Source organism: Lolium perenne, chromosome 3 (genome assembly GCF_019359855.2).
Source record: "Lolium perenne isolate Kyuss_39 chromosome 3, Kyuss_2.0, whole genome shotgun sequence".
Lineage (NCBI taxonomy): Eukaryota > Viridiplantae > Streptophyta > Magnoliopsida > Poales > Poaceae > Lolium > Lolium perenne.
The window spans coordinates 178,702,595-178,846,773 of NC_067246.2; the positions used below are offsets into that span (position 1 = coordinate 178,702,595).

Below are 144,179 nucleotides of genomic sequence, written 5' to 3' on the forward strand. Positions count from 1 at the left end.
CGTGGAACCTGCATAACACAACCAAATTACTTTGCCCCAACGTGACAGTGAGGTTGTCAATCTCACCGGCTTGCTGTAACAAATGATTAGATGTATAGTGTGGATGATGATGTTTGCAGAGAACAGTAGAACGAGTATTTGCAGTTGATTGTATTCGATGTAAAAGAATGGACCGGGGTCCACAGTTCACTAGAGGTGTCTCTCCGATAAGAATAAGCATGTTGGGTGAACAAATTACAGTTGGGCAATTGATAAATAAAGAGGGCATGACCATGCACATACATGTTATGATGAGTATTGTGAGATTTAATTGGGCACTACGAAAAAGTACATAGACTGCTATCCAGCATGCATATATGCCTAAAAAGTCCACATTCAGGTTATCATCCGAACCCCCTCCAGTATTAAGTTGCAAACAACAGACAATTGCATTAAGTATGGTGCGTAATGTAATCAACAAATATATCCTTAGACATAGCATTGATGTTTTATCCCTAGTGGCAACAGCACATCCACAACCTTAGAACTTTCATCACTGTCCTGCATTTAATGGAGGCATGAACCCACTATCGAGCATAAATACTCCCTCTTGGAGTTACAAGCAAAAACTTGGCCAGAGCCTCTACAAGCAACGGAGAGCATGCAAGATCATAAACAACACATAGATGATAGATTGATAATCAACATAACATAGCATTCATTATTCATCGGATCCCAACAAACGCAACATGTAGCATTACAGATAGATGATCTTGATCATGTTAGGCAGCTCACAAGATCCAACAATGATAGCACAATTAGGAGAAGACGACCATCTAGCTACTGCTATGGACCCATAGTCCAGGGGTGAACTACTCACACATCACTCCAGAGGCGACCATGGCGGTGAAGAGTCCTCCGGGAGATGATTCCCCTCTCCGGCAGGGTTCCGGAGGCGATCTCCTGAATCCCCCGAGATGGGATTGGCGGCGGCGGCGTCTCTGGAAGGTTTTCCGTATCGTGGCTCTCGGTACTGAAGTTATTCTCGACGAAGGCTTAAGTAGGCGGAAGGGTAGGTCAGGGGGCACCACGAGGGCCCCACACACCAGGGCCGCGCGGCCAGTGGGTGGGCCGCGCCGCCCTGTTGTGTGGCCGCCTCGTAGCCCCACTTCGTTTCCTCCCCGGACTTCTGGAAGCTTCGTGGAAAAATAAGATCCTGGGCGTTGATTTCGTCCAATTCCGAGAATATTTCCTTACTAGGATTTCTGAAACCAAAAACAGCAGAAAACAACAACTGGCTCTTTGGCATCTTGTTAATAGGTTAGTGCCGGAAAATGCATAAATATGACATAAAGTATGTATAAAACATGTGAGTATCATCATAAAAGTAGCATGGAACATAAGAAATTATCGATACGTTGGAGACGTATCCAACGTCTCCATAATTTCTGATGTTCCATGCTTGTTTTATGACAATACCTACATGTTTTTGTTCACACTTTATGATGATTTTATGTGTTTTCCGGAACTAACCTATTGACGAGATGCCTAAGTGTCAGTTGTTGTTTTCTGCTGTTTTTGGTTTCAGAAATCCTACAAAGGAAATATTCTCGGAATCAGACGAAATCAACGCCCAACATCTTATTTTTCACGGAAGCTTCCAGAGAGTCAGAGAGGGACCAGAGGGGAGCCCTGGGGGCCCCACACATGGTGGCGGCGCGGCCCAGGGGGGCGCGCCCCCCTAGTGTGAGGAGGCCCCGTGGCCCCTCCGACTCCGCCTCTTCGCCTATTTAAGCCTCCCTGACCTAAAACATTGACACGGATTGACGAAACACCAGAAAACCTTACAGAGCCGCCGCCATCGCGAAACTCCAATTCGGGGGACAGAAGTCTCTGTTCCGGCACCCTGCCGGGACGGGGAATTGCCCCCGGAAGCCATCTCCACCACCATCTTCACCACCATCGCTGTCTCCATGATGAGGAGGGAGTAGTTCACCCCCGGGGCTGAGGGCTCTGCTGTAGCTATGTGGTTCATCTCTCTCTTTGTGATCTAGTTGAATATCATCTATGTGCTACTCTAGTGATGTTATTAAAGTGGACTATTCCTCCTCCATGATGTAATATTGACAGTGTGTGCATCATGTAGTACTTGGTATAAGCTATGATTGTGATCTCTTGTAGATTATGAAGTTAACTATTACTATGATGGTATTGATGCAATCTATTCCCCCTTTCATAGTCTGTCGGTGACGGTGTGCATGCTATGTTAGTACTCGGTATAATTGTGTTGGTCTATCATGCACTCTAAGGTTACTTAAATATGAACATCGAATATTGTGGAGCTTGTTAACTCCGGCATTGAGGTGCTCTTGTAGCCCTACACAATTAATGGTGTTTGTCATCCAACAAGAGAGTGTAGAGTGGTTCTATTATGTGATCATTGTTGAGAGTGTCCACTAGTGAAAGTAGGATCCCTAGGCCTTATTTCAAAACATCGAATCTCCGTTTGTTTACTGTTCCATTGCATGTTTACTCGCTGCCATATTTTATTCAGATTCCTATTGTCACTCATATACATTCATACCACTTGTATTTCACTATCTCTTCGCCGAACTAGTGCACCTATACATCTGACAAGTGTATTAGGTGTGTTGAGGACACAAGAGACTTCTTGTATCGTGATTGCAGGGTTGCTTGAGAGGGATATCTTTGACCTCTTCCTCCCTGAGTTCGATAAACCTTGGGTGATCCACTTAAGGGAAAACTTGCTGCTGTTCTACAAACCTCTGCTCTTGGAGGCCCAACACTGTCTACAAGAAAAGAAGCGTGAGTAGACATCATGGCATTATTGCCAAGCTTCCTCCCTCGTGGAGGAACATTGCTACTTCTCTGAAACATAAGAGGCAAGAGTTTTCCGTTTCGGATCTCATTGGCTCGCTTCATGTGGAAGAGAAGGCGAGAGCAAAGGACACACGTGCTCGTAGTTCTGAGGGAGGTTCTAGTGCCAATGTGGTACAAAAGAACTCCCAATCTCACAAGTCTAAGAATAAGAACAATGAAAAAGGCAAGTTTGACGCGAAGAACAAAGTCTCCAACTCAACCAACTTCAAGAGGAAGACTCCTTATAAGAAGAAAGGGAACTGCCATGTTTGTGGCGCTCCTGGACCTTGGGCTCCTGATTGCCCAGAACACCATGATCGGCGTGAGAACAGCGGCAAGTCCGCAAATGTTGTTATTGGCATTGATACTGAAATGAAGGATGTTGGGTACGGTATTTCTCCTACTGTCCTTTCAGTATGTAATTCTCCTGATTGGTTGATAGATACCGGAGCCAATACACATGTATGTTCTGATGTCTCTATGTTTTCTTCTTATCAGGTCGCAAGGATTTCCTCTGTGCTGATGGGAAACGGCTCACGTGCTTCTATTCATGGTGTTGGTACGGTGGATGTGAAGTTTACTTCGGAAAAAACCATCCAGCTTAAGAATGTGCAGCACATTCCATCCATTAATAAGAATCTCGTTAGCGAATCGCTTTTATGTCGAGATGGTTTTAAGTTGGTTTTTGAGTCCAATAAAGTTGTAATTTCCAAGTGTGGACAATTTGTTGGAAGGGTTATGTGTGTGGAGGCTTGTTCCGCTTATCTTTGTCAGACTTATGTACTCAAATTATTAATCATGTTTGCAATGATAGTGAGTCCGATATTTGGCATTCACGACTTTGTCATATTAATTTTGGGTGCATGACGCAGCTAGCAAATATGAATATAATTACGAAATTTGCTATTGTCAAGAAATCCAAGTGCCAAGTATGCGTGCAAGCTAAGCAACCACGTAAGTCTCACAAGACTGCGGAGGCAAGAGACTTGGCACCGCTGGAGCTTATACATTCAGATCTGTGTGAAATGAATGGTGAATTGACAAAAGGAGGGAAAAGATACTTCATGACTTTAATTGATGACTCTACTCGATATTGTTATGTGTACCTCCTGAAATCTAAAGATGAAGCTCTTAATCACTTTAAAATCTTTAAAGCTGGAGAAGAAAACCAAATTGATCGAAAGATCAAGCGGCTAAGGTCTGATCGTGGTGGAGAGTATTTTTCCAATGAGTTTGATTCTTTTTGTGTGGAACACAGTATTATCCATGAGAGGACGCCTCCCTACTCACCTCAGTCAAATGGGGTGGCCGAAAGAAAGAACCGTACTCTAACTGATTTGGTTAACGCCATGTTAGATACATAGGATCTATCCAAGGCATGGTGGGGGGAGGCGATATTGACTGCATGTCATGTCCTAAATCGTGTCCCCACAAAGAACAAAACCATTACCCCATTTGAGGAATGGGAAAGGAAAAGGTTGAAACTCTCTTACCTATGGACTTGGGGTTATGTGGCGAAAGTAAATGTGCCGATACCCAAGAAGCGCAAGTGTCAACACCCGGATTTTTAAGTCCAGATGCCTGTTATGCCATACATCGCAGTCCCAGGAATATTGTTGTTGCGAGACATAACAGTTGAATATCATAAGTCATCATTCATTACATACCATAGTCGTCTTACAAATAGAGATCACATGATCCAATATTACACAAATAGTTGATCTATCGATCAACGGACCCCAAAGTTCATAGTTTCATAGCGGAAGCGTAAGTAGAAGGGACTCTCTAGTCCACAGGCCAACGTCTGACGTCAGAAGATTCCCTAGTTGTCGTAGGCGTCCTGCTGGTCGTCCTCTTGATAGTTCTGCTCCTCTTCATAGTCTGGCCATTTGAATAGCCAGGGACACAGCCGTGAGTACTTTAAAGTACTCGCAAACTAATACTAATGTAAGTACTAACAATTCTAGTAAGGGGTGCTAAGCTCTAGTTTATTTTGCATAAAGCCAATTTTAGTTCACCAACCTTTTAGTAAACAACTCTTCATGTGCTAACTAACTCAAGTGGGAACATTAGTGTCATTCCCACAACTCTGTTGTGGTTCGAAGTCAAAGTCACCTTTCCAATTCAAATTCACAAGTCACCATTCACCATTCATAGTTTTTAGAAAAGTTCTGATGACGGAACAGTATGGCCTTCCCAACTGTCCATGACCGCGGACGCGGCTATTCGAATAGGTTTAACTCTGCAGAGGTTGTACACTTGTGCCACAACAATTGCAATAGCTCGTCAGGGGTAACTGGCCCTGATTTATCATACGCAGTACGCGAACTACCAATCCTAACCTTTCATTTACATACCCTAGTATAGGCACCTCTCCCCATGAGCTTGGCCTCCCGGTGATAGCCAACTGTTATCCCGGGAACTGCACAGGGCTTGGCCGTACAATTCACCTCAGTTCACGTCATTTCACTTTCAACGGAGGCAGCCTCGGCATAACCCCTATGACGCTTGTTCAGAGGGAACCCATACTAAGACACCTAAATTTCCAGCTAAGCCTTACCCAGATTCAGGTATTGTGGGGGTACTTGTAAAATTGGAATGATATCGCATCCGAACCCAACCATCAGTTTTTGTAAAGTTCACCCAGTCATTCACAGATCATATTCACCTTCAAAATCTTTCAAATAGAATGACTCATCATTCCAAGGTTTTCAAAGTCATTTCATTTCATAAGTTCCCAACTAAGGTAGTCACTTTTAATTTAGCACTAGCATCTAAGTATGAGGGGTGCTAAGTACTTTGCTTTGCTTCTAGGCTAACCTTGATACTCTTGTACTAATCCAATACTAATCAAGTGAATCATAAATCAGAAGTACTTTGATAAAACAGAAGTAAATAAAGCTTGTAAAGTAAAACTGGGAAATAGGATCATAAGCATAAAGCAAATGGGGTAATGCCTTGCTCATGGTGAGCTTTGCACTTTGCAAGAGTATTATCTTGCATTGGTGTTAGCTTGCCTTGGTGGTTGAGGTGGTCAAAGTGCTCTTCTTCTTCTGGGTAGAATCCTTCCTCTTCCTGGTATTCTCCGGCACTAGCGTCTATATACGAATACGAGGATACAATCACCAAACAATACTTAAGTATCCTTAATTAGCCTTAATGGCTCACTCCAAATGATCTAGCATCATTATTGCTACTTAAAATTAATCTAGGGTTTCTTACTTAGTGTTAGAGTATAACTTCTCTCCTTATATATGTAAATGATAGTTTCCATATAGTTTTGGAAAAATAATTTCCTCTCATTGAATCTTATTAAGATTTAATTTCCTCAAACAATTATACATGAAATCATGTTGACATAAGTCAACCATTCATCATCATCATTTGAGGAATTGATTTAAATGAGGTGGAATACCCCATACCATTTAATAATGCCTAATATGATTTAAATTCACCAAGCATTTCATTTGAGAGTATTTGACCAGGGGTCCATACTTCATATGAAAGTATTTGGGACAAGATTTAAATGAAGGGAAGCACTTCATATAATTTGCATAATAGTTTTGGACAATATCAATTACATAAACTAGTCATATTGTCCATTAATTTAACTAAGTCATGATCATGCAAAGTGACCACACCATTTTCTTGCATAAACAATTAGTGTAAGTCAAATGTGAACTATTAGAGTTGGAATTAACTAAATATCATTTTTGGTTGATTTTTAAGATTTATTTGAATGTGCAAAAGTCCCTGACTTGTTATTTTTGTCACATTAATTCTACACAAGATTTTGAAGTGGGACCAGTGGGGTTGGATCAAGCATTTCCTAAGCTTTCCAATAATATAAAATTTGTTGAATTTGGTGCAGTAGATTTGAAACTATTCAAATTTAAACAAAGCATCTGTGAGCTAATTGAATTTAAAACAGAATTTTAGATTTGAAATAAATGGGCTGCGCGGGAAAAATAACGGGCCGAAACGGGCGAGAGGGAGTTGGGCTGGCCCAACAGCGCATCTCGCGCGGCAGGACGCCTGACATGTGGGGCACGCCTGTCAGCGGGTCATAAAACCCGAAACGGTACCGATCAGTCTCAGACACACGATTAGGACAAGGATCGACGGCTCACATGCGTCGTCTACGTCGACGAGAGGGGAGATACTGGCGGCGAGGGTTTGATGCTGGCGAGGTCTCCGGCGGTCGGCGAGGCAGGGCGTCGACGGTGTTCGAGGTTGTCGACGACGGCGGTTCCAGTGGTGGTCGTGGGAGCGTCTGGGGTGGTCGCAATCGACGGCGGCATGCAGGTGTTCTGGCGGGGCTCCGGCGACGAATTGGCTTGCTCCGGCGGCCAATGTGGATGGGGAGGAGTGGAGGATGCTCAGGAGGAAGAGGGGAAGCGAGGAGTGTGTGGAATTCGGCTCAGGGGGTGCTCTATTTATGGAGGCGAGGAGGTCCGCGGAGGTGCGGCGAGGTCGAGCATGGAGCGGCCGCTCTGGGGCTCGAAGGGGCAAGGCGACGTGCGCGCTAGGTAGACGGCGTCTAGGCGATGCTAGGGCGTGTGCTAGCTAGGTGGGGGACGACCTGGTGAGCGAGCGCGACGTCAGGGTCTGGCGGCACGGACGCGGAATATCGACGAGCTGGTCGTCGGCGAGGGTGCTTGCGCGGGGCATGGAGCATGTCTGGCGGGCGCTGGTCGTCCAGTGGAGCGATTTGGTGAAGGGAGAGAGCGAGAGGGGGCCTGGGTTGACGGCGGCAGGTGGTGCTCTGAGCTGCCCGTGGCGTGCTCTGGGGCGTGCCCACGCCGTGATCGGCATTGCCTGGGCCGCTCTGGGCGCGCGTTGCCTGACGCGTGTGAGCTTCCTCTCCGGCCATGGTGGGCATAGGGGGTTGCAGTAGGTCGAGGTGGTCTCATTTGACAAGGGGGCCAGAGCTGAGGAAGAGAGGGAGAAGAGGAGGAAGAACATGGCCGGCATGGCCATGCACATGCATGCTAGGGTTGGTTTCCTAGGGTGGCTGTGCTGGTGTAGGGAGAGAGGGGACAGGGGAACCAAGTAGGGTAGTTTGGGGCATTAGGGTTGGGGGTAGAGTCACTATTTCAAATAGTGGCAAATAGTTACATATTGGTAAATTACAATTTTGCCCAAATTTGGTTGAGTTCATATGGTTATAAAATTTGAAAGTGATGAATTGAGTTGAGTTGTAAATGACCAGAGAGAATGAGAGGTGTTGGTGGAATTTAGAAATTCAAAGAATTGCAAATTTGCTAAGTGTGAGATTGTTCCACATATTAAAAAGTCCTAACTTTACATGAGCATAGATTTTTATCCAAAGTGAATTTGGCATGGTTGTCTTCACAAAAGTTGTTCACCTTGATGTGCTCTTGGATGACATGCAAGGAATTGGGAAAGTTTAGTTTGAAAAACTTGAGATAGAGGGGCTCAAAGTAGTGATCAGACTAAAAATGGCAGATTTGACCATTGTCACATGTGATCACAATTTGGGTTTGAATTTGATTTGATTTGTGTTTCTTTGATTCCAAAAGTTGTAATAAGTGTTTAGTATCATATTACAACTAATGGTGAAAACCAAAATGGTCTAGGTCAAAGATTTAGAAAAATGGCATAAACCATATGTGAGGGTTTTGTGAAATTCTAACTTTTATTCTTTTATTTTTCTTTGCTTCATTTTGACAAGAGTGAGGTTAATTTGGTGTTAGATTGAGTTAGGTGAAAGGTTCAAACCATTTTGAGGCAATGGAAGTGGCTAGGTCAAGATTTGATAATTTGGCTAAGTGTGTATGTGAGTGAAAATGGGATTTTCTCCCTATTTGTTTTCTCTCTTTTTGATTTGATTTTTCTTGACTCCAAAGTGATTCTTACTAGTTTAGGAACATTTCCCAACCATTGAAACCATTCCAAAAGGTCTAGCTCAAAGATTTGCAAAATTGGCCATAACACATGAGAGGTGACATGTCAATTTTTCTTATTCTTGTAATGTGCTCCCCTTGCTTCACTTGGGCAAGGTTGAGGGTCAATTTAGGGTTAGATTAGGTTTAGAGATGGTTTCACACCATTTGGTCAAAGTAGAAGTGCATAGGACAAGAATTGGTGAAAATGGCTATGTGTCACATATGCCTCTATGCATATGTGGCATTTGATTGTTAATTTGACTAGGCTTGACCCAATTGATGCTGTTGAGTGTTGAAATGGTATATAGGAGTGATCCAACCATTCACTACAAGTCTTAGGGTCAAGATCCTCAATTTCACAAATTTGATATTTTGCTCTCATATGCATCTATGGCATTATTACTTTCTTTTTAAAATCTTTTGTTTCACTTTGGATTGGGTTTGAGAAGTACTAGATAAGGTTTATGAAGGTTTTCCAATCCTCTAAATAAAGTAGAAAGGCCTAGGGTAAAGTTTTACAAAAATAGCCATAGGCACATATGCCTCTATGCATATGTTTGATTTTATTTTGTTTCACACTTGAATTGGTTGGTAAGTGCTTTGTTGAGTGTGTTGAGGTATTTCAAGTCATCTACTCAAGGTAGACAAGGCAAAGCTCATCATTTTCAACAAGTCTTCATAGGCTTGCATATGCCTTTTTCTTAAATAAGATCTTTTCTTTTTATTTTATTTTTCAAAGATTGATGATAAGAAGGATGAGGTTTAGGGTTTAGTAACTTTTGCAAGGGTTCACCACCATTTTAGCAAGGTAAGAAAAGTAGAGTTCAAAACATCCATATTAGGGCTATATGCCCACATATGTCTTTTCCTTTATTTTAGGTTTCTCAAAATAGATCAATTTGATTTTTGAGCAGGTTAGGGTTTAAGGTTTTTCTTATTTGATTTCTTTCTCTTTGATTTTATTTGGTTTGTGATCTTCACTTGATCACTTTAGGGTTTTAGGGTTTATCACATAAGCATAATAACACTCATCATGGCAAAACACAAATATTAGGTATGAGCACTAAGCATAGCACTCTATTTTAGAAAAGTTTTTGTTGGTTCTCATTTTTGGAAAAAGGAAATTCATTTTCTCTTTGTTTTGAAATTTGGGGTGTTACAAACCCTTCCCCCTTAAACAAATCTCGTCCCGAGATTTTAAGAAAAGTTAGGTTCCTAAGAGAGGTTGGGCGATATGATTTAACAGGAAGACATACTTGGCATGGCCTGAGGTGCTCCTTGGGCTTCTGTGGCAGTCATGTTGTAGTAGCGGCCGTTGTTGTTCTGGTTCTTTCTGGCGGCAAAGCGGCGTTGGTTTTGAGCAGGTGCAGCGGTGTTGCCGGCAATCTTGGCGAGTCTCTTGGGGCACTCATTGGAGTAATGCCCAACCACTCCACACTCATAACAAGTGATGGTGGCCTTGTCCTTGTTGGCGACGGGGATGGCGTTGCTTCCAGTCCTAGGGCCAGTGTTGTTGTTGTTGTTGTTGTTGTTGTTGTGGTTCCCGTTGTTGTTGTTGCCTCCGGGCTTCGGGGGTCCTCCTTGGTTGTTGGTGTAGTTTGGGCGGTAATTCTGAGCAGGGGGCTTGTTGTACTTTGGAGTATATCCTCCAGATGAGTTGTTGCGGTACTTCTGGGTATTGCTGGACCCATGCTGGTTCATCATCCGGCGTTTGCGGTTCTCGCTGGCCTGATGAAGCTTGCCCTCCATCTGAATGGCGAAGTCCACCAGGGCTTCTAGGTCAGCAAAGGGAATGTTGACCAGTACAGTCTGCATCTCGTCGTGGAGTCCGTTCAGAAATCTTTCCTTCCGCTTCTCATTGGTGTCGGTCTCGTCCGGGGTGTACCTTGACAGAGTGAGTAATTTGTCGCGGTATTCTACCACGGACATTCTGCCTTGCTTGAGTTCGCGGAACTCGTCTCTCATCATCTTGATCAGTCCTTGGGGCACATGCTACTTGCTAAACTTGAGCTTGAAATCCTCCCAAGTCATGAACTGACCTCCGTTCATGGCACAGGTGCTTGTCCACCAAGCGCGGGCTGGTCCGGCAAGATAGTGGGTTGCAAACAAGACCTTCTCATTGGCTTCCACTCCAGCTACTTCCAAGTTATTCTCCATCGTCTGGAGCCAGTCATCGGCATCGAGGGGCTCTTCGGTCTTGTTGAAGATAGGTGGGTTGGTGTTCTGAAAGTTCTTCAGTTTTGACCCAGGGTGGTCGTGGTTCCCATGGCCATTGTTGTTCTGAGCGAGCTGTTGCAGTGCAGCAATGTTGGCTTGGCGTTCAGCTCTCTCGGCTTCTCGGTCGGCCATCATCATCTCTAGCATCTGCAGCATGGCGTCTTGGGTGGCGTTGCGGGTTGGCGGGGCCATCTGAACATCGGAGTGGATGATAAGATAAGAGGGAAATTTCTACGGTTTGTTTTGAATTAGAGTTCACGAAGTTCAAAACTTAAACATTTGAGTAGTGTTGAGGGGGGTATAACCAACAACACTTTTTCATTCATACCAAACATCACACATTACAAATCTAACACACCGTTGGTTTGAAGAACCATTCATTCGCTCTACGATACAAGGGGATCCTGACACAACTCACACCTACTTAAGTGCTGGGGTGATACTACTCTTCCGGGTGGATTCTTCGTCTTCACGGGTGATGTGCTTGGCAAGAGGCGAGGGCGTTGTCCAAATCCCTGCGGGTTTTGTACAGCCTGAAGTCCTGGTGTGCTACATAGGGGTTCATCTCCGTGTGTGGGGGCATGGTCATCGATCGTCCCATGGAGTCATGTCTTGGGTAGTAGATGAAGCGAGTGTTCTTGATCTTGTTCTCATTTTGTCCACACAGGCGGGAAATTGCTTCTTGCATAGCTCTGACTAGTCCTTCCTTCCAAGTGTTTCCCGTTACCGAAAACCAGGTGGTTTCCCATGCCGGGGCTCCAAGCTTTCTTCGTAGATCAGTAGAAACTTCCCACCGAGGTGTTTCTACGGAGTGGTTGTGGAGGGGTATTCCGAAGAACTCGGGATACGGGTGTCCTAGATATTCCACTAGTTGCTTCAAATCCTTTTCGAACCTTAGGTCGCCTCCAGGACCAAGCTGATAGAACTCCCATTGGTACTCCATCTGTGAGCAATTAGGATAAGTAAGTTAAAGAAGTAGTCAAGTGTGCAAAGTTTTAGGTAGTTCTACAAGGAAAAATTAGGGCATGAATTTCTCATTTTTTGAAAAAGATCTCAAGGATGAGAGGGCGAATAAGTTTTTCCAAGTATTCACTTCTTTGGTTTTGAAACTAAGTTTTTCAGACGTCCATTCTAACTAGGGTCTTCTAAGGTCAAACAATGGCTCTGATACCAACTTGTCAACACCCGGATTTTTAAGTCCAGATGCCTGTTATGCCATACATCGCAATCCCAGGAATATTGTTGTTGCGAGACATAACAGTTGAATATCATAAGTCATCATTCATTACATACCATAGTCGTCTTACAAATAGAGATCACATGATCCAATATTACACAAATAGTTGATCTATTGATCAACGGACCCCAAAGTTCATAGTTTCATAGCGGAAGCGTAAGTAGAAGGGACTCTCTAGTCCACAGGCCAACGTCTGACGTCAGAAGATTCCCTAGTTGTCGTAGGCGTCCTGCTGGTCGTCCTCTTGATAGTTCTACTCCTCTTCATAGTCTGGCCATTTGAATAGCCAGGGACACAGTCGTGAGTACTTTAAAGTACTCGCAAACTAATACTAATGTAAGTACTAACAATTCTAGTAAGGGGTGCTAAGCTCTAGTTTATTTTGCATAAAGCCAATTTTAGTTCACCAACCTTTTAGTAAACAACTCTTCATGTGCTAACTAACTCAAGTGGGAACATTAGTGTCATTCCCACAACTCTGTTGTGGTTCGAAGTCAAAGTCACCTTTCCAATTCAAATTCACAAGTCACCATTCACCATTCATAGTTTTTAGAAAAGTTCTGATGACGGAACAGTATGGCCTTCCCAACTGTCCATGACCGCGGACGCGGCTATTCGAATAGGTTTAACTCTGCAGAGGTTGTACACTTGTGCCACAACAATTGCAATAGCTCGTCAGGTAATCGGCCCCGATTTATCGTACGCAAGACGCGAACTACCAATCCTAACCTTTCATTTACATACCCTAGTATAGGCACCTCTCCCCATGAGCTTGGCCTCCCGGTGATAGCCAACTGTTATCCCGGAATCGCACAGGGCTTGGCCGTACAATTCACCTCAGTTCACGTCATTTCACTTTCAACGGAGGCAGCCTCGGCATAACCCCTATGACGCTTGTTCAGAGGGAACCCATACTAAGACACCTAAATTTCCAGCTAAGCCTTACCCAGATTCAGGTATTGTGGGGGTACTTGTAAAATTGGAATGATATCGCATCCGAACCCAACCATCAGTTTTTGTAAAGTTCACCCAGTCATTCACAGATCATATTCACCTTCAAAATCTTTCAAATAGAATGACTCATCATTCCAAGGTTTTCAAAGTCATTTCATTTCACAAGTTCCCAACTAAGGTAGTCACTTTTAATTTAGCACTAGCATCTAAGTATGAGGGGTGCTAAGTACTTTGCTTTGCTTCTAGGCTAACCTTGATACTCTTGTACTAATCCAATACTAATCAAGTGAATCATAAATCAGAAGTACTTTGATAAAACAGAAGTAAATAAAGCTTGTAAAGTAAAACTGGGAAATAGGATCATAAGCATAAAGCAAATGGGGTAATGCCTTGCTCATGGTGAGCTTTGCACTTTGCAAGAGTATTATCTTGCATTGGTGTTAGCTTGCCTTGGTGGTTGAGGTGGTCAAAGTGCTCTTCTTCTTCTGGGTAGAATCCTTCCTCTTCCTGGTATTCTCCGGCACTAGCGTCTATATACGAATATGAGGATACAATCACCAAACAATACTTAAGTATCCTTAATTAGCCTTAATGGCTCACTCCAAATGATCTAGCATCATTATTGCTACTTAAAATTAATCTAGGGTTTCTTACTTAGTGTTAGAGTATAACTTCTCTCCTTATATATGTAAATGATAGTTTCCATATAGTTTTGGAAAAATAATTTCCTCTCATTGAATCTTCTTAAGATTTAATTTCCTCAAACAATTATACATGAAATCATGTTGACATAAGTCAACCATTCATCATCATCATTTGAGGAATTGATTTAAATGAGGTGGAATACCCCATACCATTTAATAATGCCTAATATGATTTAAATTCACCAAGCATTTCATTTGAGAGTATTTGACCAGGGGTCCATACTTCATATGAAAGTATTTGGGACAATATTTAAATGAAGGGAAGCACTTCATATAATTTGCATAATAGTTTTGGACAATATCAATTACATAAACTAGTCATATTGTCCATTAATTTAACTAAGTCATGATCATGCAAAGTGACCACACCATTTTCTTGCATAAACAATTAGTGTAAGTCAAATGTGAACTATTAGAGTTGGAATTAATTAAATATCATTTTTGGTTGATTTTTAAGATTTATTTGAATGTGCAAAAGTCCCTGACTTGTTATTTTTGTCACATTAATTCTACACAAGATTTTGAAGTGGGACCAGTGGGGTTGGATCAAGCATTTCCTAAGCTTTCCAACAATACAAAATTTGTTGAATTTGGTGCAGTAGATTTGAAACTATTCAAATTTAAACAAAGCATCTGTGAGCTAATTGAATTTAAAACAGAATTTTAGATTTGAAATAAATGGGCTGCGCGGGAAAAATAACGGGCCGAAACGGGCGAGAGGGAGTTGGGCTGGCCCAACAGCGCATCTCGCGCGGCAGGACGCCTGACATGTGGGGCACGCTCGTCGCCGGGTCATAAAACCCGAAACGGTACCGATCAGTCTCAGACACATGATTAGGACAAGGATCGACGGCTCACATGCGTCGTCTACGTCGACGAGAGGGGAGATACTGGCGGCGAGGGTTTGATGCTGGCGAGGTCTCCGGCGGTCGGCGAGGCAGGGCGTCGACGGTGTTCGAGGTTGTCGACGACGGCGGTTCCAGTGGTGGTCGTGGGAGCGTCTGGGGTGGTCGCAATCGACGGCGGCGTGCAGGTGTTCTGGCGGGGCTCCGGCGACGAATTGGCTTGCTCCGGCGGCCAATGTGGATGGGGAGGAGTGGAGGATGCTCAGGAGGAAGAGGGGAAGCGAGGAGTGTGTGGAATTCGGCTCAGGGGGTGCTCTATTTATGGAGGCGAGGAGGTCCGCGGAGGTGCGGCGAGGTCGAGCATGGAGCGGCCGCTCTGGGGCTCGAAGGGGCAAGGCGACGTGCGCGCTAGGTAGACGGCGTCTAGGCGATGCTAGGGCGTGTGCTAGCTAGGTGGGGGACGACCTGGTGAGCGAGCGACGTCAGGGTCTGGCGGCACGGACGCGGAATATCGACGAGCTGGTCGTCGGCGAGGGTGCTTGCGCGGGGCATGGAGCATGTCTGGCGGGCGCTGGTCGTCCAGTGGAGCGATTTGGTGAAGGGAGAGAGCGAGAGGGGGCCTGGGTTGACGGCGGCAGGTGGTGCTCTGAGCTGCCCGTGGCGTGCTCTGGGGCGTGCCCACGCCGTGATCGGCATTGCCTGGGCCGCTCTGGGCGCGCGTTTCCTGACGCGTGTGAGCTTCCTCTCCGGCCATGGTGGGCATAGGGGGTTGCGAGGGTCGAGGTGGTCTCATTTGACAAGGGGGCCAGAGCTGAGGAAGAGAGGGAGAAGAGGAGGAAGAACATGGCCGGCATGGCCATGCACATGCATGCTAGGGTTGGTTTCCTAGGGTGGCTGTGCTGGTGTAGGGAGAGAGGGGACAGGGGAACCAAGTAGGGTAGTTTGGGGCATTAGGGTTGGGGGTAGAGTCACTATTTCAAATAGTGGCAAATAGTTACATATTGGTAAATTACAATTTTGCCCAAATTTGGTTGAGTTCATATGGTTATAAAATTTGAAAGTGATGAATTGAGTTGAGTTGTAAATGACCAGAGAGAATGAGAGGTGTTGGTGGAATTTAGAAATTCAAAGAATTGCAAATTTGCTAAGTGTGAGATTGTTCCACATATTAAAAAGTCCTAACTTTACATGAGCATAGATTTTTATCCAAAGTGAATTTGGCATGGTTGTCTTCACAAAAGTTGTTCACCTTGATGTGCTCTTGGATGACATGCAAGGAATTGGGAAAGTTTAGTTTGAAAAACTTGAGATAGAGGGGCTCAAAGTAGTGATCAGACTAAAAATGGCAGATTTGACCATTATCACATGTGATCACAATTTGGGTTTGAATTTGATTTGATTTGTGTTTCTTTGATTCCAAAAGTTGTAATAAGTGTTTAGTATCATATTACAACTAATGGTGAAAACCAAAATGGTCTAGGTCAAAGATTTAGAAAAATGGCATAAACCATATGTGAGGGTTTTGTGAAATTCTAACTTTTATTCTTTTATTTTTCTTTGCTTCATTTTGACAAGAGTGAGGTTCATTTGGTGTTAGATTGAGTTAGGTGAAAGGTTCAAACCATTTTGAGGCAATGGAAGTGGCTAGGTCAAGATTTGATAATTTGGCTAAGTGTGTATGTGAGTGAAAATGGGATTTTCTCCCTATTTGTTTTCTCTCTTTTTGATTTGATTTTTCTTGACTCCAAAGTGATTCTTACTAGTTTAGGAACATTTCCCAACAATTGAAACCATTCCAAAAGGTCTAGTTCAAAGATTTGCAAAATTGGCCATAACACATGAGAGGTGACATGTCAATTTTTCTTATTCTTGTAATGTGCTCCCCTTGCTTCACTTGGGCAAGGTTGAGGGTCAATTTAGGGTTAGATTAGGTTTAGAGATGGTTTCACACCATTTGGTCAAAGTAGAAGTGCATAGGACAAGAATTGGTGAAAATGGCTATGTGTCACATATGCCTCTATGCATATGTGGCATTTGATTGTTAATTTGACTAGGCTTGACCCAATTGATGTTGTTGAGTGTTGAAATGGTATATAGGAGTGATCCAACCATTCACTACAAGTCTTAGGGTCAAGATCCTCAATTTCACAAATTTGATATTTTGCTCTCATATGCCTCTATGGCATTATTACTTTCCTTTTAAAATCTTTTGTTTCACTTTGGATTGGGTTTGAGAAGTACTAGATAAGGTTTATGAAGGTTTTCCAATCCTCTAAATAAAGTAGAAAGGCCTAGGGTAAAGTTTTACAAAAATAGCCATAGGCACATATGCCTCTATGCATATGTTTGATTTTATTTGTTTCACACTTGAATTGGTTGGTAAGTGCTTTGTTGAGTGTGTTGAGGTATTTCAAGTCATCTACTCAAGGTAGACAAGGCAAAGCTCATCATTTTCAACAAGTCTTCATAGGCTTGCGTATGCCTTTTTCTTAAATAAGATCTTTTCTTTTTATTTTATTTTTCAAAGATTGATGACAAGAAGGATGAGGTTTAGGGTTTAGTAACTTTTGCAAGGGTTCACCGCCATTTTAGCAAGGTAAGAAAAGTAGAGTTCAAAACATCCATATTAGGGCTATATGCCCACATATGTCTTTTCCTTTATTTTAGGTTTCTCAAAATAGATCAATTTGATTTTTGAGCAGGTTAGGGTTTAAGGTTTTTCTTATTTGATTTCTTTCTCTTTGATTTTATTTGGTTTGTGATCTTCACTTGATCACTTTAGGGTTTTAGGGTTTATCACATAAGCATAATAACACTCATCATGGCAAAACACAAATATTAGGTATGAGCACTAAGCATAGCACTCTATTTTAGAAAAGTTTTTGTTGGTTCTCATTTTTGGAAAAAGGAAATTCATTTTCTCTTTGTTTTGAAATTTGGGGTGTTACAACAAGCTTGGACCAAAAACCGTGGATTGTGTTCTTCTGGGCTATGCATTTCATAGCATTGGCTACATATTTTTGATAGTAAAATCTGAGGTATCCGACATGCATGTTGGTACAATTATGGAGTCGAATGATGCGACTTTCTTTGAGAACATCTTTCCTATGAAAGAAACGTCTAGCTTATCAATTCAGGAGATGCCCAGTTCATCTACTCAGGAATTATTTCCTGAACCTACCATGACTATAGAACACTTTGATAATCCTGTGGAGAATGACAATGAAGCTCCCAAAAGGAGTAAGAGACAGAGGACTGCAAAGTCCTTTGGATATGATTTTATTTTGTCCCTCATGGATGACACTCCCACTTCTATTTCAGAAGTCTATGCATCTCTGGATGTCGACTACTGGAAGGAAGCTGTCCGTAGCGAGATGGATTCCATCTTAGCCAATGGAACTTGGGAAATTTATTGATCGTCCTTATGGGTGCAAGCCTGTAGGATGTAAGTGGGTGCTCAAGAAAAAGCTTAGGCCTGATGGTACTATTGAAAAGTACAAGGCACGTCTTGTGGCCAAGGGTTATACCCAGAAAAAAGGTGAAGATTTCTTTGATACATATTCACCTGTTGACAGATTGACTACCATTCGAGTGCTACTATCCTTGGCTGCCTCACATGGTCTTCTCGTTCATCAAATGGATGTTAAGACTGCTTTCGTAAATGGAGAGCTTGAACAGGAAATTTATATGGAGCAGCCTGATGGATTTGTAGTAGATGGTCAAGAAGGAAAGGTGTGTAAATTATTGAAGTCTTTATATGGGCTTAAGCAAGCGCCTAAGCAATGGCATGAGAAGTTTGAAAGAACTTTAACCGCTCAAGGCTTTGTTGTAAACGAAGCTGACAAGCAAGTGTGTATACTATCGCCATGGTGGGGGCGAGGGAGTTATTCTTTGTCTCTATGTCGATGACATATTGATATTTGGGACCAACCTTACTGTGATTAAGGAGGTCAAGGAGTTCCTATCTCGTTGTTTTGAGATGAAGGACTTGGGAGTAGCTGATGTGATATTAAACATCAAACTGCTGAAGGATGACGATGGTGGGATTACATTGCTTCAGTCCCACTATGTAGAAAAGATCCTGAGTCGCTTCGGGTATAGCGACTGCAAATCTTCTCCAACGCCTTATGATCCTAGTGTGATAATTCGTAAGAATAAAAGAATTGCTAGAGATCAATTGCGATATTCGCAAATCATTGGCTCGCTTATGTATTTAGCCAGCGCCACGAGGCCTGACATCTCCTTTGCTGTAAGTAAACTCAGCCGTTTTGTGTCTAGACCTGGAGATGTTCATTGGCATGCTCTTGAGAGAGTTTTGCGCTATTTGAAAGGCACTGCGAGTTATGTCATTCACTATACTAGGTATCCAAGGGTACTTGAGGGTTATAATGATGCAAATTGGATATCTGATGCTGATGAGACTAAGGCCACAAGTGGTTATTTGTTTACACTTGGAGGTGGCGCTGTTTCCTGGAAGTCTTGCAAGCAGACCATCATTACAAGGTCAACTATGGAAGTAGAACTCACATCATTAGACACAACCACTGTTGAAGCAGAGTGGCTTCGTGAGCTCTTGATGGACTTACCTGTGGTTGAGAAACCAATACCCGCTATTCATATGAACTGTGATAATCAAACTGTGATCGTCAAAGTAAACAGTTCGAAGGATAATATGAAGTCATCAAGGCATGTGAAGAGGAGACTGAAAACTGTCAGAAAAATGAGAAACTCCGGAGTTATAGCGTTGGATTATATCCATACGTCTAGAAACATGGCAGACCCCTTCACAAAGAGACTATCACGAAATATGATAGAAAATGCATCGAGGGAGATGGGTATGAGACCCACACTATGAGCTGCCCACGGTGGTAACCCACTCTATGTGATCGGAGATCCCGTGAATTAGAGCTGGGAGACATGCTGTTGGTCAGTTGGGAGGAGAGTATATATCCTTATAGCAATTTTACCAGTCCATAAGATGCAATACTCTCCTAATCTGCATGGCAGGTTGATAATTATCTTAATGTGTTCTAAGTGGCTTATTTTAGCAGAGATGTTGTCCTAGAGAACATCTTTTGAAGAACACACCTATATGAGTCTGATTGTTAAACGTCGCGATCTATGAGAGTTGGATGCTCTCTGGTAAACTCATGAAAGGCCCAGGAGTATGACATATAAGCTCCAAACCGCGAGGAAGTCTCGCGGCAGCCTAGTATCGGTCTAGGCTTTGTATGAAGCTAGTGCGCAGAAAACTTGTAGTTCAAGGCACAGTCCACTATCCAAGTTGCAATCTAGTGTAATATGAAGCTTTAAGTGGAAGTTCAACTTAACAGTCTCCACGACATACCGGTATATAAAACAATGTTCTGGAAACTTATTGATGAGATGTGTCAATGAGAGTTTGTGGGGGATTGCTGGAATTTTGGGCATTTGGCCTTTGGCCCATGGCCCATTATCAAATTCTGAAACTCACATGGCCCATTCCAAAAAATCAGTGGCAACACTAGTGGGAGCTAAAGTTTAGTCTCATATTGCTAGTTGGGAGAGAGTTGGAGTGGTATATAAGATGGGCTGTCCTAATCCTAGTAAGTGAGTGAGAAGAGAGAGAGCCCTCGCGCACTCCTTCTCCCCCGCCGCCCGCCTCGCCACGCCTCGCTGCTGCTTGCGCGTGACGGGTCTTGCAACGACGCCATGAAGTAGCTCCTTGTGACGGTAAAGCACACGTCCGTTGGGAACCCCAAGAGGAAGGTATGATGCATATAGCAGCGAGTTTTCCCTCAGTAAGAAACCAAGGTTATCGAACCAGTAGAGATGAAGACCACGTGAAGGTTGTTGGTGAAGGAGTGTAGTGCGGCGCTACACCAGGGATTCCGGCGCCAACGTGAAACCTGCACAACACAATCAAGATACTTTGCCCCAACTTAACAGTGAGGTTGTCAATCTCACCGGCTTGCTGAAAACAAAGGATTAAATGTATGGTGTGGAGAATGATGTTTGCTTGCAAAGAACAACATAGAACAATGATTGCAGTAGGTTGTATTTCAGATGTAAAAGAATGGACCGGGGTCCACAGTTCACTAGTGGTGTCTCTCCAATAAGATAAATAACATGTTGGGTAAACAAATTACAGTTGGGCAATTGACAAATAGAGAGGGCATAACAATGCACATACATATCATGATGACTACTATGAGATTTACTTAGGGTATTACGACAAAGAACATAGACCGCTATCCAGCATGCATCTATGCCTAAAAAGTCCACCTTCGGGTTAGTATCCGCACCCCTTCCAGTATTAAGTTGCAAACAACAGACAATTGCATTAAGTACTGTGCGTAATGTAAACAATACAAATATCCTTAGACAAAGCATTGATGTTTTATCCCTAGTGGCAACAACACATCCATAACCTTAGAACTTTCTCACATCGTCCTGCATTCAATGGAGGCATGAACCCACTATCTAGCATAAATACCCCCTCTTGGAGTTACAAGTATCAACTTGGCCAGAGCCTCTACTAGCAACAGAGAGCATGCAAGATCATAAAAAACACATATATGATAGATCGATAATCAACTTGACATAGTATTCCATATTCATCGGATCCCAACAAACACAACATGTAGCATTACAAATAGATGATCTTGATCATGATAGGCAGCTCACAAGATCTAAACATGATGACATAATAGGAGAAGACAACCATCTAGCTACTGCTATGGACCCATAGTCCAAGGATGAACTACTCACGCATCAGTCCGAAGGCGGGCATGGTGATGTAGAGCCCTCCGGTGATGATTCCCCTCTCCGGCAGGGTGTCAGAGGTGATCTTCAGAACCCCCCGAGATGGGGTTGACGATGGCGGCGTCTCAGGAACTTTTCTCGTATCGTGGCTCTCGGTACTAGGGTTTTCCGATACGAAGGAATATATAGGCGAAGAGGTAGCGTCGGGGGAGCCAGGGGGTGGGCTCCCCATACCTGGGCGCGCCAGGGGGTCTGGCCGCGCCGCCCTATGGGGTGGCCCCCCTGCTGGCCGCCTCCGACTCTTCTTCGCTGTTCTGGAATCCTCCGTGGAAAATAGGACCGTGGGCTTTTGTTTCGTCCAATTCCGAGAATATTTCCTGTGTAGGATTTTTGAAACCAAAAACAGTAGAAAACATGAACTGGCGCTTCGGCATCTTGTTAATAGGTCAGTACCGGAAAATACATAAAAATGATATAAAATATGAATAAAACATGTAGGTATTATCATAAAACTAGCATGTAACATAAGAAATTATAGATACGTTGGAGACGTATCACTCGCCTCGTCACGACACGTCACAACGCGCCGCGGGTTGCGGGAATCTCGCCGAGCCGAGCTTATCTTTTTGCTGTTTGGGAAATTAATCCTGTAATCAGTTTTGAGTCATTAACAGACGCGTTACTCAGCCGTTTTGCCTTCCGGTTTTTCTGGATCGTGGCTGTGCCGACTCGGACGAGGTCTGCGTCCCACGACCTTCCCGAACCGCAGTACATAAGATCCTGCGCAACCCTAGCCGCATCGACCAGACGCATATGCGACTACCTGTTTCCAGTTCATTGCGCCGCCGCCTTCGTCTTCCTCATCCCGTCCGTCGGCGTGCACCGACTGGCGGGACAGTAGGCCTCCGGAACCCTGCCTCTCGTGAACCTGTACGGGTGAGGGGCAATCAGGTTTTTGGGGAGCGCTCTGGCACAACTACTGGCATCACGACGTCGTCATCGGACGACGATTTCCTCCACACCGACAACTTCTTCCTGGACCTCAGTGACTTCTTCGGCAACCTCAACATGGGCGACAACGACGCTGCTGCTAAGTATGTGATCTTGTCGTTTCTTTTTCAGTTTCTGTTAGAGTTTCTTCTTCTAGTTTCTGTGGTAGATGCGATCAGTTTGTCTTGTTTACATGTGATCTATTCATCTACCTTACTAGTCTGCATGATTAGTTTATTTGTTATTTTCGTAGTCATGATTTATCAATTACTCGTACGGATTATTTCATATAGATATTTGCTTATATATTCAACAAATTTGAGGTGTTATTTTTCTATATATTTTTACGAAAAGCATGCGGTAATAATAAACCTAGGGTTCATCGACTCACTAACATGAATTACTACAAATGTGAGCATCCCTAGGAAGCTCATGTGTCACCTGATTGGTCTCCCTCTTACAAAGCTCTATTGATAAAAAAAACCCTCCAAAAAATGTTATAGACGTCGTATATTGCAGCTAATTAGGCTGCCAAAAATTCCCCGGTTTTGAGAGAGATCACAAAACTGATGAAAGTCTTCAAACCATTGGATATGAGAGAGACCACAAGGTACACATGTACCGGTTATATCCAAGGAAATATCTCATTGATGGCTTAAGACATCTAGGCACTGATGCAAACCAGATTGAAATGATCAATGCCACATATATTGACAAGACTCTTGCTATATTTGTAGATCACACGGATTTTCAGAGGACATAGAGAGGCGATCTTATCAATCCAACAAACATGGCAAGATCAACTACATCAGTTGGTTCGCTTTATATATAGCTGATACATGTTGCTGATTATGAACAATAATTTGTGTTAGAACAGGTAGAAAGTGGTAGTGATTTTAAATTCTATATGACAATGACCAATGTTGATACAGATGTGAATGACAAGTTGACAACCATGTGAGATTACTAATTGTTGAACCTGGAGATGAGGATGCACTTGATAATAGATGCCTAAATTTGGGAGAAGAGGGAAGACATAAATTAACATGGACACTCGTATATTTAAAAAGGTCGGTTCGTCCGCGCCCCATCCTAGACACTCGTATATTTAAAAAATCTTCACATCATAGATGAGTTGTAGGACTAAATTGGTGTAATTAGTTTTTTTTAGAATAATTGGTGTAATTAGTTGTAGCATCGCGGACTGTCTTGGGACCATATTCGGCCGGGTCCGGTCTCCCAAATGGTACCTAAGCCTGTTAGATGGCCCATGCGAAGCAAGAAGTTAGCCCAGTCAGAAATAATTGGGCCGGTCTAGGTTGGGCCGTATGTTCCGCCACTATCTAGGAGAGGAACCCCGGTCCGGGTAGCTATGCGACCCGCTACAGCGAGCCCGACCGCGCGCGTCGCAGGCCAGCCGAAACTCCGAGTCCGAACCGATCGGTTCGGGTCAGACTGCACCAGTTCGCCCGCCCGCCCGCACGGATCCAGCCCAGCCCTTCTCCCTCCTCCTTCGTCCTGCCCAGCCTCGCCTGCATACCACGACGTACACCCATCACCGCGAGCCCGCGAGCAGCCCCACCGCATCCCATCTCCGGCGAACGCCACTGCCTCCGGCAGCCAAATACAGGCACACGCCTCCTCGGCGGCCTCCCCCGGCGCCCCCTCCGACTGCCAGGAACCCGCGCGCCCACCTGCCTCTCCCAGGCTCCCCTGCTCCAAACCCTAACCCTAGCTCCCGGCGCAGGGCTGTCTAGGTGCGTCCCCTGCTCAATCGAACGCTCCTCTCGGTACCACTCTGCCTTGCTCCGTTGCCTAGACTCGCAATTCAGGTAGCCGCGGTGCTGCGGGAGATGCTTTCAGCGAGTACTGTTGCTCTTGAATCGTGTGCTTCATTACAGATGCTCTCATGCTTGTCTTCTCTACATATTTGGTAGTGCGCATAAAACAGCCGTTGGCATGCGTGGTCTTAAAGTGCACCATACTTTTGACTGTGTGTACCTATAAACGTGTGAGATGTTAGCATATTGTCCCTGTTATGTGGGACATGCCCTGTTATTAATGTAACATTGGCTATAATCTTCACATTGTCCGTCGGCATGTTTCCTTTGATCGATTATGCAAAAATGCTGTCATGTTGTGTGCTCATTCTTTGATTGAGCAGCCAAGGCATGTGGCATATGTGTGCTAAAATCCTTTTTTATCTTTTTGATTTGGTGATGGATGAGGTCACAAGGGATATACAAGGAGATATCCCATGGTGTATGCTCTTTGCGGATGATGTGGTGCTAGTCGATGATAGCCCAACGGGGGTTAATAGAAAGTTAGAGTTGTGGAGGCCAACTCTGTCGAAAGGTTTACATGAGGTGCAGTTTCAGTTATACTAGGCACGAGGAGGGAGAGGTTAGCCTTGATGGGTAGGTGGTACCGGAGAGAGACACTTTTCGATATTTGGGGTCCATGTTGCACAAGGATGGCGATATCGATGAAGATGTGGGCCACCGAATCAAGGATGGTTGGCGCCAAGCTTCTGGCGTACTCTGTGACAAGAGAGTGCCACAAAAGCTAAAAGCCAGGTTTTATAGGACAACTATCCGACCTGCGATGTTGTATGGCGCGGAGTGTTGGCCAATGAAGAGACGACATATCCAACTAGTTAAGTGTAGCAGAGATGCGCATGTTGAGATGGATATGTGGCCACACAAGAAAGGATCGGGTACGGAATGACGATATACGGGAGAGAGTTGGGGTAGCACCGATTAAAGAGAAGCTGGTCCAACATCATCTCAGATGGTTTGGACATATCCAACGGAGGCCTGTGGAAGCGCCAGTGCATAGCGGACGGATAAAGCGTGCTGAGAATGTTAAGAGGGGTCGTGGTAGACCAAACTTGACATGGGAGGAGTCCGTTAAGAGAGACCTGAAGGTTTGGAATATCGACAAAGATTTAGCCATGGACAGGGGTGCGTGGAAGTTAGCTATCCACGTTCCGGAACCATGACTTGGCTTCGAGATCTTATGGGTTTCAACTCTAGCCTACCCCAACTTGTTTGGGATTGAAAGGCTTGGTTGTTGTTGCTGCTGTTGTTGTTGTTGTTGTTGTTGTTGTTGTTGTTGTTGTTGTTGTTGTTGTTGTTGCTGTTACCCCAACTTGTTGTTGTTGTTGTTGTTTCTTTTGTTGATATGTCGTTTATGCCAGTCTATCTGTTTACAGGCCATTTTTTTTTATATCTTGGTGTTCTGTGTGTTCGCGAGGAGGATACGCGCGCTGGATGGCTCCAAGTTTCTGAGTGAAATGTGCTTGAAGTGATGTATGGGCAAAGCCTGCTTCTGTGGTCCACTGGATACTGAGCATTCCTCTATGGGAGGAATTGTTGAATGCGGTGTCAGCACGGACACAAAAGATTCCCCTCGCCGTGTTGCCATAGAGAAAGCTCAGGAGGAGCTGAGGTACGTCGACCACAATGTTGTTTTCGACTGGTTTACCCTCTCCATTGGTACTTGATACTCTTATATACACAAACTTCAGGCAGGAATATGACGTTCGTGAAGAACGGAGGAGGGAGCTTGAGTTTTTAGTCAAGGTACGTACGTGGGAACAACATTATTATGATGGTTAGTGCGCTGTCTTCTTCCCCTGGTTTATGCACCTATTATGCAGGGAGGCAATCCCTTGGATTTCAAACTTGGACACGTAGCGTCGCTCAGTGTACACTCCACTTCTGTCACAGATCAGATAGCCGAACAAAATGTGATAAGGTGATAATTAGTTCCTGGTCTACCATGTGATACCATTGTCATAATTATTGGTTGATTTAAGCCTTTTGTTTCTTTGCACCGACTGCAGTGAAGCAAAAGGCAGTTTTGCATTTGACACATCACCTCATGGAGATTCGGTTGAAAGTAGTGGCAGACCAGGAAGTTCATCGTGTCGTGAAGCCAACACAGCCGATAATCTTATGCTCTTAGATGGAGATACCAGCAACATAGGTGGGGACAAACTTGTCAAACGCGGCACTAAAAGAACAATCACGCCTCAGCCTGAGCTGTCTTTATGCAATGATGGTCAAATTAGTGTGAAAGAAGTTGAAGATTCCGGTTTGTTCCGCCTTGGGGCAAAGAGCCAAGCGTATGCTCGACGCAGGTCAAAGTCAGGCAGGGACAATGCAAATACTGTGCCCGTTAGGACTCCACCAGTTCCTCCTTTAAGTTCTCAGCGAGGAGATGCAAGAGGGGTAGTGCAAGAAGCAGAAAATGATGATTATGATGGCTCATCCATTGAGCGTCCGAAACCAATAAGCTCAAATGGCAATGATATGTTGAAGAATGTACCATTAAACAATCCGGTGGTACTGGAGGTGGGAGGTGTTCAAGCAATTCATGAAGGCAATCATCATGAACAAAAACATGAAATAAAGAACAACAAAGCTGACATGCTAGCTCTTGAAATCTCATCAAACAATGTGTCTGGTAATTCACAGCGTACTGGAGGTGGCCAGATGCCTAATGTAACTGCTTTTGCAGAGTCTCTTCATTCTATTCCAAAAGAAGCTTCTTCAAGGACAACTTCTTTCCCATCTAAACACAGCGAAATCTTCAGAGAAGCGCACACTCCCGAAAAGGCAGGTAACAGCAATTCTGACAAAAGCATGGTTGATGCTCATGCAGATGATATGGAAATTGAGGCTTCTGTTCTGCACCCTGCCATACAAACTGCTAGGTTTAGTGAAAACGAAGTGGACATGAATTGCACAGATACCACTAAGACTGTTGATGAGCATCCAGGTAGAAATGATAGTTTATCAATGAAGATTGGTCAAAGTTCTGATGAAGGATTGAGTAACATTGGACCTGGTCAATTGGAAGGCAGTAGCTTGCTGATTGACAGTTCTACTCCTGTACAACCAGAAGTCAGCGCTGCTGTGAAAGATGAAGCTGAAGTCTGTAACAATGTAGTTGACACAGAAAAGGAGACATGTCTTGCTACTTCTGATTACAACAAAGTAGATAAGGAGGCAGCTTCTGATTTGGATAGAAACAACAAATGTTCTAGTGCTTTGAGTGGTTCTGATAAGTTGGTTTCGGTTGATTTGCCCCCTGCATCACTCAGAGAGGATATGCCTAATCCTTTGCCATCAACAAACATTTCTGTTAATAACGACAATGGTGTTACAAAATGTAGCCGAAATGACACAACAATCACAAAGAAGGAATGTGAAGATTCTATCATGACAAAGAAGGAATATGATGATTCTATACTTAGAAGGGCTCGGTTTATAGAGGTACAACTAGGTTATATAATATGCTCTCCTTTCATGCTAGTTCTCTCACTTCTGAAAAAGAAGTCATTACTTGACAGGTGAACATTAAGAGAGCTGGTGAACGAGCTCTCTGCAATGTTTCTTTGGAGAAGAAGCGGAAAAGCCACTGGGAGTTTGTTCTTGAGGAGATGGCTTGGATGTCAAATGACTTCATGCAGGTACTTTCTCAAGTGATCTGTGTTTCTTTATTGACCTGTAATGTTTCTTACGTTGTTGTGTGACATTCTTGACTGTATTTATTATGTATAGGCTAACCTTTTCTACTTAATAGGAGCGTCTGTGGAGAAGTGCAGCTGCAGCCCAGATGTGCTACTGGATCGCCTCCAGTGGCCGGGCATCGTTTGAAGAAGCTAATGTCTACAGAAAGCAGAAATCTGTTGCTAGAATTCTGTCCAAGGGCGTTGTGAATTTTTGGCGTTCAGCTGAAACTTTACGAACCACTAGTGGTGAGATTCCTAAAGCGTTGCAAGTAGAGAAATCAAAGGGGCTTGAAGAAATGAAGCCAGCTGGGATCAAAGCAGAAAAAGAACTGGTATTAACCATTATAACATTGATGGTCTATACTTTTTTATTTGTTGGCTCTGATGGTATTACATATACGGCCTAGAATGGTTTCAGATGTCTTGTCTTTCCATAAGCCTCAGAATGAAATAGCTACAAATGTTACTTCATGCTGGCGTTTTTCTTGTAATCTGCATAGGCTTTGTTCTGGACTGACTTATTGGGCTTGATATGTTTGCAAGTCGCAACAGCAAGGTTGACATGATCAATAAATTTGAACAGGGCGGCGAATCCATTGAACACGAGAAGTCTAAGTGGTCCCATCAGTCTCCTATTCAGAGTTACGCTCTTCGGTTTCTGGAGTACAACTGTAATGTGTCCGCTTGTCTTTCATTAGCTGAAGCACCACCAACTCCAGAGAGGCTAAATGATTTTGGCATTTTAAAAGTGCCGGCTGAACTTTCAGATGTAATCCACCAGGCTCTATATGCTTTTGATATTTTTCTTTCTTTGCACCTTTTTGCATCACGTCTCATTCTATGTGACCTGGTCAAGAAAGCCTGGCGCCACTCTTGTTAGTATGAGAAGAACAGGCACATAATTTACCTAAATATTTATCAATGATGCATTCCTATTTTCAGACACATCTCTTTTATGAGGTAGCCCCTGGTGCAATGCATGCATACAGAGAGTCAGTGGAGTATCAATCTGTTTATAATAAGGTAAGGCGGTGCTTTCACTACAGCAACACCTAATAATTTCTTTGTGCCCCTTTTCCATCTCGGGGGTGTTCTATTAAAATGTTGTATTTTAATTGGGGCCAGTACTATTTAGTGTTTCACCTTGGTCTTGAATCATGAAGTGTATAAAATTCTTGACTTGTCGCATTTAAAGTCCGCACCTGTTGCTTTCAAGAATTCAGTTGGCATTGTGGGCTCAGAGGATATTGGGTATTACCTGTTATCTTCTTAATATTAAATCACTAACAAGAAAATTTGTGATTCCCACAAGTCCATAACTTCTGTAAGATGTTCTATAAACTGAGTAATCACACATATAGTATCCATGTTTATGTTTACCATTGGCATCATTCTATTTTTATTCCAAATTTAACCTTTTTGTTGTCAAATTAACTATCTTTGCATTGCAGAGGCTTGTTAACACTGGACATAAGGAGGATTATGAGCCATCTACATGCGATTCTGTTCCAGGTTTAAATACCACCACTACTATTTCGTAGTACCTGTATTATGATGAAATGCTTTTATCAATGCTTCGTTTTTGTTTAGATGTACATAGGGAGAATGGGTATGGTGATGAAGGCGAGGCGTACTCTTATTTATTGCCTGGAACATATGATGGTGGTTTGGCATCAAAATCGGGTCATAAGAAGAAACAACAGATGCATCAGAGGATGAATGGCACAAGACTGTATGATAATGGTATTGACCCGTCTTATGATCCATACTTGGAGAACAAGACAGGAAACCAACCATTTTTATCAAATGGCAAAAGACCTCCAGATTTCCTTTCCATTCCTATAAAACGCATACGGACTGCTGCTAGACAGCGAGTTGCAAGCCCCTTCTCTGCTGGTGTTGCCGGAACCCCTCAGTTCACAAGTAAAACAGATGCCTCTAGCGGAGACACAAACTCCTGCCAGGATGATCAAAGTTCGTTACATGGTGGATTCTTCCCCAGGAAGAATGCAGATATTGAATCCACTGTTGATTTTGACAAACAATTAATGTATGATGGCAGTGAGGTGTCTGCAAAGTCTAAAAAGAAGAAAAAGCCTAAGTACCCTGGGCACAAGGCACCACAAAGTGTGAGCGAGTCCTATACCTTGATGGCTGGAAAGGTCAAATTCTCAATGGCAACTCCCTTAATTGTTTTGCTTACCGTGTTTGTAGAGGTAGTTCATTCTGCTGATGTTTTAGGGTGTTGCCCATGATCCTAGACCTTAAGTTGATTTGAGTGCTTAGTATGAGCAGTATTATGTTTATCTCTATGTGATTAATCAGACAAAATTCTTATGGTCAATCCATGAGGGCCTGGTTGGAAGAGGAGTATCTCATGATAAAGTTAAACTAAATGCTGGCACTTCACCAAGAAGTACTAGACAATGTTTTCTATCGACAAACTAGTGAACATTATTTGAAATGATGTTCGAGGGCACAAAAATGAACCGTGCATAACAAAAATTTAGTCATCCTTTTTTGAGTCATGGGTTTTAATCTATTCTAGTCTTGTGGTAAGAGAGTACTGTAGGGGGTTCAGTGAACCTACACAACACTGTTGCTTCCGAAGTTCTGACTACCATCGAGCATTTCTGAATAGAAATACAATAAGCTTGTAGTTTCACTAATCTCTGATGGATACTATTTATTTTCTATACCAGAAGGATTATTTGAAGAAGAGACCGGAGGCTTATCAGTTTGATCCGAATGGTAATACTGGTAACTTTCTTTGTCTCTGCTTCAGATATCAAATTTCTATTGGCAAGTATAACATGAGAACAAATACTTCTTATTTGAGAGGACACAAGATTAACTTCTCACATGTTAAATGCTGATTTATCAACAGCAGTAAATGGTCACGCTTCTAAGAAGATTAAATTGTTGCATCCAGCACCTGATATTTCATTAGATGCTCTTACACCAGTTGGTCCACTGGCATCTCCGGTGGCATCACAAATGAGTAACATGGTAAACCCGACGAAGATTATAAAGATCATCACTAATCGGGATCGTGGAAGAAAAAGTAAAGGCCTGAAGGTATCCATACATTTTGACATTCTGGTAGTATATGTATTTTACACCTTTATCTGCGTATAGCTATATACACTATTTTATGCTGTATCTTTTCCCTTACAAGTCAAAACCTTTTTTCTTTACACTATAGCTAAGATGATTACTCCCTCCATCTGTGAATAAGTGTTCGTTTAGGTTTTGTCTTAAGTCAAACATTCTCAGTTTGACCAACTTCATAGAAAATATTAGCAACATATGTGACATTTCAAGATAGATCTAGTGATATTAATTTAGTGTCATAAATGTTCGTACTTTTTTCAAGGAAGTTGTTCAAATTTAAGGAAGTTTGACTTAGGACAAAAACTAAATGTACACTTATTCCTGAATGGAGGGAGCATTTAGCATGTAAACATGTCTGTTTCCGTCATTTTGCTCATCAATCAATTCCTGAAATTTTCATCTCTTTGTTATATGGCTGCCGTCCACTCTGCTTTGAGCCAAACCTCTGAGTAGATCTTTAACCTTATGTTTTTCTGCCTAATTGCCTCAACCGTCCACTCTGCTTTGAGCCAAACCTCTGAGTAGATCTTTAACCTTATGTTTTTCTGCCTAATTGCCTTAATTGAGCTAAGATAATTATTTAGCATGGAAAAACATGTCCATCTTAGCCATTTTGCTCATCAACTATCTCAAATGTTTATCTCTTTGTCAGATGGCTGCTGGCCACTCCGGTCCTGGTTGTCCTTGGTCAAATTTCGAAGATCAGGTTACTCTATGTTTGAATTTACTTATTTTCCCTATCTTGCTACACTCTTGCGGAAATCATCTAACATCTTAAAGATACCAGGCTCTTGTTGTGCTTGTACATGATATGGATCAAAACTGGGAATTAGTTAGCGATGCACTGAACAGCATTGTCCAACTGAAGGTAATAACTGATTACAACTTTTTTTTTTTTGGTAATATCAACCTTCTAAAATTTTCCCAACATCATGCAACTGCTCCTTGTACAATTCAGTTTGTCACGGTCAACGTTATTTTCATTTTGTTGTAGCAATGTATACCGATTGGTAAATTTATGTTAGTGCCTTTTAGAAGAGATATATATTACTTTCTTGTGTGAGGGTCTTATGTGGTATGACCGTATGAAATTTGTCACCATATTCAGGTGCGATTGTGCGAAGGCTATAGAAAAGGTGGTTATTAATTGCTTACTTAACTGTCAATTCTTCCATCCTGACTTTTGCAGTGCATATATAGAAGGCCCGATGAGTGTAAGGACCGTCACAAACTTCTCACGGATAAAAGCTCTGGTGATGGTGCTGACAGCGCAGATGACTCAGGCTCATCTCAACACTATCAATCCACATTGCCTGGCATTCCAAAGGTTTGTTATCCCATTTATGTTATACCTGTTAGCATGTATACACAAAGGTTGTTAAATGCTAGATGGTCGACCTTTTGGCTATAAGATTTCTGCAAATCTGCTTCAGCTTTAATCGAATTTTGCTATAGATTAGAAGAATAAGGCAATTTTTTTTATTAATAAGGTGCATGCAGATGCACAAAAGATTTCAACTCTTGTACAATAACACCATGAACCCTTCGTGTGAATACCAGGGCAGCGCCAGACAGCTGTTTCAGCGCCTTCAAGGACCGTTCGAGGAAGAGACTCTTAAGACACATTTTGAGAAAATAATATTCCTTGGGCAGAGATTGCATCCATGTCGCAGGAAGGTTAGTATTGCCCTCCTTCGTAAAACCTTGTACTGTCTTGATTTTGCGTGAGGTATAATATAGTTGTAATTTTGCTTGCACGTAGCAACCAAATTTATTCTGATGTTTCCTTTCAATTTGCTGCTTTTTTTGTGTGTTCTGTTTGTCACCTTTATTGAGTATTATTAGGATTTGCTTGCTGACATGATTCTCTTCTCTGTTTGTCTTCATGTGTGTATTCTTTTGGTCATTAAGGGGGAAAGCCAGGAGCTTAAGCCAATAAATCCACTTCACACTTCTCATGTTCTTGCGCTTTCTCAAGTGTGCCCAAGCAACTTCTCTGCTGGCGTATTGACGTATGTGCCATACCCTTCAAACCACTCATTTTGGATATACTTGGCGCCTCCTTTGTTATTCAATACGTTCTTATCTATATCCAGCTGTTACTGGTCATTTATGCTCTGTGCTGCTATCTAATTTATCAAAGCTTTAATAGGCCACTTGATCTTTGTGATACAATAACTTCAAGCCCGGATATACTTCCTGTTGGTTACCCGGGATCACATACAAATGTGTTAACGCTTCCGAACCATCATGGTTCACTTGGTCCTACCCTTCCAACTTCAAATATGAATGCTAGGCTACCAGGTTCTCCTGGTATGGTACTGGGCAGCAGTTTGTCATCGCCTTCAACATTGAATGCTCCCTCTAGGTAAATGATCAGGTTGTCCTCTTTTGCTGATATTGAATAAAATTTTCTTATAATGTTTGTTTCTGTAAATATATTTGTTGTAGAGATGCTCAAAGGTATGGTGTGCCTAGGCCTACCTCGTTACAGGGTGACGAACAACAAAGAATTCAGTATAACCATATGCTCAATGGCAGAAATCTCCAGCAACCTGGAGTTTCTGTTCCTGGTGTTCGAATGATGTCTGGTGCTAATGGTATGGGAATGATGACTGGACTAGCTCGATGTGCGCCTGTTGTGAGGCCGGGCTTTACAAGGCTTGGTTCCCCAGGAATGCTAAATATGGTTTCGCCTGGAAACATGCTATCCAGCAATGGTCAGTCCATGCAAAATTCAGAAAATCTTCGCCCTGGTGCTGTAACTGGCCCTGGAAATACAATGCCGAGGCCGCGTGATCCGATGCAGATGCTTCGGGTATGCATTCTCTTTCATACTGTATATTATGGTTTTTTTATTTCAGCGTATCTCCTGCTTTGCATTGATGGGTTGGTAGAACCGCCGTAGCAGCAAGTATTTTTTAATTTTAGTGGCGTTGGTGGCGAAGACGGAGATGTCAGATTAGAAGGATAGATAGTGCGTAAGAGGGACACCTTCCGATATTTGGGATCAATGTTGCAAAGCGATGGTGATATCGATGAGGATGTTTGCCACAGGATCAAGGCAGGGTGGATGAAGTGGCAGCAAGCATATAGTATCCTATGTGACAAGGTCCCACAAAAGCTAAAAGTTAAGTTCTATAGGACGACAGTCAGACCGGGGGGCAGAATGTTGCCCAACTAAAAGACAACACATCCAACAAATGAGTGTTACAGAGATGCGCATGCTACGATGGATGTGCGGCCATACAAGAAAGGACCAGATTAGGAACGAGGTAATTCACGATAGGCTAGGGGTGGCACCGGAATTGGAATGTACCTAAAGTCTTGCCTCTTGATAGGATTACATGGAGATCAGTGATCCATGTGCCGGAATCTCAGTTTACTCCCTTTTTCAATCTCGTTCTTGTTTTGGCTTCCTTTTATTTCTGTTAGGTTTCATATCTAGCCTACCCCAACTTGCTTGGGAAAAAATGCTTTGTTGTTGCTGAGCACTACGACAGGGGTGCTGTGAACATTTTGACTGTTGTTATTGGTGATGTACAAATAGGTTGCTGAAAAGTAATCTTGGCCACACAAATCGTTTCACATCCAAAACCTGATCGAAAATTCTTCAAGATGTAAGCATCACATAAGCTACATGCTGATCAATTGACACAAAAATGGATATATTAGTTGATTGATGATCCTTAACAATTTTCTTGTCATACGTGACATCTCTGATGATTGACAAGTACCAATGTGAAAAAGGGTTTGTTCATTTCCATTTGAAATTATTTAGTTTTCTAATCGCACTTGCCAAAATTTTGGCAGAAACTGGAAGTTTGACTACATATTAGAGCATCTCCACCGGTGCGCACCAAATAGGCGCCCCCGCTGTGGGGTCGCTGGCACCTGCTCCCCAATTTGGGGAGAGGTTACACACACCGGCAAAACCCAATAAGAATCCCTAAAAAAAATGTTTGAACATGCAAATGTAAACAAAATGCAAAATTTCATTCAAATTTAGGATGATTTACGGAAGTTTGAATGAAATTTGAACTAAACTAAACTAAAACTAATCTACTAACTGTCAGTCGGGGCGCGTGACCCTCGTCGTCGTTCTTCCCCTTTGCGTAACTGGTGGTGCAGCATGGCTGCAGGTGTTGTCGGAGCTAGCTGGCGGCGTTTGGCCTTCAGCGCCGTTTCCTCGCTGGTGGCCGCCTCGAGCGTTGAGCTCTGCCGCGCGACCTGCCTCCTTTGTGGCCGCCTGCTCGCGCAAGATCTCGAGGGCGTCGATCTCCTCGAGCGCTTGCTCCTTGATCGTCTGAAGCCCTGCGTGTTGAAGGAAGCTAGGATCGCCGCTTGCTCTTAGTCGCCGTGGAGCTGCTCCTTGTCGCTCCATAACGCCACCTCCTCCGCCGCCTCAGCCTCCACGTCTGCTATGAACACCTTGTTCTACTCATCGAACTCAGAGTCGTTGGAGTCATTGAAGTTGAAGTCTGGAAGCTCGAACTCGGCTTTGGGCTGCGGCGGTTCCGCCTAGCATCGAGTATGTGGTGGCGAGCTAGCGTGGCATTGTGGTGTAGAGGCGAGTTCGACGGAGCAGGGGAAGGCGGTGGTGGTGTAGAGGCTAGTGCGGCGTAGGGCGCACTAAATAGAATGGGCTCTGGCCGGTGTGTGGGAACTGGCGGGTTCATTAAACGGTGACCCACCATAGAGCATCTCAGGCATCGCATTTATGGCGGCGTCTCCGCGTGGAGAACCGGCGGGTTCATTAACGGCAACCCACCGCAGAGTATCCGAGGCGTCGCATTTAAGGATGGAGACGGTCGTAGAGTCGAAATCCGACGTGGCATTGGGTGCCGGCGTGCCCGTTCGGCACCCTGCGGGCAGGGGCCGACATGGGGTTGCCGGCGCATCTATTGGGCTCCAGAACTGGCTGGCTACTTTTGGGGCGTGCCGGTGTGACCCAAAAGCAGCGCCGGACCCCAAACGGCTATTGGGGTCGCTATGGGGCGCGCCGGTGGAGATGCTCTTAGACTCTCCACAGGGAATGAGTTAACGTGTAGTACCAAGACTAGTTGTTTTACAATATAGTCAGATAACTGTTAATTGCTTGTTTTCTGAATGCTTGTGATTAGCTTCCATCTGGTGAGAAGGCTGTAGATATTGGCACTTTGTAATCTTTCAAGTGATGCTAAAACATACCACTCTCACCTCAATGCCCTCCAAGCTATATGTCTTTGCCCTCTTACACATCTAATCATGACAAACCAGGTACATGCTACTATTGTTCAATCTTCATTGACCGGAAGACTACTACGAGCGAACTAAAATACTGTATTCATCTCTCTGATAATTTTGTGTATAGAGATTGACTACTACCTAGATATAAGAAGGTACTAGTCCCAACATGGCGCATTATAAATCTGAGGGCTCCTTTGATTCATAGGATTTTCAAAGGATTTGTGTAGGATTGAAATCCTATTGAATTTTTTTCTTCAGAATCCGTTTGATTCACAGGATCATAGGAAAATAGCATGAGGTTAGACCTCATGAAAAATTCCTTCACAATCAAAGAGAATTCCTCTTCCCATAGGATTCAAGTAGACATCGCATCCCAATCCTGCAGAATTCCTATTGCTGCGCTTTTCTTATCCTACAAATCAAAGGAGCTGATATCTCATCTAGACAGTAAGAATGTAAAGATACTATTGTTTCATTACAATGTGATTGCTTTGGCAACTTGCATCTCTTAATCTTTTGATTTGACTCAGTTAAAAATGTTTGCATCACTTGGCGTAGTTGTGGTGAACTATTGTTTGGTATGTGATTGTTGACACTGCACTTGTGTTTCTTGCAGCCTGGCCAGAATCTGGAAGAGCACAGGCAGATGACAGTGCAGGAGTATCAGATGCAAGTCGCGCAGGGAAATAGCCAGGCTGTCAATTATAGTGGCACACAATTTTCCAATGCCGGAACATCTTCACCTGTTCAGTCATTTCCTGTTCAGCAGTCCCAACCAAATCAGATGCCACAACAGGTGCACATGTTTGGGAATACACATCATTCTCATATCCGAGGAGCAAACCAGTCAAGCCCACAGCATCAGGCTTATGTGCGGTTGGCTAAAGAGAGACACATTCAACAAGGAATGATGCCCCAACAACAGCACCCACTTTCCGCAGCTGGTACAGTGCCAAATGTTCAGAATGGTTCACAAATGCAACCACAATCTTCAGCCAGTACTGCCCCATCTTCACACTCACATCATAAGAAGCAGAACCCTGTGCAAAGCCCACAAGATAGCTCAGTGCTTCCCAATCAACCTGCCAATAGTATATCAAATAAGCAGAAGAAGCAACAGACTCAGCAGCAGTCTAGGCAAAACCAACAGCAACGAAATCAAGGTAGCCAGCAAGCTAAGCTTATGAAGAGTTTAGGCCGAGGGAATGTGATGCAGCAGAATTCTCCGGTTGATGCTACTCAACCCAGCAGCAGTAATGCAACCTCAAACAACCAAGTTTCTGATAGAAATATGGTGCAGCAGGGCCCAGCGTATTTTGCTGGTAATAAAGGATTGATTCCATCAGTGTCTCAACCTGGGAATCAACCAAAAGTATATGCTGCCCATGTACCGCAGTCACCAATACAATCATCAGATATTGGCGTTCAAGGTTTAGTACAGAGTTCTCCCAACCAGACCTTGTTAGCTCCCCATCAAGCTCCAGTCCATTCATCATCGCAATTGGCTACGCAGCAACAACAACAGCAGCGGCACATGAATCCATCACATAATAATATCCAACGATTGATGATGCAACAAAACCGCCATATGAACACTGACAGTAGGATAGAGTTGCCTGTTGATCAAGTCCAACCTAATCAGGTGATTCTGTCTACGTCCATTGCAAGGAGTACAGATTCAGGTAGCCCAGGTGTTTCATCGATACAACAGCGGAAACAAGAGTCACCTCAGGATCCAACTGCAGTTACCTCGACCTCACAGCTAGCCAGTTCGCCTCAAGATACCTTTATTGGAAATGAAGCGTCATTGTCAGCATCAAACCAAGGCATGCTGCAAAGGCAAATGTCAGGGGGTGTTCCTATACATGGGCATGTTACTGGTGCCCAGCGGCAGCAACAGCAGGGTCGACAACAACATCAGACTCAGCAGCAGCACAGACCTGTCGTTCAAGGCAGTGTATATTCTCACCCTTCAAATTCTGGACCAGGATGATGATGGAATCACTTGAGGTTGATAAGTTTTGTAGAGCATTTCTTTCCTTTGTAAAGTTACTGTACAGGTATCCCTCCTTATCTAAGTTATTACTCGTTGCTGGTGTAATTGTGATGCTAGATGTTTAGGTCAAATCCTGAGCATGTTTGGTTCTTTATTCCTTCTATTCAAAATTTCAAATGCATGGCAATAGTATGAACTGCAGTGCACCATAAGTTTTCTCAACCAGTATGGAGCTGATACCGTCCACTCTTCATTTCCCCTCTACTATTTACTGAGTTTGGCGCATTGACAAGTAACAGGTCTAGGCTACTTTACAAACACCACCTTAAACAGTTTCATTTGATAACACATTGCCTCAATTATTATGTAGTTTGCCTAATATAAGTTGGTAGCTAGTTGTGAATTATCATGCTACTGAATATTAGGCATGACAATGCTGTTGCGACGACATCTTCGGAATAACTGAAAGTAGTTTCATGGCAAGCTTATCTTAATTTCTGATAATCAGGTTTTGCTTCAATTTTCTAATTTCCTGCCTTGTCGTGCTTTGCTAGGTGTTTCGTGTGAGAAGCTGCACGAATGACAGCGCTCCCCATTCCCCACTGTTGAAGCTAATTGTAGTCATATCTCAGTGCCAGGTAGATAATTGTTCTGTTCCATTTTTGTTCCACCTTACAAGCAGCTTGGTTCTAGATTGCTGGAGATGGCTCTTGTAACGGCAACAATTCCTTTTGTTGTTGAATCGTAACCCTGATATGGGCCCGGCTGTATATTTGTCTTATGGGGCCCATGTTGTTAGAAACAGCTGTTTCTTTTGGACAAGCCTGTACATTTACTTATGTAGCTCACAAGTTAGTGAATGCAAAAGTTCCTCCTTTGCATGGACGTTTTCATCATCCAGAAGTTGTATTCTGCCTTTGATATCTATCCCAAGAGTTCGATGTGGTAGGCCAGGTTTCTTTTGTGCTGGTGAATTGTGTTATACTTTCGTGGTGGGTACGGATGGCCTTTTATGGCAAAATTGAGATGGTTAACTAATTGGAAAGTGATGCACATGAAAGGGTTCCACTATACTCTGTCTAAAATAAACAACTTCAATATTTTGCTGACCGAACAGTGCTAAACTCGTCCCGTCTTACATACATTGCACGGTGTGCCAACCGTGTTTGTAGCTGGGTTATTAAGAAAAGTCTTCATAGTGTACGCACCATTAAATCTCTCACTGTCGACTGCCGATGCCAGCGAGCGTGACTTGAATAGGCTTTTTTGGTTAGGCAAGAACAGTTTAACGTTTTATTGACAGGGTTAGAGCGTGAGTCCTACAAGAATGACAGGGTTAGGGCTCATTTCTTTTGAGCGTAGGCTTGTGCAAACAGCTATCCTGGTTAGAGCATCTCTAACAGCTTACCTAAAAATGATTTCCTTATTAGGAAAAAAGGTGGCACAAAAGAACACCTACAACAGCTTACCCATAAGTGACCCCATTTCCCATACCCATATTTTTTTTGAGCCATTATCCAAAATTTGACGCCAATGACTCATATATGAGTAAGACTCCATAACCCATTATTTTGGGGGTCAGCTGTCATGTCAGCCAAACAAGGGCCACGCAATGAAACTTGATGCGCTTAGCCGACCCAGCGGTGCTAGGTCCGGCGACGCTTCCGGCGTGTCACCCCAAAGGAAGTCCGCAAACCTCACCACCCTCCTCCCGGGCCACACGCCACCGTTCTTGGCTGCAATTGAGCCCTTGCTGCTCGATGTTGTGGCAAAATCTTTGCCGTTGGGCATCTCAAGGTTGGCGCCGCCGCGCGGGAACTTGCTAGATGCTCTTCCACCCCATCCATGGGGCGTCGTCCTCGAGTCCCACGTCCCTTGTGAGTGAGGATTTGGTGCATGCCGGTGTGGTGGCGTGATTCTGGCTAGGGAAAGCTCGATTTTGCGCCGTGTCGGCCAACGACGGGGGAGTGGTTTAGTCGGATGTGGCGGGGAAGAAGAGGGAGGGAAAGAAAAGGAAAAAAGGGAGAGGAAAAGAAAAGAGAAGGGGAAAAATTAAGACTTGCTAATTGGCAGATACCGAATGTAGGTTAGTTTTGGGTATTCAAAATATGGATAAGCTGGAAAGAAAGAAAAAAAAAATCTTATTTAGGGCTGTCAACAAGCTGAGCTCAAGCGACTACAGGTAGGAAGCTCGATCTCGTTTATTGTTTCGAGCCAAAAGGGAGCTTGAGCTCGGCTCGCGAGCTTAAATCCTGGCTTGGGTCCGGCACGAGCCTATAAAAAATATTTATTTATTTTGTTTCAGCACATCGTGCCCCGATGGACGTTTTCATTTGTGCAGCCTATTTCTAAAGAGCTCTAAGGGCATCTCCAGCGGCGCGACGCAAACGGACGCTAAGCGACCGTTTGTGTCCGCCGTGACCGGAAATGCGTCTGGCACCACCTTCAACGGGGCGACGCAAAGTGACCGGGCCGTCCGCGGAGACGCAAACCTGGCCCAAATATGCGCCAGGTTTGCGTCTCGGTGGACGCTCGGCGATCGCTCCAAGCGTCCGCTCGCGTCCCCACGGGCGCTCATGGCAGCGACCTAGGTTCGATCGGCCTCCAATTCACAACCGCCGGCGACCAACCGCCGCAATGGAGCGCCGAACCGCCACGGAAGAGCAACCGCCTGAAAGTGCATGGAGCCCCCATGTGTGGTTTTGGTAATTAATGACAATCCCTATGGACTAATGTTTGCATTGAGTTATATTTGTAGGAGTTATCCATAGGCAATTCTTGAACCATATGTTGGCTTCAAGGTTGCAATAAGAAGAATTTGATGAAGGATATCAAGTGTCAAGTATGTCTTGAAGATGAAGATGAAGTGAGCCCTCAAGTTACTTCAAGCATCAACATGTTTGTATTAGGTTGCAATAAGAAGAAATTGATGAAGGATATCAAGTGTCAAGTATGTCTTGAAGATGAAGATGAAGTGAGCACTCAAGTTACTTCAAGACATCAACATAATGAAGTGCAAGTTCAAGATGAGCCAACTCGGAGAGTTCATAAGCTTGAAGCTTGCCATGGAGAAATGAAGTGCAAGTTCAAGATGAGCCATCTCGAAGAGATCCTTTGCTTGAGTCTTGCCATCCATATGGTGATCATGGTTATGTGAAGATGCGCCGAAGAAGAAGCTCTCCCATGGTGGATTATGGGGGGAGCAATCCACAAGACTTCGTCAAGCAAGCATAATCAAGAAAGGCGTTCCATCTTGTTGCGGTCAAGACCGTCATCATCAAGCTCAAGTGGAATGCGTAAGGTTAAGGTTTGCTCTTGATAGGGTTTCTTTCTCACCGGTCTCATGGTGTAGATGGAGACCGGTTTATAGTTTAGTTGCCGTACTATCAAGAGGGCTCTCGGGTGAGTAACTCGATCGTATCCTTCGGAGAGCTCAAACCTTTGCATCCTTGCATCATCTTTCTTGGTATTTATTTGGATCTTATCCATGTGATGTTTTAGAGCTTGTGCTTATTCTCATGACAAGCTCTAGTTCATCAAGAATGGTTTTTGCACGGGCTACTTGTTGCATTTTCAAGGTTGGAGGTTTTACCGGTATGTCTTTTTTAGATAGGTCAAACCTTTCGTCATTTATTTCTATCCTACCTTGCTGGACTATGATGGTTCCCTGCATGATCTTGTAGAGCTTGTTACTAGCTTCGAAACAAGCCCAAGATCATCAAAATCGGAGTCCGGATGCTCAAGTTATGATCATTCTTGTTTTGGTGTTTCTGCAGTTTTCAGGGGGGGCGGATATTCGGGCCCAAGTTTGGGGCGGATAACCCCCCCCCCCCCCCCCGAAAAATCCGGTTTTTGGGAAAATCCGGCCAAATATCCGGCCCCTTTACTGAGAGCAGTTTTCTCATGTCTTTAGCCGTTTTTTTGGGGCCCGGATATTTTGCAAATATCCGGCCCGGAAAATCCGGCCTGAGCACACCCAAACAGTCATATTTCGATGGGAAGGGGTATTTAAGACCCCCTTCTTCCTCCTTGGGAAGCTAACTCTTCCCCCAAGTGCTCTCCACCATTGTTGACCTTGAGAGCTTCCCTTTCCCTCTACTCCTCCTATGCTTCTTGAATCTTTTTGAGGGAAAAGGAAGAGGAGATCTAGATCTACATTCCTACCAATCAAATCCCTCTCTTTGTGAGGGGAATCCAGTAGATCTAGATCTTGGAGAAATTTGGTGTTCCTCCTCTTATTTGTTCTTCCTCTCTTATTCCCCCAATAGCTTTTGTAGCTTTGTTGGAATTTGAGAGAGAAGGACTTGAGCATCGTTGTGGTGTTCTTGCCATTGCATTTGGTGCATCGGTTTGAGTTCTCCATGATGATTCGTGGTGGTGAAAGCAAGAAGGTTGTTACTCTTGGGTTCTTGGAACCCTAGACGGATTCTACGCCTTTGTGGCGATTTGTTGGGAGCCTCCAATTAAGTTGTGGATGTGTGCCCCAATCTTTGTGTAAGGCCCGGTTTCCGCCTCGAAGGAAATCCCTTAGTGGAACCGTGACCTAGGCCTTTGTGGCGATGGTCACCGGAGATTTAGGTGAGGCGCCTTCGTGGCGTTCGGTGTGTGGTGTGAGTACCGCATCTTGGGGTGAGGCCTTTGTGGCGTTGGTGTGCATCGAGCAACCACACCTCAAGGTGAGCCTCTTGTGGCGTTCGGGAGCACTAAGCAACCGCACCTCTCCACCGGAGATTAGCACTCGCAAGAGTGTGAAATCCGGGATAAATCATCGTCTCCCGCGTGCCTCGGTTATCTCTATACCCGAGCTCTTTACTTATGCACTTTACCTTGTGATATCCATCGTGCTTGAAGTTATATATATCTTGCTATCACATACTTGCTTGTATTGCTTAGCATAAGTTGTTGGTGCACATAGGTGAACAATAGTATATAGGCTTTGGGCTTGACAAAGTAAACGCTAGTCTTATTCCGCATTTGTTAAGCCCATCTCGTAAAAGTTTTAAATCGCCTATTCACCCCCCCTCTAGGCGACATCCGTGTCCTTTCAATTGGTATCAGAGCAAGGTCTCTCATTCTTAGGCTTCACCGCCTTGAGAGTAAAGATGTTGGTTAGGGGATTAGCGCACAATAACTTGTTTATATTTGATGGCACAAATTATGATCTATGGAAAATTTATGTGCTTAAAATCTTACGGGGTATGTCCCCGGACATGGAGCGATTTCTTGACATGGGTTTTTCTTCTCCTAAGGATCCTCAAAATTTATCTCTTGAGGAGGAGAAAAACTCTTGCCTCGATGCTCTTGCTTCTCATGTGTTTTCCATTGTTGTGAGCAATGTAGTTACTTCGTCAATCATGCCTTTTGGGAGCTCTCATGAATTATGGACAAAGCTTCAAGACAAATATGATGTGTCCAATATTATTAAGGATGATTGTATTGCTTCCACTTCCGGCCGTGTTGAGTTCTCATCTCCATCCACTTCACCAATGTGTGGCAAGACACAAAGTAATGATATGGTGAGTGGTGATGGAAATTGCAATGTTGGTATTGAGCTTACTATTGATGATCTTTCATCTATATCTCATTGCAATGGTTCATCTTTGGACTTAAACACATGTAGCACTAGAAATGATTTACATGCTTGTGTTGATAGTCCTTGCATATCATGTGTAAGTTGCTTGAATAAATCTAATGATGATATGCTTGCATTGTCTTGTGGCCATGATAAAAATGCTTCTATTTCCTCTAGTTGTTGTGTGTCTAACAATGTAGAGGAAACCAAAGATTCTATTGGTCAAGGAAAGATCTTGAAAGGAGCCTCAAGTAACTCCTCATTTTTATCTCACGGTCCTCATGTATGCCTTATGGCCAAGGGTTCCATGGTACCTCCTACCATGGAACCTAATATGTCTCGTGGTGATAAGGATGAGGATGAATATGAGGAAGAGGATTGGGTTGTCTCTCTACGCGATAAGGGTAAGAGCGTATTCAAGGTTATTTGCAAAGATAAAATTGCTAGCACTCAGTTCTTTGAAATCTTGACTACCGCTATTGAGAGCCAAAAACTTATTTGGATGCATGAGAACACCATTGATAAAAAGGGTGCTCTTGAACGAGAGTATGCCAATGATGTAGCATCCCTAAAGAATGATCTTGAAGAAGAACAAGAGACCATAGCCTCTCTTGAAGAGCAACTTGAAACCCTTGAAGTGTCTCAAAATGAAATAGTTTCTAAACTCACTAAGGAAAGAGACCATGCTAAAGCTCAAGTAAAAATGCTTAAAAAGGAAAATCCCAAAGTTGGTGTTGGTCATGATAAACTTGTTAAGGATCTAGATGATCTAGACAAGGCCCACAAGGTCTTGGAGAGCGAACACTCTATCCTCACCAAGTCCCATGAGCAACTTCAAGCTTCCTATTTAAAAGAGCATGCTATGTTACCCTCTCTTCTTAATATGTCTTGTGATGATGCTTGTGCTACTAACTCTACTTCTTGTGAAGCATCTATCTTGAAGGAGAATGTTGAGCTAAGGGCTCAACTTGAATTGCTAACTAGCAATTATGGGAAATTGGAAGAAAATCATGGAAAGCTTTCTAGCTCCCATGAGGATCTTCTAGCCTCCCATGATAGGCTAAAGTTAGCTCATGAGGCTATCATATCGAAGGCAACACCTTGTGAGCCTCATGTGGATACTAGCACTACTACCCAAAATGCTATATTGCCATGTGCTAGTCCTAGTAATTCATCCACTCATAGTATTGCTAAATCTTGTGATGAATTATCTTCCTTGCCTTGTTGCTCTAACAATGAAGGTTCTACTTCCTCTAGTACTTGTGTTGTTACTAACCATGTAGAGGAAATCAAAGAGCTCAAGGCCCAAGTCACTTCTTTGAAGACCGACTTGGTAAAGAGTCATGAAGGGAAATGCAAACTTGACACGATGTTAAGTGTGCAACAATCCCCCAATGACAAGAGTGGACTTGGATTTAAATCCAACAAAAGGAACAAGTCCAACAACAACAACAACAACAACAAGAAGGGCCAAGTACAAGTCAAAGACCCGGCCAAGATTGTTTGCTTCAAGTGCAAAATTGAAGGGCACCATGTTAGATCTTGCCCTTTGAAGAAGAAGCAAAAATGGTAGCGGCCTCAAGCTCAAACTCATATTCAATCTCAAGTTGAAGAAATGCCACTTCCCAAGAAGAATCAAGCCAATGCTCCCATTGTGGAGAAATCTAGTAAGAAGAAGGAGAAGAAAAGAACTTGCTACATATGCCGCGAGAAGGGCCACATCTCCTCCTTTTGCACTATTGGTACCTCATCCAACTCTATCACCGTTGATGATGTTTATTCTCTTCGTAACTCGTAAGGATGAGGGTGGCAATGTGTTTGCCAAATTTGTTTGTGCTCAAAGTGGTGTCAAGAAAAGAACCATTTGGGTTGCCAAGCCTATTGTGACTAACCTCTTAGGACCCAACTTAGTTGGGGACCAACAATCCAAAACTTGATCAATAAGGTGCTTGTTGGAGGGCATTGGAGACTTGGCTACATCATGAAGAATTAAGGGATCTTCATCATTTATATTATATCAAACCAAGTCTTTTGATTATCTTGCTACTATCATATATCCAATGTTCCTCCTTGCGGTAACATGTTCTCAACTCATTTATATTGAAAGTTACTCGCCCCTTTGCATGTGTTAGTTTTGTTCCTAACATGTGTTTGTATATGTTGTTCTTCCTAATTGTTTTGCTTGAGAAATCAAGTCTATGCATGTTGGGTTGCACACCATGTATTTGTGTTTGTGTTGGAGCCTCTTTGCATCTTGTTGTATCTTATATGGCTCTTATGAGCGATTAATGGACAATCCCATTTTGGGGGAGTGATATTCCTTTGGGAATTTCATGATCCTAAACAATGTGTGTACATGAGGAATATCACTTAGAATTAATATTGCAAGATTATCTAGTCTCTATGTGGTATGTCATCTTCATGAGAAATTCAAATTCTAATGTCCATTAATATCTCTAGTTGGATCTTATTTGCCTCTTGTGAAAATAAATTCCTTATCACATTATGGGGGAGTAATAAGCTTTGTGCATATTACAAGCCTAGAAAATGTGAACATTTGAGGTTGTGTCACATAGAATTTATATCGTAAATTATCTCTCTCCTATGTGGCATGTTTGCTCAAACAAACTCCAATTTGCTTAAATAGCTTCATTGCTAATATCTTTTTGGATATTATTTGTGAAAATTTTCTTGGCATGGTTTTTCACAACGTGTCCCTCAATACATTTTTGGAAAACCATGTGCTTCAAGTCATACTATTAATTGCTTTGCATGTTGGTATGAATACTATTAATTGCTTTGCATGTTGGTATGAATACTATTAATTGCCTTGCATGTTGGTATGACTAAATGAAGCTATCAAGAAACTTTCTTTGCATGATGGTTAACTCTTATCTTTTACCATATGCTTTGTTCGTTGTAAATATGATCTTATGTATACTTACAAACTACCACCGGGAAATATTTCCTAATACCTCTTATCCTAGGACAATTGGTAATCAATTATGAGGTAGATATTTATTGATCATATCTACATTGGCTCTTGTGTTTAAATTGCCTTATTTATTGCCATGAATTTGTTGTGCTTTTACTCCCATGTGTCTTCCTTGCATCTCATGGATCTAATTTGTCTATTCAAACTTTCTTAGCATTTTTAGTAGATATAGGTAGCGTGATAATCCTAGTTTTGTGCATTTTGTATCCATATTCTAAATCCTAGATAATGCACTAATCTTGGGGGAGCTCTCCTATATTTGTTATAATGCTTAAACTTCTCTTGATCATTATCAAAAATTTGGTTTTGGGAGACATAAATTTTCTTTTTGGTACTTCGTGCCATCATAAAAAGTGTCGAGGGTTTGGTTTATTTGTTGGAACCTTGCTCTCTTGGGAGTTGGTTATCTCATTCCTTTGTGCTTTGGCTTAATTAGCTTCTTATAATGAGATAAGTCTTTGGAGTCAATCTTGTGTTGATTCGATTCTTTGATATAATTTGGGCAACCATTGTCCCTTGATTTATTTGGTGTTTTATCCAAATTGTATCTTCCTTTGGTCCTTGAAAGTATTGTGCATGCATATTTAATATATGTATATCTTATGGCATGTGTCACTTTCATTGATCCAATATATAGGGTAAACTCTATCAAATCCTAATTTGGCTAAGATGTGCATGAAATTCAATTTCATATCTATATGCACATAGAATTGTGGAGTTTGTCCTATATGTTGTAGTGTGTCTAACTACTTCGGACCCAATTAGTTTGGGGACCATTTTGTACTTACCTTTGGGTTAGGTACAATGGATATGCATTGAATGCTTGTCTCACTCTTGGAAAGAAGTGGTGACTCAATGGTAACTTGAGGCAAGCTAGGATGGTCAACGAACACATATCTACTACATCTACACCAATGCTATCTTGGTAACAAGTATCTTCTCATGCATACTTTTCTTGTATCCAACCTTATGGTTGCATCTTGGCATGAATCTCTTGATTTGCAAATGTTGTGCTTCTTGCAAAAGTCTTAATGAAACCACTTTATTGTGAATGTGAGTAATTTGAGATGAGTGCATTTGTTGGGAAGTATTTTAAATCATGCTCATGATTCATCCATCCCAACTATGCCTATCTAGCAATTTTATTGCATATCAATTCCTCAAGGGTCTCACATGTGCAATATAGATGAAAGTGCAAATTTAGTTACTTCTTTTGGTATCCCCGTTTGTGATACTTGTTGCCTTTCTCAAATGCATCCCAACTATCTTCTATCCCTTGTTGATATTTGTGATGTATTTTAGTTGTTTGTGGTTGAAGTTCATGAATGTACAATAAGATAAAATTGAGCCTTTGGCCATGCTATTAAGCAAAAATTCTTATTGGTATTTTGCATGACTTCGTCTTGGATATCATACTATTTTTCTTGCGTATCTATTTTGTGTGTTCATGTTTCTTTGTGGATAAATATCTTTGTGATATTGCCCACTTAGAGAAACTTATACACATAAGAGATGATACATCTCCTTTTGATATCTTATTTATTTATTGCGTGTTGATTGGTCATGCTAAGCAATATAATTTATTGAAGACTATGATGATGCTTTTTGCTCATCCTTGTAATAGTCTTATAATATGCTTTATCATGCCTTTCACATATCCTCTTGGTTGAGCCTTTTTATTATGGTGCCTCTTACTTGTTGATCAACTATTTGTTTGTTGCAAGTGTTTAGCTTATTTTTCTATGTATGATCTATTACAAATGTTTGTGTTTTAAATGAGGGAGTGAGGATTCCATGTTATGCATATTGTATTCAAATGCAACATTTTATTTTATGCATGTACCTTGGGGAGCTTCCTCATTTGATTTAGAGCACTATCTTGTGGTGATCATTAGAGTTTGATTCACTTGGTATCTTTTGTTTTTGAATGATATTATGGGAGTGATGATTCCATGTTTGTGCACTTTATACTCCAATGCAAATTGTCTAGTTTTGTGCACAAACCTTGGGGAGCTTCCTCATATTATTTAGAGCAATCTTCTTGATCTTATCATAATATATATCTTTCTTTTGGTATATTCCTTGTGGTTCATTTGGTTGCTTGCTTCATTTGTTGAAGCTTCTTGACTTTGTTATCTTTTTGCGATCTTTGATCCTATCTATAGTGTGATTCCTTCCGAATATTCGTCATTGGATATGTGCATTTGATTCCACTCAAATTATGAGAAATGCACACGCTATGGAGGAACTCTCACTATATTGGCCTTCTAAATTTTTCACCCATTTCGGCAATTGGTGCCAATGGGGGAGAAGTTTGGAGGGTTTAAGGGAATTTGGTTATGTCTTTGCTTTGTGCTTAAGCATGTGCCTTTATTGCATTGCATCTTGTTGCTTTGCATAGTTGAATATTTAGAGGAAACTCCACTAGGCTTTGAATGCCAATATATGCAATGAAAGTCAATATCATTCACACATGCATATATTATGGGGAAGTTTGCTCTATATATTCAACTTATTTGTTACTTAAATTCCTTATATAAACCCTCTCAAAGAGATTGTCATCAATTACCAAAATGGGGGAGATTGAAAGTGGATGGAGCCCCCATGTGTGGTTTTGGTAATTAATGACAATCCCTATGGACTAATGTTTGCATTGAATTATATTTGTAGGAGTTGTCCATAGGCAATTCTTGAACCATATGTTGGCTTCAAGGTTGCAATAAGAAGAATTTCATGAAGGATATCAAGTGTCAAGTATGTCTTGAAGATGAAGATGAAGTGAGCCCTCAAGTTACTTCAAGACATCAACATGTTTGTATTAGGTTGCAATAAGAAGAAAATGATGAAGGATATCAAGTTTCAAGTATGTCTTGAACATGGAGGTTGCATAGAGGCAATGATGGTCCTATTTGCTTTTCTTGAGAAATCAAGTCTATGCATGTTGGGTTGCACACCATGTATTTGTGTTTGTGTTGGAGCCACTTTGCATCTTGTTGTATCTTATATGGCTCTTATGAGCGATTAATGGACTATCCCATTTTGGGGGAGTGATATTTCTTTGGGAATTTCATGATCCTAAACAATGTGTGTACATGAGGAATATCACTTAGAATTAATATTGCGAGATTATCTAGTCTCTATGTGGTATGTCATCTTCATGAGAAATTCAAATTCTAATGTCCATTAATATCTCTACTTGGATCTTATTTGCCTCTTGTGAAAATAAATTCCTTATCACATTATGGGGGAGTAATAAGCTTTGTGCATATTACAAGCCTAGAAAATGTGAACATTTGAGGTTGTGTCACATAGAATTGATATTGTAAATTATCTCTCTCCTATATGACATGTTTGCTCAAACAAACTCCAATTTTGTTAAATAGCTTCATTGCTAATATCTTTGTGGATCTTATTTGTGAAAGTTTTTCTTGGCATGGTTTTTCACAACGTGTCCCTCAATACATTTTTGGAAAACCATGTGCTTCAAGTCATACTATTAATTGCTTTGCATGTTGGTATGAATACTATTAATTGCTTTGCATGTTGGTATGAATACTATTAATTGCTTTGCATGTTGGTATGACTAAATGAAGCAATCAAGAAACTATCTTTGCATGATGGTTAACTCTTATCTTTTACCATATGCTTTATTCGTTGTAAATATGATCTTATGTATACTTACAAACTACCGCCGGAAAATATTTCATAATACCTCTTTTCCTAGGACAAGTGGTAATCAATTATGAGGTAGATATTTATTGATCATATCTACATTGGCTCTTGTGTTTAAATTGCCTTATTTATTGCCATGAATTTGTTGTGCTTTGACTCCCATGTGTCTTCCTTGCATCTTATGGATCTAATTTGTCTATTCAAACTTTCTTAGCATTTTTAGTAGATATAGGTAGCGTGATGATCCTAGTTTTGTGCATTTTGTATCCATATTCTAAATCCTAGATAATGCACTAATCTTGGGGGAGCTCTCCTATATTTGTTATAATGCTTAAACTTCTCTTGATCATTATCAAAAATTTGGTTTTGGGAGACATAAATTTTCTTTTTGGTACTTTGTGACATCATAAAAAAGGTGTTGAGGGTTTGGTTTATTTGTTGGAACCTTGCTCTCTTGGGAGTTGGCTATCTCATTCCTTGTGTTTAGGTTTAATTAGCTTCTTATAATGAGATAAGTATTTGGAGTCAATCTTTTGTTGATTTGATTCTTTGATATAATTTGGGCAACCATTGTCTCTTGATTTATTTGGTGTTTTGTCCAAATTGTATCTTCCTTTGGTTCTTGAAAGTATTGTGCATGCATATTTAATATATGTATATCTTATGGCATGTGTTACTTTCTTTTATCCAATATATAGGGTAAACTCCATCAAATCCTAATTTGATTAAGATGTGCATGAAATTTAATTTCATATCTATATGCACATAATATTGTGGAGTTTGTCCTATATGTTATAGTGTGTCTAACTACTTCGGACCCAATTAGTTTGGGGACCATTTTGTACTTACCTTTGTGTTAGGTACAATGAATATGCATTGGATGCTTGTCTCACTCTTGGAAAGAAGTGGTGACTCAATGGTAACTTGAGGCAAGTTAGGATGGTCAACGAACACATATCTACTACATCCACACCAATGCTATCTTGGTAACAAGTATCTTCTCATGCATACTTTTCTTGTATCCAACCTTATGGTTGCATCTTGGCATGAATCTCTTGATTTGCAAATAGTGTGCTTCTTGCAAAAGTCTTAATGAAACCCCTTTATTGTGAATGTGAGTAATTTGAGATGAGTGCATTTGTTGGGAAGTATATTAAATCATGCTCATGATTCATCCATCCCAACTATGCCTATCTAGCAATTTTATTGCATATCAATTCCTCAAGGCTCTCACATGTGCAATATAGATGAAAGTGCAAATTTAGTTATTTCTTTTGGTATTCTCGTTTGTGATACTTGTTGACTTTCTCAATGCATCCCAACTATCTTCTTTCCCTTGTTGATATTTGTGATGTATTTTAGATGTTTGTGGTTGAAGTTCATGAATGTACAATAAGATAAAATTGAGCCTTTGGCCATGCTATTAAGCAAAAATTCTTATTGGGATATTGCATGACTTCGTCTTGGATATCATGCTATATTTGTTGCGTATCTATTTTGTGTGTGCATGATTCTTTGTGGATAAATATCTTTGTGATATTGCCCACTTAGAGAAACTTATACACATAAGAGATGATACATCTCCTTTTGATATCTTATTTATTTATTGCGTGTTGATTGGTCATGCTAAGCAATATAATTCATTAAAGACTATGATGATGCTTTTTGCTCATCCTTGTAATAGTCTTATAATATGCTTTATCATGCCTTTCACATATCCTCTTGATTGGGCCTTTTATTATGATACCTCTTACTTGTTGCTCAACCATTTGTTTGTAGCAAGTGTTTAGATTATTTTTCTATCTATGATCTATTACAAATGTTTGTGTTTTAAATGAGGGAGTGAGGATTCCATGTTATGCATATTGTATTCAAATGCAACATTTTATTTTATGCATGTACCTTGGGGATCTTCCTCATTTGATTTAGAACACTATCTTGTGGTGATCATTAGAGTTTGATTCACTTGGTATCTTTTATTTTTGAATGATATTATGGGAGTGATGATTCCATGTTTGTGCACTTTATACTCCAATGCAAATTGTCTAGTTTTGTGCACAAACCTTGGGGAGCTTCCTCATATTATTTAGAGCAATCTTCTTGATCTTAGCATTATATCTATCTTTCTTTTGGTATCTTCTTCGTGGTTAATTTGGTTGCTTGCTTTATTTGTTGAAGCTTCTAGACTTTGTTATCTTTTTGTAATCTTTGATCCTATCTATAGTGTGATTCCTTCCGAATATTCGTCATTGGATACGTGCATTTGATTCCACTCAAATTATGAGAAATGCACACGCTATGGAGGAACTCTCACTATATTGACCTTCTAAATTTTTCACCCATTTCGGCAATTGGTGCCAATGGGGGAGAAGTTTGGAGGGTTTAAGGGAATTTGGTTATGTCTTTGCTTTGTGCTTAAGCATGTGCCTTTATTGCATTGCATCTTGTTGCTTTGCATAGTTGAATAGTTATAGGAAACTCCACTAGGCTTTGAATGCCAATATATGAAATGAAAGTCAAGATCATTCACACACGCATATATTATGGGAGAGTTTGCTCTATATATTCAACTTGCTTGCTACTTCAATTCCTTATATAAACCCTCTCAAAGAGATTGTCATCAATTACCAAAATGGGGGAGATTGAAAGTGCATGGAGCCCCCATGTGTGGTTTTGGTAATTAATGACAATCCCTATGGACTAATGTTTGCATTGAGTTATATTTGTAGGAGTTGTCCATAGGCAATTCTTGAACCATATGTTGGCTTCAAGGTTGCAATAAGAAGAATTTGATGAAGGATATCAAGTGTCAAGTATGTCTTGAAGATGAAAATGAAGTGAGCCCTCAAGTTACTTCAAGACATCAACATGTTTGTATTAGGTTGCAATAAGAAGAAATTTATGAAGGATATCAAGTGTCAAGTATGTCTTGAAGATGAAGATGAAGTGACCCCTCAAGTTACTTCAAGACATCAACATAATGAAGTGCAAGTTCAAGATGAGCCAACTCGAAGAGTTCATAAGCTTGAAGCTTGCCATGGAGAAATGAAGTGCAAGTTCAAGATGAGCCATCTCGAAGAGATCCTTTACTTGAGTCCTGCCATCCATATGGTGGTCATGGTTATGTGAAGATGCGCCGAAGAAGAAGCTCTCCCATGGTGGATTATGGGGAGCAATCCACAAGACTTCGTCAAGCAAGCACAATCAAGAAAGGCGTTCCATCTTGTTGCGGTCAAGACCGTCATCATCAAGCTCAAGTGGAATGCGTAAGGTTAAGGTTTGCTCTTGATAGGGTTTCTTTCTCACCGGTCTCATGGTGTAGTTGGAGTCCGGTTTATAGTTTAGTTGCCGTACTATCAAGAGGGCTCTCGGGTGAGTAACTCGATCGTATCCTTCGAAGAGCTCAAACCTTTGCATCCTTGCATCATCTTTCTTGGTTGTTATTTGGATCTTATCCATGTGATGTTTTAGAGCTTGTGCTTATTCTCATGACAAGATCTAGTTCATCAAGAATGATTTTTGCACGGGCTACTTGTTGCATTTTCAAGGTTGGAGGTTTTACCGGTATGTTTTTTTTAGATAGGTCAAACCTTTCGTCATTTATTTCTATCCTACCTTGCTGGACTATGATGGTTCCCTGCATGATCTTGTAGAGCTTGTTACTAGCTTCGAAACAAGCCCAAGATCATCAAAATCGGAGTCCGGATGCTCAAGTTGTGATCATTCTCGTTTTGGTGTTTCTGCAGTTTTCAGGGGGGCGGATATTCCTGCCCAAGTTTGGGGCGGATAATCCGCCACCCCCGAAAAATCCGGTTTTTGGGAAAATACGGCCAAATATCCGGCCAAATATCCGGCCCCCTTACTGAGAGTAGTTTTCTCATGTCCTTAGCTGTTTTTTTGGGGCCCGGATATTTTGCAAATATCCGGCCCGGAAAATCCGGCCTGAGCATAGCCAAACGGTCATATTTCGATGGGAGGGGGTATTTAAGACCCCCTTCTTCCTCCTTGGGCAGCTAACTCTTCCCCCAAGTGCTCTCCACCATTGTTGACCTTGAGAGCTTCCCTTTCCCTCTACTCCTCCTATGCTTCTTGAATCTTTTTGAGGGAAAAGGAAGAGGAGATCTAGATCTACATTCCTACCAATCAAATCCCTCTCTTTGTGAGGGGAATCCACTAGATCTAGATCTTGGAGAAATTTGGTGTTCCTCCTCTTATTTGTTCTTCCTCTCTTATTCCCCCAATAGCTTTTGTAGCTTTGTTGGAATTTGAGAGAGAAGGACTTGAGCATCGTTGTGGTGTTCTTGCCATTGCATTTGGTGCATCAGTTTGAGTTCTCCACGGTGATTCGTGGTGGTGAAAGCAAGAAGGTTGTTACTCTTGGGTTCTTGGAACCCTAGACGGATTCTATGCCTTTGTGGCGATTTGTTGGGAGCCTCCAATTAAGTTGTGGATGTGTGTCCCAATCTTTGTGTAAGGCCCGGTTTCCGCCTCGAAGGAAATCCCTTAGTGGAACCGTGACCTAGGCCTTTGTGGCGAGGGTCACCGGAGATTTAGGTGAGGCGCCTTCGTGGCGTTCGGTGTGTGGTGTGAGTACCGCATCTTGGGGTGAGGCCTTTGTGGCGTTGGCGTGCATCGAGCAACCACACCTCAAGGTGAGCCTCTTGTGGCGTTCGGGAGCACTAAGCAACCGCACCTCTCCACCGGAGATTAGCACTCGCAAGAGTGTGAACTCCGGGATAAATCATCGTCTCCCGCGTGCCTCGGTTATCTCTATACCCGAGCTCTTTCCTTATGCACTTTACCTTGTGATAGCCATCGTGCTTGAAGTTATATATATCTTGCTATCACATACTTGCTTGTATTGCTTAGCATAAGTTGTTGGTGCACATAGGTGAACAATAGTATATAGGCTTTGAACTTGACAAAGTAAACGCTAGTCTTATTCCGCATTTGTTAAGCCCATCTCGTAAAAATTTTAAATCGCCTATTCACCCCCCCTCTAGGCGACATCCGTGTCCTTTCACCGCCGGCCTCTTCGTTTTACGCGCCGCCGTTAATCCGCGCACATTATAACCCCCGCGTCTACGGTAATTCAAGTTCAACCGCCTCCTTCTTCTTCCTCTTCTTCTTCTTCTTCTTCTTCTTCTTCTTCTTCTTCTTCTTCTTCTTCTTCTTCTTCTTCTTCTTCTTCTTCTTCTTCTTCTTCTTCTTCTCCAACACCGGCACGCCATGAGCGACTACACGCTGCCGTCCGATTCGGAGAGCGAGGGCAAGTCGCCCGGATTCCTGCATTGGTGGGAATCGTCGGCGACGCCAAGCAATCCGGGCTCCACGCCAAGCTACCCTACCTCCACACAGAGTGAGGACGAGGAGGAGGGAGGCAGCAATGGCAGCGAAGGCCAGGAGGAGGACGGAGGCGGCGCTGCCAGCGACGCGGATGACGAGGAGGAGGGCCGGGAGGAGGAGGAGGACTCCGACACCAAGGCGGACGACAAGGCGGCGGCAAGGAAGAAGTCCAGGGCGCTAGCGCGGGTGGCGCGTCGTCGTCCGTTCACCGACGACGACGATGAAGACGCCATTTCTTCCAGTTTCAAGTCCTCGACGGGCGCGTCGTCCTCCAGTTCGGACGACGAGGTGACAAGCAAGAGGCGGAGGAGTTTCCACGACGACGACGACGCAGGGCCTTCGAAGAAGAAGGCCAAAAAATAGTTTTAGTTTATATGTTTTTAAATTTATTCTTATTTGTATGTTAAATATGTTTGAATCTAGTCGATTGACGTATCCGGTTAATTGTTTAGGCTATAATCTATTCGATTTGACCAACAAGACATCATGAGTACATCTTTTTCGCGTTTAAACTTGATCATTCAACTATAAACTGTAAAGAAGTAGCACAAAAAAAAAACAGTTGCATGTCCAAAATGTGTCGGACCGCTGGAGGTAGCCCTGACGGAAACGGATATTTCGCCCCTTGCGGTCAATTTGGCGTCCGCGAGGCGACGCAAACGGACGCTCGCGACCACTTTTGAGCGTCCAAAATGCGTCGCGCCGCTGGAGATGCCCTAAGCTCCCACCCTTTTGAGAGCCTGTGGTTGATTTGGGGCCCACGCTACAGTAAGCCGGTTATCTGGCCGAGTACGGCAACGTCGGTGCCTAGAAATTGATACGGCGGTTCGTCCCCGCCCCATCCGTACGGTCGTCACAAGCCCATTAGAATCTACGACTGCCATACCGCCTCCATCCTCCCCTCCGCTGCCGCTGCTCATGCCGAGCAGCGTCGACACCGACGCCTGACTCCGCATCACGCCCCACCACGACTTCCAGGCGGAGGTGCACCCCTGGAGCGGCGACAAGGACATGGAGGAGCCACTGCTGCAGGCTGCAGCCGCTCGACTGCAAGCTGGGCTCGCTGCCGGTGGTCGCCGCCAAGGACGGCATGTCGCTCAGTGCCTCTATCTGCACGAGAACGTGGTAAGTCTGGTGTTCCTTACTCCTTAGTCTGCTCTTCTCTACTGGCTTTGTGTTGTGACTTAGGGAAGGTGTTCGCCCGTGCTGCCTCCTAATGTTTTCCCCAAATTTAGTTTTGCTATGCTGCAAACATTAGTGTCGAATAGGTGATTGCAGGAGTTTTTTTTGTTTAAAAAAATTGTATCTCTCTTTTAGGTTTCATATATTGCAGGTGTTTCCTGTGCACACCAACTGTTTGACCAAATGTCTGACGTACACTTCCAAGTAGCAGCGTTGCCATGCTGGTACATAGATCCGTCCTCCTATGCTGCAATTGTAGGGTTCGTTGGTTGCTTTAGACCGCTGCCTCAGATTATTGCGATCTCCCAGTTCGTCCTTCGCATGTCTCTTCCTATTTGACATGAGTATGGATCAGCATTGTTTGTAAATGGCTTGATGGAACTGGTAAGATAATGGGACTTTATGTTTCTGAAGGGGAGTTCACTTGATGAAGGTATGTTAGGCAGGCAAAAGAAATATGGATAACATCAATATTTAGTACACATGCGCCGTGTAGTTCTTATTTGCGCTAATTATTTGATGTCTATCTCTGGAAGTATACGCATGAGGTATTACCTGATTACTCAGGCTCCAATATGCTTGACTTTGAGCAAGAATATATTTTTGAGCCATGTAAATTCCGAATACCTATTTTAGAAACAATCGGAGTCTCAGAATCTTTGTTTGACTATGATGTAGCTGAATTAGACATGGAGAGAAAGTTACGCTAAATTATGAAACATTGATAAGCTAATGCAAGATATTTCTGTGATTTGATCCGCCATGATTTAGCTAGCACATAGTGTTGTGTACTTGCTCTCAGATTTATTGGAATTAGTTCTGGAGCTATAATTTCAGTTGCCCTGATTTTGAAGTAACAATAGTTTATTTCCCTAATTTTTTGTTGAAGAATTTATTTCCCTATCCTGCAAGCTAAGACTACAGATTTGTAGGAAAAAGAGAATAACATTTTAGTTTAGGAATTATAAGAAAAATCTATTGATGGAACAGGTATCTGGTAGTTGTGCTTTAGGATTGTAGATTTAAATGACATTAAGAGCTTTATGATTGAATAGTCATCTTCACTGACGCATATTTGATGATTTTAACATCAAGATAGTGCACCCATTTTTGGCTGAATATAATATGGCAAGAACAGATTCTATGATTGCCTTGATGTCCTGTGATGGACACTGAACAAAGTCACCTCTTACGATGATGCCATCTACTCAAACTTATCATTTATCTATATGTAGATTTATGATCATGATGATTTCATATTAATGTTTATACCTCACTCTAATGTATGAAAATGTCGATAATTGTTCTCTTATGACACATAATACAAATATGTTGAGGAGTGAAAATAATTCATTCCCTCTCTACAGTTGTGATAGATGGGATGTCACTGCTGTTCGTACTTATTGTATTTTTTTGACTGTGAAGATGAATTAGAGCCTTAAGACCAATTTAAAAATCGTTCTCAATAATTTTGGTTATCTTCTCTTAGAAAAAATTGACATCCAGGCTACTTGCTTATGATACTTTTGCTGCTCATGTGAGGCAACTAATATGCTCCTAACTTTCATACTATTTATTTGTTTGCAGGGGCGTACTTGTTAATCTGTTGTTACTGCTATTGATATAGTTCGAACTACTGAGTTCAGGGTTTACCGTTAGTCGGTTCATGTTACATGTTCTTGCCGATGTTCCTGTTGTGGCTTCCCCAGTTTGCTTCGCTTCAGTGCCCACGCAGTGGGGTTGGTTCGTCACTGTTCGCCGTGGGGAAGTTGTTGGCTTGCAGTCATTGCTGCCACTTGGATTCCTGACCATAAACCTCAGTTTCTTGCTCCCTAGGAATGATGGCCCTCTCACTCACTCCCATGGTGCAGTTCGGAACAGTTTAATCAAGGCAAGGTAATCTCTCTGTAGTTGAACTGTGTTTCTTAAAAAAACATTTTAGCTGCAGGTTGTATTGCTAAAATTGGGAACTTGGTCATCATGGAATTATTTTGGTGAATGGGATTGGATTTCAATCATTATTTCCTCAGTAGTGGAAAGCTTATACAAGACGCAAGTTCTATTCCATCCCGAAGTACTACAGTCTGCAGTTACATGAGAGTTCCATGAAATTCTTATATTGAAGCTATTCTGGGCAGTTAAGTAGTACTCCCTCCGGTCTCTTTTAATTGACTCGGATTTAGTATTCGAGAAGAAAAAAGAAGGCATAGTGAAATATTGTTAACTCTGATATTAAGTTTTTTTTGGACAAAGATATAAGGAAACCACACATTATTTAGAATCTACAACTATGGATAGTACTATGGATGCCATGAAAGTTTTGTCACATCTTTTGCTTAATGATGATTTATAATCTACAATTGCATGCTCCTCCATGTTCTTCATTTGAAGTGATCGTGATTCTCGGTATTCTCGATCGTGATTTCTGTTACGGTTTTATGCCAATAGCTAATGTCTATGTACCACAGTGATCCTAGGTTGATCGGGCCGTTCTCATGATTAGGTGTTGGAAGTACTGTTGCTTATCCTCAGCTTCTTTTCTACCCAACTTTTTTTTAAATCTTTTGAGATTCAACTTTGTATTCTGCACCGCAACTGCTACAATTGAATCAAACATTTTTTACTGAATATTACATAATTTAGTGAATCAAATAATTTACTGAACATTACATATATAGATAATATGCATAATATAAAATTTTGCCTTTGCATTGTGATAAGAAAACTTCTAGGCATCCCTCAGATATGTTGGTTCTATCTGACTTTGGTCAAATGCATTGCTTCTTAATGTTATAAGTGAATTTTGTTGTCAATTGGTAGTCTTAGATTGATGTTGGAATATTGTTGGCCAGTTATGCTGGTGCCAAGTTTGGTTGTGCAATTTGATCTTTTCTGCTTCATTTGTCTGCTCAAGAGATCTGCTCATGGTCTGCAAGTTACCGCGGCCACGAACATGCTGGTGCTGTATTTTCTATTGCCCAAGTTATTCCCGCTCCTGGTTCGCCTGGTGCTTGCACCGGTCGTGGTGGATTAATTTCTCCTACCGTTGCTCAATGGTCTTCTGTTCTACTAAGTTTTATTAAGTTGAGAACCATTGTAGAGCAGACATATGGACACAAGAGCAGCAGAAGCAAAGCATCAGCAGCAAAAAAAAAAAAAAGGCGCGGCAAAGCGCGCAGATCCTTCTACTAGATACTAAACATGCCATTTTACAGTGAGTACCATTTTATCTTTTGTAATGATGCATATTTAACTTTTGACGAGATCTATAGTGATGTATAATACTCCCTCCATCCCACCAAATTATCTGAACTTTGTTAAAATTTAAATGTATCTATCTATTAAATAGTGTCTATGTACATCTAAATTTTGATAAAGTTGAGACACTTTTGATGGAAGGTAGGGAGTATAAAAATGATAAAAGAGAGACTAAATAATGACAATAGCTTTGTGCGCCCAATAAGATCTAAATTGCAGCGAGCAGACATTATGTCTTATCACTCTTGCTTCTAGACAATTAGATACATGCCTTTTCAATTCAATGATTACGTGATCCTAACAATATCTCATGTTTGCAGGCTATGCATGTGGTTTAGATCATCTCTAACAGATACCGTATCCGGTTGAAATCCAGAAAATAATCGCCGGTATGCGATACTAGACGAAAAAATGTCCGACAAAAATGTCGTGAGCCTAACATTTTTTTGCAGCAAACCCACATCGCTTCGTCAAATGTTGCATATACACAAATTTTGGGCCGAACTATTCAGTTCACCACATTGTTGGTGCGAGGAGTTGGTTCCCTTCCGCGGCTGAAGCCGGCAAATTTATGGCGAACCTTAGCTAATCTCCGGTGAATCTTCCGCGGTAAGAGTACGACGGGGCCACGTGCAGAGCATGGGGCGCTGGAGCCGCTCACGACCGAGCTCGGGCCGAGCCGGGTAACCTCCGCCCGGGATGGGAGACGGTGGAGAGGCGGACTGCCGAGCATCGGCCGGTTACTGGCTCGTGCGGGAGGCGGCGGAGAGGCAGACGGCCGAGCGGCACGCGGCTCGTGCCATGGCCAAGTGACGGACGGACGGGAGGCGGCGAGACGCCTGAGTGGCGGGCAGGCGACCAACCTGTGCGGGAGGCGGTTGCACGGTGGATGGCGGGTTGGCGCTGGTGCGGGAGGTGGTCAAGCGGAAGATGGCACGTGGGCGGCTGGTAGCTCTCTGCTCGTGTTTGGGGCATGCAGGGAAGAAAGAATTTGAAAAAAAAACCGAAATGGATAGACCCCACCATAAATTTTATGAAAGGTCAAGAATTCTTCAGCCTTAGGCCCATATACAAGAAAGGCGTCCACCACAAAGAAAAACTAGAATCACCTTACCCACAAAAGGGTGGCCCAGAATCATGGACGAGCTGATCGAACCTGTTAAGATCGAATACTAAAACAGAAGCAAAGAAAAAAACAGAGGAAAACACACGCCAACTAATCTAGCCAAAGCATCAGAAGTTGGCGCGGCAAGACGCGCATGGACCATCTAGTTTATTTATCATACGATCTAGGTTGTCGCGTGCTCGATAACCCTCCTTGGCACAAACATAATGACACCTTGCCATCAGACTTGTTTTACCTCTAAGCCCACTTGACCTCTAATTTTTTTTTGAGAAACACAGTACACCACATACACGCGCATACACTCACCCCTATGAACGCACATATGCACACCCTACCCCTATGAGCACCTCCAGAAAACTGAGCCGGCGGATTGGATCTTGAAATTAACGAAGTCACCACAGGCGCCTCGTTGTCGACGGGAACGTCGCCTCCCACTGAATGAATTTTCCGCCTTTATGAGACACGCAGATGTCAAACCTGGGGTTTGAACTCTGGTGGGCTGGGGGTACAACCACCCTCCTAACCTCCAGAAAACTGAGCCGGCGGATTGGATCTTGAAATTAACGAAGTCACCACAGGCGCCTCGTTGTCGACGGGAACGTCGCCTCCCACTGAATGAATATTCCGCCTTTATGAGACACGCAGATGTCAAACCTGGGGTTTGAACTCTGGTGGGCCGGGGGTACAACCACCCTCCTAACCACCCAACCTCATGTTGGTTCTCCCCACTTGACCTCTATTATTAACCCAGCCTACTTGACCTCCATTATTAACCCAAAACGACCAAGCATGATCTATGATGCGGGCGTGAAGCCCAAGGTGAAGCCCAATTTTAGGACTCCACCAAGTTAGGCGATACGCCATCGAGGATTGAGGATTGACACGCTAGGACGACCTACGCTATGTAATAATTAAGTCTAAGGTTGTGTCATTCATTATATGTTAGGAAATAATGTACATGTAGTGTTGTATTTGGTTTTGGGCCTGTTCAAACCAAACCAGGTCAACCCACCTAGTGGGGCGCCCCAGCCACCCCCTCATATAAGGGACTAGGTCGGCTAGGGTTAGAGGTAGACAAGTTTAGGTTAAAACTATTGCGTGTGTTCACGTGTTGCATCCCTCCGGGGTTCGGCGATACCGATTATCAGTTTATAATAAAGATTGCTGCGAGGGTTCTTGTGTCATCAAGGATTATCAAGCTAGGGTTTGAGGCATGGTGATCTCCATCACGTTGCTTGCTGGATTCGTTCCTCTTCTCCAGGTTGCGTTCTTCGCGTTATTGGGAGATTCTATCTAGTTGTCTTGTTGTGAAAGATCGGGTAAATACCCGAGAGAACCAGGTTGGATCCCCTTATCATGTGTGGTATCTGATTTCTGGTTGCTCACAACAAGGTTTTGTTGATCGATCGCATCAAGATCGGTTTGCATTGGAGGAGATTGGCTTGGGATAGCTGCAGATCAAGGGAGAGGAAGGAGTAGTGCTGCAGAATCTCTGCCACGACGGGAGTTCGCCGGAATTCTCTGCCGCGACAAGTAAAATCGCGAGGAAGAAGAAGATTTCCGTTAGGAGGGGCACTACTGGCCTTGACACTCCGGCACTGCCGACCTCGATACCCCGGCACTGCTGGCCTCCTAGAATTTTTGACAGTTTTCTCTGCCGCGGCAGGATTTCTGCCAATTTCTCTGCCGCGACAGGAATTCTCTGTCGTGAGCCTGTTTTTGCTGTTTTCTGCTGATTCTTTGTTTCGCGCACAGCTATGGTTTCTTCATGTTTTGGTGGCATGGCAGATAGGAAGGAAGATGTCTATCATGATTACCTTAGTATTGTAACGGGTTCGCACTTCGATGCATCTACCATCAAGTGGAGGTTTGAAAGTGCATGGAGCCCCCATGTGTGGTTTTGGTAATTAATGACAATCCCTATGGACTAATGTTTGCATTGAGTTATATTTGTAGGAGTTGTCCATAGGCAATTCTTGAACCATATGTTGGCTTCAAGGTTGCAATAAGAAGAATTTGATGAAGGATACCAAGTGTCAAGTATGTCTTGAAGATGAAGATGAAGTGAGCCCTCAAGTTACTTCAAGACATCAACATGTTTGTATTAGGTTGCAATAAGAAGAAATTTATGAAGGATATCAAGTGTCAAGTATGTCTTGAAGATGAAGATGAAGTGTGCCCTCAAGTTACTTCAAGACATCAACATGATGAACAATGAAGAAATGAACTGCAAGTTCAAGATGAGCCAACTCGAAGAGATCATAAGCTTGAAGCTTGCCATGGAGAAATGAAGTGCTAGTTCAAGATGAGCCATCTTGAAGAGATCCTTTGATTGACTCTTCCATCCATATGGTGATCATGGATATGTGAAGTTGCGCCGAAGAAGAAGCTCTCCCATGGTGGTTTATGGGGGAGCAATCTACAAGATTTCGTCAAGCAAGCACAAGTAAGAAATGCGTTCCATCTTGTTGCGTTCAAGATCGTCATCATCGAGCTCAAGTGGAATGCGCAAGTATAAAGTTTGCTCTTGATAGGGTTTCTTTCTCACCGGTCTCATAGTGTAGTTGGAGACCGGTTTATAGTTTAGTTGCCGTACTATCAAGAGGGCTATCGAGTGAGTAACTCGATCGTATCCTTCGGAGAGCTCAAACCTTTGCATCCTTGCATCATCTTTCTTGGTTGTTATTTGTATCTTATCCATATGGTGTTTTAGAGCTTGTGCTTATTCTCATGACAAGCTCTAGTTCATCGAAAACGGATTCCGCATGAATCACTTGTTGCGTTTTCGATATTGGAGTTTTTCTCGGTTTCTCGTATTGAGAGGTTTCACTCTAAAATACATAGAAAAACCTACCCCACTTGTTCTTAAGCTTTTCACTCTTTGTGGGGTAGCTCTTTTCATCTTCTTTACAACAAAATTGGTTTCACCTAAATCCGAGTTTCCTAACTCAAGTTGTTGCACTTTCGAGGTTGGAGATTTTACCGGCATGTCTTTTTTAGATAGGTCAAACCTTTCATCATTTATTTATATCCTACCTTACTGGACTATGATGGTTCCCTGCATGATCTTGTAGAGCTTGTTACTAGTTTTGAAACGAGCCCAAGATCATCAAAATCGGAGTCCGGATGCAAAAGTTATTCAAGTTTCCGTGACGCCGTTTTTTGGCCGGAAGTTGGCCGGAAGTTCCGGTGGCCGGAACTTCCGCCCTAATTCCGGTGAACTTCCGGAAATGACGATTCTGCACGCAGAAAACATGCCGGGAGCATTCCGTGGGCGCCCTACTTCACCCGGAAGTTGGCCGAAACTTCCGGGGGGGGGGGGGGGGGAAGTTCCCCCCCAAATGACCGGAAGTTCCGGTTTTGATGAGTTTTGTGCATAACGGGCAGATTTCTCTTGCCCTATTTAAGGGGGTCTTCTTCCCCAAAGTTTCCCAACCGTTTGAGCTCGTTTTTGCCTCCATTGTTGACCTTCTTTGAGCTTGCTATCTCCCTCTCCCTCCCATGAATCTTACATCTATTTGAGAGAAAGATAGAGGAGATCTAGATCTACATCTTCACCAATCAAATCCCTCTCTTTGTGAGGGGAATCCACTAGATCTAGATCTTGGAGAAATTTGGTGTTTCTCCTCCTATTTGTTCTTCCTCTCTTATTCCCCCAATAGCTTTTGTAGCTTTGTTGGAATTTGAGAGAGAAGTACTTGAGCATCTTTGTGGTGTTCTTGCCATTGCATTTGGTGCATCGGTTTGAGTTCTCCACGGTGATTCGTGGAAGTGAAAGCAAGAAAGTTGTTACTCTTGGGTTCTTGGAACCCTAGACGGATTTGAGGCCTTTGTGGCGATTTCTTGGGAGCCTCCAATTAAGTTGTGGATGCGTGCCCCAAGCTTTGTGTAAGGCCCGGTTTCCGTCTCGAAGGAAATCCCTTAGTGGAACCGTGACCTAGGCCTTTGTGGCGAGGGTCACCGGAGATTTAGGTGAGGCGCCTTCGTGGCGTTCGGTGTGTGGTGTGAGTACCGCATCTTGGGGTGAGGCCTTTGTGGCGTTGGTGTGCATCGAGCAACCACACCTCAAGGTGAGCCTCTTGTGGCGTTCGGGAGCACTAAGCCACCGCACCTCTCCAACGGAGATTAGCACTCGCAAGAGTGTGAACTTTGGGATAAATCATCGTCTCCCACGTGCCCTCGGTTATCTCTATACCCGAGCTCTTTACTTATGCACTTTACCTTGTGATAGCCATCGTGCTTGAAGTTATATATATCTTGCTATCACATAAGTTGCTTGTATTGCTTAGCATAAGTTGTTGGTGCACATAGGTGAACCCTTGCTTAGAATAAGTTGTTGGTGCACATAGGTGAACCATAGTATATAGGCTTTGGGCTTGACAAAGTAAACGCTAGTTTTATTCCGCATTTGTTAAGCCCATCTCGTAAAAGTTTTAAACCGCCTATTCACCCCCCCATCTAGGCGACATCTGTGTCCTTTCAATTGGTATCAGAGCAAGGTCTCTCATTCTTAGGCTTCACCGCCTTGAGTGTAAAGATGTCGGTTAGGGGATTAGCGCACAATAACTTGTTTATATTTGATGGCACAAATTATGATCTATGGAAAATTTATGTGCTTAAAATCTTATGGGGTATGTCCCCAGACATGGAGCGATTTCTTGGCATGGGTTTTTCTTCTCCTAAGGATCCTCAAAATTTATCTCTTGAGGAGGAGAAAAACTCTTGCCTCGATGCTCTTGCGTCTCATGTGTTTTCCATTGTTGTGAGCAATGTAGTTACTTCGTCAATCATGCCTTTTGGGAGCTCTCATGAATTATGGACAAAGCTTCAAGACAAATATGATGTGTCCAATATTATTAAGGATGATTGTATTGATTCCACTTCCGGACGTGATGAGTTCTCATCTTCATCCACTTCACCAAAGTGTGTCAAGACACAAGGTAATGATATGGTGAGTGGTGATGAAAATTGCAATGTTGATATTGAGCTTTCTATTGATGATTCTTCATCTCTATCTCATTGCAATGTTTCATCTACGGACTCAAACACATCTAGCACTAGAAATGATTTACATGCTTGTGTTGATAGTCCTTGCATATCATGTGTAAGTTGCTTGAATAAATCTAATGATGATATGCTTGCATTGTCTTGTGGCCATGATAAAAATGCTTCTATTTCCTCTAGTTGTTGTGTGACTAACATTGTAGAGGAAACCAAAGATTCTATTGGTCAAGACAAGATCTTGAAAGGAGCCTCAAGTAACTCCTCATCTTTATCTCACGGTTCTCATATGTGCCTTATGGCCAAGGGTTCCATGGTATCTCCTACCATGGAACCTCATACTTCTCGTGGTGATAAGGATGAGGATGTTTATGAAGAAGAGGATTGGGTTGTCTCTCTACGCGATAAGGGTAAGAGCATATTCAAGGTTATTTGCAAAGATAAAATTGCTAGCACTCACTTCTTTGAAATCTTGACTACCGCTATTGAGAGCCAAAAACTTATTTGGATGCATGAGAACACCATTGATAAAAAGGGTGCTCTTGAACGAGAGTATGCCAATGATGTAGCATCCCTAAAGAATGATCTTGAAGAAGAACAAGAGACCATAGCCTCTCTTGAAGAGCAACTTGAAACCATTGAAGTATCTCAAAATGAAATAGTTTCTAAACTCACTAAGGAAAGAGACCATGCTAAAGCTCAAGTAAAAATGCCTAAAAAGGAAAATCCCAAAGTTGGTGTTGGTCATGATAAACTTGTTAAGGATCTAGATGATCTAGACAAGGCCCACAAGGTCTTGGAGAGCGAATACTCTATCCTCACCAAGTCCCATGAGCAACTTCAAGCTTCCTATTTAAAAGAGCATGCTATGTTACCCTCTCTTCTTAATATGTCTCGTGATGATGGTTGTGCTACTAACTCTACTTCTTGTGAAGCATCTATCTTGAAGGAGAATGTTGAGCTAAGGGCTCAACTTGAGTTGCTAACTAGAAATTATGGAAAATTGGAAGAAAATCATGGAAAGCTTTCTAGCTCCCATGAGGATCTTCTAGCTTCTCATGATAGGCTAAAGTTAGCTCATGAGGCTATCATATCAAAGGCAACACCTTGTGAGCCTCATGTGGATACTAGCACTACTACCCAAAATGCTATATTGCCATGTGCTAGTCCTAGTAATTCATCCACTCATAGTATTGCTAAATCTTGTGATGAATTATCTTCTTTGCCTTGTTGCTCTAACAATGAAGGTTCTACTTCCTCTAGTACTTGTGTTGTTACTAACCATGTAGAGGAAATCAAAGAGCTCAAGGCCCAAGTCACTTCTTTGAACACCAACTTGGTAAAGAGTCATGAAGGGAAATGCAAACTTGACACGATGTTAAGTGTGCAACAATCCCCCAATGACAAGAGTGGACTTGGATTCAAATCCAACAACAAGAACAAGTCCAAGAACAACAACAACAAGAAGGGCCAAGTACAAGTCAAAGACCCGGCCAAGATTGTTTGCTTCAAGTGCAAAATTGAAGGGCACCATGTTAGATCTTGCCCTTTGAAGAAGAAGCAAAAAGGGAAGCGGCCTCAAGCTCAAACTCATATTCAACCTCAATTTGAAGAAATTCCACTTCCCAAGAAGAATCAAGCCAATGCTCCCATTGTGGAGAAATCTAGTGAGAAGAAGGAGAAGAAAAGAACTTGCTACATATGCCGTGAGAAGGGCCACATCTCCTCTTCTTGCACTATTGGTACCTCATCCAACTCTATCTCCATTGATGATGTTTATTCTCTTCGTAAGGATGAGGGTGGCAATGTGTTTGCCAAATATGTTGGTGCTCAAAGTGGTGTCAAGAAAAGAACCATTTGGGTTGCCAAGCCTATTGTGACTAACCTCTTAGGACCCAACTTAGTTGGGGACCAACAATCCAAAACTTGATCAATAGGTGCTTGTTAGAGGGCATTGGAGACTTGGCTACATCATGAAGAATTAAGGGATCTTCATCATTTATATTATCTCAAGCCAATTCTTGGTTATCTTGCTTCTATTATATATTCAATGTTCCTCCTTGCGGTAACATTTGCTCAACTCATTTATATTGAAAGTTACTCGCCCCTTTGCATGTGTCAGTTTTTGTTCCTAACATGTGTTTGTATATGTTGTGATTCCTATTTGCTTTTCTTGAGAAATCAAGTCTATGCATGTTGGGTTGCACACCATGTATTTGTGTTTGTGTTGGAGCCACTTTGCATCTTGTTGTATCTTATATGGCTCTTATGAGCGATTAATGGACTATCCCATTTTGGGGGAGTGATATTTCTTTGGGAATTTCATGATCCTAACAATGTGTGTACATGAGGAATATCACTTAGAATTAATATTGCAAGATTATCTAGTCTCTATGTGGTATGTCATCTTCATGAGAAATTCAAATTCTAATGTCCATTAATATCTCTAGTTGGATCTTATTTGCCTCTTGTGAAAATAAATTCCTTATCACATTATGGGGGAGTTATAAGCTTTGTGCATATTACAAGCCTAGAAAATGTGAACATTTGAGGTTGTGTCACATAGAATTTATATCGTAAATTATCTCTCTCCTATGTGGCATGTTTGCTCAAACAAACTCCAATTTGCTTAAATAGCTTCATTGCTAATATCTTTTTGGATATTATTTGTGAAAATTTTCTTGGCATGGTTTTTCACAACGTGTCCCTCAATACATTTTTGGAAAACCATGTGCTTCAAGTCATACTATTAATTGCTTTGCATGTTGGTATGAATACTATTAATTGCTTTGCATGTTGGTATGAATACTATTAATTGCCTTGCATGTTGGTATGACTAAATGAAGCTATCAAGAAACTTTCTTTGCATGATGGTTAACTCTTATCTTTTACCATATGCTTTGTTCGTTGTAAATATGATCTTATGTATACTTACAAACTACCACCGGGAAATATTTCCTAATACCTCTTATCCTAGGACAATTGGTAATCAATTATGAGGTAGATATTTATTGATCATATCTACATTGGCTCTTGTGTTTAAATTGCCTTATTTATTGCCATGAATTTGTTGTGCTTTTACTCCCATGTGTCTTCCTTGCATCTCATGGATCTAATTTGTCTATTCAAACTTTCTTAGCATTTTTAGTAGATATAGGTAGCGTGATAATCCTAGTTTTGTGCATTTTGTATCCATATTCTAAATCCTAGATAATGCACTAATCTTGGGGGAGCTCTCCTATATTTGTTATAATGCTTAAACTTCTCTTGATCATTATCAAAAATTTGGTTTTGGGAGACATAAATTTTCTTTTTGGTACTTCGTGCCATCATAAAAAGTGTCGAGGGTTTGGTTTATTTGTTGGAACCTTGCTCTCTTGGGAGTTGGTTATCTCATTCCTTTGTGCTTTGGCTTAATTAGCTTCTTATAATGAGATAAGTCTTTGGAGTCAATCTTGTGTTGATTCGATTCTTTGATATAATTTGGGCAACCATTGTCCCTTGATTTATTTGGTGTTTTATCCAAATTGTATCTTCCTTTGGTCCTTGAAAGTATTGTGCATGCATATTTAATATATGTATATCTTATGGCATGTGTCACTTTCATTGATCCAATATATAGGGTAAACTCTATCAAATCCTAATTTGGCTAAGATGTGCATGAAATTCAATTTCATATCTATATGCACATAGAATTGTGGAGTTTGTCCTATATGTTGTAGTGTGTCTAACTACTTCGGACCCAATTAGTTTGGGGACCATTTTGTACTTACCTTTGGGTTAGGTACAATGGATATGCATTGAATGCTTGTCTCACTCTTGGAAAGAAGTGGTGACTCAATGGTAACTTGAGGCAAGCTAGGATGGTCAACGAACACATATCTACTACATCTACACCAATGCTATCTTGGTAACAAGTATCTTCTCATGCATACTTTTCTTGTATCCAACCTTATGGTTGCATCTTGGCATGAATCTCTTGATTTGCAAATGTTGTGCTTCTTGCAAAAGTCTTAATGAAACCACTTTATTGTGAATGTGAGTAATTTGAGATGAGTGCATTTGTTGGGAAGTATTTTAAATCATGCTCATGATTCATCCATCCCAACTATGCCTATCTAGCAATTTTATTGCATATCAATTCCTCAAGGCTCTCACATGTGCAATATAGATGAAAGTGCAAATTTAGTTACTTCTTTTGGTATCCCCGTTTGTGATACTTGTTGCCTTTCTCAAATGCATCCCAACTATCTTCTATCCCTTGTTGATATTTGTGATGTATTTTAGTTGTTTGTGGTTGAAGTTCATGAATGTACAATAAGATAAAATTGAGCCTTTGGCCATGCTATTAAGCAAAAATTCTTATTGGTATTTTGCATGACTTCGTCTTGGATATCATACTATTTTTCTTGCGTATCTATTTTGTGTGTTCATGTTTCTTTGTGGATAAATATCTTTGTGATATTGCCCACTTAGAGAAACTTATACACATAAGAGATGATACATCTCCTTTTGATATCTTATTTATTTATTGCGTGTTGATTGGTCATGCTAAGCAATATAATTTATTGAAGACTATGATGATGCTTTTGCTCATCCTTGTAATAGTCTTATAATATGCTTTATCATGCCTTTCACATATCCTCTTGGTTGAGCCTTTTTATTATGGTGCCTCTTACTTGTTGATCAACTATTTGTTTGTTGCAAGTGTTTAGCTTATTTTTCTATGTATGATCTATTACAAATGTTTGTGTTTTAAATGAGGGAGTGAGGATTCCATGTTATGCATATTGTATTCAAATGCAACATTTTATTTTATGCATGTACCTTGGGGAGCTTCCTCATTTGATTTAGAGCACTATCTTGTGGTGATCATTAGAGTTTGATTCACTTGGTATCTTTTGTTTTTGAATGATATTATGGGAGTGATGATTCCATGTTTGTGCACTTTATACTCCAATGCAAATTGTCTAGTTTTGTGCACAAACCTTGGGGAGCTTCCTCATATTATTTAGAGCAATCTTCTTGATCTTATCATAATATATATCTTTCTTTTGGTATATTCCTTGTGGTTCATTTGGTTGCTTGCTTCATTTGTTGAAGCTTCTTGACTTTGTTATCTTTTTGCGATCTTTGATCCTATCTATAGTGTGATTCCTTCCGAATATTCGTCATTGGATATGTGCATTTGATTCCACTCAAATTATGAGAAATGCACACGCTATGGAGGAACTCTCACTATATTGGCCTTCTAAATTTTTCACCCATTTCGGCAATTGGTGCCAATGGGGGAGAAGTTTGGAGGGTTTAAGGGAATTTGGTTATGTCTTTGCTTTGTGCTTAAGCATGTGCCTTTATTGCATTGCATCTTGTTGCTTTGCATAGTTGAATATTTAGAGGAAACTCCACTAGGCTTTGAATGCCAATATATGCAATGAAAGTCAATATCATTCACACATGCATATATTATGGGGAAGTTTGCTCTATATATTCAACTTATTTGTTACTTAAATTCCTTATATAAACCCTCTCAAAGAGATTGTCATCAATTACCAAAATGGGGGAGATTGAAAGTGCATGGAGCCCCCATGTGTGGTTTTGGTAATTAATGACAATCCCTATGGACTAATGTTTGCATTGAATTATATTTGTAGGAGTTGTCCATAGGCAATTCTTGAACCATATGTTGGCTTCAAGGTTGCAATAAGAAGAATTTCATGAAGGATATCAAGTGTCAAGTATGTCTTGAAGATGAAGATGAAGTGAGCCCTCAAGTTACTTCAAGACATCAACATGTTTGTATTAGGTTGCAATAAGAAGAAAATGATGAAGGATATCAAGTGTCAAGTATGTCTTGAAGATGAAGATGAAGTGTGCCCTCAAGTTACTTCAAGAAATCAACATGATGAAGAATGAAGAAATGAAGTGCAAGTTCAAGATGAGCCAACTCGAAGAGATCATAAGCTTGAAGCTTGCCATGGAGAAATGAAGTGCTAGTTCAAGATGAGCCATCTTGAAGAGATCCTTTGATTGACTCTTTCCATCCACATGGTGATCATGGATATGTGAAGTTGCGCCGAAGAAGAAGCTCTCCCATGGTGGTTTATGGGGGAGCAATCTACAAGACTTCGTCAAGCAAGCACAAGTAAGAAAGGCGTTCCATCTTGTTGCGTTCAAGATCGTCATCATCGAGCTCAAGTGGAATGCGCAAGTATAAGGTTTGCTCTTGATAGGGTTTCTTTCTCACCGGTCTCATAGTGTAGTTGGAGACCGGTTTATAGTTTAGTTGCCGTACTATCAAGAGGGCTTTCGAGTGAGTAAATCGATTGTATCCTTCGGAGAGCTCAAACCTTTGCATCCTTGCATCATCTTTCTTGGTTGTTATTTGTATCTTATCCATATGGTGTTTTAGAGCTTGTGCTTATTCTCATGACAAGCTCTAGTTCATCGAAAACGGATTCCGCATGAATCACTTGTTGCGTTTTCGATATTGGAGTTTTTCTCGGTTTCTCGTATTGAGAGGTTTCACTCTAAAATACATAGAAAAACCTACCCCACTTGTTCTTAAGCGTTTCACTCTTTGTGGGGTAGCTCTTGTCATCTTCTTTACAACAAAATTGGTTTCACCTAAATCCGAGTTTCCTAACTCAAGTTGTTGCATTTTCGAGGTTGGAGATTTTATCGGCATGTCTTTTTTAGATAGGTCAAACCTTTCATCATTTATTTCTATCCTACCTTACTGGACTATGATGGTTCCCTGCATGATCTTGTAGAGCTTGTTACTAGCTTTGAAATGAGCCCAAGATCATCAAAATCGGAGTCCGGATGCAAAAGTTATTCAAGTTTCCGTGAAGCCGTTTTTTGGCCGGAAGTTGGCCGGAAGTTCCGGTGGCCGGAACTTCCGCCCTACTTCCGGTGAACTTCTGGAAATGACGATTCTGCACGCAGAAAACATACCGGGAGCATTTCGGGGGCGCCCTACTTCACCCGGAAGTTGGCCAGAACTTCCGGGGGACGGAAGTTCCGCCCCAAATGACCGGAAGTTCCGGTTTTGACGAGTTTTGTGCATAACGGGCAGATTTCTCTTGCCCTATTTAAGGGGGTCTTCTTCCCCAAAGTTTCCCAACCGTTTGAGCTCGTTTTTGCCTTCATTGTTGACCTTCTTTGAGCTTGCTATCTCCCTCTCCCTCCCATGAATCTTGCATCTATTTGAGAGAAAGATAGAGGAGATCTAGATCTACATCTTCACCAATCAAATCCCTCTCTTTGTGAGGGGAATCCACTAGATCTAGATCTTGGAGAAATTTGGTGTTTCTCCTCCTATTTGTTCTTCCTCTCTTATTCCCCCAATAGCTTTTGTAGCTTTGTTGGAATTTGAGAGAGAAGTACTTGAGCATCTTTGTGGTGTTCTTGCCATTGCATTTGGTGCATCGGTTTGAGTTATCCACGGTGATTCGTGGAAGTGAAAGCAAGAAAGTTGTTACTCTTGGGTTCTTGGAACCCTAAACGGATTTGAGGCCTTTGTGGCGATTTCTTGGGAGCCTCCAATTAAGTTGTGGATGCGTGCCCCAAGCTTTGTGTAAGGCCCGGTTTCTGCCTCGAAGGAAATCCCTTAATGGAACCGTGACCTAGGCCTTTGTGGTGAGGGTCACCGGAGATTTAGGTGAGGCGCCTTCGTGGCGTTCGGTGTGTGGTGTGAGTACCGCATCTTGGGGTGAGGCCTTTGTGGCGTTGGTGTGCATCGAGCAACCACACCTCAAGGTGAGCCTCTTGTGGCGTTTGGGAGCACTAAGCCACCGCACCTCTCCAACGGAGATTAGCACTCGCAAGAGTGTGAACTTCGGCATAAATCATCGTCTCCCACGTGCCTCGGTTATCTCTATACCCGAGCTCTTTACTTATGCACTTTACCTTGTGATAGCCATCGTGCTTGAAGTTATATATATCTTGCTATCACATAAGTTGCTTGTATTGCTTAGCATAAGTTGTTGGTGCACATAGGTGAACCCTTGCTTAGAATAAGTTGTTGGTGCACATAGGTGAACCATAGTATATAGGCTTTGGGCTTGACAAAGTAAACGCTAGTTTTATTTCGCATTTGTTAAGCCCATCTCGTAAAAGTTTTAAACTGCCTATTCACCCCCCTCTAGCGACATCCGTGTCCTTTCAAGGTTGGCTAGCTCTGCGACACCGGCGGAATTTCAGTTTTGGGAATCCCACATTGATGGTGGGTTTGAGCGATGCAAGACGTTTGATAATACATTTGGTGGCCAAACTGAATTTACTATTGCCTATCGACGTGTTGATGATGTTCTGGCTAGTTGGTATCGTGATGCTCTGACAGTTGAGGGTATCATTGGTGTACGATCTAGTTGAGCAGATTTCAAGTAATTTCTGCGTGCTAGATTTGTGGTCAAGTCCACAGAGATGGACAAGGAAGTGGTGTGCTCTAACACTACCGTGGAGAAGGAACTGGCTCTGATACCATGTGCACTACTGTGGTTATGGAGGAGTATGTACCATTGAGCGGGCTGAATATGCAACTCAAGAAGGTACAAGATGATGCTTGCAAGACAGTTGACAAGGGTCAGCGGTGGAGTTTGTTTCAAACTCAGTGCATTATAAAGGGCAAGGCTTGCAAGTTGATGATTGATGGTGTTAGCTGTACTAATGGAATAAGCAAGGCGATGGCGGCAGCATTGGGGTTGTCTACACGGCGTCTTCCTGAACCTAAACGTCTTGAGTGGTTGAATAGCTGTGGTATGCTGAAGATTACTCATAAGGTGCTTGTGCCATTTACAGTTGATGATTATGGTGATGAGATAGAGTGCGATGTGCTGCCATTGGAGGTGTGTGGATTGCTACTTGGGCGTCCATGGCCGTAAGATCGTAGTGTGACACATGCTGGGAGAGCAAATACATATTCTTTTATGCATGGTGGCAAACAGTGGACTTTGAAGCCTATGGGTGATGATCAAATCAAATCCGATGTGGAATTGGTGGTACACAAGGAGAAGTTGCACAAGCCTAAAGTGCTGCATGAGGTGCATGATGTTCCGATGTTGGTGACGTTTCAGCCATGCTTGTAGATGACAAGCCAGTACTTGTTGGTGACAAGCCGATCGAAGTCCAGCTTATTGTTGATAAGGATAGTGCACCATGATCTACACTTCCAGTTTGTGTTGATGCCAATATTCAGACTGATGATAGTTGTGCTGATCATGTCTTAGTGCATAAGGCACAGATGCGCGAGGGAGGAGCGGGAGGCGAGCACATCAGAGGAGACAGACACCAGCGGCAATGCCACCCTGTATCAGCGGCACTGCCAGCATGTGCACCACGGCACTGCCGCCAGGAGCACCCCGACACTGCCGCTTGGGGCACCCCGGCACTGCCGGCCTGTGTACCCCGGCACTGCTGGCGTCATACCAGCGGCACTGCCGCCCAGTTTTCAGCAACATGGAGGTTGCATAGAGGCAATGATGGTCGTGTTCGCCAACTTTGTGGCCCAGTCATTACTCGTTTGCAGGGTTGCATAAGGAAAGTTCATATTCAGCAACACAGGGTTCCATCAAGACCTCACACGAAGAAGATGTTGGCGCTGAAGTCCGAGTTCATGTGGAGAAGAAAGGAGGCGCCAAGTGCTGTATCGAGTCAAGCAAGCCGCGAGGGAGGATGTGGTGTGGTAGGCAGGCAAGACTTGAAGACGGCGCGGACATGTCGTGTTCATATCACGTCACCTTTTCGAGAAGACCCTCACGCGTTGAGGACAACGCTTCTTGAAGGGGGGGGGGGGGAGGATGATATAGGCATGAAGGCCAAGGTGAAGCCCAATTTCAGGACTTCACCAAGCTAGGCGATACGCCATCGAGGATTCAGGATTGACACGCTAGGACGACCTACGCTATGTAATAATTAAGTCTAAGGTTGTGTCATTTATTCTATGTTAGGAAATAATGTAGCCAGGTCATGTGGTGGGCCAATTAGGGTTAAATTAGTGTTGTGTTTGGTTTTGGGCCTGTCCAAGCCAAACCAGGTCAGCCCACCTAGTGGGGCGCCCCATCAACCCCCTCATATAAGGGACTAGGTCGGCTAGGGTTAGAGGTAGACAAGTTTAGGTTAAAACTATTGTGTGTGTTCACGTGTTGCATCCCTCCGGGGTTCGGCGATGCCGATTATCAGTTTATAATAAAGATTGCTGCGAGGGTTCTTGTGTCATCAAGGGTTATCAAGCTAGGGTTTGAGGCGTGGTGATCTCCACCACGTTGCTTGCTGGATTCGTTCCTCTTCTCCAGGTTGCGTTCTTCGCGTTATTGGGAGATTCTATCTACCGGTTGTCTCGCTGTGAAAAATCGGGCAAACACCCGAGAGGATCAGGTTGGATCCCCTTATCAATCTAGATTTCTAAATCTTGCACCAACTTGAGGTACAGAAGTAGGATTCACACCCTCCCTATGGAAAATAAACAGCCAATCTGAGCCCCTCTCTTCCACAACATGGGCTGACTTGGGCTGATGTTGAAACAGAGACCTGAAGCAGCAGAACAATGTGAGGCTACGAGTGTGTGTTTTCCCTCTGTTATTTTCCTCTATTCCTGAACTGGGATTTTTTCAGCTTATTCTTGCATTGGGCTAGCTGTGTCATTTGCACTGGGAGCTGAGAAGGGAAGCAACCGTTGGATGCAGAACGTATGGTGGATGAGAGGCCTAAGTCAGCCAATGACTTCTCTTCAGAACGTCAGCCAATCTGTTCTTATAGCCTGCGATTCATGTGCTATTCTTCAAAAAATCAAAGCATCAAGGCTGCAGCGCACAAGTAATTCACATTGGCTATACCGGACCGTGAAGTTGCTTCACCGTGTTGTCTAGTTCTGTGCGGTAGTTTCAAGTAGTAAATTGGCATGGTTTTGCTTTTCATTAGATTAGATGGCCTACTAACCATACTCGTTTTTGACGATGTAGCTCTAGCAGTTGGGCCTGGACTTATTTTTTGCCAGGCTATGCGTTCACCGACGGATGGAGTCAGGAACCAGTTGACCGAGCTTCACCGAACTGTTCGAGCTCGAGCTTGACAGGGTCGCGAACAGCATGTTAGGTTTGAGTTCGGTTTGTTAAGACGTCAGAGCCGAGGTTTTAACAAGCCGAGTTCCAACAGATTGTTGAGCTCGAATATTTTTAACAGACTTAATCTTACCCATGCCTCCTCTCTCTCTCTCCGCAACGAGTTCGCGTACCTAAATTATAGGTAAACTGCTGAAGATGCTGAGAACGTGGTTAAAACGTAAAGCCCGGCGAAAAGAGCGGATCTGTTTTTTTGTCAACTGGGATCGGCGTTTGTGTATGGACAGGGAAAAAGGAGAAGAGCATGCAAGGTACACCACAGATTCTTGGTTGGAGAAAAAGCAGATAATGAATGAACACAGATGTAATAGTAGCAACCAACGGACAAAAGCGCCTTTGTTTTGTAGTACTAAGTACTAGTGGAGTAGGACTAAACATGATATAGTACGAATGGGGAACTTGACCCTCGGAATGTGACGCCAAGAAAAAGGACTTACTAATACAGGCCCTATGCAGATCATGGCCATTAAAGAAAGATGGAAATGAAATTTGAAATACAAAAGAAAGACGCAAATGCGGTTGCTTGATGGAAGCAAAATCGTTTCTTGTTGTTGCGTTCAGTTAAAGCGAGCAAGGGAGGAGCGCGCCAGCGGAGGGGGTCGCCATGGACTCGCGCTCGCGCTTCGGCTTCCGCTTCTCCTCCGCCGACGTGGTGGGTGGCTGGCTGGCTGGCGGTTCTTGGACAAAATCCAATCCTTCTTTTCTACTTGCTGATTTGTCGCCTTGTTTCATTCTGGCTTCTGCGCGCCACAGAGATCCGAGAGCTCGCTGACGCTGGGAGAGCGGCTCTGCGCGGTGCTCCTGCCATTCGTCGCCGTCGCCGAGTTCGTCTTCTTCGCCCTCACCGACTGCCTCGCCGACATCTGCCCATCCTCCTCCTCCCCCTCCTCCTCCTCCTCGCGCCACCGGAGAGATCCCTCCGCTTCCTCCTTCCTCCTCACGGCCAGGAAGACCCACCTCCGCCGACGCATCGGCCCGGGCTGCGTATCCCTGGGCCTCCGCGATCTCGCCCATCTCGCAGACGAGTCCCGATGCTGTACTGAAAACAAAATCTCCATCTCTCATTTCCCCCGGCCCGGCGTTTATTTGCAATGTCGTCTCACACGGTTCTTCTCTGTTCTTGCAATCGAATCAAAGTCTCGGTGAACGAGGTGGAGGCGCTGTTCGAACTCTACAAGAAGATCAGCTGCTCCATCATTGACGACGGGCTCATCCACAAGGTACCCAAAAAAAAAATCTTGCCTTTCTTCTTGTGTTCTTTAAATCCCCCCGCAAAAAAAAAAAAAATACATTCATAACTTGATAGATATACCATATTTGGTTGGGCTAAAACAATTTACTTCATAGATCGATCTGTGCGTCAGATGTAGGAACTAAAAATACACTGTCATATGAGTTGTATAGAATTATTTGCTAGGTCAGCATGCTGTGTGGCTTCCATGCGCATGGCTGCATGTAGGACTAAAGATTACGGGTTTGTCACAAATCTTCTCGTGCTAATCCTAAGTGAGCAAACCTAATGTTGACCGGTGATGCATCGGATGACTAAGTTTTTTATTATTATTAAAGCTACTTCTGCAGTAATCTTACTTTTTACTCGACTGTTGTGCAAGTCAAAGACTGCAAATGAGCATTAAATTTATGATGTCAGAACGAGTAGCGTGTGGGGGTCAAAAAATAATTTAGTGTATTAAAAGAAAGAGGGTACAAACAACAGTTTGAATGCCTTTTCTATTTGTTTGTATACTATGATTGGAGCGTCTTATCTATCTTGTCTGTTGAGTTGTTACTTAGGAGGAACTTCAGCTAGCATTATTCAAGACTCCTTCTGGACAGAATCTTTTTCTTGATAGGGTAAGTTTTACGACTTCATTTTCCTATCTTTAAACGCAAAGTTCATTATTTACAATGTCATACGCAAAATAACTGTTCTCCTGATTATTATTGAATTATTCACACTGCAGTTTTCTTATAGCATCCAACTAAAATTACCATACATGACCCAGGTTTTTGATTTGTTTGATGAAAAGAAAAATGGAGTAATAGAGTTTGATGAGTTTATTCATGCTCTTAGTGTCTTCCATCCATTGGCACCTGTAGAAGACAAGATCAACTGTAAGTACGGTTCCTTCTGTAACTGCGTGGTCCACATGAATGCTTCGAGGTGTATTTACAGTAATGCTGTCTTTCCGGGTTGTTTCAGTTGCATTTAGGCTGTATGATCTGAGACAAACTGGCTTTATTGAGCGTGAAGAGGTTAGTTCATGATGGTGTTCTATTTTTATCTGCACCACGGATATGTGGTTCTTTTAACCTCAGCAAGGTGCTCAGTTGGCATGCATGTTCCTTAGGTTATGCAAATGGTTATTGCCATTTTGATGGAATCTCGTGTGAAATTGTCAGATGACCTTCTGGAGGCTATCCTAGATAAGGTAGGCAATCATTTCCTTGGGCTTCTCTGGTTACCTTTTTTCTGTTTTACATGGATGCATGTTTCGACTGGTTTCAGACATTTGAAGATGCTGATACAGATAGGGATGGGAAAATTTGCCAAGAAGAGTGGAAGGAATTTGTATTACGCCACCCTAATCTGTTGAAGAACATGACTCTACCCTATCTAAGGTTTGAATCTGAAAACCAAGCCAAATGATTGCAATTGTTGACTGCAACTTACACGCAACATGTTTGAACTAGTCAGAAAGCATTTCCTTTAAACAAAATAGCCGGTATTCAGTTGTCTGATTTCTTATCCATCTGTAACCTCAGGGACATCACAACAGCTTTCCCCAGTTTTGTCTTCAACACTGCGGTTGAAGACTAACATTGCAAGACATGTACTTGGTGACAAGTTAGCTGTTGATTGTGTCAGCAATTGAAAATTGGGATGCTGAGAAACAGAATAGCCACATTCACTTACTGAAGGATCGCCGTCGGTCACTGTTGATTAAGGATGGCCATCTGAAAATCATTTTGGAAGCAAACCGAGGCAGCGATGCCTGTTCATGACGGCAACTTGGCAATACCTGTTGCCGGTCTGCATTGCGTTGTAACTGTACATACACGATTGCTTCAGGTCTCAGGAGCACAGGACAGCTGGACATACATATGTGTAAGGAAGTGGAGGCTTCTCAAATGCCAGCCAGTTTCTTCAAGTGCCTTCCTACAATAATATTCAATCTTCTGAATGCTAACATCTGATGGTTCAACTATCCATTATTGAAACTATCGTAATGCCAACATGTCGTGCATGAACCATGATTGCTGTATTTTTTTTTTGTGTGGTGGAAAACCTTTCCGAGACGCATGATGTTGGCTGGTGATAGCTGCAACTATGAGGCCAAAATATTCTGCCAGGTTTTTGTTTTATGGGCCAATCATCTATGGGTGATAACGATAGTAGACATTCTTGTTTCTCAGATTACAAGTGTTTGGCGTTCCTTGGGTGATCCAAGGGACAGTTTTATAAACTAACACCAGACAAAATTTCTTTCGATTGAGATAAGATTGCATAACATGTAGATCCAGCGTGGACTCCTTCCAGAAAGCGAAGTCACCCATACACCAATCACGAAATTTAAGCAGTGCCGTGAAGCGAGCATTATGCTTACTTCACCATTTACCGGTCAGCGCACTAAATTTTATGCCGTTAGCAAGTTAGATTGAAAAAATAAAGGGAAAATGGGTCGGCACAAAATATATGACCCCGTCTTGTTGAACATCTGCCATCTAGCAAAAACAAGAAGTACTCCTCTGTTTGCATGTATCTTGAGTTCTAGACACGTTTCATTGCATAGGTTCACTCATTTTGGATGAAAAGAAAAGTGTTTCAAATAATTTCAGATAGGGGAATAGCATACTCCCTCTGTCTTGATTATAGGGCATGTGCGTATTCATAAATCGTCAATTTGACCAATATAATATAAATTGTATAACACAAAAATTAAATCAGTGAAAAGTAGATCATTCAAACATTCAAATGACATATGTTTTGTAATATATACCTTGTATTATGTTAATCAAATTTATAACTTAAAGATACACGCTGACCTGTAAACCGAAACAGAGAAGTATAACAGTGGCATTCAACTTTGAAGTAGCGGGAAGGGAAACCACACGTGGCTCTTTTGATTTTCTGTACGAGCTATATGCATGGAAATAATACTACAACACTTAACGTGCCATGTTATGATGTGTGCGTCATCATGCATATAAGAACATTTTGTTGATAAGAACAAGACAACGCACATCTAGACCTAGGTAAGGTTACTATTGCCTCTTTTCTAAAATATAATCCTTTTCAAAAAGTTTCCTTCTAAAAAGGCTTATATTTCGAAATGGAGGTAGTATATCATACACACAGGTTCTTATCCAGCTGATGTGACTGTCTTGATGGAAGGAAGATCAAGGGTAGAAGAAATACATAATGTGCTACTTGGACCGGTTCCTAATCCACAATCTACAGTATTTGAATGGAGAGCGGATAATCATAATACTCGCTTCGCCAACAAATTAGGTTGCATTTAACATTTTTTAGTTTTTAAAAATTACGTCATGAATTGTATCTAATGAGCCAGATTACTGCAACATTGCTATGTTCTTCCTCCAGCCTTATCGAGTGGTACTATTATCCATGTATTTTCTGCTAGAAAATTGGGATATTATTTTAATTTCACTAATTGACACTAGTTATAAGTCACGAGAGTAAAACGTTCAGAAGGTTACGAAGTTGCCACGGATAAGCAGATTGGTCACCAACTAGGATAATGTTGACTATCGAGTTGTACGTTAGTGTGGCACTCTGTTATAGCGGGAGTTAAGTCATCTATTTTTCCATATGGATGAAATTCTAGGTCAGCTATTCTGCAAAACAGGCGGGATCATCCGTTTTACCCGCGTCAATGCTTAGTGCCGACTTTGGCCTGCGGCCTGCCGTCGTGTCCGCGAACCCGTCAGAGCCATTGCAGACAGTGGCGGACCTAGAAATAAAATGGAGGGTGGGCACACCTAAAAAATTTGGTGCTAACCCACATGCCGTTTTTCTTTTTCTTTTGGGACCAAATGAATAAGAACATCTCTCATAGATGATTTATAATAGGGCATCCAAAACTAGTGGCGTATAGATTACACATCATCAAAAACTGGAATATAGGGTACATGTGCACGACTACCGCACAAGATGATGTGAGATAGGGCACAATCAGCGACACAAACAGTGACGATGCCTCATCTTCCGCAGGTGGCAATGGCAGTGGGAGCTTGTTCTGGTTGGTGGCAACGTCCCAGGCGTTTTTAGCTTAGATCCGCGGCAACGACCACATTTTGCTTCTTCAACTTCTCGGTGGTGGTCGATGCCGTTTGCCTCTTTCTGCCGTCCATGGTGTTCTGGTGGCCTAGGACGTCAAATCGTGGCGAAAGGCCCAGATGCACACAGGGGCGGGAAGGTGCAGGTGGGCAATTGACGTCTCGCACGCAGGGCGAATTTGTTTCACATCACATTTTTTGGCGATGTATAATTGCATAATGGGGGATTTTGGGTCATCGCCAAAAAAAAGTAATGATAAAAAGTAATTCACAAAATTTCGAGATTATGTAATGATAAAAAGTAATTCACAAAATTTAGGGTGGGCAAGACCCACCCTGCCCACCTTGTGGGTACGGCCATGGTTGCAGACCAGCCTGCAGGTGAAAGTGCATGGAGCCCCTATGTGTGATTTTAGTAATTAATAAAAAATTCTATGGACTAATGGTTGCATTGAGTTATATTTGTAGGAGTTATTTGTAGGCAATGCTTGAACCATATGTTGGCTTCAAGGTTGCAATAAGAAGCAGTTTAAGTAACAAGTATGTCTTGAAGAAGAAGATCAAGTGATCTCTCATGTGTATCTTCAAGATATCAACATAATGAAGAAATAAGAAATGGTATGCAAGTTCAAGATGAGACATATCAAAGAGATCATATGCTTGAAGCTTGTCATTCATATGGTGATCATGGATATATAAAGATGCAACAAATAAGAAGCTCTCCCATAGTGGATTATGGGGGAGCACTCGCAAGACTTCATCAAGCAAGCACAATCAAGAAAAGTGTTCCACCTTGTTGTGGTCAAGATCCTCATCATCAAGACCAAGTGGAATGCGCAAGATTAAGGTTTGGTCTTGATATGATTTATTTCTTACCAGTATCATGGTTTAATTGGGAGACCAGGTTATAGGCTAGTTGCCGCACTATCTAGAGGCTCTCGAGTGAGTAACTTGATTGTATCATTTGGGTTGAGCTTAAAACTTTGCATCATCTTCAACAGACGACCCTAAAAAAACTAACATCAACTTATATGAAAACAAGAACAGAGTAAACTTAGATATATTGAAACCCTACATCATCTGCACGATGGCCAAACCAAAAGAACTACCTTGGAGTCGGCGATAGGTCAGGGACGTCGTCCTCGGGTGCGGACGGTTCGGAAATGGAAACTGGCCCGCTGTTAGACGCACCCTGGAATGAAAGATCCCATGACGTGTGCTTCGATATCATCTTCGTCCTTGTCTCCCGATACACCGTCTGCTCATCGTCAGTAGATCTGGTAGACGATGGGACGACGAAGAAGGAAGAGCCGCGGTGCACTCTTAACGCTGGATGCGTTCTCTCCAGGCGAAAATGTCCAGGCTGAGGAGAGGTATCGCTCCAGTACTCCACGACATCGCCGCCGTCTCCGCAACCGCCGTGTCTCTTCCAGATGGGGGAGAAGAGAGTTAGTGGTGAACTGGGGCCTGAGGATGCTCAGGGCCAGGGGTTGGGTACTGGGTAGTAGTGGGGAGAAAACTGCAGATAGCCCCGGTATAGTTGCACAAAACACATACATATTTTTGCACCTATAACCCCACATTTTGGGGCATTACGTGCATTTCTCTTTAGCAGGGTTTAGGTTTACGATTTTCGGAGCTTTGTGATGTTTTTTTTGCAGGTAATATATGAACTTTTTTCTCATTAGCAGGGTTTAGGGTTACAAGTCGAGGGACTGTGCGTTTAAGTCGATGGGAATGTGCATTGATAACTTGCTTATAGTATGTGTAATAAAAAGTAAAAATAAAAGAATGGCCAGGGAAAGACTTGGAAGGGTCCAGAGCTGCATTTAATCGGATGATGGGATTACAAATTACACCATAGAGTATGTCAACATAAACACAAAATACAATCAAGCACTTAGCATTTACAGAAAGGGCCCTAACTGAAGATTGGAAACGCAAGCAAGTCCCTCTCCGCCAAATAAGATCATATCGTCGCTAGGGCCACCCTAGTCAATCCTCTGAATGAAACAAACCCATAGTTGTCAGCCACCCGCCATTCTAGTCCGAAGAGGAGCCCCCGTCCGAAGAGTCCATGTTTACAACAAAAACTAATTAATTCAGTTCTGCATAAATCGTAATCACCATTAAGATAAACACGAAGATTAAGATAGGTGCATGTACCATAGGTCGATGCGCATCCAAATAGTCAGCTCCGGCCGGCACGACGATGGAAACCATATCGACAACACCCGTTATCGCGTCCTGCAGGCGGTGCCCGACATCGTGCTGCTCTCCGCCATAAAGTTGACTGTATACTTTGAATCACAGGTCTTATGCCACACACACACACCTTGTACTTCGGCCACACGCAAGCTGCCGACCTAACACAATCAACGGTGAGGCTACCGAACACACAGTCCCTCTCCGGAAAGGCTTGCACACATGTGTAAGACAAACACGGTACCATCGTTCCCGTTTAGAAGATGACCGGTCATCTTGGATCCGGCGGTGCCATCACCGATAAAATGAACTCCCTCGCGGAGCCGTATGGGATCATGTCCACACGAATCGAGTGGATTTCTCTGAGGTGGGCGGCAAGCGCTACTGGCGAGGCGGCGAAGTCACAGCTGTCCTCTGTGCAATCGCACGGGCCGTGCGGGTACGCAATCTTGTGGTCGTCGAGCTCGTTGTAGGCGACCATGCTCCCGCACTTGTCGTGGGGCACTCAATCTTCGCTACCATCTCCTGACTCTTCTCACTTGGAAACTCCATCCTCTTGATCTGCTTTGAAGAGTGGGGAGGGGAGGGGTGAGGGGAGTCGTGGGGGCACTCAATCTTCGCTACCACCTCCTGACTCTTCTCACTAGGAAACTCCATCTTCTTGATCTTCTTTGAAGAGCGGGGAGGGGAGGGGTGAGGAGAGAAGAAGGATGGTAGTGGCTTTATTAATTCGAGCCTCACGGTCCCACCAGTTTGGCCGAAGCTAGCTCGAGACATCACGTATATTAATTCTGGCCTCACTTTGAGTGTGTGTATCAAGACTTGAACTAAGATCATTGAAATTTCCATTACCCTCTTACAAATGGTGGGTCTTAAATTTGAAGTAATTTGGATGCAACAAAAAGAACTTCAATAAAATAAAAAATGTGTACTAGCTTGTGTCGTCGTATGAGATATAGATACTATAAAAATAACAAACCTACAGTCCTAAGGTAATTTCAACAAATCAAGTTTGATTTTTTTGCTTCCATGTACATGTTAATTTATTAACATGGCTTTCTACCCCCCCTCTAAAGTGGGGTTGAGTGAAGAAGAAGAAGAAGGATGATATACGTCATAAGATGTCCATTTAGGTGATATGATCATTATTTCTCGAGTTTTGCAATATATGTGGACTTATATTGAATTTTAACCAGTTTTACTCAATTTTGAATTGCATGTTCTTTAAAGTTTGTCACGAGTCTTGGGAGAAAATAGGCAGATGTTACCATGGTAGGTTGTTGTGATCCATGCATGACAAAACTACAAAGAAAGGATCCACCATTTGTACGAATGGAGAAGCCGGTGAATTGGGGTGAACTAGTCATCCTAATACATGTGGTATAGTGCAAACCAATTAGTCCCAATGATTCTTGCGGACATGTGGCGATGTATTTTTTTTGTGAAAACACCCTTAGACATTTTTTATGTTACATGTCACATTGTTATTGATTAACCCAGTCGTGCCCAGCTAGGTAAAGCAATAACAAGGTCACATGTAACTTCGAAATGTTTTTTTTTGAAAAATGCATCCACATGTGTCTGTGCCATAATCACTGGGATTACCTAGCTTTGCACAATACAACAAGTATTAGCATTACTTCACCCATTTCGCAAGAATTGGGACTAATTTCCACCTACCTAAAAACTTCTAGAACTAGCTGTGTATTTAGCTCTTATTATTAGAGATGTATCTCGTGTTAAGGAAACTTTATTGAAATTTAACAAGGAAATACTTCTCTTCCTGGAATGTGCATAATCAGATGGCGTGTTTATGATGGTCGGTCTAGGAGTATATAGCTAGGTAGTAGATAGCCTAGTAGACCAAGTTTTAGAGAGAGAGAGAGGATTTGTAACGTGTGAGGTTTGAGTGGATGGAAAATTCCCTCCGAAACAAGTGCAATGCAATCCTAAGGATTCAGCCATATGAATCAAAAGGTGCACATAGAAAAATTCATATAATGATGACAATCCTTCAAAATTCCTATAGGATTTCACTGGATCAAAGAATTAACCTGCACAAATTACTCGTTTTATCTGTCTTTTACACAAAACACCAACTATACATATAATGATTTGTAGCATAGAGGTCCAAATCTGATATTTAGTAGTTTAACCCCTTCAATTTATCTTGTAACACTGCATTTACTTTTATATATTATATCAAACTTTCCCATATTATGTATGTTGTAATTTTTCAGCTACTATATTTTTTAACTTTTAAGAAAATTTTGAAAATTTCATCAAATTCGCCTGAATTTAAGAAAACTGATAACTCTTAGATCTAATCTAAATTGTTTGAAACTTCCGCATATCGATATTTTTTTTAGCATGGATGCCACATCACCATTGATGTTTGGGCCACAATTGTTAGATTTATTATTAAGCAGCTTAATTAAAATCCTAGATATGGACCTCTCCACACAGACTATATATATATAGTTTGTGTTTTGTTTAAAAGACACGTAAAGTGATTAACCACTGCCACTGGCCTCTCCTAATTTTCTACTTCTTGTTTTTTAACTAGTTTTCTAAAATTTCAGAAAAATAGTTTTTTGAATATTTTGTATTTTATAGATTTGTTTGATTTTTTGAATTCTAAATTCCATTTTGTTGAAATTTAGGTATTTTTATTTCCTTTTATAATTTAAAAACTTTAATTATATTTTGATATATTTTTTAAAAAGTGTTCTTTTAAAAAAATAGAAAAATGTGGATTTCCTCGAAATTTTAATTTTGTTTTAAATTTATTTCCTTTTTTTACATTTTCTAAAATTTTCAATTTTATTGGATTTTTTTTAAATTTCCTTTGAATTTTTTTTGGCTTAAGGGGTTTGATATGATACTAATATTAATAGGAACTATAATAGCATAAGGCAGCTCAATTAAATAGAACTTAGAAGTTAAGCGCGTTTGGGTTTGAGCAATTTGTGGATGTGTGACCTAGTGGGAATTAAGTCATCATTTCATTGACCCCACCCCACCGACCCCTCCAGCCGACCCTACACCACGACACCTTTCATAGACCCCACACACCACCAAACTCTCGACGATCCCACCCCATCCTCCGTCGACCACACACCCCACAATGTGAAACTTTCAAAAAAAGGGAATCTCCAAAAAATGATGTGAACCTTTTGAAAAAAAGAAGTGAACTTCCTCCAAAAAATGAACTTTCAAAAAATGTAATGAACTTTGAAAAAAAATGAAGTGAACTTCCCAAAAAATTGAGTGAACTTCCAAATAAATGAAGTGAATGAACTTCTAAAAATAATAAGTGAACTTCAAAAAATATAAATGAACTTCCAAAAAAAATATAAAGTGAACTTCGAAATTATGGACAGAACTTTTAGAAAATGAATTAAACTTCCAATATAGTAAAGTGAACTTATTCCAAAAATGAAGTGATTTTTTTTTTAAAAAATGTGAACTTCCTGAAAAATGGAGTGAACTTTCCATAGAGTGTTGGCGGAGGTGAGTTAATTTGTCGGTTGAGTGAGCGAGTCGGGTTTAGAATATCTTTAGTTAGCGAGGGCCAGGTTTGTAGAATCAATAGCTATTCTACAACCTCTCAGGGGGTTGTAGTATAGTACCACCCTATATATATAATTAATATCCATTCTACGACCTCTTGGTTTATTTTTAGGGTTTATGGTTTAGGGTTTAGGTAATTTAGGGTTACTTTTAGTATCGTGTTGCTAAGGATTTGAACCAATGTTTGATTTACAAGTCTGATACCACGTGGAATTGTTATTGCATGCATGATCTACATGGTATGTAAGATTAAACCAACAGATCAATCTGTAAGTGGAAGGGAAATCTATATATTCAGCTAAAGTCCCGACCCATCCGATTTCATCGTGATTCGGTGCACAACAGTTGCAGGTTGGATTGCATATGAGTTTTTTTGGGGGTTGCAAGTGGGGGGTTCACATGTGAGACTTTATCACTTGCAAATGGGAATGCAACTAAAAAAAATGCTCCCACTTTAACCAGAGTTTATTTTCGGTTGAAAATGGGAATATGCAATGGTTTCAACGTGTGCCAAAATCTCGTGAAGTGGAACGGCTGGACGACCAAATATTAATATATATAACTGTTGCTCGGTGGAAACATGTTTGCATGCATGTGGGGTGGAGAACGAAACAAACTGACCTATGCATGTTAATTTGCATGCAGGTGATGCGGTGGAAAACGAAGCAAATGGAAATGCAACTAAGAAAAATGCTCCCACTTATTTTCACCATAGGGAATAACATGCGTTTGGAGAGTAATTTGAGGAGGGTTACTTCTTCAAATTAAATAAATGCGCATAGCTTAGGAAGATTTTTTTATCCTCCAATGAGAAATTGTGTTGGTGGTGATTTAAAACTAGCCTTTTAATTGAAGGAGGGAGTACCAAATTTCCATTCATTCTTCCGCATCCATCTACTCTCTTGCTCACTCATTCCGCATCGATCCCCCTCCCCCCCACACACTCAGCAGCTCTACCTCCCACGCATGGACGACTAGAACCATACGGAGACCAATCACATCACTGCCCATGGCTCCACGACTCTGGAAGTTGTCTACACCAATGAGGAAGATACTGTGGAGCAAATCCTAGACATGTATGAGAAATGGCTCGAGAAGGAGAAGAACATGTTCTTTGGACTCGACCTTGAGTACACCCCACGTAGGACGTGCAAGCGACAAGAGATGGCCGTCGTGCAAATCACCATGCGGCATCACATTCTCGTGTACCACTACAACAGTTCCTTCAAACATTGTCCGGCTCTGAACAATTTTTTTGAGCACAAAGGGATTACTTTCGCAAGCGTTGACACCAGGAACGACAAGGTCATGCTTTCCCGTACCAAGATGCATATTCTAGAGCTGTACCACGTCGACATCCAAGATATATTGAAGAGCTGGGTAGGAATGGCTGACCTAGCAGAGGCCATCATCGACGGGTCCTATGAGAACATGAAGACAAAGTTCTCATCTGACACGCACGACTTATGGGAGACTAAGCTACCCTCCCCGATGCACCTCGAGTACGCAACAAAAGACGGGTACGTGAGCTACGAGTTGTACCGTAGGATCCTTGCCCTCGAGTTGTAATTATATGGAAATATAAGTGTATGTGTGTCTATTCTACGGTGACCACTAGTACGAGTATGTCAATTTCATGTGAAGGAACTGGTCCAGAATGTAATTTAGAAAACTATGTATGGAGCTTTCAGAAATACTCATGGAGATCATGGGTATGCGAAAAAACGTACAATACTACTCTAGGTGACCATTCGATTGGTAAAATTCTCATGCTAATTCGCATCAGATCCTTACCACTACTACTACGGTCAAGAAATGGTCAAACACACGCGCAAACACGAGCAAGAACATTAGTACATCAACTGCACAACGGGCCATTAATGTATCATCTCCTCTCGGGCAGAGCAGATATGGTAGGGGTCACATCAGAGTGGACAACTTGAGAAGATACGGGAGGGTTCACGTCGGAGTGGAGAACTTGAGCAGCTACGCTAATGCAGAGCCTCTTTGACAGACCATGCGTAGCAATCTCGGGAACATGCGCACCATGAGGCGTGTGAGATGCACACTTTCAAGTTCATCCGGTGAACAAACTTTTTGGAAGATCGAGGGAAGAAATAATCAGCCTAATTATTACAGACATAATAAATGTTTGACAAAAAATTATTAGTATTTTTTTATTAATTCATAATGCACACCACAGACATTATACACATTCGATAATACAACAAGTCTTCGGTCGGTCCGGAGGATAGGTGAAGAGTATATTGGTATCAAAATTTGATTCTACAACTTCAGCTACAGTTTACTCATCCAACCCACCGGAGAGAAAATCAAATAAGAGAGCTCTTAGCAAGTGAGCTCTCAGACGGTTATCACCCCAGATACGGGCTGTGGATGCTTTTTCGGAAGGTATGTATTTTTCGTGCACTGTCACCAAAGTCTAATAATTCAATTGTCCAGAGATCCGTCAATCTTGTGCGGCCAGCCAACAACAATGTGTCGCCTGCGCTTCTTCCCTAATAAATCTTGTGCAGATGATGTTTGACGAACTGTATTCAGAATTGTAAAGTATGAGCGTTCATAATACCAAATTCATATATAGTACACACTACTTAATATGTCTCTTGTGCTCCGTTAGGGCTGAGGCGTTGGAGAGTGGAAAAACAGAAAAACTTGCTACGTAGTAGTACATAGTTTAGCACATCCACTCATACGACCCAATACATACACAAAATTAAAAATGAGACGGCTCCAAGCTTAGACTCATTTCTTCTACTCGTAGTAGTACATACACCGTAGTAGTTTATATTTTCTTAGTTGTTGTAGCCATCGAATTTTTTCAAAATATAACCATCGACTTTATTTTAAATCTTGCATACCAAAAGTTCAATGCCATCATGATTTACTAGTCATGGAGTAAGCCATCAGAAGAGAAAACGGTGGCGGACATTGTAATCTAGATAGTTCTTTGGCTCGACGGAAGTTGCAGGAGTAGTATATGTACCTTTGAGTATCCGGAGTCGCTGATACGTCTCAAACGTATCTATAATTTCTTATGTTCCATGCTAGTTTTATGACAATACCTACATGTTTTGCTTACACTTTATAATGATTTTATGCATTTTCCGGAACTAACCTATTAACAAGATGCCGAAGTGCCAGTTCCTGTTTTCTGCTGTTTTTGGTTTCAGAAATTCTACACAGAAAATATTCTCGGAATTGGAACCCACGAAGACGGAAGTCAATATTTTGCCGAGACGGACCCGGAGAGCCAGAGAAGGGCCGGAGGGGGGCCAAGGGGGCCCCACACCATGGGGGGCGCGGGTCCCACCCTGGCCGCGCGCCATGTGGTGAGGGCGCCCTGGGACCCCTCCGAGGCCGCCCTTCCGCCTATATATTCTTCCAGAACCGAAAACCCTAGAACAATTGACGAAACTCCATAAAGACTCCAGGGACGCCACCGCCATCACGAAACTCCGTTTCAGGGGACAGAAGTCTCTGTTCCGGCACGCCGCCGGGACGGGGAATTGCCCCCGGAGTCATCTCCATCAACACCACCGCCATTTTCATCACCGTTGCTGTCTCCCATGATGAGGAGGGAGTAGTTCTCCCCCGAGGCTGAGGGCTCTACCGGTAGCTATGTGGTTCATCTCTCTCTCTCTCCCGTGATGTGATCTTTATATGATCATGAGCTTTGTATCACTATTAATGTATGTGTTACTCTAGTGATGTTATTAAAGTAGTCTATTCCTCCTCCATGATGTAATGTTGACAGTGTGTGCATCATGTAGTACTTGGCGTAGGTTATGATTGTAATCTCTTGTAGATTATGAAGTTAACTATTACTATGATAGTATTGATGCGATCTATTCCCCCTTTCATAGCTATTGTTGACAGTGTGTATGCTATGTTAGTACTCGGTCTAAATTGCAGCGGTCTATTATGCACTCTAGAGGTTACTTTAATATGAACTCCGAATGTTGTGGAGCTTGTTTACTCCGGCTTGAGGTGTGCTTTTGTAGCCCTACACAATGAATGATGTTTGTTATCCAACAAGAGAGTGTAGAAAGTAGCATTTATTTATTCAGTTATGTGATCAATGTTGAGAGTGTCCACTAGTGAAAGTATGATCCCTAGGCCTTGTTTCTAAGTATTGAAACACCATTTTCAACAAGTTCTGCTACATGTTTGCTTGCTGCCATCTTTATTTCAGATTGCAATTACTACTTACAATCATCCATATTACTTGTATTTCACTATCTCTTCGCCGAACAAGTGCACCTATACATCTGACAAGTGTATTAGGCGTGTTGGAGACACAAGAGACTTCTTGTATCGTAATTGCAGGGTTGCTTGAGAGGGATATATTTGACCTCTACCTCCCTGAGTTCGATAAACCTTGGGTGATTCACTTAAGGGAAACTTGCTGCTGTTCTACAAACATCTGCTCTTGGAGGCCCAACACTGTCTACAGGAATAGAAGCGTGCGTAGACATCAAGCTATTTTCTGGCGCCGTTGCCAGGGAGGTAAGGTAAAAGGTATTCACATCCTCCGACTACTAAGCTATTTCCTAGCACTGTTGCCGGTGTGTGAGTGCTCGAAGCTATTTCCTTTAGATTCTGCAATTATATCTTTTTGTTTCTTGTTTTTATTTTCACTTGTTAGGCTTAATAGAAAACAACAAAAAAATTAGAGATCTTTATGAAATTTATATTGAATTAGGACATGAGGTGTTTGAAGAGAAAATTAAAAAACCTATGAAACTTTATATGCATGCTAATGGCAATTTTATTAGTATGAATGCTTTGAACACCATTGTTGCTAATGCTATGGAAAATTCTAAGCTTGGGGAAGCTGGTTTTGATGAGCATGATATTTTTAGTCCCCCAAGCATGGAGGAGAAAATTTTCTTTGATGATACTTTGCCTCCCATTTATGATGATTATAATGATAGTGGTATTTTGGTGCCACCTACTATGGAGGATAAAGTTTATTATGATTATACCATGCCTGCAATTTATGATGATTACAATGATGGTTGTGGTAGTTTTACTCCCACTATTACTAATAAAATTGATTATGCTTATGTGGAGAGTAATGATACTTTTATGCATGTGAATAAGAATGCTTTATGTGATAGTTGTATTGTTGAGTTTGTTCATGATGACATTGGAAATTATTATGAGAGAGGAAAATATGGTTGTAGAAATTTTCATGGTACTAAAACACCTCTCTACATGCTGAAATTTTTGAAGTTACTCGTGTTTTATCTTCCGATGCTTGTCACTTTGATCTTCATGAATTTATTTGTGTACAAGATTCCTATGCATAGGAAGCAGGTTAGGCTTAAATTTGTTTCATACTTGCTTTTTGATGCTCTCTTTGCTTCAATTCTCATCCTTATGTGAGCATCATTAAAATTACTGAGCCCATCTTAATGGCTATAAAGAAAGCGCTTGTTGGGTGATAACCCATGTTTTTATTTTTCTACTGTTTGGTTGTGTCTTGGAAGTTGTTACTACTGTAGCAACCTCTCCTTATCTTTATTTTATTGCATTGTTGTGCCAAGTAAAGTTTTTGATAATAAGGTTGATACTAGATTTGGATTACTGCACAGAAACAGATTTCTTGCTGTTACGAATTTGAGTAGGTCTCTCTGTAGGTAACTCATAAAAATCAGCGAAAATTCATGAATGATCCTCAGATATGTACGCAACTTTCATTCAATTTGAGCTTCTTCATCTGAGCATGTTAAGTGCCTATAAAAAATTCGTCTTTACGGACTGTTCTGTTTTGACAGATTCTGCCTTTTATTTCGCATTGCCTCTTTTGCTATGTTGAATGGATTTCTTTGTTCTATTAACTTTCAGTAGCTTTGAGCAATGTCCAGAAGTGTTAAGAATGATTTTGTCACCTCTGAATATGTGAATTTTTTATTATGCACTAACCCTCTAATGAGTTTGTTTTGAGTTTGGTGTGGAGGAAGTTTTCAAGGGTCAAGAGAGGAGGATGATATATGATCAAGAAGAGTGAAAAGTCTAAGCTTGGGGATACCTCCGTGGTTCATCCCTGCATATTTCAAGAAGACTCAAGCGTCTAAGCTTGGGGATGCCCAAGGCATCCCCATTTTCATCAACAACTTATCAGGTCACCTCTAGTGAAACTATATTTTTATTCGGTCACATCTTATGTGCTTTACTTGGAGCGTCTGTGTGTTTTTTATTTTCGTTTTGTTATTTTCATTCTCTGAATAAAATTCATGCTTGTGTGGGAGAGAGACACGCTTCGCTCGTTCATATGAACACTGGTGTTCTTAGCTTTACTTTTAATGTTCATGGCGAAGGTTGAAACTGCTTCGTTCATTGTTATTTGGTTGGAAACAGAAAATGCTTCATGTGGTAATTGGTATATTTTCTTGAATAATTTGATACTTGGCAATTGTTTTGCTCAATAGATCATGTTTAAGCTCTTGCACCATGTACTTTGCACCCATTAATGAAGAACTACCATAGAGCTTGTTGAAATTTGGTTTGCATGATTGGTCTCTCTAAAGTCTAGATATTTTCTGGTGAGGTGTTTGAACAACAAGGAAGACAGTGTAGAGTCTTATAATGCTTGCAATATGTTCTTATGTAAGTTTTGCTGTACCGGTTCATACTTGTGTTTGCTTCAAACAACCTTGCTAGCCAAAGCCTTGTACTGAGAGGGAATACTTCTCGTGCATCCAAATCCTTGAGCCAAAAACTATGCCATTTGTGCCCACCATACCTACCTACTACATGGTATTTCTCTGCCATTCCAAAGTAAATTACTTGAGTGCTACCTTTAAAATTTCATTCCTTGTTTTTGCAATATATAGCTCATGGGAAAATAGCCTTAAAAACTATTGTGGTAAAGAATATGTAGCTTATGTATCTTATTTCTTATAAGTTGCTTGTTGAGCGGTAACCATGTTTCTGGGGACGCCATCAACTATTACACCTTTGTTGAATATCATGTGAGTTGCTATGCATGTTCGTCTTGTCTGAAGTAAGGGTGATTTATCATGATCAAATGGTTTGAGTATGCATATTGTTAGAGAAGAACATTGGGACACTAACCAAAGCCATGTATCATGGTGGAAGTTTCAGTTTGGACATCAATCCTCAATTTCTTATGAGAATATTATCTGTTGTTGAATGCTTATGCATTAAAGAGGAGTCCATTATCTGTTTTCTATGTTGTCCCGGTATGGATGTCCTTAGTTGAGATCTATCAAAAACGAGAAATCAAATGCGATCTATCTCCTTGGACCTTTGTACAGGCGGCATAGAGGTACCCCTTTGTGACACTTGGTTGAAACCTATGCTATGCAATGATAATCCATGTAAATCCAAGCTAATTAGGACAAGGTGCAATCACTATTGGTATTCTATGCATGAGGCTTGCAACTTATAGGATGTCTTATGCATAACACATATGAATTATTACTACCGTTGACAAAATTGTTTCCATGTTTTCAAAATAAAAAGCTCTAGCACATAAGTAATCCCTGCTTCCCTCTGCGAAGGGCCTTTCTTCTACTTTATGTTGAGTCAGTTTACCTACTCCTTTCTATCTTAGAAGCAAACACTTGTGTCAACTGTGTGATTGATTCCTACATACACTTATTTGCATTCATCATATTACTTTGTGTTGACAATTATCCATGAGATATACATGTTGAAGTTGAAAGCAACCACTGAAACTTATATCTTCCTTTGTGTTGCTTCAAAACTTTCTAGTAAGAATCTATTGCTTTATGAGTTAACTCCTATGCAAGTCTTATTGATGCTTGTCTTGAAAGTACTATTCATGAAAAGTCTTTGCTAGATGATTCAGTTGTTTAGTCATTTTCTTTACCATTGCTTTGAATCACTTCATTCATCTTATATGCTTTACAATAGTATTGATCAAGATTATGATAGTAGCATGTCACTTCAGAAATTATCCTTGTTATCGTTTACCTACTCGAGGGCGAGTAGGAACTAAGCTTGGGGATGCTTGATATATCTCAAACGTATCTATAATTTCTTATGTTCCATGCTAGTTTTATGACAATACCTACATGTTTTGCTTACACTTTATAATGATTTTATGCATTTTCCAAAACTAACCTATTAACAAGATGCCGAAGTGCCAGTTCATGTTTTCTGCTATTTTTGGTTTCAGAAACTCTACACAGGAAATATTCTCGGAATTGGACCCCACGAAGACGGAAGTCAATATTTTGCCGAGACGGACCCGGAGAGCCAGAGAAGGGCCGGAGGGGGGCCATGGGGGCCCCACACCATAGGGGGGCGCGGGTCCCACCCTGGCCGTGCCGCCATGTGGTGAGGGCGCCCTGGGACCCCTCCGAGGCCGCCCTTCCGCCTATATATTCTTCCAGAACCGAAAACCCTAGAACAATTGACGAAACTCCAGAAAGACTCCAGGGACGCCGCTGCCATCGTGAAACTCCGTTTCGGGGGACAGAAGTCTCTGTTCCGGCACGCCGCCGGGACGGGGAATCGCCCCCGGAGTCATCTCCATCGACACCACCGCCATCTTCATCGTCGTTGCTGTCTCCCATGATGAGGAGGGAGTAGTTCTCCCCCGAGGCTGAGGGCTCTACCGGTAGCTATGTGGTTCATCTCTCTCTCCCATGATGTGATCTTTATGTGATCATGAGTTTTGTATCACTATTAATCTATGTGCTACTCTAGTGATGTTATTAAAGTAGTCTATTCCTCCTCCATGATGTAATGTTGACAATGTGTGCATCATGTAGTACTTGGCATAGGTTATGATTGTAATCTCTTGTAGATTATGAAGTCAACTATTACTATGATAGTATTGATGCGATCTATTCCCCCTTTCATAGCTATTGTTGACAGTGTGTATGCTATGTTAGTACTCGGTCTAAATTGCAGCGGTCTATTATGCACTCTAGAGGTTACTTTAATATGAACTCCGAATGTTGTGGAGCTTGTTTACTCCGGCTTGAGGTGTGCTTTTGTAGCCCTACACAATGAATGGTGTTTGTTATCCAACAAGAGAGTGTAGAAAGTAGCATTTATTTATTCAGTTATGTGATCAATGTTGAGAGTGTCCACTAGTGAAAGTATGATCCCTAGGACTTGTTTCTAAGTATTGAAACACCGTTTCCAACAAGTTTTGCTACATGTTTGCTCGCTGCCATCTTTATTTCAGATTGCAATTACTACTTACAATCATCCATATTACTTGTATTTCACTATCTCTTCGCCGAACTAGTGCACATATACATCTGACAAGTATATCAGGTGTGTTGGGGACACAAGAGACTTCTTGTATCGTAATTGCAGGGTTGCTTGAGAGGGATATCTTTGACCTCTACCTCCCTGAGTTCGATAAACCTTGGGTGATTCACTTAAGGGAAACTTGCTGCTGTTCTACAAACCTCTGCTCTTGGAGGCCCAATACTGTCTACATGAATAGAAGCGGGCGTAGACATCAGTCGCCGTGTTGTCGACGGCCGGCAGGTTCGGTGAGGACTCGCCATCTCGCCGACCTTGTCTTCTCTCCTCGGTGCAAGCTACATCTGTGTTGCTGATCTACGCCGGTGCCGGTGAGCAATGTCACCTATAGTTTCTAGCTGTAGCGGTGCAATATAATATATAGGCAAAGTCAAATCTCAGTGAGCCAAAATCTTGGGGAAAATATTCTTTGACCCAGCCTTTCTAACATTTCCCTGACTTTGAATCACTGAAATGTGGGTCGTACCGGGTGCGGGACCCAGCTGGTAATGAACCAAAGTCAGGAAATGCAAAGTCAGAGAATCCCCTTCGAAATCTTGTGATGCAGGCCCGCTTGTCGGATGATACAGCTGCACATAGGCTCCGCAGTAGGCCTCCTCTCTCGAAACTCTCACCTTGTGAACACATCTTGGGGAAAATATTCTTTTACCCTGCCTCTTTAACATTTCCCTGACTTTGAATCACTGAAATGTGGGTCGCACAGGGTGCGGGACCTGGCTGACAATGAACCAAAGTCAGGAAAGGCGAAGTCACAGGATCCCCTTCGAAATCTTGTGATGTAGGGCCCGCTCGTTGCTTGCGCGTGACGGGTCTTACAACGGCGCCAGGAAGTGGTATATTGATCAAATAAATTTTTCAGCAATATAAACTGATCCTTCTTTTTGGTTACCTCAGGTTCTGAGTAGCGGAAAGAACAAGGCCAACAACGATATGATTACCCTGTTGGATTCAAGATCACCTGGAGTGAAGAATTAAGATGCAATAATTATGTTGGTTACATGACATATATGCCTCCCGACACAAGAGGTTCCAGGTCTAATGGCATTAAGAGTGCCTTCAGGTTGGTTAGATTTTTCAAGTTTGGCCTTTTGCACTTTATGATCAGACATCTACGTTGTTTAATTGTAGTTTCATCTACTGCTTTGGTGGAAACATGAAAATAGGCAGTGGTAAATAATTGTTAGATCGTACTGAAAGGCTATGGATATGATTTTGTCACTTTCTGAAAATTGTTGCAATCCTTTAGGAGATGCACCCAACTGCTCTTTGGTTGGTCAGTTTGTCTTTGCAAGCCATCATATTTGTACAGACCTATCATTTTTATCTATACATATCCATGTGTCGATATCTTTTGTATGCGAAATTCTGCACTACCCTTTTGGCTATGATTCACTCTTCGATTTGCTCCTACGTGAGCAAAATTGTAAGTCAAAAATGTATTGTGTTGTCATATAGTTGTTCAGTTCATAATGGATACGCAAATTCATAATTATGAACTTTTCCTTGATTCTAATACTAATATAGCATATTCATTTCCATAATAAGATGATTCTACAAAAGTTATACCTTTCGGAAAGCCTTTTGTGATATCGCAATGCCACAACTTGGAAAGGCATGTATTTTGGAATCAAATAGTTGTGTCTACAATTTTTATATAAAAATAAATCTTGCACTCTTTGGTTGCAGTATGTAGGATAACCCATGGGAAAGTTGCGGTAGAGCCCGTGCGCAGTGCGCACGCTTATCCGGGACGTCCGTTCCGTTTGGGATACGAGAGGGGGGCCCATGTGCGCAGGCGGTTAGCAGCTTCGTCTCCATTAGTTCGGCTATCTCTTAGAGAGGGGGGCCCATGTGCGCAGGCGGTTAGCAGCTTCATCTCCATTAGTTCGGCTATCTCTTATACATCAGTGCTCATTTGTATTCCTTATGGTCCTTACACACTTGGTTATGGAAGTGACATGGCATCTGAAAGGTTTGATTTTAGTATGATGATGGTTCGGCTATCACTATCCAAGTTGTGGTCCCAGGTATGTTTACACACATGGTTACATTATGAACTGGATTCAGTTACTTCAGAAAATAGCTATGTATATGAAATGTGACACATACCTAATGGTGACCCGGTACAACAGCACGTTCTGCTCCGCTGGACGCCCTCATCGCCAGCATATCTACCATAGCATGCACTCTCCACACTATTGCTGTCCTCTCCGGGATTGTGCATGCAGAAAACTCCTGAGGGCGAAGCATGTGCCAAGGTGAACGATCAGGAGAGGTGGAGATCATCACAACTAGCTCAGCTCAGCCAGAAGAGTGATTACAATGACACGACCAGGCACTGTACTACTACTTCTTCAGTATTAAATTTACAAGTTTCTAAATTGTGTTCCGTTGATTGGCAGGAAGTGGACGGCCCTGTTAGGTTTGATTGGATTGAATCCAGATATGGATTCCACCCAGGCATGGATTGGGTTAATCTGGAGGGTGGTCATAGATAATAAAGCTAGCTGGGACTCCAAATTAACCCTATGCGCTCGTACTGGACTACTGGGTCCTGATACTATGTCTACAATACCTTAAGCTCCTCCCTCCCCCCTCCCCCTCCCCCCATATACATATACATATACATATAAGCTTATGGGCCTCCTATGTACTAATATCAACAAATAAATAAGTATGTAAATACTGTGTGTACTAGAAGAACAAATCAGGTGTTTTTCACAAATAGAGACATACAGTCACGCGGGAAAGTACTATTTAGAAGGTAATACAAAAATACTGGAGGCCAAACTAACATGTGGTACACCGTATTGAATAATTCTCCTGACAATTTGACTTGAAAATTCCCATGCGAAATGCTATAGTAGCAATCTAGATGCAAGGCTTGAATAAGTGTTCACTCTATTTATACTTAAATCTGACTATCATCTGTTTAATGGTGTGAAAGGAGTCTGTTAGAAATAAGAATATGTCTACTATGGTATTATACTGATACAGTTGTTGAAAGGAGTCTGTTGAAATGAGTCTGTTGGGTTTCGTTGACTCCATGCTTTGTTCAGTGAGAATGAGAGAGTTAAGAGTGATGTTGATGTATAGACGTGGATATATTACCTCTGTTTTATTCAGGTACATTGAATGTATGGATGCTACTCCTCATGGGATTCATGATCACTGGTTAGGCTGGTGCCAACGCAGGCTATAGCGCGGGCGATATCGCCCGCAGCAAGGCGGTAGCGGGGCGGTAGGCGGGCGAGACGGTAGCGGCGGGCGGTGGTTCCACCGCCCGGCGGTAGGGGCGGTACCGCCCGCCTATAGCCCGCGTTGGAGGCGGGAGCGGGGCGAGAGGGAGGCGATAGCGGTGCTAGTGGGGGCGGTAGGGAGGAGAGAGAAGTGAGAGCTGGCACTATAGCCCGTGCACTGGCACCATGGGGTGAGAGTGGGGTGAGAGTGGGGTGATAATGAGGATAAAAGCTGACGTGACGAGGCTATAACTGGTGATGCATTGGCACCAGCCTTATGCATTGGCTAGCTATCTGGTACACGTAAAGAGCAACGAAGATGCAACGAGTGTTTGATGGGTTGCGGTAAAATTGAATGTAATTGCAAGAGTGGTTCTACTTATTTTGCTTAAAGTACTTGGTACTTATTTGCTGTCAAATAGTTTGGAATATAATAATGCAGTCCGTTCAACATCATACATACCTTGCCTTTATGTGATCTCTCCTGATGCTTGTTAACTTGTACGATCAGATCGGAAGCAATATAGACTGTTGTGTAATTTTGCTGTCAAATAGTTTGGAATATAATAATGCAGTCCGTTCAACATCATACATACCCTGCCTTTATGTGATCTCTCCTGATGCTTGTTAACTTGTACGATCAGATCGGAAGCAATATAGACTGTTGTGTAATTTCTGTTTGGAAAGTATGGCGCTGAGCCTTATAGTGTTCAACATCTCCCTCCCTCCCTCCCTCCCTCCCTCCCTCCCTCCCTCTCTCTCTGTGTGTGTGTGTGTAATGAAATGGCTTCATATCGCATCGTGGCGCTCGAAGGACTAATTCAGTTGGCAACTATTTATTGCATGATTTTAATTTAACAATTTACTTGTTTTCATACATCATACATGTTATTCACAAAACTCTATACTTGAACTATTTGAAAAGTAGGATAAAGAGTATACAATTTGTTTATTGGATAACAAGATTTCTGAATCAAACAAGATATACCTATCATAGTTGCAAGACAACTGAATCAAACAGAATGACAAATTGAATTAAACACTACAAAACTGGATTAAAAACAACTAGTACCAAACATCAGAAGTTGAATTAAACACCGGAGAGAAGATGGTCATAGAAAACTCCAATCATGACTCGCCATAAAGACTGGACCTGTGCCACCGATCCTGCCAGGACATGTCTTAAATTTGTGCTTGCAGCTCAGGACTCTGTCCTCGTCAAGGTAGAAATCAATGCCCTCCATCATCAAAGGGCTGCGGTCGATCACCTCTTTCGCGTGTAGAAACAGATTGTACTCCTGTGTTCGCTTCTCTGTTCGGGAGCTTGGAGCTGGTGGTGATTCGACGTCGTCGAAGGAGTTGGGCTGCACTTATAAAATTTTCAACCATTAATTTGGAAGCAGATTGCACACCATTAACTTTCTACATTTCAGGTCTATGTAAACAATTTTCGACCCAAGTTGGCGGCCACACTTATAAACTCACCTCACATTAAGGAGAAGAAAGGACCATAGAACACTGAAAAGAAAAAAAAAACTGTAAAACTCACCACAACAACTTCGACGGAGCCATATGCCAAGGGGCGCAGGCTCAAATGCTTGCGGCTCAAGAGAAACTCTAGGAGATGAGTGAGGGCTCTGGCGACCACGAAGGCGACGGCGCGTCGCCGATGCGCGACCTCTCGTTGGCCATCCTCAGTGCCCGCCCTCCCCTAGGCTCCATCCACCTTAGCCTCCTCCTCCCACCCACCAACCTCGCGCTGCCCCTGCTCCTGTTGGCAACATCGCCGGAAGCTCGGACCATCCTCTCGACGGCGAGAGCCATGGTGACTGGTGCTCCCGATGGCGAGCTCCGCCCTCCTCGTGCGGACAGCTGCACGGACCTCCCCAGCTCTCTAGTCATCGACGCTCCAGCACAGGAAGTTGTCGTCCTCAAAATGGCCGGCGTGCCATACCACTTCCTAGGTGCGACATTCTTGGACTCGATGCTTGTACGGTTTCATTCCATGGTAGCTCGTCCGGTCGGTGGTAATGGTGAGTTTTCTCGTTTCTGGGTTACTCCGGACAGTCGGTCACCTCGGTTCAACTCCTTCTGCATTGCAAACGCTCTCAAATTCCACTTCACCGTCTTTCCCAATTCCTTCACGGTCCCTAGCCATGGAGCCGCTGTTTTCTCTTCTTTCGCTGCCCTACCGTTGATCAGAGACTTCATCGTCGCTCATCGTTCGGTCAAGCTGAGCCGCTCTACCTACTCGCTGCACCGATCCAGGACGGCGGCGGTGGCCCGGCTACTGGCTTGTCCATCGTGCTTGGACCTGGCGGTCTGCACAACTGCCGATGCTGCCGTTCCAGCCCAGCCCTCTCGGTCAACCGTGTCCAATGTGGACGCCGCTCCCAACGTGGTTGTGGCCCGTGCGCCCGACCGTTGGGGACAAGTGGGCCTGTCCCATACGACGCAGCATGCCCTACCCGTTTTGGAAACCATACCACCTCCTTTTGCCCTAGCTGACCCTGCCCTTTCCTCTCCCCTCCCCTGCGGCGCCCCCATACCCTATCCCCTTCCCTACGTTGACCAGAGACATGCCCTTTCCGGAGAAACCTCGAGCTCTAACCTCCAGATCCCCTACGCGCCCCGCCCTTGTCCTCCGGTCGCTGCCCCTCCTCCTAGAGAAGATTTGCCTCCGCGTCGCGTCTCATCGCCAAGGCCACCTTTTTCACCAGTCTCCCCGGCTGACCGGGGCCTGCCCCTGGTTTTCGCCGCCGCGCAGTTCCTGGAGAATGGGGCGCCACCCACCTCTCTGCTATGTCCACAGTGTAACCATGTGCCTCCTCCAGGCCCTGGTCCTATAAGGAGGCTCTGCTCTCCTCCTCCTCTCCCTCCAAACAACCAAGTCCCAAGAGCCTCGTCTTCTCCCCTATCAAGGGTCACCGCCTCTGCTTCCGCTGCCTGGCTTCGGAGCATGAAGTTGGTGAGTGCAGGGATCCAACCAAGTGCGCTGCATGCAGAAGATTCGGTCACCGCCGGCGAGGATGTGAGTTGCCTCCCCTCACTTTCTTCCGCTCCACCCCTTCCCTTCCCCTTTTGGCTGATCTCCCTGCTTCTGGCTCTCCTAGGCTTCGTCGTGCCAGGTCCAGGTCCTCCTCGCCTTCGACTCCGCGCGCCATCACCGCTGACAGTGGCTATGTCTTGGCCCGGAGGCGCTATCTCCTCACCTGCCTGCCAACGCCTTACCCGCGGGGACTCACCTTGGCTGGGTCGAGCTCGCACGGGGCGTCCTCTCTGGTGGAGGCTAGCCTCGCTCCCCTGGTGCCGGCTGCCACAGCGACACGGCCTACGCATCGAGGGCCAACCACCTTCGCCCCAATCCCGCTGCGGATGGCCAGGCCTGCCCCACTGCAGGCCCGTGGTGACCACCTCTGCTGCACGCTCCCCGCGCGCCCCATCTCCGCTGAGATCTTCCTGCCGACGGACGGCCTTCCGGGGGCGGGGCGTTTCGCCTATGCTCTCATTGAGCCTGTGGCTGCTTCCCCGGGCTTCCTCCTTCGTCGGGCTCTGGAGGAACGTGCCGGCAACTCGCACGTCAGCCTGGCCGCCAGCGACTATGGAGCAATGATGCTGATTTTCGCCTCCGATGAGAGCCGTGAGGCTACCTTGGATAGGTTCCCCCTCTCCTTCGACGGCCATCAGATCAACCTCGTGCGTCCGGAAGAGGGGGACAATCGTTTCGCCTCCAACTTCGCGTTCTTCGCTCAGCTGTCCGCCACGGGGTTCCCTCTGGAACATTCGAGCGACGGAGGGATCCGTGCAGCATTCAACTCCATTGGAAGTGTGTGCTGCATAGACCCCCCTCTGCCTCAATGGGAAGGACTTCTCGGCGGTTAGGCTAGTGATCAAGCAGATGGACACAACCGAGGCTCCCCCGGTGCTTTTCGTCCGCGATGTCCTCGCGGGCAGCTCCACCGAGGTGCGCATCCGCACCGTCCACGCCAGGCCGTGGGACGGGGATAGCTCCTCCCCGCACGCTGGTCACTTCGAGGCATGGTCTGGCTCTGGGAACTCCCCCTTCCCCGGCGATGTCCGCTCGGTCCATGCTTGAGAGACATCGACGAGTTTTCCTTGCCAGGAGAGGCTCCCCCGAGTCCGGGCGTCGCTCGGCAACCGGTGTCCTCCATCCTTAACGTTTGGAGTTGCATTGCCGCGCGTCATCAAGCTGACATGGCCCGTGCGGCCGCTCTGGATGACATCTACGGGGTGCCCCTCGACGATGGGTTCCCCTAGGCCCCCGCGCCTCCTGGCTTGCCGGTGGAGCTCTGGGACCGGATCCTCGCCCGTCGCTTGGCCACACAGTACCCTGAGACTGGGTTGGACGCTAACCAGGTATCTGCCTGACCCTCTCACCTCTCCTCCTCTTCGGTTGCCCAGCCTTCCCTTAAACCCTTGCCCCCTTTGTTACTGCAGTGGTACGATACCTTGAATGTTCCAGTGACCCCTCTTGTGCCCTCGTCCGAGGATGAAGCGGACGGCTTCCACGGAGCTAAGGCTGTGGTGGCCATTGACGGCGATGGGCCGCTCCTGTGGCCACGGGCGCACTCTCCTCGACGACCATGAGGATGCTGTCCGCAAGCAGCGCGTCGTCGCAGTTCCCGCCTCGCCTCAAAGGAGCCAACTACCTTTGTCAACATGCTTTCCAAGGCCAAGGCCATGAAGGCCTCCTGGTTTGACCTCTCCGGCGGGTCTCCTCGCTTCTGTGCTGCGGCGGAGGCGGCGGGCTTCACTGCAGGCTCCGACCCGGGTCCTCTCCCTCTACCTCGCCTCCAGGAGCTTGCGGTGGCATGTGGTGTCGATCCCGACGCCATCGCCGACGCTGCTGAGGTATCCTCCTGGTCTGAATGATGACACGACGCTGCAGCGACGCCTCCTCTCCACGGCTGCTAAGCTCTATGGTAGCCGAGGAGCCCTGGCTTCGTTTCTGTCCTTGCTGTGCAAGGCCCTTTAGTTTGAGCTGCTGTTTTAGCTCCCATGCAAGGAGCCCTGCTGGGAGTTTCGTTCGTCCCTCTCCCCTTAGTAATCCCCCGTGTAATCCTTCTGTCCTTAAGCCTATGTACGTTGCAGCTAGCTCCTTTTTTTGCTGTATGCCCGGTGCTTCTTCTTGTTATATATGATGAACGGCAATTTCATGTTTGATGTGGGGTCCTGGAACGTCCGGGGCCTTGGTGACTCGATCAAATGCTGTAACGTTCTCGCTGACTTAGCCTACGCCAAGCCTAGTCTCATGGGCCTCCAGGAAACAAAACTTGGGCCGATCTCATCGTCCAAAGCGGCGTCTTTCCATCCCCCTAAACTTCGGAACTACTCGTTGGTGTACTCTACCGGAGCCTCCGGTGGGCTTGTCATGGCCTGGGACCAACCTCTCTTCACTTTGGTTGCCTCACACTCAACTCGCAGCATCCTCTCCCTCGATCTCTCGCTTAACGACGACAACAGCCTCTTTCGCTTCACAAACGTCTACGCCCTCTGCGACCTTGCGGAAAAAACCTTGTTCCAGCAGGACTTAGTCACGCATGACCCTTCGGACAACATTCCATGGCTTATCGCTGGCGATTTTAACATTACCCACGACCCCTCTAACCTTAACAATGACAACTTCTCTATGCCGGAAGCAAAGTTGTTCAATGGCTGCATTAACACTCTTGGTCTGATTGAGCTTCCTGTTCGGGACCGTCGTTACACTTTTTTTTTCGATAAAGGGAATATATTAATATCGAGAGTACCAATTACACCCAGCCTCTGCAACAACGCACCACCCTAATGGCACTACGGATGCACACAGCCAAAAAAGGAAAAGAAAACTAAGAAACGAAAGTCCCGCTACAGTATCTCGGGCCTAACAACAGCAATACATCCACCACCATGACAACACCTGAATTGCAGACTCTCCAAAAAACGACGCCTCCAAGAAGGGAACAGTGCTCCAAACCGTCGTTACACTTGGTCGAACAAAAGGACTTCCCTTACTCTTATTCGCTTAGACCGTGTTTTCATTAACCACTCCTGGAACACTCGTTTCCCCTCCTCTTCCCTGTCCTCCCTCGCTCGTGATACATCCGACCACATTCCGTTGGTGGCCAAAATCTCTACGGCCATTCCAAAACGTGGCTATTCCAGATAAGAGATGGCTTGGGGCCTCCACTCTAGCTTCCGCCAGTCCATCATCTCGCCTTGGGGCTCCACGTCTCATCGGGATCCCGCTGCACAATTGGTCGCGCGCCTCCGATTATGCAGATCCAGGTGTAAGAACTGGGATAGGCGCATTTCGCCTACCACCCAACGTGAAAAGGACTGTCGCATTCTCATCAAACTCCTTGACCTGCTGGAGGAAGGCCGGCCCCTCTCGGAGTTGGAAACAGATTGCGGACGCTTACGATGGATGCTCTCCGTATTTTTATTAAAGAGCGCTCTGTACTGGAAGGCGTGGGAAAAATAAAGTTCACCCTGGAAGGTGACGAATACACCAAGTTCTTTCACGCCTCTACCACGTGCAAGCTTCGGCGCAACACCATCCCCACTTTGATTATTGACGGGGTTGACACATCCGCCCACCACCAAAAACTGCCATTCTTACGAACTTTTACTCCAACCTGCTCGGTGCGGTCTCAACCCCCTCCTGGAATTTTGACCTCGCCTCCCTCTACCCTAGTTCACCATCTACCCTAACCTGCCTCAGTGCTCCTTTTTCATTGTACGTGAGGCCTTTACATCTATGAACAAGATGTCCAGCCCTGGCCCAGATGGTTTCAACCCCTCCTTTTTCTCCACCTTCTGGGGTACTATCTTCGCGGATGTTGTTAAAGTTTTCTCCTCGTTCCATGATGGCTCGATTGATCTCTCGCGGATCAACCGAGTTTCCTTGTCCTTCTTCCTACGGTCGACTCTTTCACCCACCCCTCCGATTTTCGACTCATCTCCCTCCAGAACTGTATTATGAAAGCCATCACCAAGGTCCTTACGACTTGGCTGAAGACGGCTATTCATGGGCTCGTTGATGCCGATCAAACTGGCTTCCTCTCGGGGAGACGTATCTCTGAGAACATTGTCTACGCGGCTGACCTGATTCGCTGTTGCCACACCAGGAAGGCTCCAGCCATTGTGTTCAAAATTGATTTCCGCAAGGCCTTTGACTCTGTCAACTAGGCTAGCCTCATTTCTATCCTCGATGATCTTTGGTGCACTTGGATGCAGCGTATCCTTGATTCTGGTCACACGACGATTCTTCTTAACGCGGTACCTATCGACTGGATCCGCTACAAAAATGGTCTGCGCCAGGGGGACCCGCTCTCTCCGTACCTCTTCATCATCATTGCCGACGTGCTCCAACGCCTTATTCGCAAGGCCTGGGTAGAGGGCTCCCTATCCCACCCCATCTTCCCTACCACTCCGTGCCCCGTTCTTCAATATGCCGACGACACCCTAATCATCTGTAAAGCCAACGAGGGTGCGGCTGAGTGCCTCAAGAGGGTTCTCGATGATTTTGCATCTGCCACGGGTCTTGCCATTAACTTCCACAAGTCTTGCTTTATCCATATGCACGTGGCTCCATCGATCACTATCGATATGGCCTCTACTCTTGGTTGCCCCATCTCCTCCTTCCCTCAGCCGTACCTAGGACTTCCCCTCTCTCCGACTAAATTACAAGCCTCCGCCTATGCCCCCCTCCTTCTATCCTTCGACCGTCGTCTTTCTGGGTGACGAGCTCATCTTCTTTCCTCTGGTGGCTGACTTGTCCTGTGTAATGCTGTTACCTGTGGGGTGCTGGAAAGCATCGATAAGAGACGACGTGCCTTTTTCTGGACTGGTAAGGACTCCTGTTTTTGAGCCTGCTTTCTAATTGCTTGGGACAAAGTGCTTTTGTCTAAACAGGAGGGCGGTTTCGGCATCAAGGACCTCCACCGGTAGAACATGTGTTTGCTGCTTAATTTTATTCATAGGTTCCGTAGTGCTGACTCCCCTGGAAGGGTTGGTTCTTTTCTCACACAGGTCGGGACCTTAGTGACTCCTCCTCCTCTCCCTCGTTCCTTGAGAGGATTGTTGCGAAGTGCCTCCCTCTCTATCGTGCCATCACCAGGTGCACGGTGGTGGACGGGAGATCGACGTCTTTCTGGTTCGACAAGTGGCTGACTAGGGGGACGCTTGCAACGCGTTTCCCTGCCTTGCTCAGCCACTGCACCCAGCCCCACGCCACGGTAGCCTCTGTGACTTCTGGGGGGCTCGACCTCCACCCTCGCCTCTCGACGTTTGCGGCGAGCGGGCTCACTCAGGTTCTGTGCATCATCGACGACACCTCCCTCACGGTGGAGGCGGACGGACGCGTCATCGACTCTCCTTCGGGTCCTGCCTTCAGCTCGTGCAAGGCTTACATGATGCTCTCCCTGAGCCGCCCTCTAGATGCCTCGGCATGCACGACATGGGCCCTCTGGCTTCCCGCGAAGCTAAAGATCTTTGCGTACATGGCAGATATCGACATGCTCAGCACCCGGGCGAACCTGTTCTACAAAAATTGTGCTCCCTCGGCGATGTGTGCTGCTTGCCCCGATATTGAAACCGGGCAACACTTGTTCTTCGACTGTCCTCCCGCGGTGGCCCTTTGGAGTCGCCTGGGTGTCTCCATCCCGATGGGGCAGTCCTCTATCTGGGATCTTCCGACTCCCATCCAGGTTCCGGCTAGTGCATGGCACTCTGCTATTGCCGCGCTCCTTTGGTCCATTTGGAAGGCACTGAATGACCGTGTTTTCAATGGCTGTGACTCGGCGCTGAGTATGGTGGTCAGGAGGGCTTGTGACGACCTCGCTCTTTGGCGCTAGCGTTTTAGAGTGGAGGAGCGCACCCTCTTATTTTCTCACATGTGTTGCTTGATCTGCCTTTGTGTATTGTACCCCTTCCTCCCCCTGCCTCCTTCCTCACCTCCATGTAAGATGGATTGACTGCTAAGTTGTTTTCGGGTAATAATAATAACAAGCGGTGGGGAGCCTTCCCCCTGTCATTCCTAGAAAAAAAATAGAACACTGAAAACTCAGCTCGGAGATCTAAGTTTTTTTTATAAATGTTTGATAAACTTCCATGGACTTTGGCTTTTGTAATAGGCAGTACAGTATACGTTAAACTTTCTAAACTTCACTTAATGTTTTGGTTGCTTGTTATAGTATAGTACAACAGTTTGCCGCGTCCAAATTATTGCATGTGCCTTATATTTTCTTGGTCGAGCCAAACTGTTGCGCTGAACAGCTGTCGGTCATGACCAGATTAGGATTGCTTTAGTTTCTTTAACACTCAATACTAGCACCTTATGCGTGAGATGCAAGGATAAATTTACAAAAATAGCCTATGTGAAGCGTCCAAAACAAACATTACCAACATAAGTATATTATAATCCTCAAAGAAACTGCCTACTTTTTATCTTAGTGATGGAAATACAAGCTCAGGAAGACAGAAAAGCAGAAAACTGATAGGGAACTATAACAGATTACAACATCGACAATAATGATGCTCTGTACTAATCCATGAGTCGAATGTAAGTATTTCCTTACATAGTTAGCCTATGTGGAGCGTCTAAAATAAACGTCACCCGGAGAACTCTATTAGATTTCTTAGAGAAGTTGCCTACTTCTGATTTTAGTAAAGGAAATGAAGCTCAAGAAGATGGCTGTGCATCATGGTCTGAACTAAGACTTGGACCAGTAATAGACTGATAAGTCCGGTTTTAAAAGGAGGCCATAAGAGACAATCCTGCCGAACTTCAGCGATATGATATCATGTCAGGTTTAGGGATATTTTCGGAGAACTAAGAACTCTAATGTATTGATTCTGCCATTTGCGTGGTAGTGCAACGGATCATCTAGTGAAAGGAAACAACGGAAGTCAGCGCATGAATTAGCCTAGGTCCATACAGCCCGCGGCAGAGGAGCTTTGTGGCGAGCGCCGACACAGAAATGAGAAAGGCTGCATCGGCCAGAGCGCATTGCGCTCGTGAGTCAGAGAGGAACAAGAGGGCTTAACTAGAGCACTCAAGCAGAGGCCAGCGATAGATGAGCTCTGTTGCGAGCGCCGGCACAGAGATTTTCCTAGCGTTGCACACAAAATGAGCCAAGGAGCCGAGTCAGCCGTGACTTTTACAAACAACCGTGAAGTTTGGATGACAACTAATATATAAAGCGGTGCACTTGCATGATTCCAGTAGTTCATGCACATAAACGAGCAAAAAATAGAAGTTCACTTAGCTCACATAACAAGTTAACTTCTTTTTTTAGGACTTCGTTCCGTTAGCATGTCAGTTTCAGTTAAAAACACACAAACAAACTTAAAGTTCATCTCAATTTATCGAGAATTTCAGTTCGTCCAATGCAGGGTTTACTTATTTTGGCAAAAAAGTTAGTCCAAAAGTTTCTTAGTGTGACTACGCTATTTGGATGTCCATAAAATATACTAGTATTTTTAAAAATCAATCCGTGACCATATGGTCGGAGCTTGGCAATGCTTCTACTGTCAGCATCTTATCTTTGGAAAACAGAAACTCTTGGTTGCATGATTAGTTTCCCATTATTAGTTGCAGAGCGGTTACTTCTACTTCAAGCCTTATGAGTTGGCAGATTGTACAAGTTAAGGCATCGGTGCAAACTGGCTTATGCAGATTATACAAAATTAAGGCATAGAAGTGGACGCTGAACCAAACTGATAAGAAGATGGCTTGAAGTAGGTGCACCCCAAATAGAAGCACTCTACATCTCGTGCCTGCTCCACATATTTTCAAATCTAAAAGGCTGACTTGAATTTACCCTGCCAAGCCAGTCCGACCGGCCCACTTTAATCAAAAGAGCACAGTGGTCGGATGATCAGTAGTAGTTTGTTCATGGCAAACTGAGAAATTATGAAACAGTTACATCGACCACAATCTAACTGAACCTTGATATTGTCCATACCTTGTTGCCGATTATCCCACGTGTATAGAAGTCCTAAGAAGCCCAAATCTGTCAAGCGACAATAATCCACAGCATCTCTGAATCCATTCTTCTCTGTCATTGCCACCGAATTGTTCGGTACCACACAACACTTGCTAAAATCTCCCGCGCACAGCCACAACTTATATGATACTCAAGCGGTAAGTATTTCATCAATTCCCGGCTTCACCTTCGTCTAGATCGCACTGGCTAACCATAGAAACCTGTGAAGCACCACTCCCCTTCCCCCGTTATATCATTCTGAACCATGGCATCAATGCGTGAGTTGCAAAAAGATCATAGCGACACCACTGAATCATTGTTCAGGAAGACAGAAAAGCAGAAAACTGGTAAGGGAACTGTAACAGATTAAAACATCGACAATAATGATGCTCTGTACTAATCCATGCGTCAAATGTAAGTATTTCCTTACATAGTTAGCCTATGTGGAGCGTCTAAAACAAACATCACCCGGAGAATTCTATTAGATTTCTTAGAGAAGTTGCCTACTTCGGATTTTAGTAAAGGAAATGAAGCTCAAGAAGATGGCTGTGCGTCATGGTCTGAACTAAGACTAGACTGATAAGTCCGGTTTTAGAAGGAGGCCATAAGAGACAGTCCTGCCGAACTTCAGCGATATGATATCATGTCAGGTTCAGGGATATTTTCGAAGAGATTAAATGCTAGTTCAGAAAACAAGAAAACCTTGGTCCAAAACTGATATTGGCACTGCACTATACAACATGTTACTCCGCACCATCCGTTAGAAGGAGCCATCAACAGGTAGTGGAAACCTAATGTGCAGCAAACCTGGAGGCAACAAAGCTGTGATTTCTCTATGAGCTGATCAGGATAGCAACATGGTGGCCAACTTAATGTCTTAGGTCAATCTCTGAATTTCAAATCCAAATTTCCTGCAGCGTGATGCTGTTTTTTTTTTGAAACATAATATTTATATAACAGCACGCAAGCCACCTCATTAAAAACCTTCCAGTCCCCTTAGGTACCATGGTAAGGAAAAGAGTGCGTAAAAAACTTGCTACTCCAAATCAGAGTATGGCTACATCATTAGCTATTAAAGAAACAAGAAAATCAGGGGGTTCCTCATGCCAAACTACTGACATAGGCCCCACAGCATTTCTAGCTAATAAATCAGCCGCACCATTGGCTTCTCTAGGACAGTGAATAAAGCTAGCATCAGTAAAGTTCCTACCCAAGAAGTTGCACTCCTCATATATCGATGCTGCAGGTCCTAGAGAGTTTCCTCCCTCATTCATTGTATCAATCACCTCAATGCAATCTGAATTGACTTCGATTCTATTACATCCAACTTGACCAGCAAGAAGCAGGCCATCACGAAGCCCCATTGCCTCTGCCGACGGTGCATCAGATACAAAAGGGATAGTACGATTACATGCTGCAATGAACAAACCTTTATGATCCCTTATGATTGCACCACAGCTTCCAGACCCAGCATTCTCATCAAAGCAAGCATCAACATTCAGCTTCACATAATCCTCCTTGGGTTTTATCCATCCATGCCTGACTAGCGGAGGCTTTCGCTTCTTTGAACGTGAGTAATTCATTTCCAAAGTCGAGATCGCTTGAGCAGTATGGGCGGGAGATTGGATCATCTCCCCATGAGTAACTTGGCGGCGTTCCCACCAGATATACCATACAGCTGTAGCTACCAGATCATTTCGATCAACATCCGGTAATAGAGGGGCCTTGACTGCTCTGTCACGGAGGAAACCCTCAAGGACGGATGACCCTTGGTCTTCCCTCTCACAAATGTGCACCACAAGAGTTTCCAAACCGAGAAAGCCCCATACCTCACGGACTCTAGGACACAGGAAGAAAGCATGGCGAATACTCTCGCAATCACCACGACAAAGAGGGCATTGAGAGCTATGCTGCATATGTCGGTTAGCTAGAACTCCATTGCATGGGATAGCACCCAACAAGGATCTCCATAAATGAATTTTGATCTTGGCCGGTACATTGAGTGCCCAAATTGTTTTCCAAATCGGCAAAGTAGAAGAGGAGCCATAGTTACTAGTTCATCGAAGCTTCGCGCCATGTTGGAATTCCCACTCTCTGTGGTATGCCGATTTAACTGAAAAAATACCATTCTTTGAGATGTGCCATGATACAAAGTCTTGCATCATAGTAGTCGCCAACGGGATATGCAATATCCATTGTACATCGGTAGGCCAGAAGACGTCTCTCAAAATTTCTTCATCCCATGTACCTGTATCAAGATTGATCAATTCAGACACCATAGTATAAACCACATTACCTCTTCTTGTTATAATTTTCCTCGATGGGCTGCTAGGAACCCATGGATCATTCCAATATTTATCTGTGTACCATCTCCCACTCGCCAAATATATCCACGCTTAAAAGATTGGAGGCCCGCCCAAATACTCTGCCATGTATAAGAACTTGCCTTCTTCAGATCACAATTAAGCAAGTCACCTGAGGGAAAATAATTAGCCTTTAGAATTTTTGAGCATAAGGAATCAGGTTCCGAGATCAATTTCCAACTCTGTTTTGCAAGCAAAGCCAAATTAAAACAGTGGAGATCCCTAAAACCCATACCCCCTTCATTCTTAGGAACACACATTTTCCACCACGCAAACTAGTGCATGTGCCTTTGTTGGTCATCATCTCCCCACCAGAACTGAGATATTGCTTTGATTATCTCTTTGATGATCTGTTTGGGCAGCTTGAAAACTGACATAGAAAATGCAGGAATGGCCTGAATGACAGCTTTGATTAACACTTCCTTTCCTCCAAAAGATAAGTTCTTAATCTTCCAACCACTAAGAAGCTTGTAGACTCGATCAATGAGGTGTTGGAAACAGCCAGATCTGTCTACACCAATAAGTGGCGGCAACCCCAGTTATTGCCTCGGTCATAATATTTAGGACAACACATATATCTGCTTTCACATCAACAGTTGTACAGGGACTAAAAAATATGCTTGACTTGGCAGTACTCACTAACTGTCTAGATGCCGAGCAATAGTCATCACGAATCTGTTTAAGCTTTGTAGCATTATCAATATCCGCTCTCATCAAAATAAGAGAATCATCTGCGAATGATAAATGGGAAACAGCCGACGCAGATCTGCAAACCTTGACTCCAAGAATATTCCCGCCTCCTCTTCATGCCTTAACAAGCTGGATAAACCCTATGTACAAAGCAGGAACAAGTATGGCGAGAGGGGATCCCCTTGGCGGAGTCCCCTCGTAGGATAAATATGTTCGGATAAAGAATTATTCAACCTTACTTGATACCTTACCGAAGAGACACATGCCATAATAAGATCAACCTAGGCATGATCAAATCCAAGACGTTGCAGAATTTTCTCTAGAAAACACCATTCAACTCTATCATACGCCTTTTGCATATTTAGCTTGACTGCACATGTGCCAAATTTTCCCACCTTCTTATTCTTTATAGCATGATAACATTCATATGCAACCAAAATATTATCCGTGATTAAACGTCCGGGCACAAAAGCACTCTGTGTTGGTGCAATAATATATGGCAGAAGATTCTTCAGTCTCAGTGCAAGCAATTTAGATATGACCTTATACACCACATTACACAATGAGATTGGTCTAAATTGGGTGATAAACTCCGGGTTCTCAATTTTTGGGATCAAAACCAGAGTGGTATCATTCCACCCCTCCGGTATTTTATGTGAGTTCACCGCCGCTAAAACCTCATCCGTAAGATCTTCCCCAATAATATGCCAGAAATGCTTATAGAAAACTGCATGGAGTCCATCTGGACCCGGTGCCTTCAGATCACCTATATTAAACATAGCTTTCTTGACTTCTTCTCTGGTATAAGGAGCCATAAGAATGTCATTCATTACTTGAGAAACACATGGTTCCACTCTATCCAAGACATACTGCAAAGGATCCTGTACCTCGGACGTAAACAGATTATCAAAATATTCTGACGCCATCATAAGGAGATGATCCTGATCTTCAATAACATCTCCATTTTAATTTTTTAATTCCTTGATAAAATTTTGCTTCCTCCTGGCTGTTGCCGATCTATGAAAAAACGCAGTATTTTGATCACCATGGCGCAGCCAATTCACTCTACCTCTCTGTACCCAGTAGAGCTCTTCTTGTTCCAAAAGATTTTCCATCTTAAGCTGAATTTCTTGTTGTTTCGATATAGATTCGTCAGTTAGAGGTCCGGTCATGACAGCATTCAGTTCTGCTTGTAATTCACGTAACCTTCTTCTAGGGCCTTTCAAAATTTCTTTATCTCACAAATGGAGAGCCTCATGAACCTCTTTCGTATGAACACTAAGCGACGCCTCAACATGCAAAACCTTCGCCTTTTCCCAGGCCGTTTCAATGATAATCTCCACAGATTCTTCGCAAAGCCATCTTGCTTCAAACATCATTGGCCCCTTTCGGTTATACATGTTTAGTTACGAGTTGAGTTTTGTATTAATCAACAGAGGTCTATGATCAGATTTCCCAAAATCCTCGTTAACAACACCCGCCAGAGGAAACATGACGGACCAATTTGAGTTACACACCGCCCGATCCAATCTTTCCCTAATCTTTCCCCATCTCCATGTAAAAATATCCCCCTTGAACCCCATATCCTCTAGCTCACAATCATCCAAAGCCGATCTGAAAGCTTGCATACATCTCTGGGGACGTGCATTTCCCCCCCCCTTTCCGCTCCATATAGTATCTCGTTGAAATCACCAAACAAAATCCACGGCAGGTCAGCAGCAGCATGCAGATCGCGAATGTAATCCCAAGTCAGGTGTTTATTTTCACCACTCGGTTCCCCATATAAACCAGTAAGACGCCATCCCCCCTCACTGTGTTCATTGATACGAACATCGATGAAATTAAGAGTAACTTCGCTTGATGTAACCTAGATATTATTGTTCCAAAACAGGACCAGACCACCACTCCTGCCATCACTGACTGACATGAGCATATGATCAAAACACAACCGCCTACACAGATTTTCTGCCCTTGCTTTACACAAATGTGCTTCAGACAGAAAAAGCACATCAGGTTTGAGTCGCGCCTGGAGCTCCAGGAGCGCACGAACTGCCGAGGTCTTACGCATCCCTCGGTAGTTCCATCCTATGATAATCATTGATCCCGGTGGTGCCCGTCGAACGAGCCCGCTGATGAAGTAGAAAGTGACTGTGAGTTTCCGCTATCCCCCTTACGCCTTTTATTTTCTAACCCTTTCCTTGGATCCTCTTGTTCAACAGCAGTACCATCTATATCCTTGTTATTTTCGTCGATTACCATCAGAGCACCATTCTCTACTGTAATATTTGGATTGGTATTAACATTTTCAGCAAAATTCAGTCTGCGTTTCTGTAGGATAACGTTGCATAGAAACCAAAAAATTTCCTACCGCGAACACGCAATCCAAGCCAAGATGCAATCTAGAAGACGGTAGCAACGAGGGGATTATCGAGTCTCACCCTTGAAGAGATTCCAAAGCCTACAAGATGAGGCTCTTGTTGCTGCGGTAGACGTTCACTTGCCGCTTGCAAAAGCGCGTAGAAGATCTTGATCACGGCGCCACGAACGGGCAGCACCTCCGTACTCGGTCACACGTTCGGTTGTTGATGAAGACGACGTCCACCTCCCATTCCAGCGGGCAGCGGAAGTAGTAGCTCCTCTTGAATCCGACAGCACGATGGCATGGTGTCGGTGGCGGTGGAGAACTCCGGCGGAGCTTCGCTAAGCGTGCGGGAGCTATGGAGGAGAGAGGGGGCGGCTAGGGTTTGGGAGGGGGTGGCCGGCCACTATAGGGTGCGGCGGTGCCAGTCTTGGGGTGGCCGGCCCCCTCCCCTTGGCCCCTCATTATATAGGTGGAAGCCCCAAGTGTTGGACTACAAGTCTCCGAATAAGACCCGAACCCAAAACCTTCCATGTGATAGGGAAACCCACCCAAGGTGGGAATCCCACTTGGGGTGGGATTCCCCCCTTCCATGTGGGGGGGTGGCCGGCCCCCATAGGGGGAGTCCACTTGGGACTCCTCCCCCTCTAGGGTTGGCCGGCCAAGGAGGTGGAGTCCCTCCGGGACACCGCCTTCCTTAGTGGTTTCTTCCGGACTTTTCTAGAACCTTCTAGAACCTTCCATAGAACCTTCCGGATCATTTTAAATCTCATAAAATGACTTCCTATATATGAATCTTATTCTCCGGACCATTCCGGAACTCCTCGTGATGTCCGAGGTCTAATCCGGTACTCCGAACAAATATTCGAACTCCATTCCATATTCAAGTTCTACCATTTCAACATCCAACTTTAAGTGTGTCACCCTACGGTTCGCGAACTATGCGGACATGGTTGAGTACTCACTCCGACCAATAACAAATAGCGGGATCTGGAGATCCATAATGGCTCCCACATATTCAACGATGACTTTAGTGATCGAATGAACCATTCACATACGATACCAATTCCCTTTGTCACGCGATATTTTACTTGTCCGAGGTTTGATCATCGGTATCACTCTATACCTTGTTCAACCTCGTCTCCTGACAAGTACTCTTTACTCGTACCGTGGTATGTGGTCTCTTATGAACTTATTCATATGCTTGCAAGATATTAGACGACATTCCACCGAGAGGGCCCAGAGTATATCTATCCGTCATCGGGATGGACAAATCCCACTGTTGATCCATATGCCTCAACTCATACTTTCCGGATACTTAATCCCACCTTTATAACCACCCATTTACGCAGTGGCGTTTGGTGTAATCAAAGTACCTTTCCGGTATAAGTGATTTACATGATCTCATGGTCATAAGGACTAGGTAACTATGGTCGAAAGCTTATAGCAAATAACTTAATGACGTGATCTTATGCTACGCTTAATTGGGTGTGTCCATTACATCATTCATACAATGATATAACCTTGTTATTAATAACATCCAATGTTCATGATTATGAAACTAATCATCCATTAATCAACAAGCTAGTTAAGAGGCATACTAGGGACTCTTTGTTGTTTATATATCACACATGTACTAATGTTTCGGTTAATACAATTATAGCATGACATATAAACATTTATCATAAACATAAAGATATATAATAACCACTTTTATTATTGCCTCTTGGGCATATCTCCTTCAGTCTCCCACTTGCACTAGAGTCAATAATCTAGATTACATTGTAATATACCTAACACCCATGGCAATCTGGTGTTGGTCATGTTTTGCCCTAGGGAGAGCTTTAGTCAACGGATCTGCTACATTCAGATCAGTGTGTACTTTGCAAATCTTTACTTCTCCATCTTCGATGTACTCGCGAATCGAGTGGTAACGCAGCTTGATATGCTTCAGTCTCTTGTGTGACCTTGGCTCTTGTGCATTGGCGATGGCACCCATGTTATCACAGTAAATGATTAATGGGTCCAATGCACTAGGAACCACACCGAGCTCTACAATGAACCTCTTCATCCATACCGCTTCTGATGAAGCCTCTGAAGCCGCTATGTACTCTGATTCTATTGAAGACTTCGCCACCGTGCACTGCTTCGAGCTTGCCCAGCTTACTGCTGAAGGAGATATGCCCTAGAGGCAATAATAAAGTGGTTATTATTTATATCTTTATGTTTATGATAAATGTTTATATATCATGCTATAATTGTATTAACTGAAACATTAGTACATGTGTGATATGTAGACAAACAAGAAGTCCCTAGTATGCCTCTTAAACTAGCTTGTTGATTAATGGATGATTAGTTTCATAATCATGAACATTGGATGTTATTAATAACAAGGTTATATCATTGTAAGAATGATATAATGGACACACCCAATTAAGCGTAGCATAAGATCTCGTCATTAAGTTATTTGCTATAAGCTTTCGATACATAGTTACCTAGTCCTTATGACCATGAGATCATGTAAATCACTTATACCGGAAAGGTACTTTGATTACACCAAATGCCACTGCGTAAGTGGGTGGTTATAAAGGTGGGATTAAGTATCCGGAAAGTATGAGTTGAGGCATATGGATCAACAGTGGGATTTGTCCATCCCGATGACGGATAGATATACTCTGGGCCCTCTCGGTGGAATGTCGTTTAATGTCTTGCAAGCATATGAATAAGTTCATAAGAGACCACATACCACGGTACGAGTAAAGAGTACTTGTCAGGAGACGAGGTTGAACAAGGTATAGAGTGATACCGAAGATCAAACCTCGGACAAGTAAAATATCGCGTGACAAAGGGAATTGGTATTGTATGTGAATGGTTCATTCGATCACTAAAGTCATCGTTGAATATGTGAGAGCCATTATGGATCTCCAGATCCCGCTATTGGTTATTGGTCGGAGTAAGTACTCAACCATGTCCGCATAGTTCACGAACCGTAGGGTGACACACTTAAAGTTGGATGTTGAAATGGTAGAACTTGAATATGGAATGGAGTTCGAATATTTGTTCGGAGTCCCGGATGAGATCCCGGACATCACGAGGAGTTCCGGAATGGTCCGGAGAATAAGATTCATATATAGGATGTCATTTTATGTGAATTAAAATGACGCGGAAGGTTCTATGGAAGGTTCTAGAAGGTTCTAGAAAAGTCCGGAAGAAACCACCAAGGAAGGTGGAGTCCACATGGGACTCCACCTCCATGGCCGGCCAACCCTAGTGGGGGTGGAGTCCCAAGTGGACTCCCCCTTAGGGGGCCGGCCACCCCCCCATATGGGAGGTGGAACTCCCACCTCTAGTGGGAGTCCTAGCTTGGGTAGGTTTCCCCACCATATGGAAGTTTTTTGTTCGGGTCTTATTCGAAGACTTGGAGACCAACACTTGGGGTTCCACCTATATAATGAGAGGCCAAGGGGAGGGGGCCGGCCACCCAAGAACCACAAGGTGGCCGCACCCCTATAGTGGCCGGCGCCCCCTCTCCCCAAACCCTAGCGGCCTCTCTCCTCCACCACGTCCCGCACGCTTAGCGAAGCTCCGCCGGACTTCTCCACCACCACCGACACCACGCCGTCGTGCTGTCGGATTCAAGAGGAGCTACTACTTCCGCTGCCCGCTGGAACGGGGAGGTGGACGTCGTCTTCATCAACAACCGAACGTGTGAACAAGTACGGAGGTGCTGCCCGTTCGTGGCGCCGGAAGCGATCGTGATCAAGATCTTCTACGCGCTTTTGCAAGCGGCAAGTGAACGTCTACCGCAGCAACAAGAGCCTACTCTTGTAGGCTTTGGAATCTCTTCAAGGGTGAGACTCGATAAACCCCTCGTTGCTACCGTCTTCTAGATTGCATCTTGGCTTGGATTGCGTGTTCGCGGTAGGAAATTTTTTGTTTTCTATGCAACGTTATCCTACAGTGGTATCAGAGCCGTGTCTATGCATAGATGGTTGCACGAGTAGAACACAATGGTTTTGTGGGCGTTGATGCTCTTGTTATCTTTAGTTTGAGTACTTTGCATCTTTGTGGCATAGTGGGATGAAGCGGCTCGGACTAACTTTACATGACCGCGTTCATGAGACTTGTTCCTCGTTCAACATGCAACTTGTATTGCATAAGAGGCTTTGCGGGTGTCTGTCTCTCCTACTATAGTAAAGATTCAATTTACTCTTCTATTGAAAACATTAGTATCAACGTTGTGGTTCATGTTCGTAGGTAGATTAGATCTCTCTCGAAAACCCTAAACCACGTAAAATATGCAAACCAAATTAGAGACGTCTAACTTGTTTTTGCAGGGTTTGGTGATGTGATATGGCCATAATGTGATGATGAATATGTATGAGATGATCATTATTGTATTGTGGCAACCGGCAGGAGCCTTATGGTTGTCTTTAAATTTCATGTTGAGTAGTATTTCAAAGTAGTTGTAATAGTTGCTACATGGAGGACAATCATGAAGACGGCGCCATTGACCTTGACGCTACGCCGACGATGATGGAGATCATGCCCGAAGATGATGGAGATCATGTCCGTGCTTTGGAGATGAAGATCAAAGGTGCAAAGACAAAAGGGCCATATCATATCACATATGAACTGCATGTGATGTTAATCCTTTTATGCATCTTATTTTGCTTAGATCGCGATGGTAGCATTATAAGATGATCCCTCACTAAAATCTCAAGATAATAAAGTGTTCATCCTTAGTAGCACCGTTACCAAGTCTTGTCGGTTCGAAGCATCTCGTGATGATCGGGTGTGATAGAATCAACAAGTACATACAACGGGTGCAAGACAGTTTTGCACATGCGGATACTAAGGTGGCCTTGACGAGCCTAGCATGTACAGACATGGTCTCGGAACACGTGATACCGAAAGGTAGAGCATGAATCATATGGTTGATATGATGAACACTTTGAGTGTTCGCCATTGAAATCACACCTTATCTCGTGATGATCGGGCTTAGGTGCGGTGGATTTGGTTCGTGTGATCACTAAGACAATGCGAGGGATATTGTTTTGAGTGGGAGTTCACCTAGATTTTTAATTATGTTGAATTAAAATTTGAACTCTATTTGTCATAAACTTAGTCTAAACTTTTGCAAATATATGTTGTAGAGATGGCGTCCCCAATCAATTTTAACCAGTTCCTAGAGAAAGAGAAACTTAAGAGCAACGGTAGCAACTTCACCGACTGGTTCCGTCATGTGAGGATCTTCCTCTCTGGCGGAAATCTGCAATATGTGCTTGATGCACCGCTAGGTGACCCTCCTGCAGAAACTGAAACCGATGAAGTAAAAGCTGTTTACGAGACTCGGAAAATTCCTGAAAGTATAGAGATGGTAAACCTAGAGGGGGGGGGGGGGTGAATAGGTTTCTACAAATTTTAATTCTTTCTTTGCAATATTAGGCTTTGCGGAATATAAAGATGAGCCTAATGCAACTAGGTGAAGCAACCTATATGAAGATACAACTATCTCGAGCACGAAGGCTCTCTCGTGCGATTTAAATCACAAGTAAGGAGTTCGGTTAGAGATAACCGATAGCACGCGGAGACGAGGATGTATTCCCGTGTTCCCTTGCTTTGCAACAAGGTACGTCACGTTTGGAGGGGTGGAGGTCCCACGAAGGATTCCCCACGCCACGAAGGCTCACCCTATTCTCCGGAGCCTATCCCACGAAGGAATAGCTCACTCACTTGTGGTAGACTTTGAGGTAGCCTCCAAACCTTCACAATCTTGCCCGGAGCAAATCCACAGCCCGGATGCTTCCGGACTCCTCTTGCCCACCTAGGGTTTCCAAGGAACCCTAGGAAGCAAGCTTCTCGATGAATACAAGGGGGAATGAGATTTGGCTTGGTAGAACAGTAGATCGGGTCCTCCTCTAGTGATTCCCCGGAGGGATTTGAGTTTGGGTGGAGGAGGAGGGAGATCGGAGGCTTTTGGTGTTTCTAACAATGGAGTAAGAGAGAGAGAGAGCTCAAGAACAGCTTGTAGTATATTGCCTAACCCTTCCAAGGTAGAAGAAGGGGTATTTATAGTGTTCTTCAAAATCTGGCCGTTGCCACTTGCCACCTCAGCATTTCTCCTCGACGAATCCGGTCGACCGGGCCACAGACCGGACAGCCCGGTGCAGAGGCCGGTCAGACCGAATCAGTGACCGGAGCTTCTTTGCGTTGTCCTGGCGCTTCTCCGGTTGGTGGCCGGTTGTCGCTCGGTTGCCGCCCGGTCGACCGGACGGAGCGCCGGACCCGCCGGTCGAGAGCCCGGTTGACCGGGCGCAAACCGGATCTGCTGGCTCCTCCTTTGGAGCCCGGTTGCCGCCCGGTTGACCGGCCACCACGCCGGACTGGCCGGTTGCTGGCCCGGTTGGACCGGGCAGGTGACCGGATTTCTCCTGTAACCCCTTTTTGATTGTTGTTGAAATGGGGGGTCTCCTTTAGCCTTCTTGTTCCTTTGATACATCATTTACGCCTCATTGCCTAATACCTGAGATTATCCTTATAAACATATTAGGCCAAATACTTTAGCACGGTGTCATCGTTACCAAAATAATGGATAAGGGTGAAATACCCTTACAATCTCCCCCTTTTTGGTATACGATGACAAACCGAGCTAGAGTCACAAATAGATATTATGATAAGCACTAAACCTTGATCCCATATAAGATATTACGAAAGCTCCCCCATAATGTGTGCACTTGGAGAATTTGCGTTTGAATGCAAAGTGCACCATTTGTGAAACATGAGAAGCTCCCCCAATATCTTTAGGAAACAAGCATGGTATGGAGATGTGCATATCAAGATATATAAGCATAGCACACATAATCATCCTAACATAGAGTAGCACACATAATAGTCGTCCATACACATCCATACACGAATTATTGGAAATAGCAAATGGTTCTTGAAAAACTCAAAGTAAACAAGCACAAGCCATATAAACTCCAAATAAAGCAACTCCCATGGCTTGTGGCAATCAAAGAACCCCGTGGTCCTAGACTCTACTCTCTTCTCCCCCTTTGGCATCGGAACACCAAAAAGGCAAAGAAAAGAGGAGAGATGCTATCGCACCCATCAGTAGTGACCAAACCCAAGCGAGGAGGAGCTCTCGCGTGCATCAGCATCACCCGCATCATCATCACCCGCATCATCATCTCCCGCATTATCATCAGCATCATCAGCAGTAGGAGTGGGAGCACGAGCAGTCCTAGTAGGAAGAGCACCATGAGCGTACACGGAGAAGTCGAAGTTCTGGAGCATCTCATCGGTAAGAAGAGGCATCTCCCACTGAGGTGCTACCACAGGCTCCATCTCAGGTCCAGGAGGAGGAACAGGGTGGTTCCTTGAGGCCATGAATTCATTCTGGCGCCTCCATGTCTCCTGAGTTATAGAAAGGGTCTGATGTGCAACATCATTGATGTTCTTGCACATTTGGAACATGCATGTGAAGAATCGAGCGGCCCCATGCTGGGAGCGCCGAGAGTGACTGGAGCTAGCATCATGATCATGGTGTGCCTTGGAACGGCGCTCAGAGGGGGGCATCATGGAGGGAACGTCTGAACGAGTGGCCTCCTGAATGGGGAACCTGAAAGGGTCCATGATGACTTTTTCACCAACAACATTCCGAGGAGCGGGAACAATGTGGTTGATGAGCCGCTGAACATACTGGGCGTAGTTGGGAGTCATGAGGTCCATAATTGCTCTCTTCAGTTCACAGTAGATAAGATCACAGCCATCAATCTTCCTTACCCTGTCAGGATGACAATAGTACATCAAGTTGAGGTGATAGTTCCGGACTTCACTGTGGTCGCCAGACTTGCTGATGAGGTTCTCACGGAACAGCTTAGCAAGTACCAGATAGGAGTAGTACATCCCAGAGATAGTGGGAGGTCCAGGCGAAGGGTTCGCAGGATAGCAGAAAGAGATGTCACCCCTAGTAAGCCTAGACCGTGAATGAATCTTGTACCCTGGATCACTGTCATCACCACAACCCATGGCTGCACGGAACTGAGAGTAGGAGCATGAGTACTTCGTCTTGCCGGTCATCCAGGTGAGAGTGCGGGCCTCATCATCATGGAAGAAGACGGTGCAGTGAAACTGACGGACAAGGAGGGGACAAAAGGTAGGATCATCTTGGGTATCATCAGGCTTGAGGCACACAAGGTCATACAATCCCAGATTCTTCAAGGTTTGAACCACAAAACGGTACTTTGTGGCTTCATACAAGACAAGCTCATCACGGTTGATGGCCTTGGGTGATACAATATTACCATGCTTCATATACTCATGAGAATCATAGAAACCCTCCCAGAGGGCTGCTTGTGTGTTGGTCCAGAAGGCCCTGTCCGTACGAGTGTAAGTTGGCTTCTCAAAGCGATACGGATTCACTGTCCTCCATTCCTGCCACTCAAGACGGTTTGCAGCCCCAACATTGATGGTTGGCACTACCTCATCATCCTCTTGGGCAACATGCTTATCCTTGTGCTTGGTAGCAACAGACTTGGTTCTACCCCGAGCTGAGCTGCCAATGTCAGTACCTTGATGAGCTTGAGAGGGTGCACGACTACTAGAATGGCGGGGAGGATCAGCCGTCCTTCCTCGCTTGGCAACACCGCCACGTGGTGGCTCACCATTCCAACTCTCTGTGAATGAGAAAGTAGAGCAAGGATAGCAGTGGGGTAAGTGTACATGTCATCAATAAGAGAGAAACCAAAAGTGCATAGCATATATCCAAGTGTAGTGATGAAATTGTGCGAAAACTGGGCAACCAAGGCAGAGGCCGGTCGATCGGCAGCAGACCGGACAGGCCGGTTATGTTGCTGACCGGGTTGACGCACCGGACCGGCTTCGGTTGAGCGGCCGGCCGACCGGGCGGGTGACCGGGTCTGTCGAGTTGTGATGTTGTGCCCAGATTTTCTACCACAAAACCATGCAAAAGCTCATAAACTTGAATATAGACTATAGCAATATGGTGGAGAAGTGCATTGTGGTGTGAGACACTCTAAAGGCATGAGGACTTTACAAACCCTAACCCTAACCCTAAGTTTTCTCAACTTTCCTCAATATGTGGCAATGGGAGAGGGAAAGCAAGAAGGAGAGGGGATAGAAGGGAGATTTACCCGATGACATTGTCCTTGATTGCCCATGAGAGCAAGAAGAACACGTGAAGAGGGCTTGAGGGCCAAATCCCCAAGATCTCCCAAACGAGCTTGAGAAGGACCAAATCCTTCGGTGAAGAAGCTTGAGAGACCCCGATCTACGGTTGGGTGAAGTGTGGGGAGGAACTAGCGGTGGGAAGGGCCTAGGCTGTGGTGGAGATGGTTGGGGTGCCGGCCATGGAGGTTGGAGATTGGGGAACAATGGGGAAGATGACCCCAAGGGGTATCCCTTCCCCAATATATAGTAGGCGCGCGACCGGTCAGGAGTCCGGTCAGACCGGGCTGGTGACCGGCTGACCCGGCCCAGACCCTGTTGCCGCCGGTCAACCGGACCATCCGGTCAGGGACCCGGTCCAGCCGGGCCAGGAACCGGCCAGCCCAGAATTATCTAATTTTGCCTCGTTTTTGCCCCTATGCTTTGTGTAAATGTGTGTGAGTGCTCAAATGATGACATGTACATATAGATAGATAGATGATGATGAGATGAGCATAGACAAGGGGTTGGAAACACAAAGTTCTCTAGGCATACCCATTGGAGAGAAAATCCAAACAAGATGTGAATAGCAACAATGGGCATGATTCGAAGTGTATATCAAGAATCATAAGTCGTTTTGGAAATGATGCTCGCAATAAGATCATTGGGCCTTATATAGTCAAATCAATTTGTAATGAAGGCTCAATGAGGGGCGGGGGATTACTCCCCCTAAGTGAAAGCACAAATGTCATGTGACCGCGAAGAGACATGCTTGGGTCCATATAATGACATTGGGTCTATTTATGTTGCACACATAGGTATGCATCATACCAAGACATGGTAAGATGACTATCCCCATATGTGCTATGCCTCTAAGCTAGATAGCAAGATAAATGCAAGAATATAGTGCAAGAAGTTAATCAATCCAAGTTTTTAGGATCAAGAATACCAAGTTCTCCTCTCAAGTTAACAAAGCGGGCTTCATCCAAAGGCTTAGTGAAAATATCCGCCAATTGGTAGGTTGTTCCCACATGAGTGAGATCAATATCCTTATTGGCAACATGATCACGTAGGAAGTGATGGCGAATGTCAATATGTTTGGTGCGACAATGTTGAACCGGGTTATTGGCGATCTTTATTGCACTTTCATTGTCACAAAGAAGAGGCACCGTACCAAGAGACACACCATAGTCTTTCAAGGTTTGCTTCATCCATAACAATTGAGTGCAACAAGATGCCGCGGATATGTATTTGGCTTCGGCGGTGGATAGGGCGGTGGAGTTTTGTTTCTTGGATGACCAACTCACCAATGACCGGCCAATAAATTGGCAAGCCCCGGAGGTAGACTTCCGATCAACCTTATCACCGGCCCAATCGGAATCCGAATAGCCAATGAGTTCAAAGGTTGACCCCTTTGGATACCATAGCCCGAGAGTAGGAGTGAGAACAAGGTATCTTAGTATCCATTTGACCGCCACTAAATGGCTCTCCTTGGGAGCGGATTGAAAACGAGCACACATCCCTACACTTAGCATGATATCCGGCCTAGAGGCACAAAGGTAGAGCAAGGATCCTATCATGGAGCGGTATACCTTTATGTCCACATCCTTCTCACCGTCACATGAACCAAGTTGCCCCTTTACGGGCATGGGTGTCTTCATTGGACTTGCATTGGTCATGTTGAATTTCTTGAGCATGTCCTTCACATACTTTTCTTGAGAGATGAAGGTGCCTTTTGCAAGTTGCCTCACTTGGAAGCCTTGAAAGAACTTCAACTCTCCCATCATGGACATCTCAAATTTCCTAGTCATCAATAGCTCAAAAGCTTTGTTATGATTGGGGTTAGTTCCACCAAAGATAATATCATCAACATATATTTGACATATAAAGAGGCCACCCCTTTAACCCGCTTGGTGAAAAGGGTGGAATCGACCGTACCCATGCAAAACCCATCATGTAGTAAGAAATCCCTAAGGAACTCATACCAAGCACGTGGAGCTTGCTTGAGACCGTAGAGTGCCTTATGGAGTAAATACACGTGGTTGGGTCGGCATGGGTCTTAAACCCGGGGTTGAGCCACATATGCGGTTTCTTTTAGGGGACCATTCAAAAATGCACTTTTCACATCCATTTGATATAATTTGAAATTGTGGAAAGATGCAAATGCAAGCAAAAGACGAATAGCTTCAAGACGGGCTACCGGCGCAAAGGTATCCTCAAAATCCATACCTTCTATTTGGGCAAACCCTTGCGCCACTAACCTTGCTTTGTTTCGTATAACAATGCCATTCTCATCTTGCTTGTTCTTAAATACCCATTTGGTCCCAATGACATTGATGCGATGATCCTTGGGTCTCTCAACTAGAGACCATACTTCATTACGAGTGAAACACTCCAATTCTTCTTGCATGGCAATTACCCAATCCGGATCGACCAAGGCTTCATGTACCTTAAGTGGTTCAAAACTAGACACAAAAGCATGATGTTGACAATAGGTGATAAGTAATGCATGGTGTCTACGAGTTACCACTCCTCTTGAGATGCTACCAAGGACTTGATCCACTTTCATGTCACTTGCCCTTGTAGCGGCCTTGATCTTCTGAACGGTTCCTTCATGATCAATGAATTCATCTCTTGCTAGTACTTGATCATGAGGGACCACTTGAGCTTGATCATGAGTTGAGGATGTTTCTTGATCGTCATCATGATCTTGCTCCATGGGGTGAGGATCTTCTTCTTGTTCTTCGGATTGAGACTCATCTTGAGTAGAGGATGGTTCTTGAGTTGCACTTGATGGTTCGGCTTGAGTTGAGCTAGGCTCCACTTGTGGCATGCTTGAAACATCTACTCCATCATCTTGATCATCATTATGAACCTCCATGGGCCGGATGTGTCCAATGCCCATATGCTTGATGGCACTAGATGGATCATCATCATTACCTGCAACACATGGAACAACTTGCTCCACTTGGGAGCCATTATCCTCCAAGAACACCACGTCACAAGATACTTCAATAGTCCCGGAGGACCGGTTGTAGTATCTATAGGCGTGAGAGTTCTCCGCATATCCAACAAATATACCCTCTATGGTTCTAGTCTCAAATTTACCGAGCTTTCCTTTGTTGTTCTTAACAAGGCATTTGCATCCAAAGACACGAATATACATGACATTAGGCTTGTTACCGGTAAGGAGCTCGTATGGGGTTTTGTTGTGGAGGGGACGGAGGAAGAGCCGGTTGGAGTAGTGGACGGCCGTAGAGATGGCTTCTCCCCAAAAGTTGTGGGGTGAGTTGAATTCACTCAACATGGTTCTTGCCATCTCAATGATAGTCCGGTTCTTCCTTTCAATAACACCGTTTTGTTGAGGGGTGTATGGCGCCGAAAACTCATGCTTGATGCCCTCATCATCAACAAACTCTTGCATAGTGTAGTTCTTGAACTCGGTGCCATTGTCGGTCCTAATTGCCTTGATCTCGGATTCATACATACGTTGAGCTTTCTTGGCGAAGGTGATGAACTCTCTATGGGTCTCGTCCTTAGACTTAAGGAGAAAGACCCAAGAGTATCTTGAGTAATCATCAACAATGACAAGTCCATACTTGCTCCCACCAAGAGTATCATAATGTGATGGCCCAAAAAGATCCAAATGAAGGAGCTCCAAAGGCCTAGATGTGGTAACAATACTCTTGATGGGATGCTTCTGCTTGAGTTGCTTTCCGGCTACAAATGCACTACAAACATGATCTTTCTCAAAAGAAACGCCGGTTAGTCCCACAATATGCTCACCCTTTAGGAGTTGTTTAAGATTCCTCATGTTAACATGACCAAGGCGGCGATGCCACAACCAACCTTCGTCATGCTTGGCCGCCATTAGACATGTGGAGAAGGAGGGGCTCTCTTTCGAGAGGTCAACCACGTAAAGGTTGTTCTCCACATATCCAACAAGGACCAATTTGAGATTGTCACTCCTAAAGACTTGCACATAATATTTAGTGAAATATGAATTGTAACCGGCATCGGCAAGATGATATATAGAAAGTAAGTTATAGCCAAGGTGTTCAACAAGCATAACCGTCTCAAGGCACAAGTCCTTAGAGATTGCTACCTTGCCATACCCAAGTACCTTTCCCTTTGAGTTGTCACCAAAGGTAATGCTTGACTTCTTGTTGATATCTTCAATGAATTGATCAAGCACACCTTTTCCTCCAGTCATATGATTGGTGCATCCACTATCAAACACCCATTTTGGCCCACCGGAGGAATACCCCTACAAAATCAAGTAGAGGATTTAGGAAGCCATCGATTAATGGGTTCCTTTGCAATGGCAACAATATCTTTTGGTACCCAAATTGAGTACTCTCTATAAGCATAGCCATTAGGAGGGCCAACATAGTTAGCATAGACATCACCATAATAATCAACAAATAATGCATAGTGATCGTTTGGCCCCGTGCGGTCACCACTAGTGGCTTTGCCCTTTGAGGCTTTGCCATTGTTAGTGACCTTCTTGTTCTTATCTTGAGCGGGTTTCTCCTTCTTGTAGTTGTTCTTCTTGTGAGACTTGGGAGCATATCCAAGTCCATACTTTTGATTGTTTGACCTTTGCTTACTCAAGAGGTCATCCAATCCCATCTTGTTCTTGGCGGTGGTGAACTTTGCAAGTTCCTTTGTTAGCCTAACATTTTCCTCAAGAATAGATGCTTGCTCACAAGAAGATTCATTAGGATGATAGTCAAGACCATATTTGGTCACCAAGGACTCAAGATATGCATTGGTCTCAACATGCAAAGAAAGTTCCTCTTGTAAACGAATATGTTCCTCAACAAGTTTAGCATGCTCACTAGTAAAGGAAATGGAGGAACAAGCAAGCTTTTCAACATCAATGGGATCCTTCATTGATCCAAGAGCCTTTTTGTAGGATTCTTGAAGTAGATCATGGTTCTCTCCAAGTTTCTTGAGCTCATCCTTGACAAGCTTGTTAGCTCTTTCAAGGTGGTCAAGATCCCTAGTGAGAGAAGCATGAGCAACTTCAAGCTCCTCCTTTGAGGCATTGAGCTCTTGGGTCAATAATTGAGCCCTATCAATAGTTTCTAGGTCCTTAACTTTATCAAGTTCATAAGTTTCAATTTGTTGCTTAAGGCCTTGAGATATGCACCTTTCGGTTTTTAGCTCTTGTCTTAGGAGATTGAATCTCCGTTCCTTCTCATTCAATTGATATTCTAATTCCTCAATGGACTCATCCTTTTCTTTGAGTGAGTCCATCAAGAAATCAAACTTGACAAGAGCTTCACCACGAAGGGTGCATCTAACATCATAGAGTTCCTTAAGCACAATTAATTCATATTGATTTTCGTTCTCATCATCTAGAACACTAGATAGGGAAGGTGGAGGTTCCATTACCTTGGTTTCCCTTGCCATAAGACAAGAGCCAATGGTTGTAGATGAGGTAGAGTCATCGGAGTCATCATCTTGAGTTATCCTTGCCATGAAGGAGGATCCAACATCATTCTCCGTGGAGTAGTCCTTGGAGTAGTCATATGTAAAGAGTGACCCGGGCTTAGAGAAAGCCAAACCGGCCACCCCGGCCTCCTTCTCCTCATCTTCCTCTTCATCATCGGACAAGTACTCGGCCCCAACAAAGGCTCTTCCCTTGTTCTTCTTGTATCGGTCATTGATTGGGTTTGGCTTCAATCTTGGCTTGACCCCTTTGATGAATCTTGGCTTGTCCACCCTTTTCTCATAAGGGCACTCATTTGCAAAGTGGCTATCTTCATCACAATTGTAGCAAGTTCTCTTCTTCTTCTTCTTGTCATTGAGGAGCATAGGGAACTTAGCCTTGTACTTCTTGGCAAAGAAAGCAAAGTCGGTAGCCATGTCACTAGTTGAGGTCATCTCTTCCTCTTCTTCAATCTCATAGTCTTCCTCTCCTCCATGATCGGCCCTAGCCTTGAGAGCAAGATTGCGTGGCGCTTCATGGTTGTATGAGGCTTCATCAACACGGTTCATTGCCATGAGCCTCTTTCCCGCTTTGGCCATGTTTTCATTGGCGGCCACATAGGAGACTAGATCATCGGAGTTGAGGTCGGCACTCTTGGTCATGATTTGTAAGTTGAGTGCAAGGTTGGTGTCTTCTTGTTTGACGGCAATCATAGCAATGACCTTGGACTTTATGAATTGTTCATTCATCTCAAAGCCATCATTGTACTTCTCAACACCGAGTCCCTTGACCCTTACTCTAAGAGCACCAAGTCTTGCATAAGCATCGGCCATGGACTCTCCTTCTCGAATCATGAATTGATGAGCCTCTTGCTTTGCGGTCTCATAAAGAGCGGATTGGATCAAATCGGTTCCCTCTTGGAGTACTACGATTCGATCCCACAACTCTTTAGCGGACTCTATGTCATTGACTTGATCAAGGAGCTTGCGGTTGATGCCACTCCTAATCTTGTCACGGGCGGAGGCGTTGAGTTGACGGTTGTAGAATTCGGTGGAGGTCAACCGAATGGGATCTTGTGGCTCCCGGTATCCATGAACAATGATCTCCCACAACTCCACGCTGCAGCTGCGAATATGAGACTCCATAGAAGATTTCCAAAAAGGAAAGTGAGTTCCATCAAAATGGGGAACATTCCCACTATGGTTTATATGAGGCATGGGTGAAGTGTTTTTGGGATATTCATGGTTGACTTCGCGATAGCTCTCTAGTGAGGCCGAAGCCGTACTAGGAGGCCCACTAGTCAATTTCTTAAGCATGGTAGACATTTCTGCCATTTGGCTTTGTAGCTCATCCTCCTTTTTCTTCTTCTCGGCATCATATGCCAAGAATCTAGATTTCATCTCTTTAACCGAAAGGTTAGAGTTTTCATCTAGACCCTCGAATAGTTTTTCCATCTCACTCTTAAGGCGGTGAAGCCCTTAATAAGAGTCCAGGCTCTGATACCAATTGAAAGTATAGAGATGGTAAACCTAGAGGGGGGGTGAATAGGTTTCTACAAATTTTAATTCTTTCTTTGCAATATTAGGCTTTGCGGAATATAAAGATGAGCCTAATGCAAACTAGGTGAAGCAACCTATATGAAGATACAACTATCTCGAGCACGAAGGCTCTCTCAGGCAGTTTAAATCACAAGTAAGGAGTTCGGTTAGAGATAACCGATAGCACGCGGAGACGAGGATGTATTCCCGTGTTCCCTTGCTTTGCAACAAGGTACGTCACGTTTGGAGGGGTGGAGGTCCCACGAAGGATTCCCCACGCCACGAAGGCTCACCCTATTCTCCGGAGCCTATCCCACGAAGGAATAGCTCACTCACTTGTGGTAGACTTTGAGGTAGCCTCCAAACCTTCACAATCTTGCCCGGAGCAAATCCACAGCCCGGATGCTTCCGGACTCCTCTTGCCCACCTAGGGTTTCCAAGGAACCCTAGGAAGCAAGCTTCTCGATGAATACAAGGGGGAATGAGATTTGGCTTGGTAGAACAGTAGATCGGGTCCTCCTCTAGTGATTCCCCGGAGGGATTTGAGTTTGGGTGGAGGAGGAGGGAGATCGGAGGCTTTTGGTGTTTCTAACAATGGAGTAAGAGAGAGAGAGCTCAAGAACAGCTTGTAGTATATTGCCTAACCCTTCCAAGGTAGAAGAAGGGGTATTTATAGTGTTCTTCAAAATCTGGCCGTTGCCACTTGCCACCTCAGCATTTCTCCTCGACGAACCCGGTCGACCGGGCCACAGACCGGACAGCCCGGTGCAGAGGCCGGTCAGACCGGATCAGTGACCGGAGCTTCTTTGCGTTGTCCTGGCGCTTCTCCGGTTGGTGGCCGGTTGTCGCTCGGTTGCCGCCCGGTCGACCGGACGGAGCGCCGGACCCGCCGGTCGAGAGCCCGGTTGACCGGGCGCAAACCGGATCTGCTGGCTCCTCCTTTTGGAGCCCGGTTGCCGCCCGGTTGACCGGCCACCACGCCGGACTGGCCGGTTGCTGGCCCGGTTGGACCGGGCAGGTGACCGGATTTCTCCTGTAACCCCTTTTTGATTGTTGTTGAAATGGGGGGGTCTCCTTTAGCCTTCTTGTTCCTTTGATACATCATTTACGCCTCATTGCCTAATACCTGAGATTATCCTTATAAACATATTAGGCCAAATACTTTAGCACGGTGTCATCGTTACCAAAATAATGGATAAAGGTGAAATACCCTTACAATTCTGTACTCTCAAGTTCAGTGTGCCATCATGTGCAGTCTGGAATCCGATCTTCAAAAACGTTTTGAGCACCACGATCCTCATGAGTTGATGAAAGAGCTGAAAGCTATTTTTGAGACTCATGCGGCCGTGGAGTGCTATGAAGCATCGAAACAATTCTTCAGCTGCATGATGGAAGAAGGCAGCTCCGTTAGTGAGCACATGCTCGCCATGACCGGGCATGCGAAGAAACTCAGTGACTTGGGAATAGTGATTCCTAACAGACTGGGGATTAATCGTGTCCTTCAATCACTGCCACCAAGTTACAAGAACTTCGTGATGAACTACAATATGCAGAACATGAACAAGGAGTTACCTGAACTCTTTGGCATGCTAAAAGCTGATGAGATTGAGATCAAGAAAGAGCACCAAGTGTTGATGGTCAACAAGACCACCAGTTTCAAGAAACAGGGCAAGTCTAAGGGAAAATTCAAGAAGGGTGGCAAGAAAGCTGCCACGCCTCCTGTGAAACCTAAGAACGGCCCTAAGCACGATCGAGTGCTATTACTGCAAGGAGAAGGGACACTGGAAGCGTAATTGCTCCAAGTATCTGGCTGATCTGAAGAGCGGCCTTGTCAAGAAGAAGAAAGAAGGTATATTTGATATACATGTTATAGATGTTTATCTCACTGGTTCTCATACTAGTACCTGGGTATTTGATACTGGTTCGGTTGCTCATATTTGTAACTCGAAACAGGAACTAAAGAATAAACGACAACTGCTGAAAGATGAAGTGACGATGCATGTTGGAAACGGATCCAAGGTCAATGTGATCGCTGTCGGCACACTTCCTCTACATCTACCTTCGGGATTAGTTTTAAGCCTAAATAATTGTTATTATGTACCTGCGTTGAGCATGAACATTATATCTGGATCTTGTTTAATGCAAGACGGTTATTCATTCAAGTCTGAGAATAATGGTTGTTCTATTTTTATGAATAATATCTTTTATGGTCGAGCACCACAAAAGAATGGCTTATTTCTGTTAGATCTCGATAGTAGTGATACGCATATACATAACGTTGATGCTAAGCAAATTAAATTGAATGATAATTCTACTTATATGTGGCACTGTCGTCTTGGTCATATTGGAGTGAAACGCATGAAGAAACTTCATACTGATGGATTACTTGAATCACTTGACTTTGAGTCACTTGATAGATGCGAAGCATGTCTAATGGGTAAAATGACTAAGACTCCATTTTCTGGTATGATGGAGCGAGCTACTGACTTATTGGAAATCATACATACCGATGTGTGCGGACCAATGAGCGTAGCATCGCGCGGTGGTTATCGTTATGTTCTAACCTTCACAGATGATCTGAGTAGATATGGGTATATCTATTTCATGAAACATAAATCCGAAACTTTCGAGAAGTTTAAGGAATTTCAAAGTGAAGTAGAAAATCAACGTAACAAGAAGATTAAATTTTTACGATCTGATCGTGGAGGTGAATATCTGAGTTATGAGTTTGGCATGCATTTAAAGAAATGCGGAATACTTTCACAATTGACACCGCCGGGAACACCTCAACGAAACGGTGTGTCCGAACGTCGTAATCGAACTCTATTAGATATGGTTCATTCTATGATGTCTCTTACTGATTTGCCGTTATCAGTTTGGAGTTATGCATTAGAGACAGCCGCATTCACTTTAAATAGAGCACCATCAAAATCCGTAGAAACGATACCGTATGAATTATGGTTTAATAAGAAACCTAAGCTGTCGTTCCTGAAAGTTTGGGGTTGCGAAGCCTATGTAAAGAAGTTACAATCGGACAAGCTAGAACCCAAAGCGGAGAAATGCGTCTTCATAGGATACCCTAAGGAAACTATAGGGTACACTTTCTATCACAGATCCGAAGGCAAAATCTTTGTTGCTAAGAACGGAACCTTTCTTGAGAAAGAATTTCTCACTAAAGAAGTGGCTGGAAGAAAAGTAGAACTCGATGAGATTGATGAATCTATACTCGTTGATCAGAGTAGCGCAGTACCGGAAGTTGTACCTGTACCGCCTACACCGGCAACAGAGGAAGCTAATGATAATGATCATGAAACTTCGAACGAGGAAACTACTGAACCTCGCAGATCGACAAGGGAACGTGCCACTCCTGATTGGTATGATCCTTGTCTAAATGTCATGATTGTGGATAACAATGATGAGGACCCTGCGACGTATGAAGAAGCGATGATGAGCCCAGATTCCAACAAATGGCAAGAAGCCATGAAATCCGAAATGGGATCCATGTATGATAACAAAGTATGGACTTTGGTAGACTTACCTGATAGCCGAAAGGCTGTCGAAAATAAATGGATCTTCAAGAGAAAAACAGATGCTGATGGTAATATTACTGTCTATAAAGCTCGACTTGTCGCAAAGGGTTTCCGACAAATTCAAGGAGTTGACTACGATGAGACTTTCTCACCTGTAGCGAAGCTAAAATCTGTGAGGATTTTGTTAGCAATAGCTGCATTTTTCGATTATGAGATTTGGCAGATGGATGTCAAAACGGCGTTCCTTAATGGAGACATTGAGGAAGAGTTGTATATGGTACAACCCAAAGGTTTTGTCGATCCTAAAAATGCTGACAAAGTATGCAAACTTCAGCGTTCAATCTATGGACTGAAGCAAGCATCGAGAAGTTGGAACCGACGCTTTGATAAGGTGATCAAAGACTTCGGGTTTATACAGTGTCATGGAGAGGCCTGTATTTACAAGAAAGTGAGTGGGAGCTCTGTAGCATTCCTGATATTATATGTAGATGACATATTATTGATCGAGAATGATATAGAACTATTAAGCAGTGTTAAAGGTTATTTGAATAATAGTTTTTCAATGAAAGACCTTGGTGAAGCATCGTATATATTAGGCATCAAGATTTATAGAGATAGATCAAGACGCCTAATAGGGCTATCACAGAGTACATATCTGGACAAGATTCTAAAGAAGTTTAGAATGGACGAAAGTAAGAAAGGGTTCTTACCTATGTTACAATGAATAGTCTTGAGTAAGACTCAAGGACCGGCTACTGGCAGAAGAAAGAGAAAGGATGAGTAAAATCCCTATGCCTCGGCGATGGGATCTATCATGTATGCCATGCTATGTACTAGACCAGATATAGCACATGTTGTTAGTTTGACTAGCAGATATCAAAGTGATCCAGGAATGGAACACTGGACAGCGGTCAAGAATATCCTGAAGTACTTGAAAAGAACTAAGGATATGTTTCTTTGTTATGGAGGTGACCAAGAGCTCGTTGTAAGTGGTTACACCGATGCAAGTTGGAACACTGATCCTGATGACTCTAAGTCACAATCTGGGTACGTGTTTATATTGAATGGTGCTGCAGTAAGCGGGGCAAGCTCGAAGCAGTGCACGGTGGCGAAGTCTTCAACAGAATCAGAGTACATAGCGGCTTCAGAGGCTTCATCAGAAGCGGTATGGATGAAGAGGTTCATTGTAGAGCTCGGTGTGGTTCCTAGTGCATTGGACCCATTAATCATTTATTGTGATAACATGGGTGCCATCGCCAATGCACAAGAGCCAAGGTCACACAAGAGGCTGAAGCATATCAAGCTGCGTTACCACTCGATTCGCGAGTACATCGAAGATGGAGAAGTAAAGATTTGCAAAGTACACACTGATCTGAATGTAGCAGATCCGTTGACTAAAGCTCTCCCTAGGGCAAAGCATGACCAACACCAGAATGCCATGGGTGTTAGGTATATTACAATGTAATCTAGATTATTGACTCTAGTGCAAGTGGGGGACTGAAGGAGATATGCCCTAGAGGCAATAATAAAGTGGTTATTATTTATATCTTTATGTTTATGATAAATGTTTATATATCATGCTATAATTGTATTAACCGAAACATTAGTACATGTGTGATATGTAGACAAACAAGAAGTCCCTAGTATGCCTCTTAAACTAGCTTGTTGATTAATGGATGATTAGTTTCATAATCATGAATATTGGATGTTATTAATAACAAGGTTATATCATTGTAAGAATGATATAATGGACACACCCAATTAAGCGTAGCATAAGATCTCGTCATTAAGTTATTTGCTATAAGCTTTCGATACATAGTTACCTAGTCCTTATGACCATGAGATCATGTAAATCACTTATACCGGAAAGGTACTTTGATTACACCAAACGCCACTGCGTAAATGGGTGGTTATAAAGGTGGGATTAAGTATCCGGAAAGTATGAGTTGAGGCATATGGATCAACAGTGGGGTTTGTCCATCCCGATGACGGATAGATATACTCTGGGCCCTCTCGGTGGAATGTCGTTTAATGTCTTGCAAGCATATGAATAAGTTCATAAGAGACCACATACCACGGTACGAGTAAAGAGTACTTGTCAGGAGACGAGGTTGAACAAGGTATAGAGTGATACCGAAGATCAAACCTCGGACAAGTAAAATATCGCGTGACAAAGGGAATTGGTATTGTATGTGAATGGTTCATTCGATCACTAAAGTCATCGTTGAATATGTGGGAGCCATTATGGATCTCCAGATCCCGCTATTGGTTATTGGTCGGAGTAAGTACTCAACCATGTCTGCATAGTTCACGAACCGTAGGGTGACACACTTAAAGTTGGATGTTGAAATGGTAGAACTTGAATATGGAATGGAGTTCGAATATTTGTTCGGAGTCCCGGATGAGATCCCGGACATCACGAGGAGTTCCGGAATGGTCTGGAGAATAAGATTCATATATAGGATGTCATTTTATGTGAATTAAAATGACGCGGAAGGCTCTATGGAAGGTTCTAGAAGGTTCTAGAAAAGTCCGGAAGAAACCACCAAGGAAGGTGGAGTCCACATGGGACTCCACCTCCATGGCCGGCCAACCCTAGTGGGGGTGGAGTCCCAAGTGGACTCCCCCTTAGGGGGCCGGCCACCCCCCCATATGGGAGGTGGAACTCCCACCTCTAGTGGGAGTCCTAGCTTGGGTAGGTTTCCCCACCATATGGAAGGTTTTTTGTTCGGGTCTTATTCGAAGACTTGGAGACCAACACTTGGGGTTCCACCTATATAATGAGAGGCCAAGGGGAGGGGGCCGGCCACCCAAGAACCACAAGGTGGCCGCACCCCTATAGTGGCCGACGCCCCCTCTCCCCAAACCCTAGCGGCCTCTCTCCTCCACCACGTCTCGCACGCTTAGCGAAGCTCCGCTGGACTTCTCCACCACCACCGACACCACGCCGTCGTGCTGTCGGATTCAAGAGGAGCTACTACTTCCGCTGCCCGCTGGAACGGGGAGGTGGACGTCGTCTTCATCAACAACCGAACGTGTGACCAAGTACGGAGCTGCTGCCCGTTCGTGGCGCCGGAAGCGATCGTGATCAAGATCTTCTACGCGCTTTTGCAAGCGGCAAGTGAACGTCTACCGCAGCAACAAGAGCCTACTCTTGTAGGCGTTGGAATCTCTTCAAGGGTGAGACTCGATAAACCCCTCGTTGCTACCGTCTTCTAGATTGCATCTTGGCTTGGATTGCGTGTTCGCGGTAGGAAATTTTTTGTTTTCTATGCAACGTTATCCTACAACTGCAGCACCATTCAATATAAACACGTACCCAGACTGTGACTTAGAGTCATCAGGATCAGTGTTCCAACTTGCATCGGTGTAACCATTTACAACGAGCTCTTGGTCACCTCCATAACAAAGAAACATATCCTTAGTTCTTTTCAAGTACTTCAGGATATTCTTGACCGCTGTCCAGTGTTCCATTCCTGGATCACTTTGATATCTGCTAGTCAAACTAACAGCATGTGCTATATCCGGTCTAGTACATAGCATGGCATACATGATAGATCCTACTGCCGAGGCATAGGGGATATTACTCATCCTTTTTCTTTCTTCTGCAGCCGGTCCTTGAGTCTTACTCAAGACCTTGCCTGGTAACATAGGTAAGAACCCTTTCTTACTTTCGTCCATTCTAAACTTCTTTAGAATCTTGTCCAGATATGTAATCTGTGATAGCCCTATTAGGCGTCTTGATCTATCTCTATAAATCTTGATGCCTAATATATATGATGCTTCACCAAGGTCTTTCATTGAAAAACTATTATTCAAATAACCTTTTACACTGCTTAATAGTTCTATATCATTCCCAATCAATAATATGTCATCTACATATAATATCAGGAATGCTACAGAGCTCCCACTCACTTTCTTGTAAATACAGGCCTCTCCATGACACTGTATAAACCCGAAGTCTTTGATCACCTTATCAAAGCGTCGGTTCCAACTTCTTGATGCTTGCTTCAGTCCATAGATTGAACGCTGAAGTTTGCATACTTTGTTAGCATTTTTAGGATCGACAAAACCTTTAGGTTGTACCATATACAACTCTTCCTCAATGTCTCCATTAAGGAACGCCGTTTTGACATCCATCTGCCAAATCTCATAATCGAAAAATGCAGCTATTGCTAACAAAATCCTCACAGATTTTAGCTTCGCTACAGGTGAGAAAGTCTCATCGTAGTCAACTCCTTGAATTTGTCGGAAACCCTTTGCGACAAGTCGAGCTTTATAGACAGTAATATTACCATCAGCATCTGTTTTTCTCTTGAAGATCCATTTATTTTCGACAGCCTTTCGGCTATCAGGTAAGTCTACCAAAGTCCATACTTTGTTATCATACATGGATCCCATTTCGGATTTCATGGCTTCTTGCCATTTGTTGGAATCTGGGCTCATCATCGCTTCTTCATACGTCGCAGGATCCTCATCATTGTTATCCACAATCATGACATTTAGACAAGGATCATACCAATCAGGAGTGGCACGCTCCCTTGTCGATCTGCGAGGTTCAGTAGTTTCCTCGTTCGAAGTTTCATGATCATTATCATTAGATTCCTCTGTTGCCGGTGTAGGCGGTACAGGTACAACTTCCGATAATCGCGCTACTCGATCAACGAGTATAGATTCATCAATCTCATCGAGTTCTACTTTTCTTCCAGTCACTTCTTTAGTGAGAAATTCTTTCTCAAGAAAGGTTCCGTTCTTAGCAACAAAGATTTTGCCTTCGGATTTGTGATAGAAAGTGTACCCTATAGTTTCCTTAGGGTATCCTATGAAGACGCATTTCTCCGCTTTGGGTTCTAGCTTGTCCGGTTGTAACTTCTTTACATAGGCTTCGCAACCCCAAACTTTCAGGAACGACAGCTTAGGTTTCTTATTAAACCATAATTCATACGGTGTCGTTTCTACAGATTTTGATGGTGCTCTATTTAAAGTGAATGCGGCTGTCTCTAATGCATAACTCCAAAATGATAATGGCAAATCAGTAAGAGACATCATAGAACGAACCATATCTAAGAGAGTTCGATTACGACGTTCGGACACACCGTTTCGTTGTGGTGTTCCCGGCGGTGTCAATTGTGAAAGTATTCCGCATTTCTTTAAATGCATGCCAAACTCATAACTCAGATATTCACCTCCACGATCAGATCATAGAAATTTAATCTTCTTGTTACATTGATTTTCTACTTCACTTTGTAATTCCTTAAACTTCTCGAAAGTTTCGGATTTATGTTTCATGAAATAGATATACCCATATCTACTCAGATCATCTGTGAAGGTTAGAACATAACGATAACCACCGCGCGATGCTACGCTCATTGGTCCGCACACATCGGTATGTATGATTTCCAATAAGTCAGTAGCTCGCTCCATCATACCAGAAAATGGAGTCTTAGTCATTTTTCCCATTAGACATGCTTCGCATCTATCAAGTGACTCAAAGTCAAGTGATTCAAGTAATCCATCGGTATGGAGTTTCTTCACGCGTTTCACTCCAATATGACCAAGACGACAGTGCCACATGTAAGTAGAATTATCATTCAATTTAATTCGCTTAGCATCAATGTTATGTATATGCGTATCACTACTATCGAGATCTAACAGAAATAAGCCATTCTTTTCAGGTGCTCGACCGTAAAAGATATTATTCATAAAAATAGAACAACCATTATTCTCAGACTTGAATGAATAACCGTCTTGCATTAAACAAGATCCAGATATAATGTTCATGCTCAACGCGGGTACAAAATAACAATTATTTAGGCTTAAAACTAATCCCGAAGGTAGATGTAGAGGAAGTGTGCCGACAGCGATCACATCGACTTTGGATCCATTTCCAACGCGCATCGTCACTTCATCTTTCAGTAGTCTTCGTTTATTCTTTAGTTCCTATTTCGAGTTACAAATATGAGCAACCGAACCAGTATCAAATACCCAGGTACTAGAACGAGAACCAGTGAGATAAACATCTATAACATGTATATCAGATATACCTTCTTTCTTTTTCTTGACAAGGCCGCTCTTCAGATCAGCCAGATACTTGGAGCAATTACGCTTCCAGTGTCCCTTCTCCTTGCGATAATAGCACTCAGCATCGTGCTTAGGGCCGTTCTTAGGTTTCATAGGAGGCGTGGCAGCTTTCTTGCCACCCTTCTTGAATTTTCCCTTAGACTTGCCCTGTTTCTTGAAACTGGTGGTCTTGTTGACCATCAACACTTGGTGCTCTTTCTTGATCTCAATCTCAGCAGCTTTTAGCATGCCAAAGAGTTCAGGTAACTCCTTGTTCATGTTCTGCATATTGTAGTTCATCACAAAGTTCTTGTAACTTGGTGGCAGTGATTGAAGGACACGATTAATCCCCAGTCTATTAGGAATCACTATTCCCAAGTCACTGAGTTTCTTCGCATGCCCGGTCATGGCGAGCATGTGCTCACTAACGGAGCTGCCTTCTTCCATCATGCAGCTGAAGAAATGTTTCGATGCTTCATAGCATTCCACGGCCGCATGAGTCTCAAAAATAGCTTTCAGCTCTTTCATCAACTCATGAGGATCGTGGTGCTCAAAACGTTTTTGAAGATCGGATTCCAGACTGCACAGGATGGCACACTGAACTTGAGAGTACCGAGTTTTCCAAGTCTCGTAAACAGCTTTTACTTCATCGGTTTCAGTTTCTGCAGGAGGGTCACCTAGCGGTGCATCAAGCACAAATTGCAGATTTCCGCCAGAGAGGAAGATCCTCACATGACGGAACCAGTCAGTGAAGTTGCTACCGTTGCTCTTAAGTTTTTCTTTCTCTAGGAACTGGTTAAAATTGATTGGGGACGCCATCTCTACAACATA

General features: G+C 43.5%; 3 protein-coding genes and 1 long non-coding RNA gene across 9 annotated transcripts; all 4 read left to right on the forward strand.

Annotated features, from left to right (window-relative positions):
* The first annotated feature begins 23,939 nt into the window (after positions 1-23,939).
* On the forward strand, positions 23,940-39,215 carry LOC127342722 (chromatin modification-related protein EAF1 B). Of its 5 annotated transcripts, none has more exons than XM_051368724.2 (22): positions 23,940-24,216; positions 25,674-25,909; positions 25,989-26,043; positions 26,121-26,218; positions 26,307-27,741; positions 27,819-27,938; positions 28,052-28,312; positions 28,564-28,749; positions 28,923-29,003; positions 29,432-29,492; positions 29,571-30,142; positions 30,683-30,782; positions 30,868-31,058; positions 31,747-31,800; positions 31,882-31,962; positions 32,284-32,421; positions 32,655-32,771; positions 33,006-33,106; positions 33,247-33,462; positions 33,546-33,912; positions 36,940-38,383; positions 38,874-39,215. In XM_051368724.2, exons 2-21 carry the CDS (start codon positions 25,773-25,775, stop codon positions 38,314-38,316), a joined length of 5,748 nt encoding a protein of 1,915 aa, XP_051224684.1. In that variant the 5' UTR covers positions 23,940-24,216; positions 25,674-25,772; the 3' UTR covers positions 38,317-38,383; positions 38,874-39,215. The 5 variants fall into 5 exon arrangements, with proteins under 5 accessions (XP_051224684.1, XP_051224685.1, XP_051224686.1 ...); XM_051368725.2 differs by having other exon boundaries at positions 30,683-30,740; XM_051368726.2 differs by having other exon boundaries at positions 30,683-30,740; positions 30,871-31,058.
* Positions 39,216-56,667: 17,452 nt separating this feature from the next.
* LOC127342723 (uncharacterized) lies at positions 56,668-59,395 on the forward strand. Its single transcript, XR_007876842.2, has 2 exons — positions 56,668-57,029; positions 58,674-59,395. It is a non-coding gene; the product is annotated as an uncharacterized lncRNA (long non-coding RNA).
* An 18,620-nt stretch (positions 59,396-78,015) lies between these two features.
* Positions 78,016-80,957, forward strand: LOC127342724 (calcineurin B-like protein 9). 2 transcript variants are annotated; one of them, XM_051368731.2, is made up of 9 exons: positions 78,016-78,243; positions 78,345-78,627; positions 78,729-78,811; positions 79,386-79,445; positions 79,598-79,706; positions 79,795-79,847; positions 79,943-80,023; positions 80,123-80,213; positions 80,358-80,957. In XM_051368731.2, exons 1-8 carry the CDS (start codon positions 78,196-78,198, stop codon positions 80,186-80,188), a joined length of 783 nt encoding a protein of 260 aa, XP_051224691.1. In that variant the 5' UTR covers positions 78,016-78,195; the 3' UTR covers positions 80,189-80,213; positions 80,358-80,957. The 2 variants fall into 2 exon arrangements, with proteins under 2 accessions (XP_051224691.1, XP_051224690.1); XM_051368730.2 differs by having other exon boundaries at positions 78,027-78,243; positions 80,101-80,213.
* An 8,787-nt stretch (positions 80,958-89,744) lies between these two features.
* On the forward strand, positions 89,745-90,239 carry LOC127339691 (uncharacterized). Its single transcript, XM_051365511.1, has one exon. It carries the CDS (start codon positions 89,745-89,747, stop codon positions 90,237-90,239), a length of 495 nt encoding a protein of 164 aa, XP_051221471.1.
* The last annotated feature ends 53,940 nt before the right edge of the window (positions 90,240-144,179 follow it).

Bases quoted from the DNA above. Each gene is read 5' to 3' on its own strand.
- LOC127342724 (XM_051368730.2), top strand. From the start codon at position 78,196: ATGGACTCGCGCTCGCGCTTCGGCTTCCGCTTCTCCTCCGCCGACGTG. The intron at 78,628-78,728 runs GTACTGAAAACA...ATCGAATCAAAG, and splicing joins CGCAGACGAGTCCCGATGCT to TCTCGGTGAACGAGGTGGAG. The intron at 79,446-79,597 runs GTAAGTTTTACG...TACATGACCCAG, and splicing joins AGAATCTTTTTCTTGATAGG to GTTTTTGATTTGTTTGATGA.
- LOC127339691 (XM_051365511.1), top strand. From the start codon at position 89,745: ATGTATGAGAAATGGCTCGAGAAGGAGAAGAACATGTTCTTTGGACTC.
- LOC127342722 (XM_051368724.2), top strand. From the start codon at position 25,773: ATGGGCAAAGCCTGCTTCTGTGGTCCACTGGATACTGAGCATTCCTCT. The intron at 25,910-25,988 runs GTACGTCGACCA...CACAAACTTCAG, and splicing joins AAAGCTCAGGAGGAGCTGAG to GCAGGAATATGACGTTCGTG. The intron at 32,422-32,654 runs GTTTGTTATCCC...TGTGAATACCAG, and splicing joins CATTGCCTGGCATTCCAAAG to GGCAGCGCCAGACAGCTGTT.